At 44.8% G+C, this 144179-nt stretch overlaps 2 protein-coding genes across 7 annotated transcripts; one reads left to right on the top strand and one right to left on the bottom strand.

Moving 5' to 3' along the window:
* Positions 1-29665: 29665 nt before the first annotated feature.
* Positions 29666-97073, top strand: FN1 (fibronectin 1). 6 transcript variants are annotated; one of them, XM_073306735.1, is made up of 46 exons: positions 29666-30034; positions 31324-31452; positions 32555-32692; positions 35666-35797; positions 36370-36507; positions 39070-39228; positions 41152-41349; positions 42214-42393; positions 44164-44340; positions 45960-46112; positions 48151-48279; positions 50063-50206; positions 54850-54971; positions 56439-56616; positions 56970-57146; positions 58027-58155; positions 58282-58371; positions 58879-59073; positions 60961-61233; positions 64530-64796; positions 66005-66099; positions 66662-66830; positions 67349-67435; positions 68330-68521; positions 70775-71047; positions 72136-72318; positions 73708-73797; positions 74574-74843; positions 75635-75751; positions 76231-76395; positions 77277-77432; positions 78730-78843; positions 80577-80846; positions 83507-83694; positions 85063-85150; positions 85385-85561; positions 86681-86770; positions 86991-87170; positions 87916-88005; positions 88803-89281; positions 90188-90326; positions 92202-92366; positions 93606-93731; positions 94528-94634; positions 95509-95619; positions 96266-97073. In XM_073306735.1, exons 1-46 carry the CDS (start codon positions 29884-29886, stop codon positions 96338-96340), a joined length of 7455 nt encoding a protein of 2484 aa, XP_073162836.1. In that variant the 5' UTR covers positions 29666-29883; the 3' UTR covers positions 96341-97073. The 6 variants fall into 6 exon arrangements, with proteins under 6 accessions (XP_073162836.1, XP_073162837.1, XP_073162840.1 ...); XM_073306736.1 differs by lacking the exon at positions 50063-50206; XM_073306739.1 differs by lacking the exon at positions 80577-80846.
* Positions 97074-101917: 4844 nt separating this feature from the next.
* ATIC (5-aminoimidazole-4-carboxamide ribonucleotide formyltransferase/IMP cyclohydrolase) lies at positions 101918-137333 on the bottom strand. The gene is made up of 16 exons (XM_073306734.1): positions 137218-137333; positions 134457-134583; positions 132315-132391; positions 130938-131004; positions 130046-130134; positions 128537-128688; positions 128294-128450; positions 124819-124944; positions 123143-123250; positions 121861-121946; positions 120332-120421; positions 118614-118742; positions 117521-117613; positions 104933-105115; positions 103089-103244; positions 101918-102243 (listed from the first exon to the last, which is right to left on the bottom strand). Exons 1-16 carry the CDS (start codon positions 137237-137239, stop codon positions 102124-102126), a joined length of 1782 nt encoding a protein of 593 aa, XP_073162835.1. The 5' UTR covers positions 137240-137333; the 3' UTR covers positions 101918-102123.
* Positions 137334-144179: the final 6846 nt, after the last annotated feature.

The raw sequence follows: 144179 nt of genomic DNA, 5'->3' as shown, positions 1-144179 counted from the left end.
AACGCGGTTGCATGGATGGTTACACAGGGATGGATTCAGCACTTACACATTTGGACTGCAAAGAATTCAAAATAGCTGTCAAGTACAACACACTTTCAACAAAACAAATCACACGGGACTTTTCTGATGGCTGAAAATAATAAATCCTCCAGCATACATTGCATAAGGTCAATCGAAAAGATAGAGTGTTAATGAAAGCAGATCCTTCTGCTTTTCAAATAAGACATCATACTAAACCCCTGACTGCTTGTGGTCACTAAAGATCCCACTGCACTTGCCACAAGCGTAGGAGCAATAGCCCCAGAGTCCTGGCCCGGTTTCAGCTTGGGTAATTACATTCCTTCTACCTATAATTTCTCTTGTGGTTTTAACTGGAGAAGTTATTCTTCACTTCCACTTGTAAATGCTGTTGTGCAGGGATGCTGGTCAGAATGGCTGCTGCATTCCACCCCAGTCACAGCCATCTTTGCAAGGAGGGTGAGTAACTAAAAGCACTTGCGGATCCTTCAGGATGGAAAGTGCTCTTCGGTATATTTTGCTCAGATGCATCTTCTCCCCAGCTGTGCAACTGCTGCAGCAGGGGTGCTGGAACAATTTGCATAGTGGGGGTGCTGAGAGCCATTGGGCCAAATTGTAAACCCTGGATACAATGGAAACTACTCCAAGTCAGGGGGTGCTGCAGCATCCCTCACACCCTTAGTTCCAGCACCTATGTGGTGCAGTGCTGTACTCTGAGCCTTCCAACCCGTGCCGGTACGTTTCTCTCCCTCAGCCTTGATTTTGAGCCTATTATTTTAGCGCAAACAGATTGAGCTTAAAGTTTGCTGTCAACAGATCAGTTTATAATGAATATTTATAACAAACAGTCTCAGTGCAAACACTTCTGAGGATTTACACCTGTAGGCCCAGATCCTCAACTGATGGAAACTGGAGTAACTCCATTGAATCAATGGCGTCACATTGAATTAGATCACCTGAGAATCTGGCCCACAATAGTCCATTTCCCCAGTGAACCACAAGGAGTTGGCCTCCTTAGAAGCCTTTCATTGTTTCCCCCTGCTTGTCCACACAATGGGTAGGCTGCTGTTTTGTCACTGGTATTTGTGCTACCAGGAAGTGCTGCTGGCTGAGACAGGAAGTTTTAATTTCCCTTTCAGCATAACAATGACAATAACTTTTCATTAAAATGGCGATTCAGATTATTCACTTTTAAATGTCAGCTGTCAAGAGAATTAACACAGAAACCAGGGGAACAGCAGCTTGATCATGGAACAACACCAGTGGGTGTGTTTTTGTAGCCAGTGCAGCCCAAGCAGGGACACTTTGTGAACAGACAGTTTCTTCTTAAATTGAGAAGGATAATAAATTTCAGCAGGAAAAACAGAAAGCAAAAACAGCTTTTGAATCTGACCTTTCATACATATTCCAGGCCCAATTATCTGTCTAGCTAGCTTCTTATACTGGTGTTTATCACCTACTGAAGTCAGTAGGGTTGCACAGGTGTAACTGCAAAAAGTGGACCCCCAAGAGTTTTATAATCTAAACCAGGTTAGACTGCATTCCTTTTATGACCTTTGTTCTCCTGTTGAAAATCTACAACTGGAGGGTTAAGGTGCAAGGTGGGATAATTTATGTACTGGCTTGTCCCTCTGAGGATTTGGATTCCATCTTAGTTGGGTTAGCAGAAAAGAGTTGTTACCTTTTGAAAATGTTATAGAGGAGAGTCAGCTGTTGTATGCCTCGATCCCATGAACACTGTGATCTTTATTTTAATCTCAAACCAGTTTTACATTGATCTAACTCTCTTGACTTCATCGGAGTTACTTCTCATTTACATTGGTGTAAGATCAGAATCAAATCCAATTGTTTGAGATGCTCAGAGATATTACTTAGACATTTTAACTGAACTTTTTTTGCCCTGTAAATCATGTATTGTAAATCTACCAGGTTTACATACCTTCTTCAAAATACTGTATCAGTCCCCTTAAACTTTTCAAATCCTTCGCTGATTGCAGACTAACAGATGTCCTGTTACAGTCTTCCAAAAATGAATATCACCTTTTGGGCATCCTCCAAAAATAATATCAGGACACAAGAAAAAGTTTAAAAGTCAAGATTAGAGGATCTGGATAGCTCAGTAGTACAGTTGTGCAAATAACTGATTTTTCATAACTGTGGCCACCGAACTAAAACCTAGGGCAGGGGGGAATTAGTTTTGGGTTGACCTGAAATGAAATGTTTTTGAGTTTTTCAGTGAACTTAAAAATATCCAGTTCTCCTAGCCTACTAGGACTCGTGTCCTAGCCACTAAACCCCCTCCACACTCCCTAATTCTTTGATTTGGAGACATAGCAATAGACAAAATTGCTGGATCTGAGTTTAAGAGGCTGTTCCTGTAAAAAACACCTCTTTCCTTACTCTGCTGATTGGGAGCAAAAAAGCAGACACTACTAACTAAAGAATTAATTTTTTAAAAAGGGTGGCTCATGCAAATCAAACACAATTATCTTCTCTACCTGTCTGTCAACAATGGGTTTTTCCCATGACAGACTCTGCTATTCTGGGATCTGCTAACAGTATGTGTCTGAGAAGCTATTCCAATGTGACTCACTTTTCTTCAGTTTGTTTTCAAAACACACACACACATGCGCGTGCACTTGAAGCGTGTAACTGCTATTTGGGTTAGGACAGAATTGCTATTTTTAAATGATTCTGCCAGACAGAAAGGATCTTTTGTTGATGGCTGTTCCTGCTGCTACTGCTTACACAAGTTTATACACATTTCTTGGGATGATGAATCCACAAGAAAAAAATAGAAAAATGGATTAAAAAACTCTAAACATGTATCCACATCTTATCTCCTACCACCAACTATCGACATGTATAACGGAACTGCTGGCAATCTCACGAAGGGACCGTGAATAAGCAACTGATTAAGTGTCCTGAATTTAGAAAACAAAGGAAATGTTGGATAAGTGTTGGTTTAAATAAGACATATTTTTAGCATTTAGCATTGTTTTCTTTTGAACTGCCAAAAAAAAAAAATGTCCATTTTACATGGATCTTGATTCCCTGGCATAGAGATCAGGAACACCAGGATCTAAATTAGGCAGTCTCTGGAAGGGATATTTTGATGGCCTTCAGTGATGGAAACCTTCTGAAATAAAGCCAAAGATGTTGGCACTCAGCAGAGTCTATTCAAGTGCATGTGTGTACCTCCAGAGGGGGAAGAGACAGAGGCATCTATTAGGTCTGACAGAAGGACCACCAGAATTCCAACACCATTTATATGCACTGCTAGCCCTTGGAAAATCTTTTTTAATGACCTAGCTGTGAACCCCTTAATCACATGGGTGAGCAGTTACTCCAGAGGCACTGTCAGGTAAGTAACTGCTCATTTATGTGAGTACGGGGTTCACGATCGGTCTCTAAAATATCAATGAGGTCCAGGCTTCTACTATTCCCAAGGTTCAATGAACCATTTTATAACATGGTTGGACCCCATCTAGACACAGGTCCCATCTTCATTACAGAAAGCTACCAGGCTGCAGGACCTGCTTACAACACGGTAGTGCCTGACATGTTTAAAGCACGTACACTACAAGACTGATCCAATAGGAGCAAACTATATTTTAGACCTGTGTCAGAGGGTCCACTCACCACTAGGGCACCTCCTCCTGGATGCTCTGGGGATTTGCTTCTTCCAGGTCCAACACCCCCTTCTGCTGCTTATTCGCACCCCCTGCCACCTCTCTTTCTCTCTGAGACTCAGGGTGGTGCTCTCTCTTCATGGCTTGGCCCTCCAGGTGACTGTGTGTTTTCCCCCTTCCAGGGTATCAAAGTCCTTCCTCAAAGATGGCTACCTTCCCTTCACTGCCCAAACCGTGCCACTTCCCCAGTGGCTGGAAGGGGAGCCCAGGCCTACCCTCTACTCCAGGTTCCAACTCAGGGACCCTCTGCTCAGCAGCCAAGGCCTGCACCATCTTAAATCTTGCTGCCTTTTCTCATGAGCCTTTCCCTACCCTTTCTCCATCTCATTTCCCTTCATTCCCTCTCTTCTCTCCAGAGAGTAGATACAGGCTCCCTCACTGCCAGCTCCCCGGCTTTACCCTAACCCTGCCTGTTTCTTCCCACTTGGGTTCTATCATCATTCAGGGGTTACTTAGGCCAGCTCATTCCCTTCAGCTGTGGCCTAGCCCGTTAACTGGCCCCTCCTCAGCCTCATTAACCCTTTCTAGACTGGTGTGGGGTGAACACCCCATCACATCCTGTTGTTAGTGAAGACGTGGGGACTGCCTTGGCAACCTCCCACTGTTCTGAAAAAAATGTGTAGCGCAGCTGAAGCTCTGAAACCTTCGCAGTGCATAAAGTCAAGATCATGTTTAACTCTATATGGGACTGGGGCCTTGTGCAGTAGCACCTCTGAAATTCAGTTAAACTCCTGTTCTCCAGTATCTGTGGGGCTTTGTTCTTTTTTCTACAAGGACCACAATCTCAACCCTTGTGGTTTAATTGATCCTAATCCCCTAGTCTGCTTTTCCTTCAAGCCCCTCAACCCCTTGGTTCTCCGGGAATAAAATGAGGCACCTCTGAAACTCATTTATATTGTGTGTGTATAGGGGTGCGGGGGGGTGAGAAAACCTGGATTTGTGCTGGAAATGGCCCACCTTGATTATCATGCACATTGTAGGGAGAGTGGTCACTTTGGATAAGCTATTACCAGCAGGATAGTGAGTTTGTGTGTGTGGTTTTTGGAGGGGGGTGAGGGAGTGAGAGAACCTGGATTTGTGCAGGAAATGGCCCACCTTGATTATCATACACATTGTGAAGAGAGTGGTCACTTTGGATGGGCTATTACCAGCAGGAGAGTGAGTTTGTGTGGGGGGAGCGGAGGGTGAGAAAACCTGGATTTGTGCTGGAAATGGCCCAACTTGATGATCACTTTAGATAAGCTATTACCAGCAGGACAGTGGGGTGGGAGGAGGTATTGTTTCATGGTCTCTGTGTGTATATAATGTCTTCTGCAGTTTCCACGGTATGCATCCGATGAAGTGAGCTGTAGCTCACGAAAGCTCATGCTCAAATAAATTGGTTAGTCTCTAAGGTGCCACAAGTACTCCTTTTCTTTTTGCGAATACAGACTAACACGGCTGTTACTCTGAAACCTGTCATTTATATTAGTTGCTTCCATTGCCTCCCCATGTATCTTATGCTGTAAATGTATAGCCCCTCATGAAATGGTGATGACTTCACATTTGAGAGACGCTCGGATACGGAGCACCAGACCTAGATACAGATGCACATCCAATCTCTCTCTGTAATAAACAAAAATCAAATAACAGGACAAGTCCTGACCCCTTTAAAATCAATGGGAGTTTTGCCACAGACTTCAATGAGGCCAATGAATCCAAAAACCCTTCAATCTGGACTTCAAATCCCAAATTGAGGAGTATTCATATCTCGGGTTTATGTTCTACCCATTATAGCCCTGATTCAGCAAGGTACTGAGTATGTCTATTCCTACTGAACTGAGCAGGACTACTCCTGTGCTTATGGGCTGTCCTGAATGGGGGCCTAAACAGATACGAAATTTAGCTCTAGATCTGGAGTTTAGATCCAAAGTTTCATTTCATAGAATATCAGGGTTGGAAGGGACCGCAGGAGGTCATCTAGTCCAACCCCCTGCTTAAAGCAGGACCAATCCCCAATTTTTGCCCCAGATCCCTAACTGGCCCCCTCAAGGATTGAACTCACAACCCTGGGTTTAGCAGGCCAATGCTCAAACCACTGAGCTATCCCTCCCCCCATCTTCAATACTGCGTGCAGATGTGGTCGCCCCATCTCAAAAAAGATATGTTGGAATTGGAAAAAGTTCAGAAAAGGATAACAAAAAGGATTAGGGGTATGGACCAGCTGCCATATGAGGAGAGATTAACAAAACTGGGACTTTTCAGCTTGGAAAAGACATGACTAAGGGGGGATATGATAGAGGTCTATACAATCATGACTGGTGTGGAGAAAATAAATAAGGAAGTGTTATTTACTCCTTCACATAAGACAAGAACTAGGCATCAACAAATGAAATTAATAGGCAGCAGATTTAAAACAAACAAAAGGAAGCATTTTTTCACACAACGCACAGTCAACCTGTGGAACTCCTTTCCAGAGGATGTTGTGAAGGCCAACACTATACATAACAGGCTTCAAAAAAGAACTAGATAAGTTCCTGGAGGATAGGTCCATGAATGGCTATTAGCCAGGATGGTGTCTCTAGCCTTTGTTTGCCAGAAGCTGGGAATGGGCGACAGGGGGTGGATCCCTTGATGATTCCCTGTTCTGTTTATTTCCCCTGGGACACTTGGCATTGGCCACTGTCGGAAGACAGGATTCTGTGCTAGATGGACCTTTGGTCTGAACCAGTATGGCCGTTCTTATGAATGATTTGATTTAGAAAAAGGAATGGTGTCCCCAGCCTCTATTTGTCAGAGAGTGGAGATGGATGGCAGGAGAGAGATCACTAGATCATTACCTGTTAGGTTCACTCCCTCTGGGGCACCTGGCATTGGCCACTGTCGGTAGACAGGATACTGGGCTGGATGGACCTTTGGTCTGACCCATTGTGGCCGTTCTTAATTTGTCCATTGTTGAAATGCAGCATGTATTTAACTGTGCACAGCAAGACAGATCATGAATGATACCATATCCTTTGGAAATAACAGAATGAATTCTTCTGAAGAATCGGTTTATTTTTCATGGTTGGTCTCAGGGTAAGCGTTTTGAAAATCTAAGTATACCATAGGCACTGACTTGCTTTTATCTCCTATAGCAGTTATAGCCTTGAAGGACACCAGAAAAGAAACAGGATGATATTGTGATAAGCAGATCCTATATCCCTTCCATCTTCACCTTCATTTATATCTTGTGTCCTTTCCACCAATTAGAGCTGGAACAGAACCCTGACTTTATGGCTGCTTGATATGCCCTATAGGAAGCAATCATCTGTTCCTGCATTAACATACTTCCTTCCTTAGTTCCCTCACTATTGTTTTCCAAATCAGCCTCTGGACAGCTGAAAACTTTCATGTTCATTGTACTGGTCATTTTTCACTTATTATTACAGATGCTTGATATTTTTTCATTGACTTTTTTTCGATGCAAAATAGGCTTTTCAACCAACCTGAAAACGTTCACAGAAAATTTTGATTGAAATGTTCTGATTTTTACACACACACAAAATTGAAATTAAAAAATGATTTTTTTTCAGTCAACATTTTCAGTTTCTAGCTTTGTTTTTTCACTGAAAAGCAAAAAAATAACCAGGAAATTTCAGACAAAAACAAAAATACTGAAAAATTCCCTAAAAAAAATAAATTTATCATTGGAATTTTCCAACGAGTTCATTTATTCTTCTTCTGTTATTATTCAGAACAGAGAGGAGAGAGGAAATATAAACCCACAAAAAAGGCACATAATGCACTCCACCAGTAACAACATAACGTGCAGGGCCTGATTTTCAGGAGCTTTGAGCACTTACATCACCAGTGGAAGACAATGGAGTATCAGGTCTTCAGTATCCATACAGTTAGTGTGTAGAGGGGAACCAGATCTAGTGGACGGCTCAATGGTAGGACAAAATACTTTGGAGGAAATGCCATCTATGTGCTCTTGTCTCACCTTCCCCCAAGTAAGTGGAGCTCAGCAGGGATCAGGCTTCATGAGTCAGGAGGCAGGGCTGGAGGGACAGCCGGTTTTTGCAGAATCAACCCCCAGGAAGCCTGGGACAAATCAGTGATGAAGTCAACCGAGGAGCTCATGAGTACAGGATTCTAAAAGTCCCTGGCCAAATGTCATAGGCCGCGGAGCTGAGGGGGGCCACCTGGGTCATGGCCTGACCACTTTTTGGCCAAGCCAAACTTGAATGGTGCTGTGACCTTGTGCACCAGGTGAGGGGGGAGCAAATCTGTCCCCACACACACACACACTTTCAATGGTGCTCTGCCAAAAGTGAACCCCGAGCTAGTCTAGAATGCAGTGGGACCAGTGTGTGTGGGTTCTTGATTTTAAAAAAGTATGCCACTGATACAGGTGGGTTGAGGAAAAAATATGGTATAATTGATGGCCCAAGAAACTTGGCCTCAGTAGGAGGGTGATACTAGCGAGGTCTAGTATTCTCAGGGCAGATAGGCGAGACAAAACAGCAAGGGCAGTGCCGATGTGGTAAGAGAGGCTATTGACTCAGCAGAAAGAAATACAACCAGTGCTCGGTCAGATTTAGTATACGTGGTGTATTTTGTTATGTATCTGTTAAAGTGTTGCTTTCTGGGTAGCACAGCTTTAACTCTCTAAGAACTCTGCTGTCTGCCGTGCAAGAAGCCATTTTGAGAGACAGAGTTTTTGCAGCCTGCCACAGAGAGACACCCACAATGCTCCCTCATGCAGATTGGTGTTTCTGGCAGCAGGTATATAGATCCATTGCAGGTGCCATTTGAACAACAATGCACAGTGTTGATATATTTCAGAGTAGCAGCCGTGTTAGTCTGTATTCGCAAAAAGAAAAGGAGGACTTGTGGCACCTTAAGAGACTAACAAATTTATTTATTTATTAAATTTGCTAGTCTCTAAGGTGCCACACGTCCTCCTTTTCTTTTTAGTGTTGATATAGGATCCAAAGATATTATCTCTGCCACTGCCAGTATTTTTCATCTAACAACCTTTAGGTATAGTGGTATTGTAACTCCTCAGGTCATTGTAATGTGGCACCCTGTATGTTTTTGTTTGTGTGGATATGTCCTACACCTAACCAATTATCTAGTCAGAAAAACTAAGGGTGTGTCTTCACAGCACAAAAACAACAAAGAGTCCGGTGGCACCTTAAAGACCAACAGATTTATTTGGGCAGAAGCTTTCACGGATAAAAACCCCACTTCTTCACATGCATGGATAGATCTTCACAGCACAGTTAGCTTGAATTATAATTCACGTGTTACCCCTAACTTGACTCTCATCAACACACAAAAATCACTACTCAAGTAAAGTGGTGCTTTAAACTCAAGCTAGCTGGACTGTCGGGGGTGGGGTGGGGTGGATTGAAGCTCAAATGATGCTGAGGCTCAAACTAGTAATGCAGTGGGGATGCAATAGCCAGAGTTACAATAACTCATCAATTGCTAATCCAACCACCCTGCTAATTCAACCTCTGTGCAGCTAATTAAATCACTCTGCATAGGGGGGAGGGATAGCTCAGTGGTTTGAGCACTGGCCAACTAAACCCAGGGTTGTGAGTTCAATCCTTGAGGGGGCCATTTAGGGATCTGGGGCAAAAATTGGGGATTGGTCCTACTTTGAGCAAGGGGTTGGACTAAAAGAGCTCCTGAGGTCCCTTCAAACCCTGATATTCTATAACTTCAGTGCTGCATTGAAGTGTGGTCACTTCAGCTAGCTGCCACTCAAGTGCGTTATTAACTCCTGTGTACCAACTTTTGCAGTGGAGACTAGCCCTCAGGGAGTAAGTAGACTTTACTAGTAGAAGCAGGATCAGCTTCCTCAAAGAACTGCACCACAAATAACAATTTCTCCAAGATCTAGCAGCCTATAAAATCAGTTAAACAGAACTTGTAGGACTACTTGTGATAGCACCATCTAGTGGTTTCCAGTGACATGATCGCTATCCGATGAGAATATACTCCCTTTCACCTTTTTTTCCCCTGAAGACAATGGTTCACCAAAGCTACTGCTTTCTGCTACTGTTGCAGCATAGCGAGAAGGAGAAGCTGATTAAAATGTCATCAATCTAATTTTAAAATAATGTTTGCAGCCCAATGCAATTCTCACGTTTGAGAGGCATCGGCCATTTTGTTATGCATGAGCGTGATTGGCAAAAGGTTTTGAGGAGAGGAGGATAAAAAGATGTTCCTTCTGGAATGTTGAACCCCAACAGCATCCCTCATGTTCAACCATACTCAAGAGTGTAACAGCACGACTAAGGATGACTGTGCAATTCATACAAAGCTATTGCTACTGCCGTGAGCTACTGTATTTACACTTTACGGCTAATTCACAACTGAGGACAGGCAGAATGTTTCCTTTGTTCTCCTGAGATTCTACAGTCGCCTGCAAACTCAGTGAGGTTTCCTTTTCAGGGGGGAGTAGATTGGAACCCTGATTTCTAAGTAATTTCCATGCAGGATCATACATGATCTCAACAAGCCTTTTCTCTGAAGCAATGGTGCTCTGTTTATCCTCACCCCTCTAATAACAGATTAACGTAGTTGAGTCTTATCCAGCAGTTCGATGAATATGAGATAGTTAGTGCATTTAGGCAGAAATTTTGCAACCCTGATATTGGCTAGAGATGGGTGTCAGCTAAAACCCTAGATCCAAACACCTCCAAGCTTTGGGTGTGTTTGAAATCCAAGCCCAGATTCACTTTTTGTAAGTGGACCCTCTCTTTGCAATGGGCCAGACCAAACCCCAGACCTGAGGTCTGAGATGTTTGAAATCCAGATCTGCACTTTTCAGCTTGGGTCCATCTCTAACAGCAGGGTTAAACTTCAGAAGATGTTACCTTCACTGGAAATGAGCCTGGCAGGTAGACAAGTTCAGTGTGCCGTTACCAGAATTGTACATGGAAATCAGTAGAGTGCATATGTACAAGTAGCTATGTAGTTATGGCTGTTTGTGTGCACAATTTGTGCAGGCAATGACAGTAACTGCATATAGAAGTTGGGGGCCAGATTCTAGCCCTAGTCTCAGCTCATATACATAGCTGCAGTGACATACAGGGACAATCAAGGGGCCACAACAACCCAGTGGAACACTACCCTGCTGCAGAAGGAGTATGGGGTGAGCATATGCACCCCTGTGCTATCCCCTCTTGGGGTCCCTGGTATAGCAGGCATCTTACATCATGACTCACCTCCTGGCATACTCCCTTGTGGCAATCCTGGCATTCCGGCACTTGCAGCTTAGATTCCCCATAACAAATTTCAGCCTACTCTCGCCACAAAGATCTCTTGGCCTTCCCAATAAGCCACTTCAGAGCATTCACCTTCCGTGGTAACAGAGTCCCTTAGCTCCAGTCCAAAAACAACATCAAAACAAGGTCTTCAGCCCCGCTGGGCTCAGACTTCACCCCTCTTCCTTACAGGCAGACGCCCAGCAGCAACAGCCTGTCTTGTTGCCGGCTCCTGGGGTCCAATCAACCCAATCTTCCAGGTCAAATCTGCCCTCTTACCCAGGGCCACTGGCAGGCCACAGCCCTCAGCCAGTTCCAAGTGAGAGCCCGGCTTCTGACCCCACATCAGAGCAGCCTGCCTCAACTGCTGAGCTTTCCACCTCTAACACCCAGCACAGGTGTCACAGGACAGGGCTAACTGAACGGGGAGCCCTGGGCTTCCTGCCCCATACAGGGGCAGGCTGCCCCGTGACAGGGCATGCTGGGGAAGGAAGGGGTGTGTTGGGGTGGGAGGGGAGTAGCTCAGGACTACAACTATTCTGAGCTGTGCAGCAGCCCACTGGGATCCTAGGAGGCTGCCATTAAGTAAGAGCACTTGGCTGCCAGGGGCTCACACAGTTCAGTCAGCAGACTACGGTACTTCCCCCTTTGAGACTCTGTCCTGGAAACCATTTCTTTCCATGCGCAGGGCTTCTTCACCTCCCACACCCTCCCCAAACCTCTCTTTTCTTAAGACTTCCCTCTTTGTCTTTTCATATTCACCATTCAAGGGGGAGACTCACCTGATCTGCCCCATCTGTCCGCCTCTGAAACACGTAGGCAAGCCCTTCCAAGTTCCTGCCTTCCAGTGTCTGCTTCTTACATGGCCACCCCTAATCATACTGCTGCCTACTGGGGCACTCATACCTCAGTGACCAGGTCTTCTACACCAGAAATACCAAGGCATTTCTCCCTTTTCAGGTGGCAGTGACCTTCCTGCCACTGTGCCACAAACCACACTGGCTGTATTTCCTGCTGAACGGCGCAGTGCGCCTTTTGCTGCTTCTGCTGACCCTGCTGGAGTTGCTGAAAGAGTGCTTGGATCCATAGCTGCTGCTCTGCCGGTAGACAAACAGCATCCTCCATCTGATAACCTGTGCACCCAAAGTGTCAGTCCTCTCCTATGATTCCAGGGGCGAGCCTTGCCCACGTTCTCCACCATGTTCCATGTTCTCTCACTGTCCCAGAGCACCCCCACCATGTTCTTCCAGCTACTCTTGCTGTTGAGGTGATCTGGCCCTTGACCCAAGCCACTCTAAAGCATTCAGCCCCTTCTGGGATTAACAGAGTCCCTTAGTCCAAGTCCAACACAACATCAAAACAATCTTCAGCCCTGCTGGGCTCAGCCAACAGCCCCCCTTACAGGCAGGACCCAGGGGCAACAGTCTCTCTCACTGTCTAACCACCAGCTCCTGGGATCAAAACAGGCCCACCATCTGGGTCAGGACTACCCTCCTACCAAGGACCTCAGGCAGGCGATAGCCCTCAGTCACTTCCAAGCTTGACCCCACATCAGAGCAGCCTGCCTACTCCCCTAGCCAGTCAGCCTCAGCTGCTGGGCTTTCTGCTGCTAACACCCAGCACAGGTGTCACAGGACAGGGCTAACTCAACAGAGTGCCCTGGGCCTCCTGGCCTTAAAGGGGCAGGCTTCCCTGTGACAGGGCATATCAGGGAAGGATGGGTGTGTTGGGGTGGGAGGGGAGTGGCCATATCGCTCAGGACTACAACCATTCTGGGCTGTGCAGCAGCCCACTGGGAATCATATGGAGGCTGCCATAAGTTAGAGCGACCCCCACTGGTGGTCTAAAATTACTCCAATGAGGAGTGAAATAAAACCGAATTTCAGTTTCTTGCCAGCGTCCTCATGCGTGTGGTCCATATTACACTCTCCAGACATGTGAAGCGATCACTCCGCAGGCGTTTTCTCGTCCATATCAGACCAAGAGTGGCACTAGTGGGCAGAAAACATGGCCTACATGCTCTGGCACAGACGTCCCCTGTTGTGCAGTAGTTCCTGAGCACAAACAACCCATTTAGACTGCTTCTGGTCATGGATGGACTAATTCATACGGGGAAGGATGCGAATGGCGACAGAGATGGCCAGAGCACAGGGTCACATTCAGGGGTGCCGGAATGGGGGAGGAGAGTTGGAGGCCATGACCCTCCCACTTTTTATCGGCTGTAAGGACAAGTGGCGGGAGGAGGGGGGGAAGTCTTGGAGGGACGAGGCGGCACAAAGGCAGGGGCTCAGGGAGAAGGGACGGTCCGGGAGGTAGGACCAGGGTTTGGGTGCTGGTGGCCCCTGCACTGTTAGGAAGCTTCTGCCACCCCATGTCACATTAATGCTGTGTGCAGCCATTTTGGAAGCAAATGGTGCAGCACCAGAATTTGAAATAATAAACATAAAGATGCAGTTTGGGTATAAAGTCTGGACAGTCATTTTCCACTAGTAATGATATCTTTTTGCAGCTGTAAAAGAGCATGTGCATATGACACTGCAAACAGTATAGACTCATTTTTAATAATAATAAATAATAATTTTATTTTTTTATGTAATCTCCGGCCTCAAAGGTTTAGATATTGGACCCCTTTTCAAGTGTTAGCACCACAAGTTAGGCAGTAAAATGTGTCTCCAAGACATTGGCATGTTCTTTCATCCTTAAAAGTAATAATGTATGTGGAAACAATAAGTAAGCAGATTAGTGGCTGAATTCAGCTGCCATGAAACCCGCTGAGTGACATTCAGGGTGACCCCCAAGTCCCTTTACCGTTTTAGGCCTAATCAATTTGATTGTCAGGGCATTTTAGGTATCTGGTTCCCAGATTTAAAATATTATAATACAAGTTGTGAAAGCCAGCAAAGAATCAACTGTTGGGCACAAATATCATAGGCCATATTCATTCATGATATAACTGCATGCAATCAATGAGGGGATAAATTTGGCACAAGGTGTTATATTATGGGTGGGGTTTTCACAGATGCCTAACAGATTAGAATACCGAATTCCCATTCCTGTCTAATGAGAAATTGGCATCCTGGAGATACTTTACGTGGCTTTGAAAATTCTACCCTATCTGTTAATTTAAAAGTAATTTGATTGGCTAAACATTCTAGTATGTCTCTTATTTTTTCTTTTAATAAAGAACTTTACCCCTTTCTACAACACTCATGGTTTGTTCCATTGTTACTTATGAGGGTGGAGTTTATTTAAGTGTCTGTCAAGGCTGACGTCAAACCCAACATTCTGGCTTTACTTACTTATTGTTTCTGTGGATTTTTAATTAGTAATGATATTCAGACATGAAATACTCTATTTCCAAAAGGCCAGATGAAAAATCTCATGTGAATCACCTCATCTGATTTCCAATATATTTTTTACTTATTTGGAAATGTTTGATGGTTTTCTAAATATGCCTTAATGAGACAATACAATATTTAAAAAAACATAAACCTATTTTTCATTTCTATTACCCAAAGCACTTTTGATTACTATCTCTGATTTATTTTTAAATAAACTAATTTTTTGATCATTAATTCTGTTATTTATATTTTGCACTGGCCAATGAATATAGATTAATAAGTATCACTTTCGTTTGCTGTGCATTTCTCATCAATTTCCTTTTCAGGGTCTCATGAAGAAATGCCTCCATGCTGGGACTGTAAATATTGCAGGAAAATATTTAAACCCCGAGCCTGCAAAGATTTAAGCACATGCTTAACTTTAAGCATGTGAATAGTCACCGTGAAGTCAGTGGGACTATTCACACACTTAAAGGTAAGCACGTGTAGTGGGATCAGAGACTAATTTAAAAAAAACCCAACAGTTTGCACTGAAATTTTTAAAAATAGTGACATTTCTATTAGTCCTAGAGTTTCAATCCTTCTATGTTAAATAATAAGAAAGATATTAAACAAAACAAATTGTGGACCCAATTCTGCTCCCACTGAAACCAAGGGCAAAACTCCCTTTAGCTTCAATGGGAGCAGAATCCAATGATATAACATTTTGCTTCCCTTGTAAATAGAAATATTGCCTCCCCTTTTCATCTGATATTGTCTTCCATATCCCACATGCATCCACTCATCATGGTCTGTTGCCAATGTTTGTTTTATTATCTGTCTAATTTAGGACCCCATCCTGCAGCCCTTATTCACATGAGTAGACTAGAATGGGACTACTCCCATGATTAAGTGCTTCTCATGGGAGTACGGTGAGTCCTGCAAAGTGAAACGTGTGTTTAACTTTATTCGCATAGCTAGTCCCATTGACATCAAGGGGCTACTCAGGTGAAACAAGTTAATTGGATTATTCCTGCATAAGTACTTGCAGGATTGAGACCTAAGGTTCTAAACTGCTAGCAGGAAAGGAATTTGTCTTCTTATATACCTGCACAGATTTATGCACACTCACAGATCTCTGTGGTGTGGGCTATGTAATAATAACAAATATTGATAATTAATAGTAAATAATATACTAGCTTTATTGTAATCGGATGCTTTACTCCTCACACCTTGCTGATCTTCAATATAGCTCTTCCCCCAGTAGTCTTTAAGGATCAGACTTATGTTTAAATGATGTAAAAAATGGGACCTAAAGAGGTTGACTGTGAGTAACATTGTCAAAACCACCTAAGAGACGTGGAAGCCTAAGTCCCATTTTCAAAAATGACTTAGGCACTTTGGCTTAGATCCTCAAAGGTATTGAGGTATCTAATCCCCACTGAAATTCCAATGACACTCTTTCAATGAGACTTAGGCTTCTAAGGCACTTCGGCATTTTTGTTTTTTAAAAGTCAGTTCTGGAAAACCATAAATAAATGCTACCAAACGTATTAACCGTAGTAGAGCAATGCTGAAGTACTATGGAGTTTTTTACACTCCTTTGCATTTCTGTGACTTTAATGTTTCCTCTTTACAACACGTAGATGTTCCAGTGTTTATATGCAGTGTTGTTGTAGCTGGGTTGGTCCCAGGGTAGAAGAAGAGATCTGTAAACTCAAAAGTTTGTCTCTCTCACAGGCAGAAATTGGTCCAATAAAACACATTGCCTCGCCCTCCCTGTCTCTCTAATTTATAATGAAAGTTTTGATCAAAATAGAATTTTTCTTCCTTTTTATTGGCCTATCTAGGATTTCCACGTAAGAGAATATTATGTCTCACTATGTTATTTTAGCCAGTGGAAAAGGGGTAAATTTTAGAAGCTGTGCTTAGGAAAACAGCACACAACATATCTTCTAACGAAATGATGGGAATTATACATTTCCTTTCCAGCACCCAATTTTTATCCACCTGCATCTTTCTGAAATGGTACCTGCAAATGGTGACTCAGGAGGTAAATGCCACTACCATGTGTAGTATTAATTTTTATTTTCAATGCTACATAATAATGGTTTTGATTATAAACAGAGAGAAGAGTCATGTTGCTACAAGAACTTTGCACTGATGTAATGTGGACATGCTATGTAGTGTACAGTAGTACACCAGATGGAAAATAGGAGTGCTTGGACTGGAAAGTAAGTCATGCTGTCTTTCCATGTTGTGTATAAATCTACAGAGCATAATTAAAAGCAGAAGCATTGAATATCTCCAGACTCTAAAGCCTTTACCTGGCTCTATAAATCCTTCAGCCATATAACAGACAGAGAGCTCGGTTTAAGCTAATCTAGGCAGATGGATTATTTGTGTTTGGTAACGTTTGTTTCACTGCGGCATGACTGGGCAAAGGGAAAATGTGTCCTGAAGTAAATACATGTCCTTTCTTTGCCGGCGGGGAGGGGGGAAGGGTGGGAAGAAAGAAGGATTAGTGACTGATCATAACATCATCTGTTCAAAGCTTCCTACCTCACTCAGTAACTGTCCAGCTTTTCTGGCATGGCCAGAATGACCGTTTTGTACAGTGTTCTGAGAAGCCCCCTGTTCCAAAGTGATTCTCATTGGTTAGAGGTTTCTTTCCTATTAAACCTTGCCCCTCTGTGTCCATATCCATGAAATGGGGATAATATTGATCTATCTTAAAGGGTCTTGGGTGGATTCATTAGTTACTGGGCCCAATTCTGTTCCTTTTGGAATCTATTGGAATGTTGCCCTTCAGTTTAATAGGTTAGCTGGCAACTAATGTAGCTATGTAGGGAGAGAATTCCTACCCTCCACTCCATACATTAAGGCTGCTGGCTACCAGGATCTCCCTGTATCAGTGTGCCTGCATGTTTGTTGTTGCTCCCATTATCACAACAAAGTGGATAGGGAGGGGATGGAGACAAGGAGAGAGTTAGTGGAACTATGACTGCCCACTCCCATGCACTAGTCAGAGAAGCTGGCTGGACATAAGGGAGGAGAATAGGGTGCGAATACCATACTGCCCTTCCCACACAGGAAAAGGGGAGCATGGGAGGACTAGTACCCAGGGTTCCTCCTGGGTCAGTGCAGCCTAGGCATCATCCCTCACACAGGCCTACGCCTGAGGGTACCGTCTGGCCCAATGGGAATAGAGATGGGCTGAATGCTTGGAAAGCGCTTTGAAACTATAAAGCGGCGTGAGTTATGGGATCAGATTCCCCACTGAAGTTAATGGGGCTGCACCCAACTGGAGTATCTAGTCCACTGCCTTTATTTATCATTATTTCATATGCAAAAATTTGTGCAGTATATTTAACTCTTTGACCACCAAGGCTTGCAAATACCGACGGATGGTGAGTGAAACTTCTACAAAAAACAAAGACAAAAAAGCCATTGTTTTTTGCATAAGAATATGCACTCCAAATGGGCTGGAGAATTAATTAAGTACAATGAATGTGTTCTTTAAAAACTGCATTTCAAATATTTATTGTCACTACAGCAATTCCTCATTCCAACCATGGAATGCTGAAAATACCATAAACGCTGTAAAAAAGGTAAAAGCAACAAATGGCAAGTTTTTGGAGGGTACCTACTCTAAATGTGATGGGCTGCATGGCCATTTAGTTCCTCACATAGTGCCTAACTCTGAGTCAATCCAATTTGAAAGCAGCCCAACAGAGAGCTATAGCTATGACCAGAAAACATGTGCAAACTATTATCAGCTTTGAATGCCAGCAAAAGAAAGGTCTAACCGACCATAATCATCATTTGGATGTAAGGAATTAATTCAAAACATTAATGATAGAGCAGAACTGCATGGGTTAGCCCAGAAAATCCTTTGCTGCTGAGAATCAGTTTGGAATTAAAGGAAACGTCTGAAATAAATTGGGTTTAAGGGTCTCTTTTGCAGCCCTAGCAAACAGAGATCCTTACCACAAAATTCATCCTTGGTCTGGCATAAATATAAGCCTGCTCAGAAAAAGCCAAAGAAAAGGTTTAGTATGGAGATTGGATTGCCACACAGCCCAAGACAAGATGGTGCAGGCATTGATGAAGTCTTTGGCTCACAGAGCTCAGCATACTGCTCACTTGACTGTCCCTGGCAGCTGCTGCAACACATTGGATAATTACAGCTCTCAGCCTGTTCCAATGCTCATCCAGAACGCAAGCTCTGCAGACAAACCAAGAAGTTTTTTTAAAAAGGGAAAGAAATCATTTTTATTGAAGGGGATTCTGTTTTGACTCAAGGCTAGCTCAGAAATGGCTGAGAAGCTAGAAGAAGTAGGGCTGGGAAAACTTGTTTCCTAATCGGACTCTATAGCTGATGGATTGTAGTGCAAACGGTTTGCTGAAATGGGGAAAACAAACCCATAGGACCAGATCCTTCACTGCTGTAAACTGCCTAAGTGTGATAGGGTGTCTCGCCTACACAGGACTGAAAGGGGTTAAGGTGGCCAGGGAGGCCTATTAACTTCACAAGCTGCACCTGGAGAAAGAGCCAGGAAGTAGGGAATTGATTGCAAGCAGGCTCAGCTGGGCAGGAAGAGGCGGGACCTATAAAGCCAGGAAGCTGGCACTAGACAAAGACAGGTTTCAGAGTAACAGCCGTGTTAGTCTGTAGTCCCAAAAAGAAAAGGAGTACTTGTGGCACCTTAGAGACTAACCAATTTAGTCTCAAATAAATTGGTTAGTCTCTAAGGTGCCACAAGTACTCCTTTTCTTTAGACAAAGACAGTAATCGCTCACTCCCTAGGAGGGGTGGTTGGAGGCTGTAGGGCCCTGTGGACTACAGTCACTCCCTGGGATGAGGGAGGATATTTGGAACTGGTGCACCCAGAAAAAGGGGGAGAGGGAGTGCCCAGAGAAGGAGCAGCGAGGACTGGGAGAGGAAAGCCCTGAGCTTCTGGGTAGAGGGTCCCTGGACTGGAACCCGGAGTACGGGATGGGTCTGGGTTCCCTACCTGACACTGGGGAAGTAGCACTAGTGGGCAGTGAACTGGAAGACCGCCAAGTTGCTTTGGGAGTGGCCGAGGGTTTGAAAGACTGTACCCTGGAAGGGTGGGAACGCACAGTGACCTAGCTGGAGGGCTGAGTCATGAGGAGGAGGATGCAGTTCAGGGAGCAAGAGAGGGGCTGGAGAGAGAGATGGAGTGATGGTGTGCAACCCCCGGGTGGGGGTGTTGACCTCGTGAGCTAATCCCCAGAGCAGCCAGGAGGAGGCTTCCATGGAGTTGACTCCAATGGAGCGACATACTGAATGACACCAGCTGAGGAGCTGGCCTCTGCCTAGAACAGTGGTCCCCAAACTGTGGGCTGTTCCCCCTAGGAATATTTAGGGGAGGCATGGTGAGGCCTGGGCCGTGGGGAGGGAGCACCAACCAGCCCTGCTCTGCCCCCAGTTCTGCTCTGGCTCCAGCTGCAGCCTCTGGGCCTGACCATGGCTCTGCCCTGGCTCCCAGCCCAGCAGCAGCTCGGGCCCCAGCCTCAGCCCCCTTACCACTGTCTGCACCCTTCCCACCCTGGGAGCTTCAGTCCTGGTTCCTGACTGTGGCTCTGGGACGGGGTGGGGCGGAGTGCAGAGATGGGTGAATGGGATGTAAGAAGTTTGGGGACCACTGTGGTCTTTTCTAGAGGTTTTTTTTGCCTATTGTTTTGATACTGGGGCTTCCCAGGGATGCTAGGTGGGGCTGTTCCTCTCTCCTCTTTCAGGGGATAAAAAGAAAAGGAGGACTTGTGGCACCTTAGAGACGAACCAATTTATTTGAGCAGAAGCTTTCGTGAGCTACAGCTCACTTCATCGGATGCATACTGTAGCTCACGAAAGCTTATGCTCAAATAAATTGGTTCGTCTCTAAGGTGCCACAAGTCCTCCTTTTCTTTTTGCGAATACAGACTAACACGGCTACTGCTCTGAAACCTTTCAGGGGATAAGTCGCCTGTGTGCAGAAGGCCAGCACAAGACTGCGATTCATGGAATTCCTATCACTGGCTCAGCATAGTGAGGAGGAACGTTTGCTGAAAGTGTCTTCCATAGACCCCTCAAAATAGGGCTTAAATGGTGCGTCGGCCTTGTTCCGGCCCTTTGAATAGGGGCATATAGCACTATTAGCTAGTAAGGATCCACAAAAGAAAAGAGATCCTTTCTGCAGGATGAAAAAGCTTGGCGTTAAAAGCTAGTGTTTAAGCAGTGATGTGGACTTGGGGCTGAACTCTGTCTTTGTTCTACTCAGCTGAGCAGGGGAGTCAGGCCCATCTGATGGAGGGGAAGAGGGTTTGGCCCACCCATTGTAGCAGCCCTGTTTGGCTGTTCTTCCCCAGGAGGGGGGAAAATCAAGCTGCCTTCCTCGTTGTGAGACTGGCTCCAGCAAGGGCCCCAAATCCGGTTACTGGCAAGGAACTCCCAAGAGTCGGCAATACTGCACCCCTCTACCCTCACTGGTTGGACTATCTGGCCAGAGTGAGGTAGGGAGTTAGCTGTGTGCTCTCAAGAAGTGAGAAAGGAGTAGAGGATGAACTGTAGCTGTCCCAATTTCTTCCCAGGCTGGCCAGGCTAGCTATGCGATTCTCCATTTCGGTCCCAGTTACATACCCTGCTGTATCATCATCCTAAATAGCTGTTTGCAACAGACAAACCTTCTTCAGTGCATTCAGCTTTCTACAGAAAGGTGAGCACAACTGCTTGCTAGCCTTTGTCTCTGTATGAGACCCAATCTGCCTAAGCCAAACCAATGTTGGTGTGAGCTGCAAATGCTCTCTGCAAATCTGTGCTCATAAATACTATGGTTTATTGACAGGTTTCAGAGTAACAGCCGTGTTAGTCTGTATTCGCAAAAAGAAAAGGAGTACTTGTGGCATCTTAGAGACTAACCAATTTCTTTGAGCATAAGCTTTCGTGAGCTACAGCTCACTTCATCGGATGCATACTGTGGAAAGTGTAGAAGATCTTTTATACACACAAAGCACGAAAGTGTATAAAAGATCTTCTACACTTTCCACAGTATGCATCCAATGAAGTGAGCTGTAGCTCACGAAAGCTTATGCTCAAATAAATTGGTTAGTCTCTAAGGTGCCACAAGTCCTCCTTTTCTCTTTATGGTTTATTGCTGAGTTCACTTCAAGCTGCTATGGGAAATAGCACTGTAATTGAACAAGTACGTTCACTTTTTATATTTTTAAGATCTTTGGTGAAGAGTCATAACTAACTTCAGTAACACAAAGCTGCTGTGTTGCTTTCTGCATTACAGAAATGGGGGATTGTGGTAAAAGCTAAGGTATTTTTATTTTAAAATTACACAGTCCTAACACAAGGGCATCTAGAATATGGTTCCAAGCACTGCCTTCCAAACTGGAGGATACCCTATGGCCTCTGTAGCCACAGCCTCACCACAATGATACTGACAAAGACCCTGTTGCTTTGGCATTCTTAATGCGTTTGAAGTAGTCTGAACAAACATCTTGGAACGTCCCGCTGAGCAGCTCAGGCTGGGATTTTCAAAGGATTTTAAGGGATTTAGGCAACTCCAGTGGGATATGGGGCTCCAAGCTCAGTATTGCCAACCCCCAAGTTTCAAATCCAGGGGGTACACTGACAAAAATCATGAGATTGGCCTCAAAATCATAATTTTTTTAATAGATCACTGGTTTTCAACCTGTGGTCTGTGGACCTGTGGGAGTCCACAGGCTGTCTAAGATTTCCAAAGGGGTCTTCCTCTTTTTTGGAAATTTTTTAGCGGTCTGCAAGTGAAAAGGTTGAAAATCATGAGAATAGATATGGTGGTTTGTGGTGGGTCTTTTGATTTTTGAACTCCCCTTGCCCAGCCTGTGTGTGTTTCAGTTAGTGTTGCCAGAGTGCCAACAATTACAAAAGTGATTTAGCCTCCCCACATCTGTCCATGCCCCTGCCCAGAAATTATTATTGCCCCCTCTAGCCTCACCTCTAGTCCTCCTGTAGCTTCAGGGGTTCTTCAACTGCTATCTGGTCTGGTGGGGAGGAGGGAGCTGGATCAGGGTACCCTGAGCTGCCCTCTTCATAGGGGAGAGGAAAGGACTCCTCTGCCCCTGCACCGGCAGGTGCTGTATAGTGGGAAGGGGGAGGACTGGGGTGGCGTGGGGAGAGATGCAGAGGGGCTGCTGGGCTCTTTAGCTCTTATCAGAACACATAGTGTCCCAGAGAGCTCTGCTCTGTCTGCTTCCTGCGGCAGCCCTGATTGGCTGCTGGCCCCCATAGAGCAGCCAATCGGAGGGGAGTTCCCATCAGGCAGGGCTCTCATATGTGAGAGGGCTGCTGGTGTTTCCCATTGCATTGTTAGACATGCTGTGATGTGGGGGGAGCCAGTGAGAGCTAGTGACTCTAACTCCCCTGGACCCGCTGGAAAATCCCAGCTTGATGTCCCCAAAGTGGAAGGTCCATGGTCAAATGCTCAGCTGGTGCACACTCACGTTGTGGCCAGCTCTCACCGTGTGTTTGCAGTGGTGGGATTTCGATCAGGGCAGGAACTTGTCTGGTGATGACACAAAGCTGCAGCCCTCTAGTCAATTTCAACCATACCTGTGGGGGAAACCCCATTCTGATTGGCTGCCTGTGCCACCTGCCCACCTCCTGGGGCCCTGCAACCAATCCAAGCTGCTGCAGGCAGAGCTCTCCGTGCCCCCTGGCTTGGAAAGAGGCAGAGGGGGATGAAGAACCCCGGAGCTACCCTGCGAGGCTGGAAGGGGGACCCTGCTGCAGCACCCCCAGACATGGGGGAGGAGGGGTGAAGAACCCTGTAAACAGCAGATGTGAGCTGGGGTGGGAGATGGGCAGAAGTGATGAGGGGTTTGGGGGGGACAGGATTGATTTGGGGATGGGGAATAGGGTAATTGCTGAGCAGGGGTTGGGCAGGTGTAGGGGTGAGAGCCAAAATCACCTTTCCCAATAAATGTGGGAGTGTTGGCAACACTAAGTGTCTCTCTCTTTGACCCATACATGCTGTGATGGGTAGGGGGAATTCATCAGTCAAAAGACAGACCAAAAAACACACTAATATCTAATGATTTGAGGGAGAGGTCTCACTCATGGTTTTTGATCTCTTGGGGTTGGCAGTGAAATTGGCTTTACTCCATTAAAGTCAGTGAGGTTTCACTTGGGAACCAGGGCCCGCCACATGGATCCAGTGATGCTACCTCTCACAATTTTGTTGTGAGTCTTTTGATATTTGGTAGAGTTTTTTTTAAAGCCCCAGCTTAAAAATGGAAGTTTCTAACCCTTGTGGTTGCAAAGAAAAGCCTGAAAATTTCCAAGTGCACCTTAATGTTGTTTGTTTGTTTTTTTAAGGGCACATAAAAAGAACCCTCACATTTTTAACTTGGAAAAATTGCATGATTTTTAAGCCAGTCGTGATTTTGGAAGGGCCTCCAGACTGATTCATATTTTTTGAATGGCTCAGGTTGCTCCAGCTGCAGAACAGGAGCCACAGTTACAGAGTTCCTCATTGGTAGGAAGCCTCACAAATATCTCCAGGTTGTGGACCAAGGTAAATAATTGAATCCACAAAGGAGCGGATTTTCTGTGTTGCTGTCAGTGAACATTTAGAGCCAGGGAACAGATAGTTTTGAGAGGTGGGAGGGATTTCCTTAGCTTATTACTTCAAAGTCATTGTCACCACATTTGTGACCATTCCTATAGGCAGAAATGGCCCAGATTCCTGGATGAATGTGTCAGAACTGTTGCACTTGGAGTGAATGAAGTACTGTGCATGCCATGAAGAGCCCTGATGGTGCCATGAACCATGAAGGTGCCACAAGTCCTCCTTTTCTTTTTTCCTGATTCTATTGTAATGAACTAAGCTTTGACTGGACCTAATGGAACCACCACATGCTTGAAATTCTGATCTTGAGGAGAGTTCCAACTCACATTAGGAGCCCTTGTAAAATACTTGAGCTGCAGGCAACGTTTCCAGGTATCCCTGTGTCATGGGAAAGGAATCCAGGTTTGCTGTGATTATCACCTGTTCAGGACAGAGAGATAAGGAAGAAAAAGGCAATTAAAGCTGCATTGCATTTCCTTTGTGCCTCCTAAAAGAGCAATGTATAATTTGACATGTTGGTTGCTATCCTGCTTGGTGGGCGCTCTGTATTGTCTGGAATTAGCATGAGCTTAGCCAGTCGAGCAAATTCTGCTCTCTCACATGCACTCAGTGGAGAGCAGAATCTGCCCCAGTAGTGCACATTTTATTGGTGGGACGATTTGATTGGGCCAGGAAAATCAGGAGAACTTCTTAGGCATCCTTACGTGGTGTCTAGAGTAAATAAGGAATCAAAGGGATAAAAGATGTTTTCAGGAGGAAAACAAAGTGTCAGTATGAATCAAAATATCTGCAACTAAGTGCAAGATTTAGGACACTGAGTCCTATTAGAGATCAGGAAATGCCACTGAAAGGTGGTTACCAATTCAGACTAAGCACATCATTATGAGCAGGCTGTTGTTTCTTTAATTCCCATTGGATCAACAACTAAACTAATCCTATGCATTTGCAGCATCCTGAAGAAAGCTAAAGGAGACAACATAACCTCCATGAAAAGAGCAGGAGGAAAATTTGAAGTTTAACTGTAGGCAGTATTGTTATAATTACTACATGTTGTGTTATGATTAATCGGGTAGATTCCTTTGGGAGAGGCAGCTTCTGGAACAGCAGGCAGCCAAACGATGCTGAGCTATTTCCTTGAGTGAACCCTGTGGAAATGAGATACTTATGTATGACTAAATATCAGCCAAGATTGGGAATAATGTGATGGCTAAATAAACAGCTAATTTAAGCACCATGGCAAATTACCAGTTGGTTTCATTCTGTGAAATTCCAGCTGATGGTTCTGTATGAGAGAATGGTACATTTTTCTCTCTATTTGTAAATGTATATGGCAAGGCATTAGTCATGAAGACACCCACTTGCTAGCACTGTATTTCCAGTTGTTTTCAGATACTGGGTTGGTTTCAGGCCACATCTGTGGCTGGTACAAATCAGCATATCACTCTTGACTTCAAGGGGTCTAAACTGATTTACAGCGGCTGCAGGGCTTGCCTCCATGTACAGTCCACCCACATTTTTCAAACTAATCTTAAGCACCCACTCCTGATATGCTCTTGACAGTGATTCTAGATGGTGTGGACCACCTTAGATTGTGAGCCCCCTTGGATCAGGGGTAATTTCTGAGTGTTTGGAAAGTACCTAGCCCATTTTAAGTGCTACCACACGGAAATTATTGTCCTCTACTGAGATTGAGCTCTCTGGGCAGGGACTGCCTTCTTGTTCTGTCTTTGTACAGCTCCTCACACAATGGAGTCCTAGTCTGTGACTAGGGGTCTGAGGTTCTACCACAATACAAATAGTTAATAATAATAATACACCCATTTGTTGTCCCCTTCCTCTGTCTACTACTTGGCCTTGTATCCTCGGAGCCTCCGTCATCCTTAGCTCTTATGCTTTTGAGCAGAAGTCTCCCACCTGGCTATTTTAATCTTTCTGCACTCTAAGACCCCCCCCCCCACACACACACACACACAGCTCCAAAATGACTCCGCAAATCACATGCGTGCAGCCTCTATTCCATTGGTGTAAACTTTATTAGCAGTTCTTGGCAAGACCAATCTTCTGTGATTAAAAACATCTCTTTTACCACCGATGCTATCATCATTGCAAACCCCTGGAGAGGAAAGTCTTTTAAAAACTTCCAAGCTGCTCAAAAGAGACATTTTCAGTCTCCCCAGATTAATCACCCTAACTTTAAACTAGGTGGCACTGGCTGAAGTGTCTTTTGTTATCTGTTTATACAGTGCCTAGCACAAGGGCATTCTGATGCTTGATTGGGTCCCCAGGTGCTACTTTACTACAAATAACTATAAGTGATATCCCATTACATGTGTATATTTCCTAAACTGACAGATTTGTTTTCTGATTTGAGGCCAGCTCAGCAATGTGATCCTTTCCAAATGGGTCTGGAAAAGTTCATTTTCATAATAACCATCAAGAAAAGGAGGACTAGTGGCACCTTAGAGACTAACCAATTTATCTGAGCATAAGCTTTCGTGAGCTACAGCTAAGGTGCCACTAGTCCTCCTTTTCTTTTTGTGAATACAGACTAACACGGCTGCTACTCTGAAACCTATAATAACCATCATTACTCTATAGCATCAGGTCCTAGCAATGCTCTCCCATAATCTCTTTCGTCAGGGGATTCCAAATCAGCAGTACAAATGCATTCTGGGATGACATTCATTAAACAAGGTCTCAGCTATGGAGACACATTTTTAAAAAAAAAATCAATTCCTGTTTTCAACATAAAAAAATTGGGTATTTCCCAGTTTATGATGACTTGTGTCTCTTAAAGGAGACTGTCCCCATCCCTTGATATGGCTACAGACAGTTTGGCGAGTGTACTGTGTAGAAGTATATCCTTAATCACTCAAAATAGTTTAGATCTAAACCGTTAAAACTGGGGAGGATTACAATTTACCATTTCATGGATGAGCTCCCCCTGTCTTACCCACCTACCTTGCTTGACAGGTCCAGTTTCTGCCTCCTGTAACTTACAAGCAGGTAAGACGTCATAGTAATGGTTGAGTAGAATGTCGCTGTGCAGAAGAATGCAAATATATTTTACATACCAAAGTCAGGTGGTTTACAAAGGAGCTGATTTCCCAGTGCAGAAAGTTTCTCAACAGCTTATAATGTGTCTATCCAGTGCCTAGTATGGTGTTCACTGATCGTTCAGTGCTTAATGTGCTTGTACAAACTCTGCTTTATTCTGTGTCTGGTTCCAACTTGCTGTGCATGACCACAAGAGCTCCACAGCACCTGGCCCAGACTCTGTCTGGGAAGCCCGTCCCTTAATGATGGTGTCTCCAGTACCATACTTAGTACAATTGGGCCCCGATCCTGACTGGGTCTAGACACATTCCTGCAAATAATAAATAAATACAAATAACTCAGTAAGGAGTTGTTGTATGTGGAATTTGACCTCTATCTTGCATTACACTTGATCTTCCTGTAGAAATCTCACTGACATCACTGGGAACGTAGCAAACAGACTGAGGGCAGCATGTGGCATTTAGCATCCAGACATGTCAGATGAACTGACCTAATAGATCAGGAACCAATCCAGCCTGTTGGGTTAATTATTTCTCTGTTAAGAATGCTCATGACATGCAGCGGTGGCTCCCAAGGCATGTGGGCCCAGATCCTCAAGGACATTTAGGCACCTAACTGCAATTGATTTCAATGGGAGTTAGGCATCTAAATATCTTTGCGCATCTGGGCCTTGGTAATTAAGAAATAATGGCAAAACTGTTATTGAAGCCTTGCTGATTATCATGGCTGATATTTATCCGTAGCATGATGGGCTACTACAAAAAAACCTCAGCACCATTTTTGCAGCACACTGGGGCTGCAAGTGGACTGGCCACACATGAGGGCCTTGTGTCGGCCATCAGAGAAGGTGGCTAGTCAGGGGCAGGCTAACGTAACCATGTTGGCATGGATCCAGTGACCCTAAACACACCACAACAACAAGGGGTACACACAGGGCAGTGTCAAGTGCTCCAGCCTACAAGCTGTACGGTGAGGGAGGTTGCATCTCTGTATTCTGGCTTTGGGGTGTGGATTTTTCAGCTCCCCAAAACACCCACAGTTCTCCTTCCCAGGGCTTCCAGAAGATGAAGTGGATTTAAGAACAAAACCACATTGCTCAACCCCGCAGCACTAGTAAACGTTCAATGTTATCAATGGCTGAGAGGAAAGAATTACTAAGTACCATTACAATGGTGGCAATGTGACCTTCCCACTACCATGCAGGAGATCCACCTGTGACTGCTGGCTCTTGGATCTTGCTCACCAGGGGCTGTTAAGAAGCACCCTGGGGAAGAAGGCATGGAGTGATTTGATCTGCAGTAACTTCCCCTGCTCTTTGAGGAGTGGCACAAGTGAAGTTCTGTCTAGTTCCTATTGGTGAAGAGAATCATGACCACAAAGCAAGATTTTTAGGTTGGAGGATGACTGTGAAGCAAAAGAAAAGAAGGGACCCTCAAGGTCCTGACAAGGATATAGAGGACTGAGGCAAATGAAAATAATTCTAACATCTGGTAACCAAACTTAAGTTCAGCAGTTAAGATTCAGACTTCTGACAAACTCTTCTATCTAAGAGGCTCAGCCCTTTTGTTAGCAAAATATTTATTATTCCAGAGAATTTTATTTTCAGTTTCATTTATTTCAAGGGAATTAAAAGAGGTGTCTTTATTGTTTCTCTCTCCCCCCCCCCCACCCCCTCAGCTCTCAAATGCTGCCAGGTTTGGGATTTGGATGTTAGAAAACCCTATAGTAATGGTTCTTGTCCAGTAGTCAAAAGTGAATCTCAACCATTGGGTCAGAGATAAATAAAGATGGGATGAAAAAAATAGGCAAACATTTTAGACTCCCTTCTCCCCTCCCCCCTAAAACCCACCAAAATATGGAGTGTCAGGTTTGCTTATGAACAAAGGGTTTAAAATGCCAACACAATTTCCAAGGGAAGTGATGACAGACCTTTGCCTTGAGTCCTTAACACTAGACTAGAAAAGGAATCAAGAAATACAGGTAGGGTTTCTAATTTCGTGGGGGGGTGGGGTTCCCCTGATTTTTTTTTTGGTATTTATATTTATGGCTAGTTTCTAGATATGTGCAAAACAATGCTTCCCTTGTACTAAATGTGTAATACCTCAGGTCCCCCATGGATAAGCTTGCAGGGAGTAGGAGAGGGGTTTATTTAAAAAAATTTTTTTTTTTTTAGTGTTTCCAGTGCCTTTTGCGAACACCTTTCAAGGCTGCCAAAATGATGTGGGTGCTTTCAGTGTCTACAGTATATATATATATATATATTAAAATAAAGACTGATTTTTCCTTTGGGCTGATTTTCACTATCTCCCCCCCCCCCCCAGTACAGTGAAGGGAATGAAGAGCCCCTGCATTGGCCCCTTGGGGGGGGGGGGGGCTATGATTTGACTTCCCAGGTCTTCCCCACCTCTCATGTCTCAGCATCCTCTGCTTTGCGAAGCTGAGGGAGTTTGAGGGATGGGCCAGGATCCCTGCCCGGCGCCTGCCCCCCCAACTGAGCCAAGTTTCCGGGGAAGTTCCACAAACCCCCGCCCGCCCCCGGCGCTGGGGCGGCCGCTCTGCTGTTCGCGGCTGGATGCGCCCCCCCCCCGTGACGTCAGCCAGGAGCCTGGACCAATCAGAGAGGCAAAGGGGTGTCCTGGTGGGGACCCTCCTCCCCGCCCCCTCTCTGTAGCCAGCCCTGCCGGGGGGTCCCCGGAGCAGGGGCCTATATAAACCCCCTGGAGCCGGCCCTCTGCCGCTCCCTCGCAGGCTGGAGGAGGAGAAAGAGCCCGGGAGGAAAGTGCAGCGGGAGCCGCCGAGTCCCTGCCCCGGCCGGGAGAAGACGAGCCCGATGAGAGCGGCTTGCCCGGGGCTTGCAGCCTGAAGAGCCACGAGCCCGCGCCTCTCCCGAGTGCCATTCCCTCCCTCCCTCCCTCGCCAGCCTTGGAAGATGCCCGGTAGCCCGGGCTGGCGGCTGCGGCTGCTGCTGCTTGCCTTGTGCCTGGGCACCGGGGTGCAAAGCTCGCAGCCCAAGGTAGCCAAAACCAGGAGGCAAACGCAACAAATGGTCCAGCCACAGGTTCCAAGCAGCCAGAGTAAACGTGAGTATCTGGGGGCACAGAGCCACCGCGAAGGGGAGGGGGGGGGACGGGACACGGCCACAGCTGTCGGGGAGACTTGGGGGTCCACTAGTGGACTTTAGAGACCAAGCCAAAACCTCCCGACGCGGGCTGCAGCCCTGGGTGTAGGTGCATTTTTGTGCATTCGGGGATCAGTGGGGATCCAAAGTGATCTCAGTGGTTCCAGCAGCTGGGTCAGATTTTAGTCCCTTTTAGCACTTCCAAGCCAGGCTGCAACAAGCCCCGCCTCGAGAGAGCGAGGGACTTGCGGGCGGTGCACTAGTGAGCTTGGGGAAAGTTTTCTGTTTGCCTTTGAATGTCTGTGAGTTACTCTCTGATGCTCCCCGGGTCCAGCCCAAGTGGGGCAAATTCTGCCACCCTTCCCTAAGCAGTTGACTCTGAGTAGCCCCAGTGGTACTATTCAAGCAGGCATAGCATAATTTGCCCCTGTGTTTTTTGTCACTGAGGCAGAAGTATAGTGGAACGGGATCTGTTTTAGTTACAGCAAATGGTGATGAAATGTATATGCCAAACTTTTATTTGAACTAAACAGCTGATACTTTCATGTTTCAGTTCTGGGTATACGATTTTCATTCGAGCCCTTACTTAAGAAAACAATAGTTTTATTATTACATGTAATTAAAAATAACCTAAAAGCAAAACACTAAAACACTCTGTCTGCAAACACAATTTGGGAGATGTTTGCTGGAACAATTGCTGCCCTGACCTTTGAAAGCATCTGGGGAAGTTGAGGCTGCATCAGGGAAAAACTTCCTGGCACAAAGATCTATCTGGCTGTGAAATGATTTCTCAAGGGATGTGGTGGAAGCCCTGCTACTTGGCACACTTAGAACTGACCTGGACAAAACGCTTGTAAATGTAAACCTGGAAAACAAGCCTACAGTGGCTGGAATCTATCCAAAGCCCACTGAAGTCAGTGGCAGTCTTTCCACTGATTTGAATGGAGTTTTGGATCAGGCCCTAGATGAGATTCTGAGTCTATTAACTCTTTGTTTCAAAGTCTCTCTCAACTCCCGTACAGTTACTACAATATTTAACGTGGTGTAGATTGACATTTAGGTGCCTGATCTTGCTTTCTCTGTGTCTCCCAGACTCCCATTGTCTCAGTGGGAGTTTTGTATGTGCAAAGAATGCAGGATCAGGACCTAATGTATAGTCCACGCATGATTTAACTCTCCTTTTTGACTTTTGTTTGGAGCTCTGTGATTGAAGGAGGCTAATGTAACCCAAGACTTCTGTTTCTTTTTCAGCGGGCTGTTATGATAATGGGAGATATTATCAGATAAGCCAACAATGGGAACGCATTTACCTGGGGAACATGCTCGTGTGTACCTGCTATGGGGGAAGCAGAGGCTTTAACTGCGAAAGCAAGCCTGAAGGTAAGTTGGTAGGAGTCATGATGAATGAAAAATGGGTTGTGAGGCCAATTAAAATAAGCCTTAAAAAAATGGTAGACCACAGATCAGACTCTCTGCTCACGTTAATGGGCAGGAGAGTCATTTACACTGAGGATCTGGCCTGAGATTTTAAGAGGTAGTCTTCATTAGACATGGGCCTGCAATCAGAACCCTGGGCCCAAATAACATTCAACCTGAAGTTTGGATCTGAATCTGAACTTTGCATCCAGCTTCATCTCTATAATGATCTGACCTGACCCTAGATTTGAAATCCCTAACAAATGCAGAGTACACAGCAAATCTGGAGCCAAACTTTTCAGCTCTGACTTCTCTAAACTTTTTGTTTGATTGTATTGTCTGTAACTGTTAATAGGCATTTCATATCCTTATGTTGTCAAATATTTTTAAAAAACATTTTAAAAGTTGACTTTCATTTGCAACTTGTTTCACAGTCCTTCTAACTTGCATATAAGCATAACTTGCATAGTTGGGTGTAAGGTTGGAGTAATTATTCTTATACCGATTTATGATTATTTTGATCTCAACTATCTAAGTGTCATAGGGAGACACAGAATAAATTTGGATAAAATTTAGGTTTTGGATAACAGGGATTTTTAAATGTAACAGATGTTGGGGGGATGTGACCCTGTTTGGGGTAACAGGGACATTTGGATAATCAAACTGAACTTTATTTACTGGGCTGTATTCACTGGTTTGCTCTGGCTGTGTTGGTCTGCTTTGGTGATACAAAGCAGCCATAAACCTATCTTAATTGATGAGATGGTTTATGGCTGTCTTTTGTTGCTGATGCAGCACAAATCAGCTGGTTTGCAGTTGGGTAGAGGGCCTTTTGTGAGCCCTCAGTGCTTGAATGAATTCCACTCTGCCGACTTTCATGCTGCCACACTAATATGTGGCTGTTACTCTTCAGAGAAAACTAGACACATCTGAATTTTCCTGTATAAGGAAAAACAGTGGTGAGGGAGGGAGGGGAATAGGAGTGCATGTGGTTTGTGTTCTTGCAATTTGAATGCTACAGCCTGCACATTAATTAATCCTCACATGGACGTTATTTTCCCCTCAGCTGAAGAAACTTGCTTTGACAAATACACTGGATCTACCTATCGGGTAGGGGAGACTTATGAGCGCCCCAAAGACTCCATGATCTGGGATTGTACCTGCATCGGGGCTGGACGTGGGCGAATCAGCTGCACCATTGCAAGTATGTAACAAAGACCATATTGCTTGAGCCATTGCTCTTCAGTGTTGTGCATGTTCCTGAGAGGTTGGCCTGACAGCCCCAAGTGCAGTGCAGAATTGCTTATTACTTAGGAGTATGGGGACTGATGCAAAGCCCACTGGAGTCTTTCCATTGAAAAAGCTCATCCTCTTCCCTTCCAACCCTGATAGTCTATGGATGGTCCCATGGAAGTTAATGGAATTATTTGTGTGAGCAAGGCTAGCAGGACTGGGCCTTTAAGAGCAAATTAAAGGCATGTTAAAAATAGCGGGATAAGTGTGTTAGTGCCCTGCCAATAGGACTCGTAAAAAGTATTTCAGCTCAGATATCAGAGATGCATTGGCTCTTGAGGGCAACTCTAGTGGAGCAGCGTTTACTCACTGCAGAGAATGAAGGCCAAATCCTCAGCTGGTGAAAATCAACATAGTTTCAATGACATTAATAGATCTGTGCCGATTTACACCAGCTGAGGATGTGTCCCTTATCGTGGCCTCTGTAGTGACACCCACTCTGAGAATCTGTGTGCTGGAGATTCAGGGGGCCAGCTTGTGATCTCTCAGACCATTCCCAATGAGCTTCTTACCCGTTATGCTTCTCCTGTCTTGGCTTTCTCACCATCCGCTCCCCCTCTGCTGTCTTCTCACCCTTTCCTTTTGTTGCCTCTTTATCTGGAGCGCCTTTCCTTTGAGTTGTTGGGTCTCTCTTTAAGTCACTTCTTAACCACTTCTCTTTAGCTCCTGATTTAGACTCTCTCTGCAAAACAGTTTCTGCTACCGTAGTTGAAGAGCACTCTATCAGTATATTTGGGCTTAGATTTCCCAGTCCCTGTGCTGTTTTTGAGAATCACAGCTTTATTGCATCTTTCATACAATAGCAGGTTTGATTTGGTTTGTCGTTTATTTGCAACATGCAGTGCTGGATCCTTCCCATAGGACATCAGACTTGAACTCTCAATATCGGATGGAAGGAAATCCTGCAAAGGCCGAGGGGCTAGTTCTGCCCTGCATTCAGTGGAGTTGCATTGGGCAGGGCTGAGTTTGGCCCAGAATCAGTAATGGGAGATTTCCGGTTCAAGATGTTAAATAATTGTTAATCTCCGACTTCCATTTCTTCATCATGGATTTGATCCACAGCGCACTGAAATCAGTGGAAAGACTCCCATGATTGCAGTTGGCTTTGAATTAGGTGTCCTATCACTGCTATTGCTCAGATTGTTTGGTCATTTTAGGAATTAGACCAAGGTCAGGTGCCTCTGAATCTTGATCAGTGCTATGATCCTTATCCATTCAGATTCAGCCATTGCAATACTCCACTTGCTGTTCTTTCAGCAAATGGATCTGTGCTAACTAGTGGATCCAAAATGTATTTATTACAAATCCATCTGATCATAACACTGCCATCCAGGTCTTTGAATTGGCCTACAGTTTGTCAGCGCATTGAATTTTAGATTTAGCTGGATTAATATCAGAATATCAACTATAAGGTCCTGCCCCTTGTTCTCAAAATTCTGGCTAGCGCTCTTGGGCCTCCTGGTTCTAGGCAATTCAACAGGCCTAAATCGAGCTAGTTGAAAAACCATTTTCTTTAAAAAGTTGTGAACAATAATTTATTTGAAATTTTTAAACTTTTGTGGGAATGTCTAAATGAAATGAAAGTTTGATTTGATTTGACTCCAAAGTTTTCAGTTCAATTAAACTTGAAGAGAAAGTTTTGGTTTGGTTTTTAAACACTGAAATAAAACAAAAAATTGTAAACTAAAACAAAATGAAAAATGTGATTTGAAATTGAAGAAAATTTAATTTCTTTTCTTTAGCAATTTTCTACCAAAAAGCCTAAAGAAATCATTTAAAAAAAGAGATGTTTTTCTGCAAAAAAAAATGTTTTTGATGAAACCCCAAAGTCTCACCTGAGTGCTGTGGGTGACTGAAGAACTTCAGAAAGCATCAGTGACTCTTCTATTTGGAACTCTTTCTTTGACGTTCAAGAAAGTGCTGCCCTTTGACAATAATTGTCAGCCAACTGGAATGAGGGTGGTCTAGCCTAGTGGTTAGAGCAGGCATCGGGCCCCCAAGGACTAGGCTCAGAGCCGGAGTCAGCAGCTAAAGCCCAGGGTCAAACTGGAGGGGCAGGAACTGGATACAGAGCCGAGTGTCAAGTGAGAGTCAGGAGCCAAAGGCCAGGCCAAACCAGATGGCAGGAATTGGAGCAAGCAGGGTAGAAGGCAAGGAGGGGCTGAGGCAGAGGCCCAAGATAAGGCAGGAGTAGAAACAGTGGTGGGTGTGAGCATCAAACAGCCAGTAAATTGCTGCGGCTGGTTTAACAGCCGGCCTCCTAGTGCCAGGTTTCAGAGTAACAGCCGAGTTAGTCTGTATTCACAAAAAGAAAAGGAGTACTTGTGGCACCTTAGAGACTAACCAATTTATTTGAGCATGAGCTTTTGTGAGCTACAGCTCACTTCATCGGATGCATACTGTGGAAACTGCAGAAGACATATACACAGAGACCATGAAACAATACCTCCTCCCACCCCACTCTCCCGCTGGTAACAGCTTATCTAAAGTGACCACTCTCCTTACAATGTGTATGATAATCAAGTTGGGCCATTTCCAGCACAAATGCAGGTTTTCTCACCCTCCGCCCCCCCCCCCCCCACACACAAACTCACTCTCCTGCTGCCAATCAGGTGGCATGGCCAATCAGGGAGCCTGCGGCAAGCCAGCTGTACTGATGAGGCCGCCTGGAGATTAGCTCTGCTGCAGGCCCCGATTCCCTGACAATAACTCTTTTCCTCTTCGCATTTATCTTCGCCAAAAGTTCATTTCACATTGCCTTGGGATGGCTGAAGAGGATGCCGTTTACATGACAGGGGATTGGATTGTTTGCTATTTTACAGTGAATATACACAGACCCAATTCTCAACTAGGTTATGACTAAACCATTTTCTGTTTGCCACAGATCGGTGCCATGAAGGGGGTCAGTCCTACAAGATTGGCGATACCTGGCGCAGACCACACGAGACGGGTGGCTACATGTTAGAATGTGTGTGTCTGGGTAACGGGAAAGGGGAATGGACCTGCAAACCTCTCGGTACGTAGTGATTTTTGACACATTTCTTTGAGAGATCAGGCTTCAGAAGTATTTAACAGATGTCATTAAAGAATCCTATATTAAAACAAAGGATGCTCATTTGAACTGATTCAGGCCTTTAGCCTGATCTAACTTCACCTGGTACATTTTTTTTTTTTTTCTGGTGGCCTCCTCCCATCTACCAATATGGGAAGGCAAAGGTAGTCATGACCCCCCCGGACACCTGTTTGTGACTCCCAGGGGGTTCGCAAAAAGAAAAGGAGGACTTGTGGCACCTTAGAGACTAACCAATTTATTAGAGCATAAGCTTTCGTGAGCTACAGCTCACTTCCTCAGATGTATATGTATACATCTGAGGAAGTGAGCTGTAGCTCACGAAAGCTTATGCTCTAATAAATTGGTTAGTCTCTAAGGTGCCACAAGTCCTCCTTTTCTTTTTGCGAATACAGACTAACACGGCTGTTACTCTGAAACCTCCCAGGGGGTTGCCATCCTCAGGATGAGAGCCCCTGGTTTTTAGAAATATTTAAAACAAACACAAAAACCCTGTCTTTTTTCCTCCATTCCCACAGCTGAGAGATGCTACGATAACACTGCTGGGACATCCTATGTTGTCGGAGAGACCTGGGAGAAGCCCTACCAAGGCTGGATGATGGTGGACTGCACTTGCTTAGGCGAAGGCAATGGACATATCACCTGTACCTCCAGAAGTACGTATCGATTTTCTCTTGCCAACGCTATGCAGAATGGCCAAGGTGCACTTCATTCTGCTGAAGCTCAGGTTCTAAAATGATGCCTTTTCTTATCCTTTCTTTGGGGCCCAGAATGCACAAGCTGAGACACTTAAGTAAGACAAAGGGAGACAACTTCAAGCGTGTGATGTGCTTGATATTACATAGAGAAGTAGGTGTAGTTATGCACTGATTTACACTCCACATATCCCACAAGGAAGTCAGTGGAATTGTGCTGGGTTACAGACCATACACAGTTTGGCCTAGAATTGCCCCCATGGAGACACGGTGCCTTTAAAGGGGAAACTGTCACCTGGTTTATCTTTCTTGAGATTCTGGTATTATTAACAAATCCAAAAATTCCTGTAGAGCTCTAAAAATGCAGGGTTTGTCATTTTTTTAACATAATCTAGTACATCTGAAAGCCAAAACAATGATTATTTAGTCTAATGCTTTGTCTACACTGAGGATTTTGGTAATGGTGTGAACCTTTAGTGTAAACACTCTGCGATTGCGCAAAGATCTTTTAACACCAGCACATCACTTTTACACTCCAACTTTGTACCAATCCAACTACACTGTTGCAAAATATCCCAGTGGATTGGCCTATAACATGTAAATGGGGCCTTTACAAGTTACTTCTGCTTATTGCCGTCTCTTCTAGTATGACTGTACTGTAAAACAAGCTCCATTGTGGAGCTATGACAATTTGCACCAGCTGTACATCTGCCCCAAGGTCATTTGACCTGGTCTCTTGTACCTTTGTTATATGGGTTTTGAGATCTTCCTCTGTAGCCTTTAAATGGCCTCATGCCATTTAACTGGGAATTGGTCCTGCTTCGAGCAGGGGGTTGGACTAGATGACCTTCTGGGGTCCCTTCCAACCCTGATATTCTATGATTCTATGCCCAATTGCCTTGAGATACAAAGCTAATAGCTTTTTGCTAATATAAACAATAGAACTGTAAAGAAGTAAAACACATAGAGGTTTGGGATTAAAGTCAAGGTTCTGGAGAGAGGTTAGTCAAGAAATAAGCGATGAAACAAAACCAGCCTTGACCATTTCGACTCTGTTTGAAAACACATGGGGGAAAATAATTGATTGTCAAATGGGAATGGACAAAGCAGAAAGAAAGCATGTTATGTGCAAGCTTCAAAGTTATTATAATCAACACAAACAATTAGGCAGTGTCCTTCATCTCACAGTTCTGGAGTCTACTGTTGGACCTTATAGGCAATTGCAACCTATTCATTATTGGAAAAAAATGGGTTTTGCTTCCAAAATGGACTCACATCTATAAATACATTGTCTAAGTGTAAAATGATAGTTGTGGCCCACATAGTAGTCTAAGTACTGATGTGTGGATAAAATATAAGTGTTATGGCTAAGATTTTCCAAAGTAACTAGTGATTTGGGTGCCTAAATTCTTGGGTGCCCATCCTGAGACACCTGATCTTTCGAGGCCAAGTGTCCACATTTTCATATACATATAAATACATTACCAGCCCTGTAGCTACTTTCCACTTTCTTGGCAAATACACAGCACTGTGTCATTTTATCTACTGTGATTTGTTAATGTGTTTGCCACATGTTAGTTTTTGACCCAATGTACTCTAGCGCAATGGCAATCTGAAGTGATGCGTACCTCATTCCATAGTTGTTCATATAGTAGATGAAAGCGTTTTTGACCCATGATTAAATGTGAGTTATTGTATCGAGTTGCCGTTGCATGTGAGGGTAAAATGCTGTAATGGAAGAAGAATGAGTTAATCCATGTGGCTCTGCATGCAGCTAGAAGTAGTTTATTATGCTATCATTTGAACCTATTTGCTCAATTCATCATGGGTGGTAGATTATTTAAAGACAGAATTCCCAGACGCACATGTGAAACTTCCATTAACTATAATGGCAGTTGCTTGCATATTTCTGGGTGAAGAATTTGACCCAAAGATATTACCTATCAAACAGGATTTAGTTCCTTCCATGTGAAATAGGCCCACGAGGTTCAACTGGGCCCTGTCTACAGCATGCAATGACCATGCTAAGAAACCATTTAGAATTAAACAACATTTAAACTGGTTTCAGCTTAAGCAGGGTTTTCCCCACAATATGGACAAGGAACAAGGTGCTTAAAATGGTTTTGAAAACTATTCGCAAGAGTGGGCAGTAACCCAGGAGTTGGTTTCCCATTCTGCCTTGTCCACACTGGGAGCAAAAAGGTGTTATCGGAAAGAATGTTTTACCATTTAAATCAATGAGAGTTTTGCCATTGACTTCCAAGGGGCCAGGATTTCATCCAATGTTTTAGAGTGGCTTCCCAGCATGTGCCTTTCTGCAATACAGTCAGGGCTTTAAAGCATATGGATACCTTGGTAGGGGTGATGGAGCTCGGTAGTGGAAGACAAACTGTACTGTGGAAGATTAGTCATGGAATATCAACAAAGGACCTAGTATATTTGCTTTTGTGATTGGCATGCTGCTAAATATAGGAAAAACTAAGCCTTGCTTCCTTTGTTATAAATGTTTCCTTTCCTCTGCAGATAAGTGCAATGATCAGGACACCAAGACTTCGTACAGAATTGGAGATACCTGGAGCAAGAAGGATAACCGAGGAAACCTGCTTCAGTGCATCTGCACTGGTAATGGCAGAGGTGAATGGAAATGTGAAAGGCATTCAGCTGTACAAACTCCTGGCATTGGTAAGTGGTAAATCATATTGGTAATGTGGGCACTGAACAATACAAGTCACACACAAAAGGTTTTGTGCTGAATCACACAACACTGATTTAGGCAAAAATCTTGTCAAAGTTAACGAGTTATGCGAGAGGAAGATCTGCAATATTTAATCTCAAAATTTGACAGGAGACTAAACATTGTCATCTTTTGTGCATGAGCAAATGACAGAATTCATTTACACACAGTTTGCATGCACAAAAGGGTTTGCACATGCAGATTAGAACATGAGCATGTTCAAACGTGCCAAAAAAAGTTAGCATGCACAGATTTATGGACCTATAAATAGAGGCTATATCTTGAAAATGCAGCACTTTGGGTTAATATTTTTGAAATCTATAAGCTTTCTACAGAGTGACTTACTTTAAATTTCCTGAATTTAAACTTGCAGATCTTGTGGCTGTCAGAAGTTAAACTATTCTTTCTGGCAAGATAAACACACCCACTTATGCTCAAGCTTTAATATGTAGAAATGTTAAGAAGGCACTTATGTGTTCAATAAATTGCATTTTGTATATCAGATCCTTTGTGATTTTTGGTATGGGGTTTATTAATTTCCTGGTATACACTGTCCTCTGTCCTAGGTTTATAGCAAAATATTCAGCTTCTAAAGGTTCCTTGTCATTTTAATGATCTATTTCTGCTTTTAATGTGTAAATCTAGCTTTTTCCTGGAGTGGATATAAACTAGGTTTTGTGTTAATAATTTCCTACTCTTGCTATCACCAGTTCCACTCCGTGGTGGGAAAGCTAGTGTAGACAGACTCCAGGAAACCTCTAGTGCTTAAAGAGCAGAGCTCTGAGCAGATCTAAATCACGCTGTGCTTTTAAAACTCCAGTGGTTGTCAAAGCCTTGCCTATACTTTTGCTCCCATATGGGCTGTTGCAGGTAGAGCTAAACTGGTGGTAGGAAAAGTGGGAAATTTTAGCAAAAGCTTCCAAGTGTAGAAGAGGCCTCTGTGTCTCTTTCCATATTACTCTTAACTAAAGCTGCTTGAAAATTTTCCTTTGACAATATTTTTTTGATGGAAAATGGTGTTTTTTTCCCAAAATAGACTTTTCATGAAAAAACTTGTTTCTTTAGAGATTTTTCAGGTTTTTGGTGAAAAACTGGAAAAGAAAAAACAATCCACGCAGTTTTTCAGTTTGGGTTTTTTTCCTCCTTCTTTCCTTTCTTCGTTTGTTTCCATTTTTGATTTCAGTTTGCCATCCAAAACAGCAAAACATTTTCATCGGAAACTTTAAATAAATCTTACAATTTTGTTCCCCCCACCCCCCCAAAGTTTCCTGTGAAAAACTGGCATTTTTTGATCTGCTCTAGTCACAGTTGTTGGCTGTATAGTCGCTCTTGTTGCGGAGGATCATTAGCATGGATGGAGATTTTTTTTTTATTTTGTTTTTATGTTGAAATTTACTAATTGAAGTGCAAACAAATGTTATGAAAATCGAAAGCGATCAATAAAAATATCTGCAGATAATTATGCCTAAGAAAGTTAAATGCTTTTAAAGGGAAATTGTCACCTGGTTTATCTTTCTTGAGGTTCTGGTATTATTAACAAATCCAAAAATACCTGTAGAGCTCCAAAAATGCAAGGTTTGTCATTTTTTAACGTGATCTAGTACCTCTGAAAGCCAAAACAATGATTATTTAGTCTAATGCTTTGTCTGCACCAGGGATCGGCAACCTTTGGCCCGTGGTCTGCCAGGGAAAGCCCCTGGCGGGTTAGGCTGGTTTGTTTATCTGCCATGTCCACAGGTTTGGCCGATCGCAGCTCCCACTGGCCGCAGTTCGCCATCCCAGCATAGCACTTAACCTAGATTTTCTGTTCCTTATTTTTTGGTTTTAAAGCCTGCTGCTTAATCCCTCTTTTCTAACATTTTTTGCCTCAGGATCTGCATCCTCAACCTTCACAGATGTACGAACTGCACTTTACCAGCCCCAGCCTCAACCCCAGCCTCAGCCGTATGGTCACTGTGTTACTGACAGTGGGGTGGTGTACTCTGTTGGGATGCAGTGGCTCAAGACACAGGGCAGCCAACAGATGCTATGTACTTGCCTGGGCAATGGTGTCAGCTGCCAGGAGACAGGTATGAGCTTTTGTTTTAATGCTCACCCCTAGACAAATCAAGGCCCCAGTGCAGCGAAAACTCTGAGCAGGTGCGTAGCTTTAACTATGTGAGTAGTCCCATTGAAGTCAGTCTTTAAGTGCTTTGTTGGATTGGGACCAACGTGCAAAAGGATTTTAACTACATAATTGTCTTTAGTGCAGCCTCTGAACTAAGATCCTGATACAAAGCCCGCTGAAGTCAGTGGAAAGAGTCTCACTGACTTCAGTGCATCAGGCACTAACAGAATTTCAGCTGTTGTTTTCACTTGTAGTGAAGCCCAGTTTCTAAAGACATAAGGACACACTCTTCTAAGTCAACACTCATAACGTGTCTTAATGTTCATGGCCCCTACGTGCATTGATGGGAGAGAGAACCCCATGGGGGTTTTTGTCCCTCACTGGAATGTAGGATCCTGGGGAATGTATAAGAAGGGTGTTCTGAAGAGCAAAATGAGGAACAGCAAGGGGCTTGGAGAAGGGAAAGGAAAGAATCAAAATTTCTTCCTCGTTTTGATTATTTGGGGCCTGGTTCTGTAGGACAGAAGTAACTCCCATTTTGTTACGTACATACGGCAGTGGGAGAATAAAGCTATGGGATGCAGAATTAGCAACTTTATTCAAACTAAGTTGCAGCAGTATGTTTCTGGGGAAGGATGTAGGTTGAATGATGATGTTACTTGGCTAGATCCTCAGCTGGTATAAATTGGCCTGGGACAATTGAAGTCAGTGCCATTTATACCAGCTGAGGATTTGGTCCAGAGAAGCTAGAGTTACTTTAGGGCATGAAGAACTGGAGTGGGGACACTGAGCCGTAATGTAATGTTGTGGTTTGTTTGGTTTAAAGCTGTGACCCAAACCTATGGTGGCAATTCTAATGGGGAACCGTGTGTTCTGCCATTCACCTATGGTGGGAAGACTTTCTATTCTTGCACCACGGAAGGTCGTTCGGATGGACACTTCTGGTGCAGCACAACCTCCAACTTCGAACAGGATAACAGATACTCCTTTTGTACTGGAGAAAATGGTAAGCTTGTCTAGAAAAATGTATTGGGGGGAAAAATAGGTTGAATTTCCAGTATCTGGGTATGGTGACTATAAATGCTGTCTGGGCCAGATGTAGCTTGTCTAAATGGGCATAGCTGCTGATTTACACCATCTGAAAAGATAAGATGAAAATGATAGCTCTGCAGATTAAAGTTACAGAGCATGAATAGTTCTTGTGAACATGTTCCCCATCTTCCCTGCGTCTTGCAAACATTAAACTCCCAACCCTGGGATGTGGCGAAGGTGTCAGTTCCCCTGGTGAAGTAGGAGTAGCCAGGGAAAAGGAGGAGATGATGGGACTACATGTCTATCCTTTTGCCCTTGAGGGTTTTCTTTAACTAGCTAGCGAGGGTCTCCTGTAGTGCTGTCTGGGAAAGGGCCAAGATCAGCATTTTTATTTAAGAAAATCTTTGTGTCCTATTGCTCTACCTACTTGACCTTAAAAATGAAGCTGTTAACCAGAGTATAGCTCACTGTCTTTGATACAAGGGACCTTTAGACCTCTCTTGGCTGGTTGAATTTCAACCAGTCAGACAAGAGACCTGGCCCATATTAGGCCATGAGGGTAGGACACTGCCCAGAGTCTTATCTGTGCAATCCTCTGATGTCACTCCCTCAATCCTGACTTCCCAGTCAGATTGCCTTATATAGCAGCAATCCTCATCTGCCACTGGGAAGGGGTGCTGTGGCATGACTAATGCAACATTCTGCATCAGCTGGGGGTGGGGTGGGGCGGGAAGGGCAATGGTCTGGAAGCCCATGGACCTTCTGTAAGACAGCAGCCAGACAGGGGAATTTCTGCTGGATCTGACCCTAAGTGAAGCACGGCTGAAGTTATTAATGTATTGGTAGATTTAGTAACGTGGTAAAATACTACTCAGATCTGTTGTTTTTGAGCAGCCTTTCACTCGCATGAGGTTTTTTTTTTTTTTTTTTAATATCTTCTGGTTCCTTCAGATGAAACTCGAGATCCCTTTCCATCATGTCACATTTGTTCTGTTTTAAGAGAATTCGTGGAATTCAGCCGCTCTGAATTGCATTGGTGATAGGCGCCTAAGAGATCCCTTTTGCTCCACTGTGGGCCTGGGAAATCTCAATATAGGAGGACGCAAGCAAAGGCTTCATTCTTCCTGGCTATTTGTACATCATTGAGTTGCAACTGTTTCCTAAGGGCTGAGGTTTTATTTAAAGTCCTTGGTCACAGCCCAGCTCTCAGTTAAATCCATCCAGCCCCATTTACTTCCATGGGTTGTACATGTGTCATAGAATGGAGAGAATATTTGACTCACTGGACCAGTTCCCTCACCCTACTCCTGTTTGTTCCTGATGACTCTGTTGGTGCAAAGAAACTCTAAAGCAGACCTCTGATGATCCTCTCTGCCAGGGGAGTCTGTGGGCATTAGGGAGCCGCTGTTATGATTCCAATGCCGATGCCTTCCCTGGCACAGGGGTCCTATGTCGGATTTCCCTACTCTGATTCCCATGGCCAGGCCCACTCTTTCCACATCTGTGCATGGGGGATGGCGGGTGCTTTCTGGTTATGCAAATCCGTTGGATGTGGACCAACCTTTCACACGGTTTATATTTACATGATTAAATTAGTCTCCGTCAGAAAAGAGGGTTAAGGGTACTCTGAGGAGGGGCACATGCAAACTGAGGGTCCGTGCTATGTTCTGAAACAATTCCTGGCTCCTCTGAGGAGAATGCTGGCTCAGATACGTCTTTCTTTTACTCCTCCTGCTTTCTGTAGTTCTGGTCCAGACCCGGGGTGGCAACTCCAACGGTGCCTTGTGCCACTTCCCCTTCCTGTATAACAACCGCAATTACACGGATTGTACTTCTGAGGGACGGAAAGACAACATGAAATGGTGCGGAACCACCCAGAACTATGATGCTGACCAGAAGTTTGGCTTCTGCCCTATGGCTGGTAAGTTGTGGATGCTGGTGCTGGATGGGAAAATCTCTGGCTGGTCTCTGTTCAAGACCAGTTATTGAGGTTTCTGTTTAAGGCCAGTGGTTCTCGGACTGTGGCCCATGAAATGCATTGGGATGTGGAGCCCTTCCAGGTGTCCACTGAGCTGCATCCGTCACTGCGGTGAACCTTCAGTCATTAGTGGCTTCCAGGTAGCTGTAGCCCAATCCAAGTTGCTTCTAGGGCTTCTAAAGGTGTTTTTTGACCAGTGACTTTGGTATTACAAATAGAAAATAATTTACTCTGCCCGTTTGCTGCCGAGAATTCTGGGCCAGATCCTCAGCCAGGGTAAACTGCTTAGCTTCGTTGATGTCAGTGGCGCTGTAGAGGTTTACACTTGCAGAGGATCTGGCCTTATGTCTGCTGAAGCCTTCTTCCTCGCTACTCATCCTTTCCTCTTGCCAGATCTTGCAGTTGTGGATGACCCTGTGTTTCTAGCATCACACTGTTACTGTGGCAATTATGCAGGTCTCGGTTTATGCAAGCCTCAGTGATGTCCAAAGGAGTTGTGTGTGGTTAGAACGAAGGCAGCGGAGAGCATTAGCACTTCCTGCAAGATCAGAACACAAGGCGGCTATGAGAACCCATTTTAAACGGCAAACCTTTTCTAACTCGGTAGCAGCCGTGCTACATTTGCTAGCATGCATACAATCCAGTATGGAGCAAATAAAACTAGTAATGCTTCACACGAATAGCAGAGCCTCTTATGTGAGGATCTCCGTGTCTTAACAAATGTTAACTGAACCCCACAGTACCCCTGTGACATAGGTGACAGATACAAGGATCATTCCACCCGCCACTGAAGTGCAGCCACCTCTGAGATGGAACCCAGCACGTGTTAAACAGTGCACAGGAAGGAGATGTAACACTTTAAGACATGAAGTGGCAAAACAGAATTCCCCATCTCATTGAAAATGCAAAGGCAATTTTATGTCCAACCTGTGCTGGAATTCAGCCAGGAGATAAAATCCTTTAGAAACGGTAATTTAGGTGAAAGTATGGGAATAGGTCCTTGGCTGATGTATGTTGCCATAGCTCCAAATTCAACAGACCTACAGCAGCGGAGGGTCTGGCCCATGATTTTCCTTTGGACGGTGGTGAACGCACATTTTCGTAGAAGGCTTGTAACAAAAGACATTTTCCTCCACTTCTGTCTACCAAAAAGTAAAGTGACAATTAAGTGATAGTTTCCTCTTTCTTGTCGTCCTTTAAAGGCAACATGGCTGGGTCTTCACTCTCTTCACATCTGTGTAAAGTGAGTGGCCAGCAGTGGTGGGTTTTACACCCACTTTGCACAGCCATCCATAACTACACAGTCTGCAAAGTAGGGGGGCATCTAACAGGTCTGGAAGTAGAAAGACCTGATTTAGAGTGAATAAACTAATGTCAGGGACTTGCATTTAGAGAACATCAGCACCTAGTGAAAGTGAGATTTGGAAACCTAGTGGGGTCATAAAACCCCCATAGTAGAGTTTGGAACCTGTAACATCACGGGAAGATGTATAATGGATTATATGAATGTTTGTGCTCGTTGTAACTCTCACTAAATAAAACCCCTCACACTTCTTGAACAGCCCATGAGGAAATCTGCACAACCAGTGAAGGTGTCATGTACCGAGTTGGAGACCAGTGGGACAAACAGCACGACATGGGCCATATGATGAGATGCACTTGTGCCGGAAATGGCCGTGGCGAATGGACCTGCCTTGCATACTCCCAGCTTAGAGGTATGTGTCTTAATTTATGCACCAAGGGCCTGATCCAACTCTCATGGAAGTCAAAGGGATCCTTTTCACTGACTTCATCGGGAATTAGAGCAGGCCCCAAAAACAATTGTACTTCAACAGGTCTCAGTTGTGGCGGCCAGGAGGTATATTTGTACAAAGATCCAGATGTTGTTTACAGTCAGGAATAGCACCAATTCAGCTCTCACTGACCCTCGATTAGCTGGATCAATGCACATCCTTGTGTTCTCTTGCTTACATTTAAGGTTCAGCACCATTGCAGCTACTCTGGTTGCTGAATTGGGGCTATTCTCCTGTGCAGACAAAGCCCCAGGCTAGGCTGAAGCTTGAAGACAGGGTTAAAGGGCAGTGCAGTCTTGCTGTGCTATTTTGAAGTGAGGTTTTTAATTCCTCTGTGTAGGATGAATTACCTTTGCAGGCTAATCTATATGAAAAGTTGGCAGGACAGTACTGAGATTTCTTTTAAGCAGCCCAAGTAGGGAAGTGCTTAGACAGAACCAAAAAAAGAGGACTTCAAAGGGGAGAGCATAGACATTTGATCATCCTAAAGCTACTTACAGCATTGAATTCATGTCTGGAAAAAGCAGAGTGGGTGCTGTCAGAGAGCCAAGAAAGGACGCTAACACCACTGCTGAAATTGGATATAATTTATACGGAAAGGCTCTCTCAAGGGCTTTGAGGTTTTCCATGCATCTTGTGCAGAACGGTGAGAGATGCACAGCTAAAGGATCTGCTGTTCAGTAAAGCTCCCTTCTAACTCTGCCTAAACGGCCAGCACTCAGCATTCTGATCTCTGAAGGATGGGTGTTGCAGGGAAGTGTGGGAGAGAGTGAAAGGAAACGGTCAGGTTAAAGCAACTTCTGCTGAAATGAGTGAAGTAACCTAGTCAGGAAAATATATATATATTTTTAAGGGTGTGGGTTCTCTCAACCCTGCTGATAGATCACAGCTTTCAGGAAACCTCTGTGGGCCTTCTTGTAATATTTCAGCATTTACAAAGCATCAGTGGATTTAGTCTCACAACACACCCGTGAGGCAGGGAAGTACTAGCCTCATCTTACAGCTGGGTAACAGCGGCAGTGCAGATTAAATGACTTGCCCAAGGACAGGAAGGCTGTGGCTGACCCAGAATTGAACATGGGTCTTTGGAGGCTGATTCCATGCCCTGCCCACTAGCAGTGCAGCTAAATCCTTCCATAAATAACAAGCCATATTAATGACGGTTGATTGCTTCACAAAGCAACTCACTTCTACAGGGGTTTTCAGGTTTGCTTGTTTTCTTAAACTAGCTTTTATTGACCAGATTGCTTTAAGGATAAAGGGTTAGGGCCAAGTCCTCAAATGGTATAAATTGCCATAGCTCTGTTGACTGGGGGATCTGGCCCTGCACAGTGCATCAGTGGGTACGAGTAATAACTGGGGCGTATAATACATCAGTTCCTCTCAGGGTTACAACAAAGTGTCGTCAAGATACCAAGCAAAAGAAAGTGCAGAGAACATTTTGGGCTGCATTGTGATACCCTTGCTCACACCGAGTAGTAGTTTACTTCCACTGAAATCAGTAAGGAGTAACGTGCTTCTCAGCTCGTGTAAGAATATCACAATCTAGCCCTTTATAAGCAAACCCAGTGATTTTTTTAATATGTCATTTTAGTTGCTGTTTCACGTGCTGTAATTAACATGCCACAGGAACCCCATTTGAATAAGGCTAAATACTTTGGGCCTGGATCCTGCAAACCTCCTTCCTACAAGTGTCCCTTAGCCACACAAGTAGTCCCCTTGATATCAATGCTGACAAGTGGACACAGGGGATCATAGTGTTTAATCCTATCCTGGGAAGATCACACTTATCTCTGACAGATACCTGAGGGGCTGTCTCTCTTTTCTAGAGCTTTTTGTGGCAATAAGTCTCATTGCGCTGATGGGGAGGGGGAAGAATATGTTCCATAGAAGAAGTATTCTATAACTTCTTTTACTTAAAGCAATCGTTGAGGGAAGTATTCTGTTTTCTCTCAAACAGATCAGTGTATTGTCGATGACACCACCTATGATGTTAACCAGACATTTCACAAGCGTCATGAAGAAGGACACATGCTGAACTGCACATGCTTTGGCCAGGGTCGTGGGAGATGGAAATGTGATCCTGTCGGTAGGTTAATTCCCAGCTGCTCCGCTCGCCAAGGCCAGGTCGTAGCTACGCAATAACAAGGAAATGTGTGATAGGGCGGGTGGGTGAATTTGGGCCAGATCTTTGGACAGAATCTGCCCTCAATCACACTAGGAGAAAACTGGAGTGACTGTGACTTCAGAGGAGTTGCAGCGCAGTGAGTAAGAGCAGAGTTTGACTTAACTCAGGTTATCTGACATGTCATGGGAGAAGCTGATAATATCTGCAATAACCATAGGTAGTGGCAACTTTACTCCTTACTGATTCCTCCCGTGGAGTATTCCTACACTATAATACACTCTAGCTTCAGTAGCTGCCAATGTTGCGGGCTAACAGATCATTTTTAGCAACCCATTCGACGGAACTCTGACAAATAAGGCGTTCAGCAGGGACCTCCGATTTTGTGCAATCAGCTGTTGTGTGGAGCAAGCCAGTAATGCTAAACCCTACCTTGTAAATTGTTCTTTTTTCTCCGCTTTGCCGAAATCTTCTGGTCTCTTGACTGAACTGAAAAGCATGGAAGATTGCACCAGCAAATATTATCTTACTGTGAACGAAACTTATTTTATTTGGCTGCTTATTATACTGGGCAGCCAAACAAAAAGCGAGCAAGCCAATGCTAAGAGTGCGAGTGCTAATAGCATGCCAGAGTTTAGCTAAAACCATCATAGTTCTGTACTAGAATGAAGAGATTTCTACTTTTCTGACCAAAAAAATGAACTATGATTTGGTGATAAGACTTAGTTGTTTGATCTGTGATTACCAACCCCAAGAGAACTTTAATATGTTTTCTTTGGCAACAGTTCAGAAAGCACTAGTGGTTAAATTCTGCTTTATTTATCGTATGTCTGCCCAGATTTACTGGAGATCATATATATAATGTCATATAATATCAGAGTTGGAAGGGACCTCAGAAGGTCATCTAGTCCAGCCCCCTGCTCAAAGCAGGACCAATCCCCAGTTTTTGCCCCAGATCCCTAAATGGCCCCCTCAAGGATTGAACTCACAACCCTAGGTTTAGCAGGCCAATGCTCAAACCACTGAGCTATCAGATAGTAAAGTTCTTGCAAATTGCTCCTTTGAAAGAAGGAAATAAATTTGTTTTAAAATGAGTTGGAAAATATCAACAAAGCTGCTGTCTGTTGAATCTTGTCATTGATTTCCCCAAACCTAGTCCCCATTCTCCCAAAGGGAGTATACAGTTAATGCTCACTGCAGTCCATCAGTAAGACTCTTACTGAGCCGGTTTCAGATATGAGTTATGCTCCCCTATGTCTGGAATCAGTGTGTTGAAGTAAATGGTGTTGCTGTAGAGTTTACACCTGAGTTTTGCCATTGATTTCATGGGAACAAGATTGAGCCTTAAAGGAGAGACGAACAGGTGCAGTGGCTGAAGCCGAACCAGGCTGTAAAATAATATCTGCTGCCCAGCTCCTTGTGGCTCCATTGACTCTAGGGGGCGGCAGGACTGCAGGATCAGAGCCTGTCCTTGGCATGCTGTCATTGTTCAAAACATACCCCAGCTGAATTAATATCCAAACCTCTGACTTGCTGTTGCAGTAGTAAATCTAGGGTCTGGATGAGTTTCCAAGTACCCTAGTTTTGAAGTTAGACTTCTGTTGCCCCTTTGAGTAATGCTTGGAGGAACGCTATTTGCAGTGTGTTTTTCCTCTTCTTCTGTATGTTGATCCAACATTTTGATTTTGGTTTTTTGGTCGTTTAAGTCAACATTTGACACTTACCTGTACCTGTTTCGTGCCTTCAGACCAGTGCCAGGATTCAGAATCCCGGACCTTTTATCAAATTGGGGATTCATGGGAGAAGTATGTTCATGGTGTTAGATACCAGTGCTATTGCTACGGCCGGGGTATTGGAGAGTGGCATTGTCAACCTCTGCAGACCTATCCAGGTAAGAATCCTAAAGAGTAAACACATTCTCCTGACTAGCTCTGTTTTAGTGTGCTAGGATGGGGTTGGCCACATGAGTGGAGCACAGGGTAAATACCCAGCCTGCTTCCTCTGCTGATCTCGTCAATCTGCATGTCCTTTCGTATCCTTGTCAACGTCAAATAAGGTTAGGTGGTTTTCCCTATATATAACGAGCAAGTAAGGGTTTGAATTCTCTAGGTTCTTTTGCCTGTGGATGGTTTGCAGTTGTTCAGCTCACAACATGGTAGGAAATTCCTGTTGGTTTTCTTCAGCAGCAGAACTGTTTCCACCTGAAGGTGGACACAAGAAAGTGTCAATCTTACAAGTAGAGGGCCAGAGACTGATCACCATAAAAATCGGAGTCATTCCATTGGCTTCACTGGGGTTACTCTAGAATCTAGATTCACACTAGAATCTGGCCCATTTTGGTTTTATTTCCACTTTGGTGTTTCACTGAAATGATAGCTTTGCAATCTATCTACTATCTATATATTGCTTGAAGAATCTATATTCTTACCCAACCCACCTGCTGAAGCAAAATGCACCATGGCAGGAAATGCCTTCCATGGTCAGTGCCCCAAGCAAAACTTTTGAACTCTCCTTTGCCCAATCAATTCTAGGAAATATTCAGAGGCAGGTCAATGTCTCTGTTTGCTGGTTTGTTCTTCCGTAGTTCCATGAACATAACGTGATAAGAGCAGCAGTTGCACCAACTCTTCTGTTTAAAGTTTGCTTCTCCAACTGGGCCTTAGTTTAAATATTAAAACTTTACAGGCAAACACTCTGACTAAAGGATTTGTAGAAAACCAGTTCCACTCTCAATGTATTGTGTGGTTCACTGGCCCAGACCTTGCTTCCACGTTGGTATAAATATTAAGTAGCTCCGTTAAAACGGACAGAGTAATTTTAGTGCATAACTTCTATATCACGAAGATGATTATTATCAATCCCATTTTGATTATTGGCAGAAAAATTTCTAATAAAGCCAGACTCGGAAAAAGGTAAGTACTCCGTTAACAACCATTGGACTGCTTTGGTATTTTACAGACCTGTGTACTTACTGTCTTATCACACACATTTCTCTGAGGCAAAACAGCATGCTCTAATAACAGAAGTATGTTGCAGTGAAGATGTAACTGTGTATGAGTGATGTTTTTAGTTTATATAAATGGAATGCTTGTGAAAACACAGATAAAGCAAAATAATAGGCTTGTGATTTACATACATACGTTGTCTTAAGGAGAATAAAATGAGATCTGTGAGTAGCTGGCAGGTTAGTACTCATAAGTAGAGCTGGTCAGGAGTTTTTTGATGAAATGTTTTTCCATCAGAAAAATGCTTTTTCATCCAAACTGAAGTTTTTCAAGAGAACTGTTAGCTTCGGACAAATTTTTCCCTTCAAAAGTTTGGGGGGCGGGAAATAAACAACTTAAAATTGTTGAAGCATTGCCTTTGACATTTTGGAATGAAAAATTCTGGGTTTCTGGTTTGCAATCACGTTTTGTTTTGAAATATAAGCTAATTATAGTAAACAACAACAAAAAACGGATACATTTTTTTAAAAAATGTATTGAACTGATCAAAACACCGTGTTTTGACTGACAGAAATGGAAATATTTTGTAGCTCGTGAACATTTCTGAGATTTTTTGAATTTTCATCCTCACTGGGGAGTTGCCCTATGGAGGGGTGGGGGGCAGGTAATCACCTGCCTTTCTGCTCACTTATTCCAGCTCCCTGGTGAATTGGCTGTTCTGTACGGCCTGCTCATTCTCCACCCAGTTATGAGGAAGGGGCGAGGCAACACGGCAGCAGCTTTGGCCCCAACCCTACAGGCTCTGGCCATGCTGGTGGCCCATGAAGGGTATAAGTGGGCTCTTTAGATCCCCTTGCATCTTGTGTGGCCCTCATTAACCCAGAACCTGAGTGCCTCACAATCCTTAATGATTTATCCTCATGACAGCCCTGTGAGGAAGGAAAGGATGTGAGGCACAAAGCCTAAGAGGGTGTCTACAATGCAAAAAAAAAAAAAAAAACCCCTGCAACCCCACAGCAGTGAGTCTCAGAGCTCGGGTCAGCGGACTTAGCATGAGCCCCGCAAGGCCATCTAGATGTTTGCCCTTGGGCTCTGAGAAACACACCCCATGCCTGGTTTCAGAGCCCGAGCTCCACCCCAAACTTGAATGTCTAAACTGCTATTTTTAGCCCCTCTGCCTGAGTCAGTTGACCCAGGCTCTGAGACTCAGCTCTGTGTGGCTGTGGTTCTTTTTTTTGCAGCGTAGACGCACCCGAAGTGATTTGCCCAAGGCCAGGCAGGAAATCTGTGGCACAGCAGGGGACTGAATCAGTGTCTCCCAAATCCCAAGCTAGTGCCATACTCTGTTTGACCTTGGCCATATTGCATAGTCTCTTTGGGTCAGATCAACAAAGGTACTTAGATTCCTAACTTCTGTTGATTTCAGTGGAAGATAGAAATCTAAATACGTTTGTGGATCCGGGCCTTTGTGCCTCCAGCCTTACCCATCCTTCCTCTCTCTCTCTGTGGACACAGATTGAGGCTCACAATTGAACTCTTATATGAGAGACAAAACAGGAATTGGATGGTAGAACTAAGGACTGCCAGTGAAGGGAAGAATGGGACACAGCCCTCTGGATTTCTTTGCTGAATTTCTTACTGAGCCTCATTGACGCCTCAGACTTCTAAAACAAACATCTCACTGAGTTATGTGAAATATGCGCTCCGTTAGACTGGAAACCAAGGCTTCGGACATGAGAGGGCCTGGAAATGTGCACATGAATCAAATATAAAGTTCCTGAATGTAGATTTGGGGTTAGACAAGCTTTGAAATATTCTCTGGGTGGGTATGGATTTGTTTGGGCTGGAAGTCTTTTTAAGTATATGCAGGTATGTATGTTACGCTGTTATCCAAACAGACCATAAAAGGAAACTTTTTTTTTAAAAAAGGAGGGGGATTTAATGGCTAAAATAACAGATCATCCTGCGGAGTCAGACTGCTCTATGCTGGAGTTCTCTGGGAACTTACACCTACTGTGTAAGACCATCTGAGTGTTCAATGACCTTTTCAGCATTTATTTGAAAGCTTTTCACAATGTGGTTCAGGGGAGGAGTCAGAGAAAGGAGCATAAACAAGACAAAAAGGTGCTGTGAATTATGAGCTTGATCCAATACCCAGTGGAATTGTGGGTGCCTTTCCATTGGTCTCTAGTGAGCATTGGAGCAAGCCATTAGCATCTTTGGTCCTGATTCAGCAAAGTACTTAAGCACATGCTTAAAGTCAGTGGGACATACGCATGTACGTAAACGCTTTGCTGCATAGGGATGCACTTAAAATACATGATTAAGTGCTTTTCTGAATCGGGGCCTTTGAGTTTACAAAAGTGCTCTGTTGCAGGCCTACAACTAAACCTCTGGGCTGTCGGTTGGCTTGTGGGCCTGTGTGTGCAAGTCATGTTTTTCCTCCATGCAGGTGCTTAAGGCAGTCGTTTCAAACGCAGGTTTTAAAATGAGTTGATTCAGAGATGTTGTAAAATGCATAGGGTCTTTTAACTGATGATCTTCAATCATTAGCAGAAAAACTGCCTTTTGCTACAGGATGGAAGAATGTGTCATTTGAATAAATGTAAAGAAAATTGTTAGAGATCCCCTCCTTTTTTTTTTTTTTTGAAGCCTAAGGCTGGGGTCTTTATCCAAACAATCGTATGATGATATGGGGCTAGTCCCATTGAGAGATGGAGGTGCAACTTCCTGAATAAGAGGTTCACAACCTATCCCTAAACAGCTCCACAAAAATGTGGGTGTTTTATATGGAAACTTATTCTGCCCCTAGTTCTGCTTTTGTTCCAGTACATGTAAGAGATTTCTGAACCTTTTACTGGCGGTGGCCGTATTGTTGACCTTCTCTCCAGCTGGTCAGCATCTAAGATTCTCCAGCATTCTGAAGCACCCTGATTTTATTGGGCTGCCTTGTGCAGCTCTTAGGACATCGATCCTGCCTTGAGACAGACTCTAATTAGCCTTGGAGATCAGTTTTAATTCTGGGAAAGCATTCCATGGACCCTGTCTAGCAAGGTGCTGGACCTACCCAACTCCCATTGGCTTACATGTTGAGGATCCTCAGCACCTTGCCAGAGGTCCTTAGCATGACACAGGATGAGGCTTTAAGTTAGCAGAGATTTTTTTGCTTTTAAAAATTAACCCAAATTGCAGCGAAAGGTAACTGATAAAATTTCACTTATAATAAGCGCATGTTGAAAAAGTCCTCTTATTCCCCATGCTCTGTCAAACTATCTGGCTCTGTTTTGCAAGTCTCTTTCCATACCACTTATGACACAAGTCTTCCATCACAGACACAAGTCTTCCATTGTAAGTTTTTCCAGACAGCATATGCTAATGCCTATAGAGCAAGATGAGACAGGTGTACCAGAGCATTCGCTATAATGAGTGTTGGAACCTGGGGGATAGAGTGAAAACCTATTTATTTCAAATGTTCATAGTAATATTGGACAAGCAAATGCATTTTGATTAATAAATCTTGGATGCACTGAATAGCAAACTAGAGGGGGAAACTCCCTAATTAAGTTAAAATGGGGAACTTCCCTTTCAGGTGCCACTGGTCCTGTGCAAGTGATTATCACTGAGAGTGCAAGTCATCCCAACTCCCATCCTATCCAGTGGAATGCACCCGAATCCTCTCACATTTCCAAGTATATTCTCCGATGGAAACCGGTAAGTGCTTCCTTCAATCATAATATAAATCATCTGCATTTGTAGCTCCTGACATCCATGCAAGGCTCTCAAAAGCCAAAAATCAAAACATTTTTGGTTTTGGGCTTTTAACTTTTTTCCCAATGAAAACCTGAAAAACACTAATGAAAACAGAAATTTTCTGATAAAAATTCCCAATTTCTTAAAATTAAAAGGAAAAAAAAAAAAAGGTATTTGGGGGGGCGGGGCGGGAAGGATTGTTTTCATCCAGCTCTAGTTGCTAATTCAGTGATCTTTCCCTACTGTAGAGAACGTTTTCACTGAGGATTAAAAGTGACAGATATTATCTAAGCATGTACAGTGATTATGGATATTTGTGAGTGAGCATTACTGATCAATGTGCTTATGAATTTATGATTTCAAGTGGAGTTAGGTGCCTAAGTATCTTTGAGGATCTGGGTCTACAGAGTTAGCAAATATGCTGGAAAATTAGGCAGTTGATTATGTGTTGGATGACTAGTATAAATCCTTGTGAAAGTTTCCTTATTTGGAGGGAACGTTGGCTTTGTACCATGGACATATTACTGGAACAACTGGGACAGATTGTATCACCATAACGAGGAGGTAGAAATGAGCAGGATACAAAGATGTAAACATCTGGCAGCAGATTAAATAAACACAAGTCATTGCCTTCTGTAAAGTCTGAGCCAAAACTGGTTAGCCACAGCTTGCTGGCTTATTCATATTTAAGAATGATTCAATTTAACCAATGCAAATGAGTCGTCTGACAGTGCCCCCAGACAACACTCTTTATAGATGCCTACTCATCCATTAAACATGTTGGTGCATACCCACCGCTTGGCGTTACGAGAGCAATCTGGGCCTGGTCCAAAGCCCCTTGAAGTCCGTTGGAATCTTTCCACTGATTTCGATGGACTTTGGATAAGGACTTTGGACTTCCTTAATGAAATGGGCTTTAAACACTGGGGGCCTGACCTTAGCAAGGTGGGGATTTAGTTTAGCACTTCCCGTAGAAATCAAGTGTGGGTCAGAGGGGAAGAATCTTGCTGAGCATTGTTGTCAGAGGGTAGCTCAGTGTGTTACTGGATGATCTCCAAATATTGTACCTGCTGTAGAATTGCTGGCTGACTTTTCTAGCTTCTTGATTGATCGCTGGGTATATATTGCTGCTTAAACCTTTTCAAAGGAGAACCATTAAAATCTCAGGGCATATCCCTAATTTTAACAGGATCGTTATCCAGTATCCCATTATACATTAACCACAGCTAAATGCCTCTGGAGGGCCACAGTGCACTGCTAGCCCCTCCTCCTCCTGAGGACTTTTGTTCATCCTGATATTAGTCCTGCCACAGACATAGGCTTCCAGATGCCACCGTGATCGGCTGCCATATCAAAGCATAATTTGAGATTTCTGCTCTTGAGCTTTGGGGGTCTCTTTCATGGTATTGGATGTCTTTGTTCTCTTAGAAAAACCAGAGAGTGGTGTGGAAAGAAGCCACCATTCCAGGTCACTTGAACTCCCACACTATCTCAGGCCTGAAACCTGGGGTGTTGTATGAAGGGCAGCTCATCAGCGTGCAGCAATATGGACACAGAGAGGTCACACGCTTTGATTTTACCACCACTAGTACGACACCTATTTCTAGTAAGTAACCGTATGAAACCGTATTTCCATACAGCCGCTGTCCTACACTTTACTTCCTTGTACGATCGTTTCCTAAGTTATTTGTTTCCTGTGAAAAATTCAGCTGCATCCTCTGTGGATATTATAATAGACTGGTTTTTTTTGCTTATTTGCCACACTGCGTACTTGCCTTTTTAGAAAGGTAATAGGTACGCCTAGATCCTAGCTGGCGTAAATCGACAGAGCTCCGCTGAAGATGATAGACCCATGTCAGTTAACCCCAGCTGAGGAGCTGTCCCTTCATTTCTTTTGGGTTGGTATTTGTTAATTCAAGTAATACTTTCTGACATCTCCGCATCTGTTTTCCTTTGCAGGCAACACCCTTTCAGGAGAGACAACTCCACTTTCTCCTGTGGTTGCTACCTCTGAATCGGTCACAGAAATTACAGCAAGTAGTTTTGTAGTCTCCTGGGTTTCCGCCTCTGACACTGTCTCAGGATTCCGCGTTGAGTATGAACTTAGTGAGGAGGGCGATGAGCCACAGTACCTTGGTAAGGCAGATGTTTGAACCTGTTTGGCCAGGGTAGATTAGTGTAGCTCTGTGGTGGGGAGTTGCTTCTCCTACTCTTCTATCCGTGTGAATTCTTAGAACCATCCTTTTTTTGAAGATCTGACTAACTCTTGTTTAATATTTTTTTCCATTGAGATCTCCACATTCTGGAATATCCGCATATTCGACGAGCTGGGAAGGATGGGCTGGGGGTTAAAGCACTAGGCTGCGATTCAGGAGATCTCGGTTTCATCCCTCTCTCTGCCGTAGGGGCTCTGTGTGACCATGGGCTGGTCAACTTTAGTCTCTCCGTTTCTCAGTTCTCTCTCTAAAACGGGGATGGTAATATTTCACAGGAGCATTATGAGGATAGTGTTTAAACACTACCAGGAGTTGTGCTCCGGAAAAGACTCTGAGGGAACGGACAACATTCTCTGATTGATTTTCCATTCAGCTGCTGCCCCCTCTGAATGTTTAATATGAATTATGCATGAACCACCCAGATAATTCTTCAAACCCTCCCTGACAACTAGCAAATCAGGGTGCGAATTGGTGTCAAATCAGTGCTGGACTCATAGCAGCAGCTAAAGTCAGGCAGAGTGCAATTGGTTGCTGTGCAAACCTGCCACTGCACCTTACGGCTGACCTGGTCTCCCCTGGCTAGTCCGTGCCCCGACCTTCTTCTAAGTAGCCTGCCAGTTGTAGAGAACTGTCCTAGACTCTGGGGCTTTGTGATGGGACTAGAGAGCAGGCTCAGACCAAGCAAATGTTATCACAAGAAAATTGTGAGTCGACAGAACCAACCCAGAGTTTTTGGTTGGTTTGTTTGGTGAGAAAAAAGCAACATTGCAAAGTCTTTTCTATTTTCTTTTTTTGCAAAGATCTCCCGAGCACAGCCACCTCTGTTAACATCCCGGACTTGCTACCTGGACGTAAGTACATCATCAACGTCTATCAGATCTCAGAAGAAGGAGAACAGAATCTGATCCTGTCTACTTCCCAGACAACAGGTACATGTTGGGATGTGCTGCTTGGCTTTGGAAGTCTCTGTTCTGTGGATTGTTCTCAGATGTTCTGACATGTCTTGGCATCACTCGCTTTTCTCATCTGTTATTCCCTTCACCTCTTTTAAACAGCACCTGATGCACCTCCCAAACATAACGTGGATAAAGTTGATGACACTTCAATAGTCGTTAGCTGGAGCAGACCACAAGCTCCCATCACAGGTCTGCCTCATTTACATGTAACTATTTTAAACTGTTGAGGGAATGTTTGCAAAACCTGACATTCAGAAGAGAGGAACATACAAAGCGCCACAGAGCAGATGAGCAATTCTGTCCACCCTGGGACGCCACATGGAAAGTGTTTTTCAGACAAATGGGGAGTACAAGATGCCCCTTGCAGGCAGGCTGCAAGGAGCCTGTTTCATTCCTGATGGGTTTTCCAGTTTGAACCCTGGTTTGAAGCCTAGTTCAGTGGGCTGGGTGACAACTGATTCTGCGGGTTCACTTGCAGATCCAGGTTTGACTAACGGCAACCCCACTATCCTCTGCACCCATGGCCTCTGTCTGCCCCCACATCATCCCCATAACAAACCTGGGACGCATATTCTTAAAAGTTCAGGGGTGTTTTTTGGATCCCTGGGGGAAAATGTGTTCATATCTTATTTTTACAGTTCCTTGTGCTGGTGATAGTGATTGTGTCTGGTGATCATGTCTGTTTTGTCACATTAGGCTACCGAATTGTCTATACCCCATCAGTGGAAGGTAGTAGCACGGAGCTCAACTTGCCCGACACCGCTACCTCTGTGACCCTCAGTGACTTAATGCCTGGGGTTCAGTATAACATCACCATCTATGCAGTGGAAGAAAATCAAGAGAGTACTCCTGTCTTTATCCAGCAGGAAACCACGGGCATCCCACCCAAAGGTAATAGCCAGCATGCTTCCTGGGATATTGTTCATTCCAAAGCAATTCGTCAGACACAGCAGGGCCAAATGAAAAGAAAAATGCAGTCTCTGGAGTCCTGCTTTAGCTGTAATTGGACCACCAGCAAAGGGCATACAATCAACAGTGTCCTTTACCAGAAACCTCGCCAATGTTTAGCTCATGTACAAGCTTTAAACATTGACATATTAAAGTCAAATGCGGCTTTCTGCTAATCAGAGATGACCACTTTGGGATCACTTGTTTTCATTAGCAGAGACTTAATGCTTATTTAGGCCACGTCCACACTACAAAATTATGTCGACCTAGCTTACATCAGCATACGACCCCCACGGCTATTAAATCACTTGTGTGTGTGCCCACCTTGTGTCGGGGGCGCACGTCCTCACTAGGAGCGCTCGTATTGATTGTATCATCAGCGTGGGACGTTGTGGGATGGCTCCCGAAAGCCGGGAAGCGTCGATGTAAGCAAAGCAGTGTCTACAGTGACACTGCATGGATCTAATTACATCAGCCACGACTCTGTGGTGCTTGGGGGAGATTGCAGTATTAACCTGGCGCAGAGAGGAACTTGGCGTCAATGGGAGCCAAACTGAAGTGAAGACACGTACACAGCGAAGTCGATGCAAGACCACTTATGCAGAGCTCATCTTTTTGTTCTGTGGGATCCATAACTAGGACTCCTAGGTGCTTACTGCAGTACAAAGAATAAATAATATTAATAGCTAGCAGTAGGATGACGGGCCAGTCAAAAGGCTGATCCATGTTGTCAGACCATGTCTAGGCAAAGGGAAAATCTCAACAGATTTTTCTAAGTCGTCATAAAGATTCTCGTGTGAGATAATGTTACCAGTATTGAAAGGGTGTCTTGTTGCCATGATACTTCAGATGTCTAGGGTTTGGTACCCTGATCCATATTTAAACACCTGAATAATTAACCAGATTTTTTTCAGGTACTGAGCCCCTGCTGAAGTCATTAGGAGTGGAAATTGCTCAGCACTTAGGGATTTGGGAGCTTAACTGTAGGCACCGAAGTTTGAAACAAAATTGCCCTTGATGTAAAAAAAAGGAATCAATTAGGCTGTATAACAGAACCAAAAAGAAATGTTCTGAAAGAATTAGGGCCGGTGTGGTGAGAGTGGAATTGGATGTTCTTGCGATGAGAACAATGCCAGGAATGAACTAGGTAGGCCCAATGATTTTATGATTTGTCATTCATATAGTCTGAGAATTATCGATGTTTGTATTGGTTAACCATAAGGCATCGTGTAACTCATTTGCACAAGTAATCAGAAACCTCAGTTGAATATAAGACTCCACAACGGCTCTGATACTGCACCATTGAAGCCAGTGGGAGTTTTACTGCTGACTTCAGTGAGGCTGGGGTCATGCCCTGTAGTTGTTTAATTATAAAGGTATTGGATTTAAAATTAATATATAGACTCTCCAATCATTCATTAAAGCCTTTTTCTTCTTAATTAGCAAAATAACTTCTTGTTTCCAGTGATGGGTTTTTTGTTGTTTTTCTCAAACTTGTGGCTCTCTACAGAGTCGACATTCTGCTGTTATGTGCATTTGCTTTTTCAGTTTTAATTTTGTGCCAACAAATAATCGTGTGTAAAGCTTAGACTAAAATCTTCTAAGCCACCCAATGTAATTTCAGATGTACAGTAGACTCAGGTATTTTTGTAAAATCATTTCTTAAGATAGGGCTTATTTGACAGTTTCTGGTCTCAGTCAAACGTCTAAGAGTTTAGTTATTCAGTGAGAACTCACTTCTTCTTCCTTGTTCCGTACCTTATTCCTGGAGTCACCTTTACCATTCTGTAAGGAATCCTTCTGTATTACTGAATGTTTCTCTTCTGTCAGATGATGTTCCTTCACCCAAGGAGCTACAGTTTGTGGAAGTCACCGATGTCAAAATCACCATCATATGGACCCCACCATCGAGCACGGTGTCTGGCTATCGGGTGGAAGTCCTCCCAGTTAACCGCCCTGGTGTACAAGGACAGAAACTGCCTACTACCAGGAATTACTTTGCTGAGGTCACTGACCTTTTACCTGGAACGACCTATCTCTTCAAGGTCTTTGCAGTGCTCCAGGGCCGGGAGAGCAAGCCATTGACTGGAGAGCAAACGACTAGTAAGTGTCTTTCCTTGATGGTTTTTTTTTTTTATGGACTTGGAAGTGACTCTTTTCCCCTCCTTTAGAGTAACATGTAAATACATCACTTAAAGTGAAACAGTTCAATTTAGCCATGCAGCACCCAATAAGCAAAATGATGGGGGCTGAGAATTCAGCTGATCACGTATTGATCTCCTTAATAGATGTATTCTCTTCCAGTGCTTTCTGATAGGGGTTTAACTCTCATGGTGTTTGGAAACAATTTAATGTGGCTGGAGTTCTCTCTTTTTTTCTTTTTTAATTGATTGAGAAGGTATGTGCCCTTCTGGCTCATTGCTAGCAAAGGTCTGAGGCTGTGACTTTTCAAAGGCACCTAAGGGTGAATTTCAATGGGATTTGGGAGCCTAGCTTGCTTAGACTGCGTTTGTACGTCCCAATCTAAATGCTGATTGCTGCACGCTTGGCTTTCATTGACTGCCACAGGAGCTGTGCGTGTATCTCTAAGAACAGGAATCGGCACATAGTTAAAGTGACAATACATCCCAATGTTACCATGTCAGTCCTGGTTCATGATACGATGTCCTGCTACTCCTTTCAGGAGGCATGAATTGCCTCATCAATCAAAACGTTGGGGGTACAAAACGTTTATTCAAGACCTCTGGCTCCCCTGCTAGAAAGTGTTTTTACAGCCCTGTTTCACTGTTGTCACACAGAGCTTTGTTCAAAGTCCACTGAAGTCTGTGGACGTTTTTTGCATTGATTTCAATGGGACTTCGGATCAGGCCCATAGGGAGTGCGTGTTTCCCACTAATCAGTGTTCAAGGTCAAAGCCTCTCATGATTTTGTCAATGACGACAGTACAGTATCCGTGGCCCAGTCAGTGCATTGCAAAACCGCTCCTCTGGCTCCTTGGTGTGAGGAGAAGGGGACTTCCTGGCAGTCCCTCTGTCCCTTGCTTCCCACAACCATAGAGAGGCTGGAAGCAAGCAACTGAAGGATGCAAAGGAAAGAGGTGAAGCTCCGCATCTCTTTGATTTCCCCATCTGTAAAATGGATATAATGATACTGACCTCCTTTGTAAAGTGCTTTGAGATCTACTGATGACAAGCGCTGTGTAACAGCTAGGTATGGCTATTGAAGTGTTTTCCCAACCCAAGGGAAGCCGATCAAAGAACGTCAGAATGTGGCTCTTGTGAGTATTTCACAACCCTGAAAGAGTGGCCACAACAGTGTCCCAGTTTTTGATCCTGAAGTTCCACACAGGGCCAGGCTTTCAAAAGGGCTCAGCTCTCATTGATCTCATATTCTGAACGGTTGTTCTCACTGTTGAAAGTCTGCCCCAGAGTGTCTAAAAGAGAGAAGCAAAAGACGTTTTGATCTTATTTCATTTCCTCAGAAGGAATAAGTTTAGGTGCCCGGACATTTTCAAAAGCATCTACATGACTTAGGAGCACAAATCCCATTGAAAACCCTTTTTGAAAATCCCAACCTGAATTTCCTTTGCTGTTTACCAAAAAAAAAACCTCAAGTGGCCAGATTTTCCCCCAGAGCTCAGCTCCCATTGAGACCTAAAATTTCCAGTGTTTGTTCTCATTGGGGTTTGCCGGGTGCATAGCGCTTCTGAAAATCTGCCCACTTCATGTAGGTGCCTAAATGGGAGCTGAGCTCTTTTGCAAAACTGTCTCCAAATGTTTATTTGGAATGTGAAGCTGAGCCTAGCCATTTGAATAGGCCTGCATAGACCTTGTAACACACATCTGGAATTGTTTTTCATAGGCTGTGATCATCCACTTAACTGCTTTGTCTTAACCACATTGCTAAAAGTATTCAGATGCATTGTGTCCTGTGATTGAAAGTCCTGGGAAAAAGAAATAAGTCAGGTTGCCCAAGACAAACTCTCCAGCAAAAGTCTTCCCATGGTGCAAACTTGCTTCTCCCTTTGTCCTTCCGTTAAACAGTGGCCTACAAATAAGCTATGATCGTGTGTGCTTTTTTTAATCTGTTTTGCATGGGTGGAAGAAGTGATAAAAGCCTAACACAGCTGACCGGTCAAATTCTGTACTGGTATAGGTCTACATACGAGAGAGAGATACAACACTGTCATTTTGTGTGCAGAACAAGCCCGAGTGTCAGTAGAGCTTCAGATCCTCTAAATCGCTGGTTCTCAACGTGAGGATCATTAACAGGCTTGAGGAGGGTCGCAATAACTCTCCCTTTCTTTATGACCATCCTTCTTTTCTTTATAGACAGGGGTGGGGAAGGGAGTTATTTTTTCCCTCCCCAAAATTTTTTGATAAAAATTAAAACACTGAGTGTATGTCTATACTACCCGCTGATTGGCGGGCAGCGATCGATCCAGCAGGGGTCCATTTATCGCGTCTAGTCTAGACGCGATAAATCGACCCCCGAGCGCTCTCCCACCGACTCCTGTACTCCACCGCCACGAGAGGTGCAGGCAGAGTCAACGGGGGAGCAGCAGCAGTCGACTCACCGCAGTGAAGACACCGCGGTGAGTAGGTCTAAATACGTCGACTTGAACTACGGTATTCACGTAGCTGAAGTTGTGTAACTTAGATCAATCCCCCATGCCAGTATAGACCAGGCCTGAGAACCCAAAAACTGACTTTTTTTTTTTTTTTTTTTTTTTTTGGAGGGGTAGGTTCCATTAACCATTTTTTTTCCACAGATTTCCATTTAGTCAAACTATGTTCCATTTTAAAAAAATGTGTAGATGGAACATTTTTTGACTGATGCTAGCTGCAACATGGGATTGTGGCATGGAAAAGTTGAAAACTACTGCACTAAGCAACATAGGGCCAGCTTTTTAAAGGTATTCAGATGCCTAACTCCCATTGGGCTTGCTTTTTCCCAGGACCTTTCCTGGACCTTAATTCCTATAAGTAAGCATTTTGTCAGGGGTTAACAGCTCTGCTGCATTTGTTTTGGTCTGGATCCAGCACACCACCTAAGTACGTACATAACCTTAAGCACATACTTAAAGGTCCTGACATAGCAAAGCACCTAAGGATAAAAAGAATACCAGTATGGAGACACAGGAAACATTCCAAAACCCTTGTATAATTCATATAGGAGAGAGAAGCCTGCATAGGGTTATTTTACAGCATAGTCCCCCGCTTGACTATTTTAGATTAACGTATTCCTCCCCAGAAATGTGGTGGTGTTTTTTAATTAAAATTGGTGCATATGTTTTGGTATTTTTAAAAAATGACACCCAAGATTTTTCAAAAGAAAGCCTAGCTTTAGGCTTAAACCCATGGAAGAACTGTTAATTCACACGTTGCATTTTCTTCTAGAACTTGATGCTCCCACCAACCTAAGGTTTGACAACGTTACTGAGTCTGCAGTGTTAGTGACCTGGACTCCACCGCGTGCTCCGATCACAGGATACCAACTGACTGCAGGTCCCACAAGAGGAGGCCAACAAAAGCAGTACAACGTGGGGCCATCTGCCACCAAATACACACTGAGGAACCTGCAGCCTGGGTCCGAGTACACTGTCTACCTTGTGGCGGTGAAAGGCAACCAGCAAAGCAGCAGAGAAACTGCAATCTTCACTACTCGTAAGCATGATGGGTGCTTATTCATTTACCAATGACACTGTCATCTTCAAAAATGTAGACTGCATTTGAAACCGGCCCCTCTAACTCGTCTTTCAAAATAAGTCCTTTGAAATAATATTTGACTGGAGCTACTCGGGAAATGGTTCCCCCCCGTACTCCATAAGAAATTTAGGCAAAAACCAAAAAATGTTTCATTTCAATGAGAAATTTCTGATGAAATGTTCCAGCTTTTTGTTGAAAAACAAATCTAAAGCTGAAGATTTCCAAAGTGTCAGCTGTCGGCAACCCCAAACACCAGCACATTTCAGGCAAGCATACGTTTTTAGTTTCACCCAATGGATTTTGATTGTTAGTTGGATTTTCAAATTTTGCGGTGAAAACCCAGGGAAAAAAATATCATTAAAAGCTGACATTTCCCATGGAACTGTGCATTTTGATGAAAAAGCCATTTTTCCTCAAAAAGCATTTTCAGACAGTTCTATGTTTGAGCCTTTCTGGTGTGTTAGCTAGTGGTTGAAGAGAATGAGTAGTAGATAAAAGGGCTGTTTCTTCCCAAAGATTTTAGGGTTATGATGAGTTCGTTAAGAACCACTGCATGCTTGTAAAAAGAATAGATAGATTTTGCTATTCAAATAATGATGAAGCTGTGATATAAACAAAAATCAAAACCTCTCATCGATAAGGCTGATAACCACATCCTTTGTTCAATGGAGTGTGTGGGTTTTATATCAGTGTGAAGTTAAGACCAAGCATCCACATTTATCCCTGCTGTAATATTATTGACTTCAGTAAAGTTACACCAGAGATGCACTTGGCCCATAGTGTCTGCCTTAGTGGTGAGGACACTGTGTGGGTCAGATAAAGAAAGCTATTGCCTTTCACATCTACTTGATTGGACTGAGTCCATTCCAGGTTAGGAATGTGTTGTGTAATTGTATACTTTTTAAATTGAATTGACAGTATTTTAAAGAATAAAATGCAAAATCTCAGCCAAAGCTTTTTCTGTGCTAAGTCTGTGAATATATGCTAGGATCAACCAAATTATGAACCCTGAAAACAAATATTGTAAATGGTAACAAACATTGACACCCCTTCCTCCCCCCCCCCCGCCCCTAAACATCACAAAGGGCTACCCACAGAGTTACAGATTTCTGTAACTCTCTGGGTAGCGCTGAGTTTGAACTCCGTTTTTTCTGTTCCTTTCACAGTGCAGTCCATGGGCTCTATCCCTCCCTATAACACAGAAGTGACAGAAACTTCTATTGTTGTTACCTGGACACCTGCGCCAAGGATTGGTTTCAAGGTATTTTCCCACTGAAGCCTTTGGATCTGTTTTGCTCTCTATTGCTTAATTCCATTAGCTGTCACCCAGCTCGGACCAGTTAAGAACGAATGGCCATAGACGATGGTTTGGGGAAAGAAGGGTAGTGACAAATATGGAAGTACTGAGTACAGCAGGGCAGTGCCTTGTGTTCTTAATCTGAAGTGACTATTCAGGGGTTAACATATTTAAGCAAAGGAGGTGATGCTCACACACGCCTGCTCCAAGGCCCATTGAAGTCAATGGGAGTCTTTCACCTGACTTCTGTGGGCTTTGGATCAGGCCCATATTTGGGGCCTCGAGAAGATCGTCCATCACGTGGCACCAGGAGGTTGCACTGTCCCATTCTGCTGCATGATGCTGTGTTCCTTGAGGCATACCCGCCTACAGGGCTATCCATGCCCTCTGTGTTCCAGCATAGGCTAACCTCCCCACAACAAATCAGCTAATCACTTTGGAGGATGTGTCAAGTGTGCTTACAGGCACCTCGATGGCTCATATGGGAGGCTGGAATGCAACCTTCCCCCTTTCTTCTCCTCTACAGCTGGGTGTGCGACCAAGTCAAGGCGGAGAAGCCCCACGGGAGGTGATTTCTGAGTCTGGTAGCATTGTTATCTCTGGCCTGACTCCTGGAGTGGAGTATGTCTACAGCATTTCAGTCCTGATGGACGGTCAGGACAGAGACACGCCGATCATCAAAAGAGTAACGACACGTATGACACATCTGAATATCCCTTTCTTATCTGTAATGCTCTAACTCTACTTTGCTAGGTCGTGGTGTGGTTGAGTGGGTAGGGTACTAGTGGAGGACTTGGGAGGGCTGGATTCTATTTGCAGCTCTGCCACTGCAGGATAGCCTTGGGCAAGTCTCTTTGCCTCAGTTCTTCCCTATATTTAATGAGAATAATGCTAATGATTTTCCTTTATAAAGCACTGTAAGATCTGGGCCTGAATTCAGTTGAGCGCCAAAAGAATTATTATTAGTAGCAGTAGTATTGCTAAACCCCTAAAACAGTGCGCGTGTGTGTCATTTTCTCTCTTCTCAGTCGCAAAGGAGTCTGCTCTCCCTTTGATTCTCAGATGACACTAACATTACTGCATGGGGCAAGTCAGAGTACAGCTCTGAAAAGAAGCTATTTTAGTTATTTCTTAATTTTAAGGGCTTCGGTTGTTTTTGTTTTTCAAATGACTCTTGGGATTGTCAACTCATCATGCACGTGGTTTCTTGTAGCATTGTCCCCACCGACTAACCTGCATCTGGAGCCTAACCCTGACACTGGAATCTTGACCGTCTCCTGGGATAGAAGCACAAGTCCAGGTAATTACATAGCGTCAGAAACGGCTCTGCATTACAAAAGTGTAGATCAAGAATAACTCCACTGATTTACTCTGGATTAACACTAGTGTAACTGATGGCACAGCGATTGTTAACCAGGCACCGATTAAATGTTTAGCTTCCATGTCATCTTTTGGCATATGTTGTTTTCAGTTACATTCAAATATCATCTGATAGAATACAAATGTTCTGCATTCCTGTATGTAAACGGTCTGTAACAGGTCTCTTAAAGCCGTACCTTCCATGTCAAACACTGACATTCCAAAGGGTGATTGAGGTTGCCTTTCAAGCCAGGTAGGATTTGGGGAGTGAGAAGACTGCTCCAGTATCCTTGCTAGTTAACATAGTCTGAAATAAAGAAACAAAGACCAAGAGGGTTTCTGGCAGGAAGGGAAAATGTGGGGTTAGTTCACTGAAAGTGAGTGTGGCATTTTCCAAAGCACCCAACTTTGGCCTAACTCTTCTCCCATTGATGTGGATGGGAGTATTTCCCTTGACTTCAATGGGAACTGGTAGGCCAATGCTAAGTGCCTTTGAAACCCCCCCCTGAGCTGAGAGATGTAACGTTTCCTATTTCTTGTCAGTAGAATTTTGGCTTTGGGCAACTCCTAAGAGTGCATTAGAAACTAGTCATGTGTCTCCTGTTAATGCTCATGGGAGCTGTGCAGCTAAGCCCCCATTGGACACTTCTTTGGAAATGTATCTCATGTGTCAATGCAAAGCGGACCGCTCTTGCGACGAGCAAGCACTTGCATGCCCAATTGAGGTTGACAGGGAGCATCTGTTTAATATCATCTGTATTTTCTCTGAGCGATTGTATCCAAGCCTGGTTTAAATAAATCCACCGCATTGATTCCTGTGATCTATGTATTTCAGGCATCACTGGGTACAGAGTTACCACCGTTCCTACCAATGGGCAGCAGGGTTACACCCTGGAGGAAGTGGTTAGTGCAGAGCAGAATTCCTGCATCTTTGAAAATCTGAGCCCTGGCCTGGAGTACAACGTCAGTGTTTATTCTGTCAAGGACAACAAGGAAAGCATCCCCATCTCCAAAACCATCTCACAAGGTAATGGAAAGATGAGAAGCAGCCTCGGTCACTGTAACAGACCAACCTTGTAAGCAGTCTGGACCTCCCGCTGACACTGGTGGTGGAGGATTTGCAGGCTTAGACCCTAGCAGCAAGTAGTCACTTGCCCTACGCACCAGTGCAGGTGAGTAAGGGGCCCCTTATACCCCCTTACGCATTGGCAGCCCATCCGCAGGGAAAGAGCTGTCTCTGCGGAACTGGTACACTGCCTCACTTGTACAGGTGGGCTGGTGAATGGGCAGGGCCTTGACTCCACCCCATGGTACCCCAGCCAGCAGACCTGCAGCGGTGAAGAAGGGGAAGCCAGGATGTAACGTAGCACTGGTAGGAGCTAGCGGCAGATTACTTCGTGGGTATTTCACGACGTACTGGGATGTCTCCACGTAACCCTCCATTGGTAGTCCCAGAATCACAGTTGTACGATGAACATCTGAATCCCTGAATGATGGGGAGTTTTGCTTTGTGAAGGTTTTGTTTGGCTTTGTTTCCGCTAAGCCATGAAACAGTGCCAGCTTGTGTGTTTGGCAAATGCTTGCTGTTAACCCTGCTTTTCGAATTTCTGTGCTTCGCTGAGTTACCGTGCACTCCTGTGGGTATCTACGGTAGCAGCATTGTATCATTAAAGCCACAACGGCTTTAACCCTGTACCATGCTCTAATGGGGGGGGAAAAAAGCACTAAAATGGCATCCTTTGTGTCTTTTTATATTTTTGAAAGGTGATATAGTAAATGCAGCCCATGAGGATAAATAGTTATTTTACAGAAAATGGACATTTCGCTACACTTTTTTATTCTGTAAAATACTTGTTTTTCATAACAGAGCAAGACATCTTTGCTCAGTTATTAAGCAAACCGGCCTATTGTGCCAGTTCTATCTGATATTTCCTTTTTCCAGCTAATTCATAATGATCCTATCGCAAGTGTAATAAGCCATAGGTCCTTTCTTGCTGAAGGGAGCAGCATCCACAGCTCCCACTGACTTCAGGATTCTGTTCGTAAAGTCCCAGGGCCAGACTTGGAGCTGGTGCAGTTCTGTTGACTTTAAAGGAACAGTGTCTGTTTGTTCCAGCTGAAGAGCTGGTGCCTGTAAGTTAAAGGCAAAGCAAAATCCCTGATTTCTGTTGGGTCTAACATTTGGGAAAGAAAAGCTTTGCTGAAGTGGTAGTGTCCATCGGAAAAAATCCCATAGCCTTGTTAACTCTGCAAACATCTAGGATGCATTTAGAAGGTTATTCAAGTGAATCCTAATTCAGTGGCTTGGTTTGGAGATTGTCAAGTTTGGTTAAGAAACCAAGTCAGTTTCTCTCAGCCACAGCCTGCTCCTAGCATAACATTCAGAGCTGAGTGATGCTGTGAGTGTCATATGGAAAACCCATATCCTAGAAAAGCTCATTTTTAACCACTTACAGTTTTTCTAGGCAAGCTTTCTATTGCTCCCAAGTTTGGGGTTTTTGTTTTAGCACCCGTGCTGCAGCTGTAGCAGACTTTAAGAATACCGGGCCAGAACCTCAGCTGGTGAAAATCATCATGGCTTCTTTCCGGTCAATAAAGATACACTGGTTTACACCAGCTGCCTTCGTTGACTTAAAATAGAACTACAGCAGTTTTCACCAGCTCAGGATCCGGCTCACTCCAGTTATTTCAGCATCCCCAGTGGGTTGATGATTTTATGATCTGAACATTTGAAGCTGGACATAGTAATCTGACTGTTTGTTTGGTTTTTTTTTAAATTCTCAAGGGTCAGTTCTCACTAATCCAGTTTTCTTTTGCTTAAAGATTAACAGGCAAGAGAATTTTTTAAAAAATGCTAAAATTGAGTATTGTGTCTTTTAAGAGAATCCTTTAAAAAACCACCTCAGGGCCCAATTGTCTCAGCCTTACAGTAAGTTCAGTGGGAGTTAGGACCCTAAACTACTTAGGCTTTTGCACATCCCACCAGGCAGAGTCCAGATCTTCAAAGGTGTTTCGGCACCGAACTCCCACTGAAATCCTGCATTCCTGTCAGCTTCTTTCCCTGTGTAATCTGGCCCTCTGTATGTTGCAAGGTGCTATTTCGTGTAAAGAAGAGTGGCACAATTGGGCCCTCAGTAGGAAAATATTGCATATCACCATCATCGCTTGACCGTTTCCTCACTGTGAAGACATGTAACCTGATGAACACTGCCTTATTTTCCCCCCCTCCTCTTTTCTTTTGCCTCTGTGTGTCTTTGCTGTTCCCCTTGGCACTCAGTAGAGGTGCCCCAGCTCACTGACCTAAGCTTTGTTGACATAACTGATACAAGCATCGGCCTGAGGTGGACCCCACTAAACGCCTCCACCATTATTGGTTACCGCATCACGGTAGTTGCGGCAGGAGAAAGTGTCCCTATTTTTGAAGATTTTGTGGACTCCTCAGTAGGATACTACACAGTCACAGGCCTGGAGCCGGGCATTGATTACGACATCAGCGTAATCACACTCATTAATGGCGGAGAGAGCGCCCCTACCACTCTGACACAGCAAACGGGTGAATTTTGAAAACTTCCGTGTTTGTGACCTGGATGGTGTTTCATGCTGTCACTAACTACTAGGGTGACTGGGGCTTTCTCTGAGAAGAATTGAGCCACTCACTGTGATGCGGGGAGGGAAGGACAAGGACCGGCTTCTGTTTTAAATATAGGATGGGAAGGGCTATGCAGTTGGCATTTTTTTAGCCCTGTGCGTGAACTGCATTTTTATATTGCAGATAACTGCAAAGGCAGGGTCTTATTCATGTTGGCTTTTTAGCTTTTCAGGTTTCACTGTTAAACTTGACTTATATGATCCCCAAAATATAATATCCTGAATCACAATCCCCAAAGTGAGATGGGATCCCCCAAAGGGTGGATACAATTCTGGAGACACTCTTTGGTTTAGCCCCTGACACTAAATGACTAAATGGCTAAATGGTCAAGTCATTTGAGCTATTCGTATTTTTTTGGTGGTGGCCCAATTCTTCAATTCTTGCCTTAAAAGATGGAGAAGAAACATCGCTCCCTGAGCACACGTTAGTGACAGGCATGTCCCACTGTCAAGGTTCTCTGTAGTGCATGGGTAGAAGATGAACTGAGAATTAGTTTGTGCATGAAACCCCGGTCACATGTGAATAAGCTGCGGAGGTTCTAAACCCTTAAACACACAAGTAGACATAGAGGCGAAGGGTTTAATGGATCCTCTCCTCCCCTATGTATGCATGTATCAGTTTTGGATTAAATGACTTTTTCATATGTAAACTGCTGTATGGCAACTTAAGCCTCTCTTGGCCACGTCTCTCTAACCCAAGATGCAGCTGCAAGGCCAATATTACAGAAACCTGCCACCTTGTTTTCCAATTATCTCAACAGAATAGATTTAAGTATCAGCGATTTGGCAAGAGGTGAAAGGAGCCTGCCAGTAGCCTGAGTGTTTTTAACTGTAGTGGAACCAAATGTAGCTTAGGAGTATGTTTGCATGGATCTGACACAGTAGCTTCTTTTTTGCATGAGATACATTGTAGATTCCCTGAACGTCCACCTTGGTTAACTCTCACCTTCCAGAAAATGTTAAAACGACAACAACAATATTCTTTGCATGTAGCTGTTCCTGCTCCCACTGATCTGCGCTTCACCAACGTGGGGCCAGATGCTATGCGTGTGACCTGGACTCCTCCAGTATCCATTGAACTGACCAGTTTCCTGGTGCGTTACTCACCTGTGAAGAAAGAGGAAGATGTTGCCGAGCTGACCATTTCACCCTCCGACAACATGGTGGTTTTAACAAGTAAGAGGTTACCTGCGTAGGTCAGCTGGACGTAACGAACTTCTCTACAGCAGCATTGCTCAAGCTGAAGTCCATTGATGGTTGGCGGGTCTGCAGAGCACTTGCTGGTCTGTAGATCAATATGCTGGCTGTGGTCATATGGTATTAGCTCCCTCCCCCTGGTTTGCAGCAGTTACATTGCATTAAAATAGATACAAATACATAAAGTACTTTCCTTAATATTACTCCCCTATGTATTAATGGGAATAGCTGCCACGTGGACATTGAGCAGTCATGAAATGGGGAGACCTGGTTCTCCTGTTTGTGAATTGGAGGTGAGTTGGTCCATGAGTTAATTTCCCAGAAGATGTGGTCCATCCTCTGAACACATTCAGAACCCCAGCTCTCCAGTGAATTTCTTGTTGGAGACCCAGCATAAAGGGAAGGAAAAGCAAGAAATTGATTGGAATAAGTATAATGGACCAGATTCTCTGCTGGTGTAAATTGGCATAGCTTCGTTGATTTCCATAGAGCTATGCTAATTTACACCAGCGAGGGACTTGGTTCATTGTTTTAACAAAGTTAAAGTCCAACCATGTAAACCTTTTCATGCTAAGACAAGGACGATGCTTCATCATACTGGTGGGGGGCAGTTGAACCTGGTTAGGCATTAAGAGTAGGTACATATTGCCTATCTTGTTTGACAAAAAGTCAATGACTGGCAGTGCAGCGGTCTAGATGAAGACACAAAGGATCAAAATAAGCAAAAGGTCCCCTTTGAGTCTTTAGATTTTGGAAAGGAAAATAAATGCTCTAGCTGAAATTTCAGCAGTACAGTGTAACTGGTCTCTTGCATTTCTCACAAGCATATAATTAATTTGCTCATCTTGATACAAAAGTTGAGTTTTGTTGGGAGGACTTTCCCTAGAAACTGGACATGTTGGTTGAGGGAGAGACAGCACCTGCTTTAAAAATAAAGGACCACATTGTTAGCTGGCGTAAATGAAAATCGCTTCCCTGAAAGTCAGTGGTGCTACATCAGTTTACATCAGCTGAGGATCTGGCCCTGTGTATCACTAAATGCTCAGAGCTAGGAGGCCTGTATGGAAAACTAATCCCTGCTGCCAAACCCATCTAAATAATGTCCTTGGCAAATAACAATAAAAAAAGGAACCCGCCAACACTTGTTGCAGGCTAAAACTTCCATGAAACAAAAGGCCATTCCCATGGCAGAGACTGTTGAAGCGTCAGCTGGATTCAGATGTCTAGCTATCCATGGGGCTCAGGTTTTGCCCAGGCTAATCAAAAACCGGTCGCTCCACATACTGAGCCGTGTCAGCTAGAATTTGCTGAGGTTTTTCAGTTGCTCTGAGAGTCTGACAATTGCGAATGTGTGGTTTAATCCTTCAGGTCTCCTGCCTGGCACTGAATATCTGGTGAGCGTCTACAGCGTCTATGAGCAGCATGAAAGCACCCCTCTGACTGGTGTGCAGAAAACAGGTATGTGGATACCTGCTTGGAAAATGTCCATTTGCTTCTATCCCTCCTGTTAACCACTCACGGATAGGACAACGCTGATCACTGGGGGGACATAAAAGCCTTTAAGATTTTGCTCTCCTTGACATGTATTGTTATATTGTTGGAGAATTGCACAAAAGATTTTAAGGGAGTGATGCAGAGAGACAGCTTGGGAAGTGCTGAGCAAAATGGTCAAAGGGCCGGATCGTCCATTGGTTTTAATTAAAAGGTGTATAACTGACTTCAATGGGGCTATGCTAATTTACATCCACTGAGGGTTTGGCCCAATAAAAGACCAGTGTTCAGTCCCCCCAAGAGGTGTCCAAACACGTCACGTTCAGGTCCATCCACTGTATCCCTCTGACATTTTACAACCATGTATCAGAAGTATTCTGATGTTTTTGTACTTTGGCTTTGTCTGTTCTCTGAAACCAGGGCTGGGTGTTTTTGTTTTGGCAAACATTTAAAATTGTCAAATACCTCAAGTTCAGAGGACTCCAAATGTGGACTGAACTTGCAATGAGATTCCATTTTTTGCAACTATGTTCCTGTGGGGTTTTTTACACCACTGTATGACCCGGATCATTACATATTTATAGGTTCAGTGGTGAACAGTGTTTGGCAGGAGTGCAAGCAGGATTCTGAAATCCCACCGTGGGGTGGGGTTGGGGAAATCCCTCATCATTTCAAAATAAATGTATCTGTTATTCAAATAAACTGAACCTCCCTTTTCTTGGGGATCCTCCCGCCCCAACCAGGTCTTGATTCTCCAAGTGGCATTGACTTTTCGGATATAACTGCCAACTCTTTCACTGTGCACTGGATTGCTCCTCGTGCCACCATCACGGGCTACAAAATTCGCCACCATCTGGAACACAGCGGCACCAGGCCCAGGGAAGACCGTGTCCCACCTTCTCGGAATTCCATCACCCTCACTAACCTGGCTCCAGGGTCAGAGTACGTGGTCAGCATTATTGCTGTCAACGGCAGAGAGGAGAGCTTGCCCTTGGTTGGCCAGCAAACAACAGGTCAGTTTGGAAACAAGCCAGAAAAATGTACATTGAAATTCTCCTGCCCCATCTCGACAAGTTGTTAAACTGAATCCTTGCGGCTGGCTGGCGAGTAAGTGAACTACTGACAGCAGAGCAGAAAGTTGGCTAGAGGAGAAGGGGCTTGACTCAAAGGCCTCTGAGTTCAGTGGACAGACTCCCACTGATTCCCATGAGCTTAGGATCAGGCCCAAAGCACAGAAAATCTATCTGCTAAGGAGACAAGGCATTTTATCATACAAAGGAGTTTCTGAAGAGGTTAAGTGTTAATTCAGATAGCCCGGGCCAATGTCCATTGTGCACATTCTTTTGTTTTAAATGACGTTGGGTGGGCCTGCCTCAGGGCATCACACTACCAAAGCAAAGGTAAAACCCAGGGAGCTGCTGGTTGGCTCCTGGGCTGGTAGATCCCATGAGGATTGAGGTCTTTCTTCTTGCCCTCCAATGGCAAACATCAAAGCCCTCCCACTGAGGGGAGTAGCCTTCAGAAATGAGTTCTCTGGGCAATTTCCCTCTCCCCTAGGATTTTCTGCAGGAGGGACACATTTAGGGCTCAATCTAGTGGCCACAGAAGCCAATAACAATCTTTCCATAGCCATTGGATTCAGGCTTTTAGCCAGATATGACACCTAGAGACCTGACTGCAAACTGTGGGCGATTGGAAAGACTTGTTAGTAGCAGCAGCCTCCAGTGTAAGCGGAGTAACAGGAGCCTGGGGAGCGTCAAATGTTTTTTTTAATTTTCTTTCTTAACCCTCACCTCTTTTCTAGTTTCCGACGTTCCAAGGGACCTGGAAGTTACTGCCACTAGCCCCACCAGCCTGGTGATTTCCTGGGATGCTCCTGCAGTTACTGTTAGATACTATAGGATAACCTACGGTGAAACAGGTCAGTGTGTTCTAATATTACCACTTCTCCAAGAGCTCCCCATGGACACCGAGTGCGACGCTTTAAGCTCGGGCCATTTAAAACCTGCAGCAAATAGTGAAGGCAAATGTGATCGATGATTGGAGCATGCAGCATGCTCTCAGAACTCAGTGTGCTTATGGATATGCACTGAGAGAAGATTACCAATAAGTAAACATAATGGCTGAACTTTAAAGGTGGGGCAAATCATCTTTGCCTACCACATCCAGAAACTCCATTCATTTCAGAGGGAGTTCCATGGGCCTCTCGTTTGCCTCTTGGTTTGGGGTGAAAAAGGCTTTTCCAACTTATTATGGGTTGACCCAAATCTCGTTAAAATCAATGGGAGTCTTCCGCTGACTTCAGCTCAGTGGGTTTTGGGTCACCCCTTGCTTTTTTGTTTAAAACATGAGTAATTATCAGCATTTTCATCAGATTTGCTTTCTTACCTGCCCTCCCAGGTGGCAATAGCCCTGTCCAGGAGTTTACTGTGCCTGGCACCATGTCCACTGCCACCATCAACGACCTTAAGCCCGCAGCAGACTATACCATCACAGTGTATGCAGTGACGGGCCGTGGAGACAGCCCCGCCAGCAGCAAGCCGGTCACGGTCAAGTACAAAACAGGTGAGACACATGGACAGTGCTGCTAGCTTCTGGTTTATCTCATAATTGTCCTCCGTTTCAGTGGGCTTTGGTGGAGTTACACCCCAGATGGATTTGGCCCATCGTGTTCATAAAGTTACAAAATGGGATGGCGGCTTTTGGAGAAAGGAGTTTAGAATACGACTAAACAAACTTACCAGAGTTGTGGACTTGTTGTTGGGGGGAACCACTTAACATCCATCTTTGTTGGCGTGAGCATACCAAGCAAAGGCTGGCTCCTTGCACATGGGGTGTCAAACCACTTGACTGTAGGATGTAGGATGACTATTCTGTCTGCATCTTATCTCTGGCATTTTTAATGCACTGTAGCATGTAGGTACTCTCTGACCCTAATAGAAACTACCCTTGATGAGCTCTCTGGGACAGGGACTGTCTTCTTGATGGCTCAAACCCTATACAAACAACTAACTCCCATTGAAACCGAGGGAAAATCTCTTTAATGGCCCTTTTAAAAGACTTCCACTGCCATTAATGGGTATTGGATGTAGTGAGCTAAGTACTATGGGCCTGATATGTGATTCTTGATTGGGACCCTAGTCAGATTGTACACTGCTTCGAACGGGGACTGTCGACTGTTCTGTCTGTACAATGGGCTTCCATTGTTGGTTGACCTTTAGGCACCACTGTAATAAATGTGATCAATAATAATACGTGCTCTGATGGTACAAACAGTAAGTCAGAGCAGCGTGAGTTTTCCATTAAAGAAACAGTAACAGTCTAAGAGAAAAAGCAGAAGAAGTTGCAGGTGGGAGTTGCAGTGGGCCCTACAGACATGGGATACAGTGAGGAAAGGAGACTTCCTGCATTGCAGATGCTCACCGGGCTTATTTTTCGATGTGCAGAGATTGACACGCCATCCCAGATGCAAGTGACCGATGTTCAGGATAGCAGCATCAGTGTCAGATGGCTGCCTTCGACTTCTCCGGTCACGGGTTACCGAGTGACAAGCGTCCCCAAGGATGGCCATGGGCCCATGAAAACAAAAACTGTCCCTGCGGGTGAGTACGTCTTCACATCCCTAGGGATGTCGCTGCAGTTGCCTGGAGTCCATTGGCACCACTTCTTAAAACCCCTAGGGGAGTCACTTGAGGGTGGCCTGGGGCAAATTTCCCTCTCTGGGACTGAGCATGTTGTCTTAAGGGCTCTTCTGGTGACTTTGCATTTTGCCCTCTGGAAAATTTCAGTCTGTTTTACCAGCTGCACTGAGATTAGCTCTCAAGGCTGTTTGCTGCTGCAGTCAGGTTAATATTCAATCTTATTCCAAAAAGTAGTGAAGATCTGGCTGCATTAGTTTTGTTTCTCTAATGTCAAGAGACTGATTACAGGGCTCCAGCAGCCTCAAGGGGCCTCTGAGTGGATATGAATGACAGTAACACTCACTTGAAGGGCTCTTTGCGGAGCAGGCTGAAGGAGCCCTGGTATACGAGTCAGGCCAGGTACGGACAATCTAGTCAGACTCTGCTGACGTTTGGCATCCCAGCAGGTCTTAGGCCACAGTTCAGTACCCTTGCTCAGTACTGCAGCAAGGCAAATTCACCAAAGTTTGGTCCAGCTTTAAAAATAAGGCCCCCGAGTCAAAGCATGCAGTCAGAATTCCCCATGGGAATGAATGGGTAGCTGCTTGGCTGTGTTACCCCCCTGCTTCCTCCCACCTCCCCAAGTTCTGCAGTGAGCTCTGCCCATTCCGTGCAAGGGACTAGGCCAGGAAGCTGGAAAAAGATGAAAAGGTTGGCGAGCCATCGAAAACCCTGCCCGAGCTCTGTGGGTTCTTAGCAGACACCCAGAGAGGCTGCAGAGTTCCCACTGTGCTCAGCAAAGGCAGCAGGTATGCCATGTGACCATTAGTGACTGCATCTCTCTGCCCTCTCCAGTAGAATTCCCAGACGGAGCCACGCTGACTAGTCCCTGGTTTTTACATGGCGAATAGTGTGGGGCACATCAATCCTTCAGTGAAATTCCTTTTCCTGGCCCCTCCTGCTTTTCCCAAGCAACCCACACAGACTTTCTGCAGAGATGGGCAGGAGACAATCTGCGTAGCCACTTTTACCTCTACACGGCCACCACACACAGCTTTGACTATGCCTTTGCTCCCTTCTCTGCCACCTGGCACCAAGGGACTGATTTCAATGAGAGTTTGGTGCCTAAATACGTTTGAAGATCTAGGCTTAAGACACAAAACAAATATAAGGTGCCACAAGTACTCCTTTTTGCGAATACAGACCAACACGGCTGCTACTCTGGAAAAAAAATCATCTCTCTATTCCAAATTATCCCGGTGTTGTCTTTTCCTTGCAGATCAAACCCAAACTACCATCGAGGGCCTGCAGCCCACAGTCGAGTATGTGGTTAGTGTCTATGCTCAGAGTCAAAATGGAGAGAGCCTTCCTCTGGTTGAGACCGCCGTTACCAGTACGTATTTAATTTCACAGAAAAAAACAAAACAACCACCAGATCTACCTCTAGTATCTTCTGCTATGTAAATCCACTGTGCACAACTGGGAACTCCGGGGGGCATCTAGATCCTAAAGAAGGACAAGCGCCCCTCTCGTCAAGAAGTAGCTAGCTGGATCTGCTGCCAAAATATGCAATCCCCCAAAATGCTGCCAAAATATGCAATTCCCCCGCAATGCCAATGCTTTTATTTTCTTTCACTAAAAACAGCCTAAGCAAAATCATTTTTCTTTTTTTTGTTGGTCTGTTTGCCTTCAGCGAATCTTTGAAAAATGTTTTGCATAGACCTCATTTCTAGAGCTGGAGGGCAAAGGTGGTTTTAGAGGGCTAGATTTTGACTTAGAGCATTTGCCTATGCAAGGGACTAAGAACCCGCTTGACACCCTTATGTAGACCACTAGACCTTGGGACCAGGTATGCAAAAGCAAGCAGGACTTGCATACCCAATTGCTCACTCCCAAGAGCAGCTAGGTGGGCAATGGGCGGAGTCTTGGCCCATCTGTCTGTGTGCTGACCTGCTGGTATAGGACAGTGACCGAGTACGACTTGGGGCGCAAGGAGAAAGCAGGGAAGAACCTGTCACTTAGAGGGGTGTTTCTAATGCACAGTGTCTCCCAGGGCTACTCCTAGTGCATCATGGTTTATGAACCTGTCCTTGCTCAGGCCTGTCTGTAAAGCCACAGTCTAACCCAAATAATGATAAAAGTATGGTAAGCAGAACAGGCATTTTCTGGAAGTATTGCATAGGATTATTGCACAAGCTGCATCAGTCTGAAGCCAAAAGTTTCCTATAAAATCACCTTTGCTAACCTTAAAGCATAGGAAATGCAGGTCTATAGGGCTAACATCACAGTGCAGAAAAATGACTCTGTGAATCATTATGAAGGTTAATTCATATCTGATGATTATGGGCCCAATCCTCAGCAGGTGTAAATGGGGATTGCTCCACAGAAGTCATCACCGGAGCTGTGCGTATTTACCCTGCCTTACGATCTTGCACTCAAGTGTAATCTAATGAGAGGACGACAATGAGTGGCTCTAATTTGTGGGTATATTTGTGAGATAATTGTGTGTGTGTATATGGGCATCCCATGCACACTTGTTACACAGCCAAAGGTTTTTATTGATTCAGAATATAATCTACATAGTCACTTGCTATCATTACAAATGGTTTAATTGGATGTTAATTTATGAAAGAAAATCGCGGGACTGATGCTCCTCGGCCTTGTACGGTTACTTACACTAGTGAAGAGTGAGCGCAACGTGGGTGTGAAAGGCTAACTAAATCAGAATGGTGGGGCCTCATTTCAATGCACACCAAGGCTCCTTACCTCACTGTGCCAGTGTAAAGGAGACTCTTAGTGTGTGTGAATTACATTTCTGACACTTTAAGGCCTTTCCATATGAGCTGAGTGGCGTAAAGGGGCCTTAGTGTAAATGAGAATCAGACACATGGTGGGGTGAAATATTGGCCTTATTCAAGTCAATGGCAAAACTCCTATGGACTTCAGTGGGGCTGGCATTGCGTTTTACGCTCACGATGCAGAGGTGTAAAGATCTGTGCAAGGCAGGGGAGAATTGGGCACCTGCAAACCTGAAGACTGCTTTGCCTGTAATCAGAATGCTTTTTTCCCCCCCTCCCCACACCCTGCTTTTATCACATAACCTCTTACCATTAATTTGCCTAACAGACATTGACCGCCCTAAAGGACTGACATTCACTGAGGTGGATGTCGATTCCATCAAAATTGCTTGGGAAAGCCCCCAGGGGCAAGTCACCAGCTATAGGGTGACCTACTCAAGCCCTGAGGATGGAATCCATGAGCTAGTGCCCGCCCCCGACGGTGAAGACGACACTGCCGAGCTGCATGGCCTCAGGCCCGGTTCTGAGTACACTGTCAGCATCGTTGCCTTGCACAATGACCTGGAGAGCCAGCCCCTGATCGGGACCCAGTCCACAGGTACACCTCTGTCTACACCGCCCAGCAGGCCATAGCAACAGTGGCATAAGCCCTGGTGGGTCCAGAGTCCTTCTGTGTGCAGTTGGTGCCCAACTGAGGGAGAACGTCCGTAGAAGCCTGGGGGACATTTGCTACTGAGAGGGGGCTTAGTGTGGTTGGAGAGGTGGATGATGTTTGAAGATTATTAGGTATTTATCAGGTTTCAGAGTAGCAGCTGTGGTAGTCTGTCTTCGCAAAAAGAAAAGGAGGACTTGTGGCACCTTAGAGACTAACCCATTTATTTGAGCGTAAGCTTTCGTGAGCTACAGCTCACTTCATCGGATGCATGGTATTTATTAAGTAAACCTCTGGAAGGTGAGAGTTCCTAAAATGGTCAGCTGCTGAGGATAGCAGGGTTAGGGCCACATCACAGACACTGCAGAGTAGGTGTCTTCCATCGCCTTTTAGCCCCTGTCCCTACCAATCCTAGTGCAATTCTGGGGGTGATCTGGTCCCCAGCACACATTAGAGCAGCCTAGCCTGAGCAGACAGTAACAGTCCTCAAGAAGCCATCCCAGGAGCATATCACACACTAGCCACACCCCCTCCTCTCTTTGGATGCCCAGGATGGCAGTGGCAGGACCAGGGACAGATGCTATCAAGGGCAAAAAGGGTGGTGTCCTGTCCCTTTTGTGCTGCCAGGGCAGCACAGAAGGAATGGATTGGAGGCTAGGACCCATCCTTTAAACGTACATATTCTTTCAGGACAGTCCCTGCTATACCTATAGGCCACTTAACCCTTTTGTACCACAAGTGCATCCCAATCCTTCTTTGGCATTGCTCTGAAGGAAAGAGCACAGTGCTCTGTATGCTCACAGCCTGCCCCCAGCTTGTCATTTACACCTTTCCCACAACAGGGTAAGGGTAGGCTCTCTTCCAAAGAGTGCCTCCCGGACGTAACCATCAGGCCCTCGTTTCAAGGGTACAGCAGGAGAGATAAGACTGTTCAAGCATCTGATGCCTGACATGGAGTCCGTGAAAAGTTCCTTCAAGACAGGTCTAGACACACTCTGGCTCTGGATATTGCAGGTTCTCTTGTTTGCTGCCTCACAGCTACAGGTGTGCTTCATTGACAACACACACGTTGGTATGATACACTCTTTCACAGGAGCATGGCCGTCCTGCTAGAGACCACATCAGAGCCAGATCCTGCTAGTTCCATTAATTAAACTTTTTATGAACCATCCTCCTCCTCTACGAAATAAGAGAAACGTGCACACACGCACATACACACAAAACAATTACCATTTCTTCCTCTATTGATTTAGAATTTTCCGCTTGCTAAATAATTCCCAATTCACACCAGTGGTTGTATAAATTTCAACTGGGTCTTAGCTCAAGAACTGGGGACTGGAACGATTATGGGAGCTCTGTCTGCTACCAGAAATCTGAAATCTACTGCAGAGTTTCCCATGTTGCTATCAGGACTTGGCTGGCACTTTACCATCGATACCTCCATTAATTTGCAAATGAAAAGCTGACACTAAAATTCCCTGAGTGCAGGGAGGATTATGGATCTTAATTTACAGATTAATATAAAAAAGAAATTTAACTATCCTAAGTGCTAGAACGATTGAAACCTGTTTATACCTGTCATCAATGCAAACAGTAGGTCTTAAACCACTGTCTGGGTTTACTCTTTTGGGACCCTTTTACAAAACTATTGGAGTTCTGTTGATTTTCATGGGCTTTGAATGAGGCCCTCTTTCAGTAAGCAAGGGAGAATTCCATTGTATCTACATGCTGTAAAATCAGAGTGCTTTGCAGCCCCGTGGTAATGGTGGGCATGATGGTAAGCTATATATTTGTTCTGTTATAGACCAAGAATGACAACTAATAAGACAATCAATATGTCCCATGATGCTTCTTTTCTTTAGTTTATAGGAACCAAATGACTTCTTCTAAAACGTTCTTTATTCAAGCATTGAGTATATCAGCTCTGGAAGATATCCTATGTAAACAGCATTATGGCTTTCACAGCCCTGATTCCCCACTGCCTTGTGTAGTCATCTACACCTGTCTAGGTGGCTGTCAAATGCTCCCATTTGGGCTTGGCAGTATTTTTACATCCTCTCTGTACTCACTGGGCTGCCTTCTCCACTCTTGTGCCCTTGTACATCCGGAGTAACTCTGTAGAGATCAGTGGAGTTAGACCAGCTGCAAGGCAGTGGTGAAACTGACCTGAAATACCCTGTTGGGGGCATGAAGAGTAGAAAAAGGTAGAAAAGGAACGGACATAGAGACTGACCTACTGAATGTAAGCACCACCCTAGCCAGCTTTTCATAGCACTGCCGCAGAGCTTCTCTGCTCTTTTGAGCTGCCCTTTCCATTTCTGTTGGACTACCCAGATCCACCCATTTCTGTTGGACTACCCAGATCCACCCATTTCTGGAGAGAAGTAGCATCACAGATTTGGAAATCCAAGTCTGATCCTTGAACACCTTAGCTCCTAGGTATTATGGTGACGGGATGCAATAGCTACCCAAGATAGACCATTACCCTAGGCCCTCGCTTGTGTATTTCACACCTAGGATTATTTCATGCTCATGACTGATAAATGCCATCTTGACTGGTGCCATGTTCTTCCAAACTAATGGTCGTCTAATTACAATTTTCACAGCGATTCCTCCTCCAACAAACCTGCAGTTTGTTCAGGTAACTCCAACCAGCCTGAAAGTCAACTGGAATGCGCCCAACGTTCGTCTCACTGGCTACAGAGTGCGAGTGAATCCCAAGGAAAAGATGGGGCCGATGAAGGAAATCAACCTCTCCCCAGACAGCACGTCTGCTGTCGTGTCAGGATTAATGGTGATTTTTTGACATTTCATTTTAACGGGTGCAGCATGGGAGGGGAGATGTTGGATTTCTTATGCAATTCAAAAATGCTTTGGGCTGGAACCGCCGTGGGGGTAAATCATCATAGCTCCTGCCGATCTGGCCTTTGTTTTAAGTCTGGTTAGCTGTGGAGCATAGTCCCTTGGCTCTCAATAGTTAAGACAGTGGATCTGTTTGCTTAAACTGCAGTCTCCCTGTCCCCTCTTCACTCTGCCCCTTCCAGTAAAGCCTGGGGACTTCTCAGGCAAATATGCTTCTGTCATACACAAGCTACTGGGCTCGTTACCAGAGGAATGGTGAAATTCTCTGGCCTGTGTTATGCAGGAGGTCAGACTAGAGGATCTAATGGTCCCTTCTGGCCTTAGACTCAGTGAATCTATTTATCATTTTTTTGGAAGCTCCTGAATAATTTGCAAAAATTAAACTTTTCATTAAATCCATTTTCAAACCTGAACTGGGCCAGCTCCAGCCGCTCTAAACTGAATTAGTTCCAGAGGAGTCAAGGGCTGATGATCTGACTCCTTTAGACTGCGATCTGGAACCTCCATTGACATTTTTCCTCAAAGCAGAGCACTCTTTGGCAGTGCAATGTTTCTGTCTACATTAGGTAGCTCAGGACATAAATTCCCTTCCTTTCTGGAGTCCTAAGCTTTCTGTCCCCCAAACCTCCGTGTTGTTCAGGTTTCCACTGTAATTTCTTCTGCTTTCCTGTGACTGCTCACTGCCACTGTTATAGATCCGGCAATGCTGCAAGCGGAGAATTGCACACCTTTTCTTTAGCCAGCTATCTGGCCAGTAGATACTAAGCACTGCTGGCTAACATTCATGAAGGATCTTGGGTTCCTAGTACTGGCTGCCCTTGCTCTACCAGGCTTCCCACTTCCATTTTTTTCATGTATTTATTTCAAATACATTTTCAAAGTTAAGGTTTCAAGCAGTCACTAATAACAGTTTCAGCCTAAATGTGGTTTGCTTGGGAAAAAAAACAAGGGCCTGATTCTCTTCTGACTTGCATCTGTGTTATACCAAAGTAACACCATCGACTTGAACTGAGTTATGCTGGTTTAACGGAGATGAAAATCAGGTCTCACTTTTTTATTTTTGCATTTAACTGGAAGTAAGTCTAACCCTCCTCGTGATCTTGAGCTCACTTAATTTCTATTTTTTTTTTTTTAAAAGTTTCATGTTTAAATAGGACATCCATGGAGACTAACCAATGTGAATCTACTAACTTTTGGATAAGCTCATGCTTGTTTCCCTGTGTCCCAGCTTTACCGGCTTTTCTGAAGATCAGACAGTCCATGTAGCTCCCTTATCACTGTATAACTTTGTTATTTCTAGGTGGCAACCAAGTATGAAGTCAGTGTGTATGCTCTGAAGGACTCTCTGACTAGCCGGCCAGCCCATGGTGTGGTCACCACCCTCGAGAGTAAGCAATCATACTTTACTAATAGCAGCAGGTGCTATGCATGGAGTCAATGGGCTAAGTCCTGCATAAGGACCTAGCAGAAACAACTGAGTGAAGACATCAGCATGTGGCCCTTTGAAAATAGTTGATGAATGTCAAAGATTCTGCTAGGGGAATTTTTCTTGTAGCCCTCCCCTACCCCCTGCCAAATCATTGCTTCTGCCCGTTACACTGATCTCAGATCCTTCTGTGCAGATATCAGCCCTCCCCGCAGGGCCCGTGTGACAGATGTTACTGAGACAACCATCACAATCACCTGGCGCACCAAGACAGAAACTATCACTGGTTTCCAGGTTGAAGCCATCCCAGCAGATAGCCAGACCCCCATTCAACGGACCATTAGCCCTGACGTTAGATCCTACACCATCACCGGTAAATGAGATTCTTCATCAGACTGTCTCTTCTGCATTGTAATATCTTTCAGCGACCAGGCTCACTGGAGATACATTTGGTTGCTAATCTGTACTGGGGATACCTTGGTGGGAATGGAGCTCAGGTGGAATTTAGGTGCTACTTCTAGGTGGCTTCCTCATGCTGATCTTCTAACACACATACACATTAACCTTGAGAACCCTCTTTAAAGTCTTTGATCCTACCAAGCCCTCTGAGAGCAGATTGAAGATAACAGACCTTTCTTACATGGAGGGGTTGTAGAATCTGGCCCTGATTTGATGGGAGCACAGGAAAATAGTCTTGCGAGCATTCACATTTTGTCTGAGGATGGAAGTGTTTTCCAGAGCAGCTGCTAAGGAAGTGCACTTGTTCAGACCATTAATACTCTTGAGTCCTGGATTTTTCACTTGCACTTTTCAGACCTTGTTTCACATCATGATCAGAGCCTTGTTAGTCGGTCCAGACATACAGCTGTCTGATTTCATGCAGGACTGATAGTCTAGAAATATCTCCATTAGAAACCTTCTAAGAGCTGAATAGATCTCCAGTGACCATCATTCCCCAACCCTCTTGGTTCCATTCCCTAGATCATCTTTGCATTCACGTTTTTTCTGCTGGTTCTACTGGTACCTTGTTTTGTTTTTCTATTCATTATTCCTACCCTGATCATTGAAAACTAACGAGAACAATGTCCCCGTCTCCTTGTAGCAACCCTTTATGCACTGATTGGTCATAGTTTTGTGCCCTGTAGCTGAAGCTAAGGGAGAGCAATGGTGGGAGGAGGCTGAATACCCTGTTAGATGATGTGTATTTCTTGGATAAAGGTAATAACCATCTCGGATTTATGAGTGGGATTTTTCAAAAGCACTCTGCATTGACCCAAGTCTGCTCCCATTGACTTCAGCAGGAGCAAAGTTAAGCCAACGGGGTGCTTTTGAAAAATCTCACTTCTAATTCTTTGCAGGTCTACAGTCAACACATCCAGCCTGGGCATGAAGAGCTAGTTAGATTCTACCTGTAGTAGTGATTCCAGCAGCTTTCTGTATCACTTTTTAACCAGGCAAGTCTGAAACTGTAATATTTCTACTCCAATTCCAGGCTTGCAACCAGGCACGGACTATAAGATCTACCTTTACACCGTGAACGAGAATGCCCGCAGTTCCCCGGTAGTGATTGATGCTTCCACAGGTAATGGGTGCTTCTTGTTACATCGGAACAGAAATTATACTTGTGCTTTCCTTGACTTCGATCATATATGTAATTTACTGCACTTTACAGCCTTATTTTCCCCTCTTTGAGCATGAAGTGGATTGTGTCAGCGGGTGACTGCAACCCAGGGAAACCCATTATTTGTCTCAAGTCATGCTTCCTTTTACCACATTCATTAACTGAGTTTGTTTGCTCTTAGCCATTGATGCTCCTTCCAACCTGCGCTTCCTCACATCCACAAGCAACTCCCTGCTGATTGCTTGGCAGCCGCCCCGTGCCCGGATCACAGGCTACATCCTCAAATATGAGAGACCTGGCGCACAGCCCAAGGAGCTGATCCCTCGCCCCCACGCCGGCACCACGGAGGCCACTCTTACTGGTACGTCTTTTCCATTTGGGAGGTCATCTGGTTAATGCCTCCTGTACTGAACTGAGCATCCCACATAGATGGTGGCATTCCCCATGTGATCCTGCAGGGGGTTCAGGAGGCGTACGGTTACCAGCACCATGGGTCTTGGCCCAGGTGGGGATCAGACATTGTGGAGCTGTGCATGTGGGCAAAGCCTGGGATCCACTCCATCCCCCCCACGCGCCAGCCAGTGCCTCTGAGCAGGCACGGAAGGACAAATAATCTGTACCAGGTAAAGGGCTGGTGCAGATTACACCCTGCTAGAGCAAGGAGAAGCCAAAGACGATGTGGCTCCTTCGATCACAATTTGGCTCTCGCTTTGCTCCAGCATAGCACCACTGGGCCTGGCACAGGGCCGATTTTACTCTGACAGTCTAGCCCTAAATTTGGCAAGTATCCAGACTGCTGTAGATTTTTAGAAAACACAAGCTGAGGTGTCTTTAGTGTTCACTAATGGTGAGCGCTCCAGAGTCCAGTCTTTTCCCTCCAAAGGATTATGGGGGACCATCAATGTCATAACACGAGGAAACCTAAACGGATTATTTGTGCTTAGTACGACTATGATTGGAAAGTGCATTGTATTTGTACAGTAAGCACTAGCATTGGACACCATAGCAGGGAGCAAAACCTTGAGGAGTTTCTGTTTAGCTATCCCTCACTGTCATTTTGTAATTAGGGGTTTCCTTAAGCGTGAAGTCATTCTCTTCCTCCCCAGGTCTGGAGCCAGGAACTGAATACACCATCTACATCATTGCTGTGAAGAACAATCAGAAGAGTGAGCCATTGGTTGGCAGGAAAAAGACAGGTAAAATAATTTTCCAGTCCACCCCGATGGGAGAAGTTGACCTCTCCTCATTGGGGAATTAGTCTCTGCCTTGGGGGGATAATGTCTTCTCCAGAGGGCTAATGTTATAACATTGCTTAAAATATCCTTTTCACTGGTATATGTTGTTAATCAAATACAAGCTTTCAGGCTGCTAAGTGAAAGTATCATTTTTCCTTCATTTTCTTTTTCTTCCTTAAAAAGGGGGGATACATTTTTCATAAGCAGGGGTTCTGCAATGGACGAGGTGATCTGCTGGACAATGCAAAGCACAGTTCAGTGGGTTCAGACACTGAGGACATGAGATTGCATTCAGTTTTTCTTCCTGTGTACCTAAACCATACTTAAATGAAGGCTAACACTCACTTTTCCTTCTAGCCTGTGATGGGTTCAGTGGGAGAAGCCCACACAGACTGGAGCTGTTCATCTGATGCACACTTGATACATTTCAATTTGTCTGACTTTGTCTCCAGTCTGTGAGGTGCTACAAGGAGAAAGTAGCCAGTAAAATCTCTGTCGTCCAGCTGGAGACCTGAATAGCATAAGAGTAAATCCCTTAGCACATGCCTAAGATTTTCTTCAATTGGCAGACTATGAATGTCTATTTCAATCACCTCTTGTTCTCTTAATTTGAGCATTGGTGGCTTCTCTGGGTGCAGTGATCATAGCTTAATTGCTTTGAGTGGTTGACAGCGTTCACTGTAGTTGCCTAGCTTATCATAACTAATGCTGGGGCTTCAGGTGCTTTGCTTTATTGCTTCTAACCTTTCTTTGGCTAGACGAGCTCCCGCAGCTGGTAACCCTGCCACACCCCAACCAAGGCGGACCGGAGATTCTGGACGTGCCTTCCACTGTGGAGAGGACTCCTTACTTCACAAACAGGTTTGACAGTGGAAATGGTATCCAACTTCCAGGCACCAGTGGCCAGCAAACGTTAGGGAACCAGGGACAGCAAGTCTTCTTTGAGGAACACGGTTTTAGAAGGACCACTGCTCCCACCACAGCAACTCCCATTAGGCACCGGCCAAGACTACAGACACCAGATGTGGATGAAGAAATTGACCTTGTTAACAGGTACCTAGTCCAGAGAGAGGACTTGGTTGAGCCTTCATTCCCTCACTCACTAGGGCCCAGGCGCAATGATACCACGGGCCAGGAAGCTCTTTCTCAGACCACCATCTCTTGGAGGCCCCTGCTGGAGAGCTCTGAATATGTCATCTCATGCCAACCAGTCGGCACCAACGAAGAGCCTTTACAGGTAATTAATTGTTGTCTCTCAGATGCACTTTGAATGCTACCACAATATTGGACTTGACTATGGCAGTCCCCAGACATTTTAAGGAGGACCTTGGGATTCTAGTTTCCCGTGGTTGCATTGTAGGGTTGATAGAGCCAGAACTTGCCCATAAGATTCCATCTGCACTCATCCTAGGTACTTTCTGCTTGCCACTTCACCATGTAGTATTAGCAGCCCTGCCGGGTTAATGCTGTTTTAGCCTCTGGCTGAGGGCAGGGTGCCGTGCATGGAGGAGAACAGAGGGTATATTGGCTAAAACAGAGAGACCCTGGGCCTCTGTTTGCATTTCTCCATAAGGAAGTGCTAATACAGCGAAGGAGATGCATGGGAATTTTATCCTATAAATGCGCTTAAGGTTGTGGAATCTCCATCAACGGAGGGCTTTAAGAACAGGTTAGACAAACAGCTGTCAGAAATGGTCTAGATAATAATTAAACCTATCTCATTGCAGGGGGCTGAACTAGACTTACTGAGGTCCCTTCCACTCCTACATTTCTATGATGCTATGAATTTCAGTAGTGGAATGAGGCAGCCGAGTTAATATTGCTGATGTAAAGATGGTCTTGTGGCTAAAGTAAAACACTGGGAATTTTGGGGATTTGGGTTCTGTTCCTGTTCTACTAAAGACTTCCAGGGTGATATGGAGCAAGTCCCTTCACCTTTGTCTAAAAACTGAGACTGTAGTAGATCCCTACCTCACCATGGGACATGGAGGCTGAATTCATTGATATTTGTTAGGCACTCTGGGATCCACAGGACTGGGCCCCATTGTACTAGACGCTGTACAGTCATGAAGACCAGCCTTACCCTCTGCAGCCTAAGAAGCATACTCTTTCTAAAGCCAGTTTTGTGGTGATGTACTTGCAGTTCAGAGTTCCTGGAACTTCCTCTTCTGCTACCCTGACTGGCCTTACCAGAGGAGCCACCTACAACATCATCGTGGAGGCACTGAAAGATCGTAGGAGACACAAAGTTCTGGAGGAGGTTGTCACAGTGGGCAATGCTGGTAGGTTAAAGCTAAACAGTCTGGCCAAAATTCTGCCTTGCACCTCTTACCCACAGCCTGGATCTCACCAGGCACTCACTAGGCTGCAGTGCAATACATTAGGAGCACCCTGTTTTCTCATTGCACATCGTATTTACAATGGACACTGAAGAAACAATTCTTTCTGATTTTGTGGAGCAGATGACTATGCAGTGATAAGAGCTAGGCTAGTCTACTACCCAAATGCGCATAGAGAGCGAGGGGGGTGCCGACCAACTTCTGTTGGTTCTGTTCTTTTATTGGACCAACTTCTGGTGGTGAGACTGTCCTAGTGGAAGTCAGAGATGCTAGGCCTGTGATAATGCCAGTGTCGTGGCCGACATTCTCACCCAACATCGAATTACTGGTACCAAAATAATGTACCTACCATGACAAAGGGGTTACTCTGAGTCCATCTCCTCCTCCCTTTCTCTCCAGTGACCAGCGGCTGGCGATTGGCCAGATGAATTGCTGTGTCATCTCCCTGGTTAATAGAGTTGCCCGCTGGGAGGCTCTCTTTGGGCCACAGGGTCCAGCCACTGTCTCCTTTCCTGACAGCTGTGGTGTAACCAACACCTGTGCTGGCTATAAGTCGCCTGGCATGTTCGCTGTATACAGGCAAACTGGCTGGGTGGAGTCCGACTCCACGCATGGGCAGACTTCGGGAACTTACATGAGCAAGATCCCTCCGAGGTATTTCTTCTCCTCTGTCACTTGGGGTTTCGTTCTGTGCCAGAATTCAGCTCGACCCCCAGCATGCCTGCAATTTAGCACTCCCCCATTGTGCGTCACAGAATCCAAACGCCCGCTGCTGTGTGCAAGTCCAGCTCGTTTCTCTGTAAAGGTGGTGTCATAAATATAAAGGGAAGGGTAACCATCTTTCTGTAGACAGTGCTATAAAATCCCTCCTGGCCAGAGGCAAAGTCCTTTTACCTGTAAAGAGTTAAGAAGCTCAGGTAACCTGGCTGGCACCTGACCCAAAATGACCAATGAGGGGACAAGATACTTTCAAATCTGGAGGGGGGGAAAAGGCTTTTGTCTGTCTGTGTGATACCTTTGCTGGGAACAGATCAAGGATGCAAGTCCTCCAACTCCTGTAAAGTTAGTAAGTAATCTAGCTAGAAAATGTGTTAGGTTTTCTTTGTTTTGGCTTGTGAAGTTCGCTGTGCTGGAGGAAATGCGTATTCCTGTTTTTGTGTCTTTTTGTAACGTATGGTTTTGCCTAGAGGGATTCTCTGTTTTGAATCTGACTGCCTGTGAGATTATCTTCCATTCTGATCTCTCAGAGTTGTTCTCTTATCTTTTTTTGTTCTTCTAATAAAGTTCTGTTTTTTAAGAATCTGATTGGGTTTTTTGGGTCTTAAAAATCCAAGGTTCATCTTGTTTGTTCTCAAGCCTCCCCAGGAAAGGGGGTGTAAGGACTTGGGGGGATATTTTGGGGGAAGATGTCTCCAAGTGGTCTCTTCCCTGATCCTTTGTTAAATCCTTGGTGCTGGCAGCAGACCAGGTTTTTGACCTAAGCTGGAAGAAATAAGCTTATAGAGTTTCATGCAGGTCCCCACATCTATACCCTAGAGTTCAGCGTGGGGAAGGAACCCTGACAGGTGGGTTAGTCAGATCACTGCTTTCACGAATGCAAAACATGTGCGCGCTTAAAACCTGGCAGGTCCAAATGAAAATAACTGTCACCAATGAGGTTTTTATCATCACCCTACTGCTCTGCCAAATTCACCTGTAAAATAAATCCAAGCGAGTGCTCCGTCACTACTGGGAATGTGGCCTTCAGTTACGACTCTTCTCATTCGAGGTGTAAAGTATCCCCGTGTATGACGCCTCTTTGTTCTCTCTTCTTTCCAGTGTCTGAAGGAGTGAACCAGCCGACCGACGACACGTGTTATGATACTTACACTGGCTCCTTCTACTCCATTGGAGAGGAATGGGAGCGATTGTCCGAAACAGGCTTTAAACTCTGGTGCCAGTGCTTAGGCTTTGGCAGTGGTCATTTCCGATGCGATTCATCTAGTGAGTAGCTTGCTGTTGTCCATCCCTGCAGACAGACTGCTCCATTCCGCGCCTAATTAGCACTCATGGCATGTTTGGCAGATGCAACGTGACCCAAACGTGAAGCAAATAAATGCACACACTAGTACAACGTTTGCATCATTGAATGATGGAAAACTGGTTAACGGTGGTTAAACTTTGCAGCTTATCCAGTACTGCTGTTCACTGTATAAGCAATGGTCCTGTTTGTATTTCTCTGTAATGCTTTTGTGAGGAAATTAACATTTTCCCTTCCATTGCTAGGTGAGTCCAGTTAATGCTTAAAAATGAGAGATTGGGTGTCTGAAGTAGATCAGAACAGTCATTTCAGAAAACACCCCTGCGTAATTAAATATATTTAATCTCTAAATCCTAACTTTATATATCAGCACAATGGATTTGATATAACTCTCATTAAGTTCAGTGGGCATGGGACCAAAGCCCACGGTTTGGTTTGGTTTGAACGTGCCGTCATAACACCTTGAGGCTGGCAGTCAGCATTGCCAAGCAAACAGCACCACTGCAATTGCGTTTAGTTTGAATCTTTGCAGGACTCGGGCTTAAGTAGACCATATTCAGAGGAAGGGTAGGGGATGAAACAAAGTCAGCGTGATTAAGTGGTTCTATAGGGCATGTGTCTTACTGATTTAAACTGTGCTTTCTATTACAAAGTAAGCAAAGCAAAAAGGGAATTTCTATGTTGTATGTAGCTTTGAGAGTAATTGCTACAAGGCAGACATTTTTTTCACAGGTCTAATCATTCTATTACATCATTTGGTACACAAGGTTTAACTGTTGTTTTCCCATTATGTGTGTGACATGATTATACTGTGTATTTACTCTTTTAAAAGACTAGTACATTTCCTCCCCTGCCCCTCTCCAGTGCCTGTTTGTTTAAGCTTCCTTTTTATGTAGTTCCAGGGATTCCCTACAAATGACATTTTAAAATTCTGTCCCACCCACTCCTTCCTGGAGCAGCTCCTCCACCTTTACCCAATCTAAAATGGCCTCTCCTCTGCTTAAAGTTCTAGTCTCAGATCAACAGCTGGGAAAAGGAGGGACAACTCTGCTCACATCCAGAGAGTTGTGCCCGTTTACACCCACCGTGGATTTGTTCCCCCTCCAGTTGGCCCAGGAAGCTCCACAGATCAATTCCCTGCCCCTTAAGCAACAGGCCTGTGTAGAGTAACCACCTGATTGTCATTCCTCTGGTTCATTCAGAATGGTGCCACGACAACGGGGTGAACTACAAGATCGGGGAGAAGTGGGACCGCCAGGGCGAGGGCGGCCAGATGATGAGCTGCACGTGTCTTGGCAACGGAAAGGGAGAATTCAAGTGTGACCCGCGTACGTCCTTTCACATTGACGTTAACTCTGTTTCAGGCTTTCATCCGATTTGTGCTCTTAGAATCTCACCCTTGTGGCACAGAGTGGGTGGAACCTAAGCACTGCTCAAATGGGCCCATTTTACTCTGTGTAATACAGCACCCCATGGCGGGTCAACAGCAGTGAGGACTGAAGCTAGGATCTCTGGATTTTAGAGCATGAACTAAAAGACCCTCCTCTGTTAGACAAGACTGTAGCAGGCTCATCAACCTCCAGGCCTGCCAACAGGGTGGCGCAAAGGGGAAATTGCCCAACGGCTCGCAAGATTTAAAAGGACCCAGGGGTCTCTGGCTACTGCTGCGGGAGCAGCGATGGTAGCCAGGAGCCCCAGGCCCTTTTAAATTGCCCGGGCGGGCCGCAGGGCTCCTACGGGTGCACCCGACTGCTCTGGCCCCGTGCTTTGGGGGGTCCCACGGGCCGGCGCGGTCGGTCTCGGAAGTAACGGCGTACCATCACTTCTGCCCCAGGCCCTGTCCCCACACCCCCAGGGACGCCGTGGCCCTGGGGCCCGGAATTGCTCTCGGCTGGCCAGGACAGAGCACTGCATTGCCTTACAGAGGATGAGTAAACTGAGTGCTTTAAATCAGTTGACTCCCCCAAAGCCAATCAATGAGTCATTGGCAGAACTGGAGATGGGAGCTCTGGCTCCTGGGTTCTTGCTCTAGCTGCCCCACCGCCCTACCCCCAAAGTCTTAATCCTTAAAAGCAAATATAGACCATGTGACAGAATCTTGCTTCTTCCTCTGATTCTCCGCAGACGAGGCAACATGCTATGACGATGGCAAGATGTACCATGTAGGAGAGCAGTGGCAGAAAGAGTACCTTGGTGCTATCTGCTCCTGTACTTGTTACGGAGGACAGCAGGTAGGCAGAACTAGTCTGGCATGCTAATCCTGATGTGATGATGCATATTATTGGAAAACCAGTGGGGGAAATGTGACCTTTTATTAATAGCTTGCTAAAACCTTAGAAGTTCAGGTTTGAGTCAGCAATTACATGACCAGGGAATGCTGGCACCTCTGAAATAAACACACAATTTGAAAGGCCCTTCCCCCACAAAATCAGAGCTGAATCTTGGAAAAAGTCGGAGTTGGTTCCCTTTGTGCCTCTCCGAGCTTTGCAAACCCGTCCAGTACACCAACTAGAGGTTCTCAAACTCTGGCCACAGGCCTTGAGTGGTCTCTGAAGATAGGGGCTAGCTCATCCTTCTTTCCAGCTGCTGAATTATACATACTTTCCTAACACTTTTCCAGCTAAGCAGTTGCTGCATGGACAGCTACATGCTCACACAGTGCTCAGGGGAGAGGGACATACAGTTGCAAGTGGGGGAGGTGGTCATGAAATAGTCTCACCGTTGAAATGCAACCCACTCTGGCAAAGTCTGAGAACCCCTACTGCAGGCTTACTTCATGCAAGCCCCTACACCCCTCTCACCTGTGAATCAAAGGGTGTCCACGTTAGCATCACACACTGCCAGAAGAGAGGCTGGTAGCAAGAAAAGCAACGAATGGGAATGCATAAGGAGGAAGGTAAAGCAGAGACCAGTCCCTAACTTACACTTACCTTCTACTTCCTTGCGGTGTGAATCGTCACTGTTACACTGGTATCAAACTGGAGTAGCTTCATCGATTTCAGTGCAGGTTCCCCAGGGATGGAATCTGATTTGTGTATAAAGTATTAACTTCATCTGCCATGAGGATCCTTAAAAACCGTGTCTAACCGAGCTGTGTTCCTCAAGGGCTGGCGTTGTGACAACTGCCGCAGACCTGGTGCTGAGACGGCCCCCGACGGCTCTGCTGGCCACTCCTACACGCAGTTTTCACAGAGATATCACCAGAGCACAAATACTGTACGTATAGAGACCCCTTGCTCATTCGTTACCAGTCTTGCCTGGTGCGGGGGAGTGTGTATTACCTACAACTCTTGTTAATAATCATCATGGATTAGAACTGCTTGCAGAATTCCGTTTGTTCTGCAGTTGACGTAAAGCCTTGTTCAGCAAAGAACTTAAGCACGTGCTTAAATTTTAGGTGCGTGCTTAAGGCTGTTGATTATAAGGGGACTTAATCGCAGGTTTAAGTCTCACTACGTGCTTTAATACTTTGCTAAATTGAGGTCCTAAATAACGGTAGTTCTTTTCCATTCCAAACCGTCACATACTAAGGCAGATCAATAGAATGGTTTGCAGTGAGAAATCTAAACAGCTGCAAATGCAAGGAGTTTGGCTGCATTTCTCAGCCAAGATTAGAATCATAGAATACCACGGTTGGAAGGGACCTCAGGAGGTCATCTAGTCCAACCCCCTGCTCAAAGGAGGACGAATCCCCAATTTTTGCCCCAGATCCCAAATTGCCCCCTCAAGGATTGAACTCACAACCCTGGGTTTAGCAGGCCAAAGCTCAAACCACTGAGCTATCCGTCCCCCTACATTACTACATTATAGCACTTGTCTCTTACAGTACTGAGCACTAACTGGTTTCCTTTCCTCCTGACAGAATGTCAATTGTCCAATTGAGTGCTTCATGCCCTTAGATGTACAGGCAGACACACAACATCGACCAGGAAAGTAACAGCCAGCAAGTCTTACGCCACCACCACCAAAAATCTATTTACCAAGATGACCATCCAAACAGAGTGATGCTAGCAAAACCAGATCTCTAATAAAGAACGGCCTTCTGCTCCGGAGTCACTTTCCCAGCTTAAGCTCAACTCACAGCTTCTCCAAGCATCATTCTTGGCGCGTTTCAGACTTTTTTCTCATGATTGATAGCAGCGTGTATTGTTTTGTTTTTCTCAGTGTTTGATACCATTCAGTATTTTCAAATGAAAAAAGTTACTAAATTGTGAATGGGTTGGGGATCAAAATAATACTGGGGCGAGGGGGGTAAATGGGATGGAAGGCTCCCTTGCCATGCAAACAAAAACAACACTACTACCGTTTAGAGGAAGGAAAGTCCACTGAACACTTCTGCTTTCACCTAAAGCGTGCAGCCAGCAATAACCTACGTGACTGCATACCCCATCGCTGTGATATTTAAAATATGCACAGTCCTAATTCTTTCTAAATGACCCTATTGTTTTTCTAGCTGTATCTTTGTATCTCATACTGTTATTTATCAGTTTTGTTCCCCATCCCTCAAGTGTTTTTATATGGGAAAAAACGTACTGAAGAAACTTCGTATGCAGTTGACAAAGAGGAATTTGGTGTAATTATGATTGGTGATTATTTTTTATACTGTAAGTGCCAAAGCTTTACTACTGTGGAAAGACAACTCTTTTAATAAAAAGATTTTACAAACCAAATGCGTGGCTAGTGATTTTTATAATTTTTGTTGTTGCAATGGGGTTCAGGGAAAGAAGGTGTATGCGGAACTGAAATAGCTTTGCCTCTGGAAAGAAGACGGGACAGCCATCTTTCTGCAATATGAAGTTGAAAACAGAATATTTGTTGATCATTTTCTTAAAGGAAGTAGCATAGAAAAAGATTATCTGAAATTGCAGTAGCCCCTGGAGACACCAGTGGAGATCGAAGCCCCACTGAGTTAGTACAAACCCCATCAAGCTAGCACACACAGAGTAAGAAAGTGATTGAGAGAGCTTCAGGGCAGGGACTAGTTAGATGAGAGACAAAGGATGGGAGAAAAGAAGTATTATCTCCACTTTAAAGATGGGAAACTGCGGGACAGCACTTAAGGCCTCATCCAACAAGGTACTTTAAGCACACATGTCATCTCATCAATTTTAATGGGATTACTGACATGCTTAAAGTTAGCCATATGCTTAAATATTTGCTGAACTGGGGTCCAAGCGACTTGCCCAGCATCCCAAAGGAAGTGGCAAAGCCAGAAATTGAACCTACATCTCCTGAGATCAGGCCTATGGCGTAGCTACACTATCACCCATACAGACTAAGCATTGGGGAAGACGATTATAAATTACCTTAATTCATCTCTCATAACTGTTGATGGAGGATAATGTAATCACTCATTTCTAAGCAAGGGATGGAAACGTATAAGAGAGACCTGTCTCCATTTTACAGGAATTTACTGATTCATACTATTTCACTCTTCTTCCAAAAATGAGCTGCTCCATCTACAGTCCCGACCCAGCAAATTAAAAAAATCATAATGCAGAATACAGTTTGTTCAGACACTCTTGCTAGTAAAAGTGATCTCAGCTGTAACCTTTAGGTGTTACTGTAATACATATAAGGGAAGGAATTAATTTTATGGCACCTCAGCAGACATTGCTCATACTAAGGGATGACAGATATATTTATATATCTAAAATATGGGAACAGGACAAAGAAATGGACAACTGTATTTCTAAACGGGTAACAACTGTAGAATATTTGGAAGAATGTTTTGCTGTGTTCTTGGTAAGGGAATGAAAATATTAGTCTGATCAGTTATTCACAAACTTCCTAGTTTATGATTTATATTTACTGCTGAAAAGATGCATCCCTACTCCACCCTGTTGAGAGACTTTCGGGTGTTTACTGAAACAGCAGTTTTACATTCAGATATTCAGTTTTACATTCATCCAGTAGACTACCACAAATGTAAAAATATTATCTCTGTAGAACTTGTTTTAAAGCAAAGTCAGTTGTATTGCAATGAATTAAACTAGGACCCTTTGGTTTGTACTGTCTGCATTGCCAAAACCTCCAAGCTCAACACTTACAAGGAAATACTAAATGTGAAAGCTTCCCTCATGATTCCTGGAGGCAAATTCTGCTCTTAGCTATATAGGAGTTGCATTATTCAAGTCAATAGAATTACTCTGGATTTACTTATAGACTGAGAATGGAATCTGGCTTCTTGACATGAGAAATATGGCAATAGAAAGCAATTGTTTTAACAGATTTCTATCAGGCAGCTGAACTGTTTGCGACGAGTAAAACTGTTGCAGCAAGAATGAGCAGTATCCCAATGTTGTTCAAATATGATGAGCTAAATAAGTACCTAAAATATACCAGGGTTAGATCTACAGAGAGAAAATTAGTTTTCTTTTAGACTACATTTCCATTATTGTCTCTTTCCCAAGCTGTGTTGTTCATGTCCATCCAGACCTCACTAGAGGAATCGATGCCTTTAGGACCTCAGCTCCAGATAACCAGTTCTCTCTAGCTAACTTAGACACAATAAATCCTGCATCTTGGCAGGGGGTAAGACTAGATGAGCCTCTTCTAATCCTGTGGTTCTATGATTCAGAGACATAGGAATTGCCAGTCTTCTCCAGGATCGTATCTTTGCCAGTGGCCAATACCAGATGCTGCTGAAGAATCTGCAAGAAACCCCTGTAGTAGCTACTTATGGGATAAACTGCCCCCAGAGAACATTTCCACCTGACTGACCCCAGTTAGTCAGATGTTGGTTTATGATCTGGAACACAAAAGTTTATATCCCTTCTAAAGCTCCCATTTATTCTTTTAATATTCTAACTCTGGATATTCTTGTCACGGGGCTAAACGACGTATTTTGGGGTGCCCTTGCTAACTATTAGTCAAGAGCAGAATAGAGGTTGCAGAAAAAACTGTGAAATGCAAGCCATATTTTCTTGTTGAATTTTTTTTCAAAAGGGGAGGATGTTTATGTGATGATTTCATCCAGCTCTATTGCAGAATGGGACAACAAAACTGCTCGAGGACATCAAAGAGAAGGACTGGTAAGTAGAGCTGGCCAGAAAATGATTTCCCCACATGGTGAGAATTTTTCAGATTTCAAAAGACTTGTCCCATCTCAAATTGGGATAAACCTTCAAAAATCTCTACAATTTTCACAAACTGGCCATTTTTCTCTCTTTTCATTTGGGTCAATTGAAATGTTTCATTTGCATATTTTAAACATGTTATATTTCAAATTTGAGCTTTTTAAAAATATGCTAAATCCAGCTAAATTGCTAAACAAAGTCCCCAAAACTTTTAGCTGGAAAAAATGTAAAAAACGGGACATTTAGACAATTTCAGAATTCTTTTTCCTGCAGGCAGTGGTTGAAGCCTCATTGCTTCGCTCATTTCAAACTCACCTGGATAAAGCACTCACACCTACAGGGCAAGGAACGATCCTGCCTGTCCTGGCAGGGAGATGGACAGGGCAGATAGCCCAGGATTTCTCTTTCATCTTTAACAGCCATCACTCTGCAAAGGTAAACTGATGACAAGATACAGGACAAGCGCGCCTCGCCTGGAACCTCCCAACCACTGGGGGTGCTGCAACCGGCCCATCTCACACCCACAGTGGGACAGTACTGGCCAGGAAGGCACAGTTAGGGCAGCATGGGGGATGCACTGATCCAGCATCACCCCTGCACAGCCTTCGCTGGCAGGGCAGCCTTTGAGGCTGTGCTGATTAAAGCTGCCCCTTCAAACTGAAAGCCAGAAGGAAGGCAAGCAACGGTACTGGAGTCCCATAACTCCCATTTGTCATGCTATTCCTTGCCTTACGCGGAGCATCACAGCATGGCACTATGATTTCATCGAAGCTAGGATCACCCTGCAGAGATTATTAATTAAGCAAGGTCACAGGCTGGGACCAGACACTCCCTCTCCGGGTCAAAACACTCCGTGGAGTTTAAGTTCCACAATACAATAGAGACTTAAAACCACATCTGTGAGCTCCTCAGACTTGGATCTGTGGGGATAAACTCTGCAGGCTCGAGAGCAGCTGCTATTTATCCACTTTACTGCTCTGTATAGAGTCTATCACCTCTGAATTCAGCCAGGACCACTTTGGAATTTATAAGCTCTGTAGGGGAGGAAAACGAATTGGCTGAACGGGTCTGAGGTTTCCCCTGGCATGTACAATGTAGAGACAGCTATTGCAAAACTCTGAGCTGTGCCAGTGACAAAAATAAAACAGGTTTTAGAAGTGCAATCAAAAGACATCCCTTGGAATGTGCTGGCAGTCGCAAATAACCAGCATGTTACTTTGTTCACATTAGAAAAACTAGTGCAAATCTGGAGTTTAGCAATCAGAGTTCAGCATGACGTAAAGTGAACTGTACACATCTGAGAACAGAAGTAGCTCTAGGCAAGACACCTATGTATGAATTCTGAATTGAACTCACTTGGTAGGAGAACCAAGCATGTAAGATCACAGGAACTGGTATTTTCCCTTTCACCTCTAAGAAAGCAATTCAAGCCCACCCTTTGGCAAAAACACTAGCAGGATTTGGTGTATTGAATCTGAAACTACCTGAGGGCTTGTCTACATTACCTGCTGGATCCACAGGCAGCAATCAATCCAGCAGGGCTCGATTTACTTCATCTAGTCTAGACGCGATAAATCGACTGCTGAGCCCTCTCCCGGCAACTCCGGTACTCCACCAGGATGAGAGGCACAGGCAGAGTTGATGGGGGAGTGTAGGCAGTCGACTCACCGCAGTGAGTCGATCTAAGTACGTAGCTGAAGTTGTGTAACTTAGATCGATCCCCCCTCCCAGTGTAGACCAGGCCATAGGTGCCGACTTCTCCTGGCGCCGGTGGGTGCTCGACTGCCCTATGCCCCCGGCCCAGCCCCAACTCCACCCCTCCCCCATTCCAATCCATTCCCCAAAGTCCCTGCCCCCTCTCTGCCCCATTGGACTTCTTCCCCGAATCCCCACACTGGCCCCGCCTCCTCCTCTGAGTGCACCATGTTCCCGCTCCTCCCCCATCCCTCCCGGAGCTTGTTAGGCTGCGAAACAGCTGTTTTGCGGCGGCAAGTGCTGGGAGGTAGGCAGAGGAGCGGGGACCTGGCGCGTTCAGGGGAAGAGGCTGAGGTGAGGTGGAGCGGCGGGGGGGGGATGGGGAGTGGGGGGGGAAGCTTGGCTGCCGGTGGGTGCAGCGCTTCAGCCATGGAGCACCCATGGAGTCGGCACCTATGGACCAGGCCTCAGATACGGGACCAATTACATACTCTCAGCGGAAAATGAGGATAAGGGATGGGACATGTTGGGAGAAAGCTGCTAGCTCAAAAGCAATCTGTATAGTTTCAGTTTATAACAGATTTTTATCAATCCATTACAAATGTGGCTGCAAGGCAGGACTTTCATAGTGTTCCATCAGCATTTTAATTAATTGGAAAAATCTGGGCTATAAAATTTAACTCATAAAATGAAGACACTTTCCCCGAACACACAAAGAACGTGGAAGACTTCACACTCAATTCAGCCAGGAACCGTGTATTTATTTTCAAAAGAAAAATTCCTTTGCAAGTATCAGCTTCTTTTTGCTTTAATTTGCAGCCAGCAGCAGGGGCTTTGTTTGCTGACTACACAAGGACACTCTACGGCATGTGCAGACTGGGTTTCCAGATGTAACTGGTGAAGTTATGGTCACGGCTTATGCTGGCTGCGACAGCCCATGGTGGAATCAGTGATGGAACAGCCGAAGATTGGTGTGAATGAGAGTTATTCCCAGCTCATCGCATGCTTCGATCACAACTTGGTCAGCAGCTGAGCCAGATGGGGCAGCAATAAACTGTACTCCGCTCTGAACAGAGATTTGGAGAAGCTAAAGGTTAGTGATGAAAAGCAAAAACAACTGGATGAATTGTGCAGTGAAACTGGGATATATGGTACAACCAGCACAGACTTGTGCTCTTCTCCAGTCCAGACGGTCAGCCCGCAATTCACTGTATTCCTGCTGTGCAATTAAAAACCCATGGCTGGCCCGTGCCAGCTGATTTGGACTCATGGGGCGTGGCCTGCGGGGCTGTTTAACTGCAGTGGAGACTCCCAGGCTTGAGCTCTGGGACCCTCCCACCCTGCAGAGTCCTAGAACCTGGTCTCCAGCCCAAGCCCAGAAGTCTTCTCTAGAATTAAACAGCCTCTTAGCCCGAGTCACAGGGCACGGGCCAGCTGTAGACATACCCTTGGAGTCCTAGACATGATCCAGGACCCCACTGTGCTAAGTGATGGTCTCTGCCCCAAAGGGCTTACAAGCCAGTGAGTAAGTTACTCACATGACTAGTCCTGGACTACTCCTCACATAAGTAACTGCTTGCCAGTGTGAGTAAAAAGTTCACAATCTGATCCTCTGAACTTAACAGCATTAGCTGGATATTTTTTGGCTATATTTGTCATACTTTAACACTCCTTTAATTCTAGAGCCAACATCAATGGTGGTTATCGAACACCAGTTCATGGAGAACCACTGTGCTCCAGAAAAAACCTCTTCCAGAATGCAGCAGTTCTAGTTGGCACATTTCAAGCACCATGTGTAGAAAATGCAGACACACATTCCCAAGTGCACGAAATGAACAACTAAATAAAGCAAAAAGCACCCAGGTGTTTCCCTTACGTCACCCTGACATCCAGGCCGCACAATGACCCTACCTGTTTAGCTCGGTCCACATTATCCCTAAAAGGGAAGAATGCATCCGAGCTGAGGGAGACTGCATCCAGCTGGCCAATCCATTCCTTCTTCTCGGCCTCAGAGAGCTGTGCTGGGACCTCTTCAAACAGTGCCTTCCATTTAACCAGATCGTCACCCTGCAGGAACAGAGTCAGCTTACCCTGATGGCATTCCCTCCTTTTCCTGCTCTCTGACTATCACCGTGCCAGAAATGGCTTCTGGACCTCCCTCCCAGCCACCTAGTCATACGAGGGATGTCATCTCTTTTACATCCAAGTTCACACCTGATCTTACGTGATGCTCTGCTGCTGTGAACTTCATACCAGGAATTCATTAGATCCGAAGTGACTGTGGAAAGAGATTACCAACTACTGCTCCTGCTATCATCCCTGCTCCTCGCTTGTTTCTAGCCCATATGCTTTGCTTGGCCTGTTTGTGCTATGCCACTCTGTGTGTAAACACAGGACACACACAAACAGGATTTGGTATAAGGAGCTTCACACGTCTGATGAAGAGGAGCTTGCCTTATGAGTCACCTTCTTAAACTGCACTAATCCACCTCCCATACCACCCCTTTAAGCAAGCAGTTGTTGATGTATGGATGATTCACTAGGCTCCCATTCCAGCTGTTGGGTTTATACTTTAAAAGGGCATATATGCTTTACTGAGGCAGTCACTGCCTGCAACAGCCTGACCCAGTTTGATTCTGGGAATCCAAGCAGCCACAGAAATGAACTGCAAAAATCAGAGTGAAAATACAGCAGGAAAAGTTTAAGTGCCGACCATACTTTGAACCTTTTATTCTTTGTTTTTTAAGATTCAGAATTAATTTAGTACCTGTTGGAGACTGCCAGATAAAACAGCGCTGGAGACGGACATCCTCTGAACAGGTAGAAAGTCAATGCTCCCTTACACTGCAGCACACAGTGGATGGGGAAATCAGGAGACCTGGTTCTATCCCCTGGCTCTCTGCCACTGACCTGCCGTGTGACCATGGGCAAGTCACTTCTCATCTTTGTGCCTCTCCGGCTGCCCCTTTTCTCTACTTATAGTGGAAGCTCTTCAGGGCAAAGCCTATCTCTGTGTATTTGTCCAGCGCCTAGCACAATGAGGCCCCATGCTCAGCTGGGTCCTTGAGGTGCCGCTTCCCAGTAGTAACAGCCCTCCAGCTACCTCTGGCTGCAAAAGACTATTACAGCTTCGCTGCCCACTTGTGTACCTAGGATAATGATTGTGGGGACAGCGCCTGGGGTGTGGACATTGTGTCTTCCCTAGGAGCTGGACAGGGATTATTTTCACACAGGCCAAACAGTTCTCAAACTCGAATGACCTCTGGCCATTAACAGTCTGGACCTCATTTGACCTGTCCCCAAATAACTGAATCCTGTTACCCATCCAACCCTCCAATACGCTCGACTTTCCCCCTCTACAAAGTGACTGCAGGAGACAGATGGGTGGCTTCACTAACCAAAAGACCCAAATCTGGTCCCAGTTATTACCTCCAGTTTCTGAGGGGCTAAGAGTGCAACCCAGGAAGCATGCGCAGTGTGGTGTGAACAAGGAGAGGCTCCTCTCCCTCAACTACAATTCCTCTAGCCAATTAAAGAGTGTGCTGTGAAAGGGTACAGCTCTCGCGGGACAGAAGATCCGGCGCTGTGATGCAAGACTGGGATGAGAGAGATGGAAGGGGTAAAAAGGGGCAAAGGACGAGACCACCCACAAGATTCAGGAATCCCTACCCTGGTCTATTTATCAACACTGATCCCACAAGAAACAATTTGCAGAACCTCCTGGACGGTCGTGAGGGAAAATCCTGGCGCATTACCTCGCCGGTGGTCCCGGTGACGTACTGATCAATGGCGTTGGAGATCTCCGCCCTCTTCACTCCAGCTTTGAACTTCATGGCGAGCACTTGGGGGTGGTGTCTCAGCCACCAGTGGTTTGCTTTGTCGCCGGCAAGACGCGTGCAGTGGATTCGGGACTGCTGGCCTGCCCCTATGCCGATAACCTGCAGTCACGTGCAGAACACTGTAATGAACAGCCAAAGCACGTCCCCGCGCACTGCGACCTTTATCAGAGCAGCCCCAACCCCAGAACCATTATAAACAGACATGAAGGCAGAGAAAACCCTAAGCCCTTCATCCTGCAAATTGCATCTGGGACAGATCCCAGCACTCGTGACTTCACTGGGGCTCCATAACTGGGTTCCGTGTGGACACTGGGGTCTACCTGTGTGCAACAAGAAGCAGGATCAGGACCCAAGTAACCAAGACTGGCACTGTGTTGAGGAGAACAGGCTCTGTCCATATTGTCTTTACATGTCTCCCAGGTTCAACTGCTTATACTTTAATTCCCCACCCCACACTTATTAGTATCTCTCTCCGTTCTATTAAATCAACACTTTCTAGCCCAGGCACAAAATCTACTCGACCCGCCCTCACTACAAGGATGTTTGTTTCTCTCACCCATTCAGTATGTGCCCCGTTACTATTTATTATTTGTGCTACCATAGCACCCTAGTGACAGACCAGGTCTCTATTGTGCTAACAGCTGGAGAAATGAACTAGCTAAATTTTTCTTCCTGAATTCTACAAGTACCTTCTGCCAAGGGAGTTAAACTATCACACCAAAAAAAGGTCTGATGCAGTTCTGGCTTTCATTGAAAAAGCACTCTGTCTGTTCCAGGAATGACTAGGCCTGGTGAGAGATTCTAGCCAGCCTACCTGTTCTTGGAAAGAGAATTCAGGTCTGTGTCTAGACCACCTCTGGGTGTAACCCAGGAGCTGTGATCAGCATGGTATAAAACCACTATATAGCTTAGATGCAACTTCTGGCATATTACAAACAAGCCCCAGTCACGGCTGATAAGGAGGAAAAATCAAGTATTCAATCTGGACAACTGGCCTGTCAAATCAGAACTTTGCAGCTGCCAATACATTTCCTATTCTGCCATGTGCCAGAAAGAGCAGGATTTAAAAATAGCTACACACTAAACGTAGCCCTTGCTTAATGGGTTTGGAGTTTAATATGAAACCGGTCCCCTGGGGACACTGCCTCCAGGAGCAATGTTTGAAACGGGACCTTTTCAAGCCACCGAGAATGAAAGAGGCAGTGTATCTGCTTTGCCTCCTCAAGCCCTGGTCTTGTCAGACAAATTCTTCACTCAGCATACAGCTTTTCCTTCTCTCCCTTCAATTTGGGGTACATCCTGGAGTTCATATTTTTGCAGAATCTTCTGCTCTCCTGAACTATAAGCCCCGACAGCAGTTTGCCCTGTTTAGCTAAGTGTGCCGTTAATCCCACACCTATGTATGCCAGTCTATATGGCGGATTGTAAACCACAACCATTAAAAGGAGAAGGAACAATATTAAAATAAATTAATAATTTATTTAAAAATCAATTAAAATAATCAAATAAATAAAATTATTTTTGAAAAAAATAAGTAAATACCCCCCCCCCCCCCCCCGGAACTATGCTGCTGAATTCTTCCCAGACGGCCAGTCGCACTTTTGTGACACGTCTTTTGTCACAAGTCCTGCAGTCTCCAGACCCGCTGGCTACTCCTGCTTATAAAGCCCCAGCATGCTTTAGGCTGGGAATGTCAGTCGCACACCCTGCAGCAAGCCCCCCCCGGAGGATGAGGTACACTCCTCGTTCTACAGTATTGCCGGGTTCATGGTGTAGAAACATAGGTGTGATGTTTTTACACCTCAGTGAATTTACAAACCCCAGGGACACCTGTTTTGTTATGCATCCTGTTGCCCCCCCCTGCAGCAGAAAGCATGCTGGGAAGCCACATAGAGGAAAAGCCATTGAGCCACATGACATCTGGACATGGTGCAAAATGACAGGCTAGATTTTAATGTATACGTGCGCTGGCTGTCCCACGTAGCCTGGTTCTTTGAGGGCATTCACACACGGGGCCAGACTCGGCACACAATTACTACTGGGTATAGTGCTTACTATTGCTGGTCCCACAGCCTTCAGTATCATGTCTACAGCCGTGTGCCTGTCTGTCTGAGGTATTAATGTGTCCCCACATCACTGCAGTATCTGAGCATCTCACAATCTCCAATGAAAGATCCTCACCCCACTCTTGGCAGTGCTATTAGTCCCATTTTATAGATGGGCACTGAGGTACAGAAACTACAGGTCTTGAGGTGCCTAATGTCCACGGATTTTAGGGGCCTTGTGGATGGCCTGCCTACCCACACTGGAGGGGAATGGGTTAATGTAGGCCTGAGAGGCCAATTAATCCACCTGGAGGGCAAGCCAGGCCTAACGAAAGATGAAGCCCAGCTGTGGAGAAGCTGGGTGATGGGAAAAGAGAGGCCGTCTGGAGCAGAAAGAGACTGCAGGGAGGTAGTGTACAACTCTGTAGTCACTCTTGGTAGTGGAGAGCCCTGAAGAGAACAGGAAGGAGCCTGGAGGACCATGATGAAGCCCGGTGGAGGTGAGATCATGAGAAGACACAGGATTGGAGCAAGCTCTGGGGGGGGAGCCTGAAGAAAGGCTACTGGTGGGAAGGAGTCCAGGAAAGCAGCAGCAAGGTATCTGACAGAGCACAACATGGCTGCTCAGCCTAGGGTCCCCAGACTGGAACCCAGAGTAGCAGATAGGTCTGGGTTCCCCATCAGCCACTGGGAAGGTGGCATGAAGCCCCCTGACAAAAGGGATGAGGATGATTTAAAGCCCTGAGTGAAGGGGTGCTGGAACCTTGGGGACTGAAAACCAGATGTAAGGATTGGGGTGACTGATTGTTGGACTTTGTTGTGGGGCTCAATGTGACTTCGGAGGAGGACCAAGCCATGAGAAGAGAGATCACCACAGGATTGGAGTGACTGTCAGCAGTGGATGCTAGAGAGGAAAGAGCTGCTGTGCCCACGCCCAGCCATGAGGGGGCGAACCAGTGGGGAGTCCACTCTTCTACATGCCTAAACACCTTGGACCTGAGCCTAGGTGACCTGTTCAAGGTCAAACAAAGCCTGGGGCCGAGCAAGGAGCTGAACTGTGGTCTTGAGTCCCACCAGGCCAGCCTCCCCCACAGCTGGAAGCTGAAGCCAGACAAATTCATACAGGAAATAAGGGGTAAATTGTTAACAGTGAGTAATTAACCACTGGAATAACTTCCCAAGGGTCATGTTTTTCCTAAGAGAAACACTAATGCAACCAGGAATTATTTCAGTGACATTGTAGGACCCGTGTTATGCAGGAGGTCGGCTAGATGATCAAAGTGGCTTTAGACTCTATGATCATCCTGTTCCTTTAGTTCTGTCTCTTCAATGGGACTGACTACCCCAGACTGGGCGCACAGCACAATGCATGGACACACATACACACAGATGCCCTTTGAAAAGTCTTATTAGGCTCCTGGCCCAGGGTAAGTTTTGTTTTGATGTACTGGTAAAGCACTAATCCCCCTCCTCTCATTTCCATTGCCATAGCAGGGGGTGGAATGGATTCTGTGCTTGGGCAGGTAGCTTTTCAGGGCAGTTTTGCAACGGGTCCTACTGAAAGGTGAACTGTCAGGCTGGAGGGAGGTTACCAGTGGAGTTCCTCAAGGATCAGTTTTGGGACCAATCTTTTTATTACTGACCTCGGCACAAAAAGTGGGAGTGTTCTAATAAAGTTTGCGGATTATACAAAGCTGGGAGATATTGCCAATTTAGAGAAGGACCGGGATATCATGGGGGGGAGGGATAGCTCAGTGGTTTGAGCATTGGCCTGCTAAACCCAGGGTTGTGAGTTCAATCCTTGAGGGGGCCATTTAGGGATCTGAGACAAAAATTGGGGATTGGTCCTGCTTTGAGCAGGGGGTTGGACAAGATGACCTCCTGAGGTCCCTTCCAACCCTGATATTCTATGATTATTCTATGATTATCATACAGGAGGATCTGGATGACCTTGTAAACTGGAGTAATAGTAATAGGATGAAATTTAATAGTGAGAAGTGTAAGGTTATGCATTTAGGGATTAACAACAAGAATTTTAGTTATAAGCTGGGGGCGCATCAATTAGAAGTAACGGAGGAGGAGACGGACCTTGGAGTATTGGTTGATCACAGGATGACTATGAGCCACCAATGTCATATGGCTGTGAAAAAAGCTAATGCCGTCTTGGGATGCATCAGGAGAGGTATTTCCAGGAGGGATAAGGAGGTTTTAGTGCCATTGTACAAGGCACTGGTGAAACCTCACCTGGAATACTGTGTGCAGTTCTGGTCTCCCATGTTTAAAAAGGATGAATTCAAACTGGAACAGGTACAGAGAAGGGCTACTAGGATGATCCAAGGAATGGAAAACTTGTACCAGAGGGATAAATACTGGAGAGGGAGAGAATTATTTAAGCTCAGCACCAATCTGGACACAAGAACAAATGGATATAAACTGGCCACCGGGAAATTTAGACTAGAAATTAGACAAAGGTTTCTAACCATCAGAGGAGTGAAGTTTTGAACAGACTTCCAAGGGAAGCAGTGGGGGCAAAAGATCTATCTGGCTTTAAGATTAAACTCGATAAGTTTATGGAGGAGATGGTATGATGGGATAACATGGTTTTGGTAGTTAAATATTCATGGAAAATAGGCCCAATGGCCTGTGATGGGATATTAGATGGGGTGGGATCTGAGTTACCCAGGAAAGAATTTTCTGTAGTATCTGGCTGGTGAATCTTGCCCATATGCTCAGGGTTTAGCTGATCACCATATTTGGGGTCGGGGAGGAATTTTCCTCCGGGGCAGATTGGAAGAGGCCCTGGAGGTTTTTCGCCTTCCTCTGTAGCATGGGGCACGGATCACTTGCTGGAGGATTCTCTGCTCCTTGAAGTCTTTAAACCACGATTTGAGGACTTCAACAGCTCAGACATAGTTGAGGTTTTTTGCAGGAGTGGGTGGGTGAGATTCTGTGGCCTGCGTTGTGCAGGAGGTCAGACTAGATGATCATAATGGTCCCTTCTGACCTTAGTATCTATGAAAGACATCCCCAGCTATTTCAAAACCAAAGCTCACAGGAAAGTGGAAACCCCCTTTCATAGTTTCTTCCTGCATCCATTAAGCCGACACTGAAGAGTTAACCAGATGGGCTAGCTTGGAGGACTGCTGTGCCTCAGACTTTCCGACGCAGCTAGATTGCAACAGATGTTAAAGCTATATGTCAAAGGCTGAGTAGAAAGAAATGAATAATTTGCCTTTTCATTCATCAAGATGAAATGACTTCACCTTTTACTGGAGCCATAAAACACACCTCCCCCAAAGAGTAAATGAAAGACCCAGGCTGTGGTCTTTCTTGGGCTGAGACTTCATATCATTTGTTCATAATTAACTTATTGCTACTGTGTTTAATAAATCCAGAGTTGAATATGAGCAATGTTACTGATGTCATAATATGAAATAACAAAAATACTGCCCAGCTTTTTTTAAATGGTGATTTTCTTCAGTACATCTCAAAAGCACTTTATAAAGTACGACCATTTTACAGATGGGAAAACTGAGCAAGTGACTGGCTGTGATGGGGCGGTTGCCCCTCACTGGCAGAAAAGGGGTTAAAAGCAGCCCTAGGGAAGCTGTGCTGGAGGCAGTCAATTAGAAAGGGGCTGAGAGGAGCAGCCAATCATGGCCTGGCAGGCCCATATAAAAAACGGCTGCAGGCAGAGCAGAGTTCAGAAGCTGACTGGAACTTGAGGGGAGAAAACCAGGCTCCTGGCAGGGGGAAGAATCATAGAATATCAGGGTTGGAAGGGACCTCAGGAGGTCATCTAGTCCAACCCCCTACTCAAAAGCAGGACCAATCCCCAGTTAAATCATCCCAGCCATGGCTTTGTCAAGAAGCCACAGCACTGAGGACAAATCAGTGCTGCAAGCAGGGACTGGGGGAACAAGAGGGAGCTCCTGGCTGTCTGCTAGGACCTGCAGGCTGAGGCCCTGAGGTAAGAGCAGAAGAGGGTGCTGGAGCTGCATGGGAAGCCGCCCCAGGACAATGGACTGCAGTTGCCACTGAGGGAAGTGGCTGGGTGGAGATTGCAGGTCCCCCAGAAGAGAGCCCTGAACATACACAGAACCCTGATGAAGTCAGTGGGGTTCTATCTGGCCACAGGGAACTACCTCCGCTGATGCAGTTTCAGCATCAGAGCTTTAGCTTTATTATTTCCCTGGCAACCTATGTAGTCTGGCTAAATTAAGAGATCTACTTTCATGCCTCTGGATTCATTCTGAGTAACGAGCAAAGTCTAATGCCCTCTTAAAGTTTAGATTATAAAGAATGTTGCAGTATATAGTCCCAAGTGGACAAAATACAGAGTGATAGCTGGAAAATGTCTACGATATTTAAAATAAAAGTTAAGATAAAAAGGTATTTTATCTTTAAGATACTCTGAATGAATGGAAAAGGGGGAAGCTTAATTGCATTTAATTTAGTAATAACGATCATACCCAACTCTCATATCAAGCTTTTCATCAGTAGCTATCTGAGCGCTTTACAGTGTTAACGTATTAATCTTCACAATGACACCATGAGGTGGTGCTATTAGCCCCCACTGTACAGATAGGGGAGCTGAGGCTAAATGACTTGCTCAGGGTCACACAGAAAGTCTGTGGTGGAGCAGGGAAATGAACTTGGGTCTCCCAGTGCTCTAATCACTGAGTCATCCTTCCTTTCCTGTGTCATTAAGGAGTGCAAACCAACATGCTGCCCAGTATTATAATGGTTGGTTTGGCCATTGCAGGAAAGCAGACAAAGTAAGGGAGAAGGTCCTTCCTGCAATTCTTGGTGACTGTTGGTTTACTGCAAATTAAATGACGGTTCCACAAATGCTTCTTCCCACCTCAATCTTCCCCAAGCCTAATTAGCAACCTGCCCTGCATGCAGCATCTGTTCCACTTACAATTCCACAGAAACTGAACTGGTTGAAAGAAATCATGGGTCACTGAGATACAAAAGCTCCTCTGTAAAAACTGAAAGAGGTGGGTTGTAGGTAAGGCAATCCCATGCGAATCAAAGGAATGGAAGTTGAGAGCACTCAGCACCGCGTAGGATTGAGCCAGTAGTCCAGAGACAGCACACATCAGATGCCTAGACTATGTCTTAAGACAGTTTGTCATGAATTATTGATCAGGTTTCCCTTCTCAGCTTCTACTTGGGGAGATGAACACTGAATATTCCAGGGAAGAAAGCTGATCTCAAAGCTGTGGGTAGGCGATCAGCACGTCAGTTATCTCCAGACAACACCGCATAGGGAATCGCTTCAGCTAGGTGACTTCTTAATTGGAATGCTACATGCAGGGACATAAGTTCTCCTCTATGTGTACCTCAAAAATAAGGGAGGGTGATGCCAACCCTTAGTCTTAAAAATCTATGAAATACCCTCTGGGATTCTATCTAGTCTGACCTCCTAAATAACACAGGCACAGAACTTCACCAGGTGATTCCTGCATCAAGCCCATGAAGGAGTGTATTTTAGAAACATTCAATTTTGATTTAAAGACGGCAAGTGATAGAGAACCCACTGGTTAATTACACTCACTAGTAAAAGAAAAAGCCTTATTTCTAGTCTGAAATTGTGTAGCTTCTGCTTCCAGCCATCAGATCTTGATCTTTCCATTAAAATAAAGGCAGAGTGTCCAATAACAACCAAGAGGAGAAACATGTATGCTTGGCTAAGAGATTTCCCCATGAATGTGCATTAGCAAATTATCAAGCAAACCTAGGGCAATGAACCAGCTGGAATTCTGCTTATACAAACATGATTCTAGCCCACTTCTCACCCATCACAAGGGCCTTTTCACATACACATGGGACATGCAGTACTCCAACCACTGCAGAAATATCTGCAGTAGCACATTAAGATCACCAGTAAAAAGGCACCAGGGGTTGATGGGGCTGCTGCGGTACTGAGTGAGCAGAGGGTGAAGAGGAACTCAGGCTAATCAGACCTTTGTCTTGGGGCAACCAGAATTAATGCTCTCGTAGATGGAGACCTATTTAAAAAGCCTCAGGGACAGAAAATGCCAACCTTCCAGCCAAACGACTTGTCAGAGCTATCAGAGTAGCAGCCGCGTTAGTCTGTATCCTCAAAAAGAACAGGCGTACTTGTGGCACCTTAGAGACTAAAATTTATTAGAGCACAAGCTTTCGTGGGCTACAGCCCACTTCATCGGATGCACAGAATGGAACATATAGTGAGACAGATTATATATACATATATATATATATACACACACACACATTATATATATATATATATATATATATACATATACACACACACACACACACACAGATAAGTTGGAAGTTACCACACAAACTGTGAGAGGCTATTTAGTTAAGATGAGCTATTATCAGCAGGAGAAAAAAAACTTCTGTAGTGATAATCAAGATGGCCCATTTAGACAGTTGACAAGGTGTGAGGATACTTAATTTAAGGAAATAGATTCAATTTGTGTAATGACCCAGCCACTTCCAGTCTCTATTCAAACCAAAGTTAATGGTATCTAGTTTGCATATTAATTCAAGCTCAGCAGTTTCTCGTTGGAGTCTGTTTTTGAAGCTTTTCTGTTGCAAAATTGCCACCCTTAAATCTTTTACTGAGTGGCCAGAGAGGTTGAAGTGTTCTCCTACCGATTTTTGAATGTTATGATTCCTGATATCAGATTTGCGTCCATTTATTCTTTTGCATGGAGACTGTCCGGTTTGGCCAATGTACATGGCAGAGGGGCATTGCTGGCACATGATGGTATATATCACACTGGTAGATGTGCAGGTGAACGAGCCCCTGATGGCTTGGCTAATGTGATTAGGTCCTATGATGGTGTCATTTGAATAAATATGTGGACAGAGTTGGCATTTGGCTTTGTTGCAAGGATAGGTTCCTAGGTTAGTGATTTTGTTGTGTGGTTACTGGTATTTGCTTCAGGTTGCGGGGCTGTCTGTAAACGAGGACTGGTCAGTCTCCCACGATCTGTGAGAGTGAGGGATCATTTTTCAGGATAGGTTGTGAGATCTTTGATGATGCGTTGGAGAGGTTTTAGTTGGGGGCTGAAGGTGACAGCTAGTGGCATTCTGTTATTTTCTTTGTTGGGCCTGTCCTGTAGTAGGTGACTTCTGGGTATTCTTCTGGCTCTGTCAATCTGTTTCTTCACTTCAGCAGGTGGGGATTGTAGTTGTAAGAATGCTTGATCGAGATCTTGTAGGTGTTTGTCTCTGTCTGAGGGGTTGGAGCAAATGCAGTTGTATCGTAGAGCTTGGCTGTAGACAATGCATTGTGTGGTGTGGTCTAGGTGAAAGCTGGAGGCATGTAGGTAAGCACAGCGGTCAATAGGTTTCCGGTATAGGGTGGTGTTTGTGACAATCGCTTATTAGCACAGTAGTGTCCAGGAAATGGACCGCTTGTGTGGATTGGTCTAGGCTAAGGTTGATGGTGGGATGGAAATTGTTGAAATCATGGTGGAATTCCTCAAGGGCTTCTTTTCCATGGGTCCAGATGATGAAGATGTCATCAGTGTAGCGCAAGTAGAGTAGGGGCATTAGAGGACGAGAGCTGAGGAAGTGTTGTTCTAAGTCAGCCATAAAAATGTTGGCATACTGTGGGGCCATGCGGGTACCCATAGCAGTGCCGCTGATTTGAAGGTATACATTGTCCCCAAATGTGAAATATTGACAGAGCCAGAAGAGTACCCAGAAGTCACCTACTACAGGACAGGCCCAACAAAGGAAATAACAGAACGCCACTAGCTGTCACCTTCAGCCCCCAACTAAAACCTCTCTAACGCATCATCAAGGATCTACAACCTATCCTGAAAAATGATCCCTCACTCACAGATCTTGGGAGACTGACCAGTCCTTGCTTACAGATAGCCCCCCACCCTGAAGCACATACTCACCAGCAACCACACAACAAAAACACTAACCCAGGAACCTATCCTTGCAACAAAGCCCGATGCCAACTCTGTTCACATATTTATTCAAGTGACACCATCATAGGACCAAATCACATTAGCCACACCATCAGGGGCTCGTTTACCTGCACATCTACCAATGTGATATATGCCATCATGTGCCAGCAATGCCCCTCTGCCATGTACATTGGCCGAATGGGACAGTCTCTACGCAAAAGAATAAATGGACACAAATCTGACATCAGGAATCATAACATTCAAAAACCGGTAGGAGAACACTTCAACCTCTCTGGCCACTCAGTAAAAGCTTTAAAGATGGCAATTTTGCAACAGAAAAGCTTCAAAAACAGACTCCAAGTAGAAACTGCTGAGCTTGAATTAATATGCAAACTAGATACCATTAACTTTGGTTTGAATAGAGACTGGGAGTGGCTGGGTCATTACACCCATTGAATCTATTTCCTTAAGTTAAGTATCCTCACATCATCTTGTCAACTGTCTAAATGGGCCATCTTGATTATCACTACAGAAGTTTTTTTTCTCCTGCTGATAATAGCTCATCTTAACTAATTAGCCTCCCACAGTTTGTATGAAAAAAGAAAAGGAGTACTTGTGGCACCTTAGAGACTAACCAATTTATTTGAGCATGAGCTTTCGTGAGCTACAGCTCACTTCATCAGATGTTTACCGTGGAAACTGCAGCAGACTTTATATACACACAGAAATCATGAAACAATACCTCCTCCCACCCCACTGTCCTGCTGGTAATAGCTTATCTAAAGTGATCAACAGGTGGGCCATTTCCAGCACAAATCCAGGTTTTCTCACCCTCCACCCCCCCACACAAATTCACTCTCCTGCTGCAGGAGAGTGAATTTGTGTGGGGGGGTGGAGGGTGAGAAAACCTGGATTTGTGCTGGAAATGGCCCACCTGTTGATCACTTTAGATAAGCTATTACCAGCAGGACAGTGGGGTGGGAGGAGGTATTGTTTCATGATTTCTGTGTGTATATAAAGTCTGCTGCAGTTTCCACGGTAAACATCTGATGAAGTGAGCTGTAGCTCACGAAAGCTCATGCTCAAATAAATTGGTTAGTCTCTAAGGTGCCACAAGTACTCCTTTTCTTTTTGCGAATACAGACTAACACGGCTGTTCCTCTGAAACCTGACAGTTTGTATGGTAACTTCCAACTTGTGTGCGGGCGAAGGGTGGTGCTTCCCTTCTCGGGCTCCCCGGGGGAAGGCGGGCCGGGTGACCCTCGCCAGAGGAGGGTCCAGCCACCTCCTGTGTGTGTGTTGTGTGTGTGTGTCTAACTATATGTTCCATTCTATGCATCCGACGAAGTGGGCTGTAGCCCACGAAAGCTTATTCTCTAATAAATCTGTTAGTCTCTAAGGTGCCACAAGTACTCCTGTTCTTTTTGTCAGAGCTATGTAGCACATGCCACCAGAAAATACAGTGAAGTAACGCATGGGTGCATTTTAACTCTAGACGAAGACAATCTGGTGTATGCAGATGAATAATAAGGAGGATGGATTAAACAAGATATCTTTAAAGGTGACCTGCAAAGGAAATAAATTGGGATTGCGCCCGATTTTGCTTCTGTATGATGTATATTGGTGAGGGGAAGAGACTTTCAGGCTCCTCTTATCAAAAAAAAAGTCTGCTTTTTTTTTTTAAAAAATGTCTCACAGGGTTAATTGAATGATGACATCACAACAGCAAGCAATTGAGAGGGGAAACAAATGTCAGTCTGTTAAAACTCTTTGGTAACATTTAAATACAATGCCTAATGAACACCTGGGAACAAATATTTCTGTTAAAAATTCACACCCCATCTGTTCATTTATGGTGTAACTTTTGACACCACACATGAAAGGCCACCCTCCAAGGTAAGTCTTCCATCAAAATCAAGGAAGACTTGACATTCCTGATACTCCAAAGTTAAAAGACAAAACAGAATAAAAAACCTCATCTGTTTGCAAAAAGCCCTTCTTTATACATCACAAATCAGCAAACTAAGGCAATTAAAATATATCCTTTGCGGATTGCCTTTAAATTAAACACTGTCAGACACCAGGTGTGACACCCACTCTCACATGGTAATGCCTGAAAAGGCCTTTAACAAATGAATGCCCACCAGCAAAAAGATCCCTCTTAAAAACCTGGACAGAAGATTTAGAAAAAGAATGATTCAGGCCTTGATCCTGCAAACATTTAACAACATGAACAAAATTATTCAAGTTTTAATTCTTTGCAAGCTTGATCCCTTAGTCTCTCAATCACCATCGATTCCCTTGTTGTGAAAAGATCCCAGGATTTCACGTTCACAGGCAGCCACTTGAGAGCTATCGAACTTGAGCTACTGTTCCATGTAACAATGTCTAAGCCAGCTTGCCTATACTTGTTTAATAGCTTCCAGTACACTAAGTGATTTTACACCTGGTGCCTAACAAAAAGTACTACTGGCCAGTTTGGCTGAGACAGTATACCCCCCCCCCCCCAAGCAGCCCGGTTTGGTTACCTGCCCATTCTTAGCATAGCAAACGGAATTGGACTGGGTGTACTTGACAGCGACGGTGGCTACAGTCAAATTTTGGATAGCAGACTCAGGCAGCTGAAACAACAGAAAGCAATAACGAATGTATCCCTTAAATAACTGAGATTTAAAACATTCTGCAATGGGCTATAAATCTGCAAACCAAAAACCACTACACGTGCTATAGAATACCAGAGGAAAATGACTAAAAATTACCAATAATCTGATTATCTACTAATGTCACCAGTTCTTGTGGCCCAAACCAACCCCAAACTCAGGCCTCAACAGCTAAGTGACTGACAGTCAAACACTGGCCCTAATCCTCAAAACATTCGTGCACTTGCTTAACTTTACACAGGTGAACAGTCCAGTTGAATTCACTACTCACATGTACAAAGCTAAGCTTGTGCTTGCATATTTGCCAGATCAAGGCCATAGCTTGAAATGCTATTGACAATTTTATTTTACACTCATTCCGCTACTAATTTGTTAAATGGTTTTCCCATTGACCACGTTTCTCAGCTCCCCTTGAAGAAAGTAGAATATTTCTACATTCATATAGGTCTGCTACTGCACAGTGAAACATTCGGACTAATGTAAACCACATGTAAACTAACTGCCCACTGGTGATGTGTAAACCATCTGTGTATGGAACAGAGAGATCTAGGAGTTTATACAACACAATGCAAACAAATGAGACTATTAAACAGTGACTCAGAATGACACCACAATGGTTTCTTACTGTATTGCTGTGGAACTGTGGAAATTAAGAGAGGGACTTCCTATTTATAATCCTGATAATCAGCAATAAAGAGCTAGATCCAGCTCATCTTACTCAGGCAATGGCTCTACTTGCATGAGTAGACTTGGCCCAGTGCACCATTCTGCCGAAAAGACACGTCTGCCTGAATGTTTTAGGGCCTCCTATGATAGGATCTCACTTCCTTTCCTGATTGGAGCCCACCAGTTCACTCAAACAGTCCTCTTGTTTCTCACTAGAATCACAGAATATCAGGGTTGGAAGGGACCTCAGGAGGTCATCTAGTCCAAGCCCCTGCTCAAATTCTCTTACACTTACATTTTTGCTTTTGCTAACAATGTTCTTGAACAGTGACTGGTCAATAACGCCGTTGTTCCTCTTCTGTGTGAGATGCAACCCAAAGAGGGTTCGAATCTCGTTTTCCTCTGGCTCGTAATCAAGCTCCATCTAAAAGCAGACAAATAGAAAGTAGTGCTGCACGCTCTTTGAACCCTTCCAATCCAACTTCCAGCAATGACCCTTTCAAATCTGACTTCCAACAATAGTTTACCTTAAAGAACAATGTCAATCTTTTACATAATCCAAAAGAGATGAGACGAAAAGCGATGGGATGCCAAAACAGACGTAGTACCAGCAAACTGGAGCACCAACTTATCAGCACCAAAACATAAAGTGTCACTTTAAGGGAGAAGATAGGAGTCTGCACACTGGATGTTTACCCACACAGGGCCAGACTGTGGCCCACAAAGATCCAAGCGCAGAAAGAACCCTCCCTGCCCAGAACTGCCCCCTCCCATGTGGCAGTGGAAGAGGGCAACCATCTTTGCAGATTTCCCCCACCTTTACAGGGGGCACAGCTGGAGTGTGGAGCAGGACTTGGGGAATGCGTGTTGTAAGTCAACCACCAAGCATAAGGTCCCTTTATAGGGAATTTGGTGACAAGCAGCGATTGAGTCTCTCAAGCATTAAAGATTTACTAGTTACTACTGCAACCTTGTGCGACTGACAACGGGAGGAACCAGCCTTCAAGGCTGCCTGTAATTTCTTTCCTGCTTGCCTGAAGCACCTTGAGCCACCTTCTCAAGCTTCTCTGACAGTAATGCTTGAATCCTTCTCTCATCGAATAAGTTGGAATTTATATGCCGCTACTTAAGCTCTTAGCTTCCCTGTGTGTGTCAGCCTCTCAGAGAGGGGCTGGGATAGGAGCGACATGGATACTTTGGCACTAGTATAAAATCTCCTAGGGAATCTACAATTTAAAGTCACGTGTACGCTGCTCAGCACACGTGAGCAGGGGACATGGAGATGGTAATTTGAATTATCTGGCAGCGTCATGTTAAATATTTGACAAGTAATATGGAATCAACGTAATATGGAATCATACATTACCGCGGAGTCTAAACTGTGCCTGCAACGTGATGATTCTTCATCACATGGTGGTTTTTTTTTTAAAAAAACGGCTTGCTGTTGTCTTTGGTTGTACCCACAGATTGATCCTGAGATCATACAGAAGCTGTTTTGTTGTTTTAAAAGGCTGTGTGCACTGATGTAACAAATTGCTCAATTATAAGATTAATGACAAAGCTGGAGAATTTCATAGACGATAGGGAGATTAGAGCAAAGTGGAGAGCAGTCCAGAAATTTTATTTCTGTAAAGTACTGTTGCTAATGTGCATGTCATTACAAAAATCAGTGAAGACATCATGAAAAATGTTCTGTTTTTAATATAAGCCTTTACTAGATCTTCATGGACATGCCAGTCTGTGAAATTCTAGATCATTTAGAAATTGAATCCCAAACTGAATCAAAACCCTATTAGCTCAATGGGAACGTTCACATGCTCTTCACTGGGCTTTGGATCAGGCATGATCTGTGTGTAGTTCCAGAGCTGTAAACTCTGATTTGTAGAAAAATATTTCCAAGTAGTATGGAGAGAAGGCCACAGAAAAAGAAGCTTATAATGAAAATGGAGCTGTGGGCGGGCTGAGAAGTCTACATTGAGACCACAAATACTATGAAACATGTAGCATACCCACCTGGAGGATACAGTAACTCCCATTTTTCTTTCTGGAAAGGATTTTGAGAGCTTCCTCCTCATAGCCTGGGGCCACTATTCCATCAGACACCTGCAAAACACACACATACACACAGCATTAGCCCCCCAAGGGGAAAGAGCAACACTGATATGCAATTTTAGATACTGTCATTAGAAACACATTAGAGGCCTGGTCTGAAGCCAACAAGAGTCTATGGACTTCAAGAGACTTTGGATGAGGGCTCAACCCTGCAACACTCACAAGTGCAAGTAGCATTACAAACGAGCATAATCCGTTTACGGACAATAGGATACTCACATGCTAAGTGTTTGCAGCATCCAACCATATGGATGGGTGCTACAGTGCCTTCAGGAGCATGTGTTTTTCCCCACCGAAGTCAATGGAAACACACCTCCCACACATTTCCTATGGGTGAATTCATTCCTGTATCTATTCAAGACAAGTTTCTTGTAATGGCATACCGGAAATACTTTACCTATTATACAGAAGGGAGGTTTGTATTACATTCTCTTTACTTTGAGCATCTCTGAAATTCAGGGTGATCAGTAAAAGTCCTGGTACCTTTGTGAATGTATTTGTCTAACTGGGTTCAGAAGAGATGCTTTTTTGATGATGGCAGGTTTTCTTTTCTAAAAACATCTTAACACTTGCCTACACAACAGAAGTGGGATTTATATATGGAGCAGCACCTTTCGGACCCAGGCTCTGACTGGTCAGAGACAGACAAAGAAACTTTCGGATACTTTGAGGACACAAATAGTGACGGAATGGAACCGCATTGTCTCTAACAGCATTAAAAACTGACAGGGGTGGTTTATTTTAGGGCCATAAAGTGATACATTTCCTTTTCGTTCATACTCTGTTTTCTTCCCTTCTTAAATAACCCTCAGTGATACCATGCTCAGCCTACAACAAACACTAACACTGTTTGGTTACGTATTAACGTTGTCTGGTTTAGTTTTGCATTCAGGGTTGTCATCTATTCTAGTGACTTGGGCGATATGCTCAGTTACGTAGCAGAATTCGGAGTACTACAGGGTCGTAGGCTCAGTCTAGTGGTAGGCAGCAATCTACAAATGCATTTCTTTTCCCCCAGAAAGAAGGAGGCAGGCAGCTGTAGGGACGACTAGGAATTCCCCACTGTTCCGCCAGAGCTGTTGAATCACCTATTACTGAAGTACAATCAGGGGTTTAGAGACCTGCTTAAGCGGCCGATGAAGGTTATGATCCACTTTGGAAATTAGTAGTTTGACTGTTCAGTGTTCACATTTGCCGCCACTGATTGCACATGAGCCACAGCTGGGAAAAAAAAAATCAAGACTGATTTAAATTCTGCACCCTGGATAGCAAATGATCAGAATGGACCAATAAATACAAATGAATAAAGCGGACAGAAACAAAAATGGACCAATAATAAAAAAAAAATGTATGATGGAATTGCCATTACAACCAATGAGTTCACCAAGAGCTCTTCACCTTTGCAGAATAACTTGCGGTTTTACACTAACCTCTCTAGAAATGATTTTAGCAGTCGGAACATCACAGATATCAGAGAGAGCGATGAAGTCACCAAACGAAGACATCCGATCAGCCCCTGTAAAATAATGTTTAAAAAGTGATTCATCTGCAGCACACACACAAACCCACCCCTCCGCCCCACCAAACCATTCACGACTCAGTTTCTTTCCTCAGAGTTTGCTAATTTCATCACAAAGCAGAAGAAAGGGACACTTAAGAATCACAAGAAGGAAAACAAATCTAAGGCAGTCTCCCTGCCACAAAACCCATCCTAAAAAATATTTCTGTAGGTTCCTATTTTCCTCCTGCACATTCTCACTTTCGAAGCTTCTGTAATGAATGTCTTATAGAACACTGACTTTTCTAAGGGAAACCAGAGTCAGAAATGTACATAACAGCGATTTTGTATTTTATATTTAATGAACTGGTGCTCATTTAAAACCAGAGACAAATCGCACCAGATGACACTGTGGAGGTTTCTCGTTCAGCCAGGTCAATGCTCTTCAGTGTTACCCTGCAACAACCTAGTCCTTCTAATCACTTGCCTCTCGTCACAGAGAATGTCAATTGTCTAGTAGTGCTTTTATATGAACAATGACCATCAAAGGTGACCTACAAATTGGGCGGGGGGAAGGGGAGGAGAAGAGACTGGGTGCGTGCCAATTATTTCCTTTTGAAACTGAGGTTTTATCTACCCTGCTTTTCCTGGAACGTGATGGACAACAAGAGAATGGGCAGAATGACATCAAAATATCAAGAGTGAAATCTGAGCCACTGAGAAGGGGCAAAAGGATTTTTAGCTTTCCTTTTTTCCCCTGTCAATACTTTAAACTCAAATATAAAACAAACGGTTGGGAGAAAAAAGATTTCTTTATGAACTATTCAGCAGTACCCCACCCACAGTTGAGGGCTGAGAGCTTCCAATCCAGTTCTCTGGTTGTTCAGATTCCGCCAACAAAAGCAGGAAAGAGATTTCTTAAGTGAAAACAAGCAGGAGTTGGTTGAATTAGCTAAACTCACTTTGACTGAGAGCCAGTCCTGATTTGAATCTAGGTCCCTCGAGAGGAGAATGGATTGCGCATTAATCAACAGAGTTATTTAGACTCTTCTGGAGAAGAACCAAAAAACACAAGATCTACCCGGATCTTCTAAATATCACCATAAACTTGCAAAGAGAAGAACCTGTGAACCACACGGCACATTGCTCAGGAGCAAGTACTATTGGTCTTCTCAGTTCTTTGCACAGATTAGTTTTTTTACTTGCCATCCCACCTCTTGCTCGTGCATATGCAGTTGCCAAAGGTGTCAGGGTTGCGTGTAAATCATGCACCATGCAGGCCTGAGCTTCTTCCACCGTGAGTGGCAGTCCAACAGCAGCACCTAGTGGATAAAATGAGCAAAGACAGTGGAAGAAGAAAATGAGAACTATATTCTGGTCCAACTCCTTCATATCAGCAAAGGTGCCGGGGCATTTTAAGGAGGTGAGAGGACAGATATTGCAATGGCATTCGAAGAACAGAGTGTGACGGGTTGGATCACAGAAACCCCCTTGGGACTGCCACCTGATGTGCCAAGACTACTTCTGCCCCTGCTTTCCCTGCCAGCTTGAGACTCCAGCACCCTGTCTTGCTGGGCCAGACACGCCCGTCTGCTCCAACACAGACCCAGGGTCTGAACCACAAGCCCCAAAGCTGCAGACTTAGCTGAAAGTAACTTAAGAAGTGTTCCTGCCTTTAACACTCAGATGCCCAACTCCCAATGGGGTCCAAACCCCAAATAAATCAGTTTTACTCTGTATAAAGCTTATACAGGGTAAACTCAAATTGTTCGCCCTCTATAACACTGATAGAGAGATGGAAACAGTTGTTTGTCCCCTCCCCCCCAGGTATGAATACATACTCTGGGTTAATTAATAAGTAAAAAGTGATTTTATTAAATATGGAAAGTAGGATTTAAAGTGGTGCCAAGTAATAACAGACAGAACAAAGTGAATTACCAAGCAAAATAAAATAAAACAAGCAAGTCTAAGTCTAGTACAGTAATAAAACTGAATACAGATAAAATCTCACCCTCAGAGATGTTTCAGTAAGTTTCTTTCACAGACTGGACGCCTTCCTAGTCTGGGCACAATCCTTTCCCCTGGTATAGCCCTTGTTCCAGCTCAGGTGGTAGCTAGGGGATTTCTCATGATGGCCGCCCCCTTGTTCTGTTCCACCCACTTATATATCTTTTGCATAAGGCGGGAATCCTTTGTCCCTTTGGGTTCCCACCCCTCCTCCTCAATGGAAAAGCACTAGGTTAAAGATGGATTCCAGGTCAGGTGACATGATCACATGTCACTGTAAGACATCATTACCCACCTGCCAGCCCACACGTATACAGGAAGACTTACAAGTAAAACAGATTTCAGAGTAGCAGCCGTGTTAGTCTGTATTCGCAAAAAGAAAAGGAGTACCTTTTCTTTTTGCGAATACAGACTAACACGGCTGCTACTCTGAAACCTGTCATTAGGCAAGGCACTGAATTTAGCCGTATGGAGTGGAAATCTATCAACTTCAATAGTCTCTAAGGTGCCACAAGTACTCCTTTTCTTTTTAAGTAAAACAGAGCCATCTACAGTCAATTGTCCTGGTTAATGGGAGCCATTAAGATTCCAAACCACCATTAATGGCTCACACTTTGCATAACTACATTAGGACCTCAGAGTTATATTTCATATTTCTAGTTTCAGTTACAAGAGTGATACATTTATACAAACAGGATGACCACACAGTAGATTATAAGCTTTGTAATGATACCTTACAAGAGACCTTTTGCATGATGCATATTCCAGTTACATTATATTCACGCTCATTAGCATATATTTATAAAATCATATAGAGTGTAACGTCACACAGAGTGTCTCTATTTCTTCCATAAGACAAGTATCAATAAGATCCCACTCTTACCTGCAGGACTGACATGTTTGAACGAGGCTGCTGCGGGAATACCTAAAGCCTGCTTGAGTTCTTTCACCAACTGCCAGGCATTCAGAGCGTCGCACAGGTTGATGAACCCAGGGGATCCATTGAGAACTGCACACAGATCATAAATGCACATTAAAGGGCGAAGGCCCCTCTCTCCAAGGAGCCTGAATGCCAAGTACAAGTTATTTTAAATTTAAACTGCTACCGCTTAGAATAAAAAATTATACAAACTGTTTTCTTTTAAACACACCGAGCACATAGGGAAAGAAAGATCTGTTTTCTGCCCAGCTGCTTTGGATATTGTATAGCACGGGGTGCACAGAGTGGAGCCCAAACATAAGGCCACTATTCTACAGGACACCCACAGAGGAAGGACAGCCCCGCAGTTTACTCACTGCACTGTGACTCGGGAAAACCGGGTTCAGTTTCTGTCTCTGCCACAGACTGCCTGTGTGACTTTGAACAAGCCACTCAGGCCCTGATCCTCAAAGGCACTTTGGCATCCAACTCCCACTGATTTCAAACTCCCATTCCAATGGGAGTTGGGAGCCAGATCTTCAGGCATTTAGACACCGAGTATCCCTGTGCCTCAGTTCCCCACCTGTAAAACAGGAATAATAGCACTTTCTTCTACCACCCATTAGTCTTCCATGTCTACTTTGGGCAAAGACGGTCTCTTCCTGCCTATATACATTCTAGCAGTGTGGAGCCCTAACCTCTAAAGAGGACATTGTAATGTAAGTAGTTAAAGAACATAGGAATACTTTATTTAAATATGTACATTTCTGCTCCTTCTATGGTGGGTCTTCTCAGAAACCCAAGGGTTTTTTTGTTTGCTTGTTTTTTAAGCTAAGTGGATATGGCCCTGATTCAGCAAGATACTTAACCACATGCCTAACTTTAAACACGTGTGCTGCCCAATTGACTTCAGCGGAACTACACACAGGGATAAAGTTAAGCAAATGCTTTTCAGCAAAGCACTTAATCCGGACCTTTAATCAGAAATGCTAAACCAGAAGAAGAGCACAATCTCTCACAGCATCCCAAATATGAAATAATCCCATCATATTTTAATACTATCATGGCATGTGCACACTCAAAACTATAAAAACAAAGAACCACCTGCATTTGTGAGTCTGGATGGGGCGGGGAAGGCTGATGGGGGAAAAAATTGTTCTTGTGTTCCTGAAGGAGACTAGGACACCTGAAACTGATATGGTTCTGCTGACATTCAATGTAGATTTACTAGCAAATCAGCTAGCAAGAGTCTCTTACGAGGTTCTTGAACTAAAACTACAAGGAAATGTGAATCATTAAGACCATTTCTTAATAGTATACTGCCTATACATGAGGCATGAAAGCCAGAACTTCCGAACAGCGACACTGCAAACACCGTTATGAGGAGACCAAAAAAAAAAGGCGCTATCTCCACCATATTTGAGGGTCATTCTGATATCATGGGGATAAGGAAAGGGAAACCAGCAGAAAACTATTTGGAGAAGCATGAAACAGAAGCCCTGCCTATATTAAAGGATCAGCTAGAAAAACAAGTGAAATGGAGAAATTTTGGAGCCACAGATGTCTGAAAGGATGCTAAATAAGGAGAAGAGGAAGGAGAACATTTTAAGAAATAGTAAAAAGGTTTTCCTTCCTGGGTTTTAGTAATAAGTTTGGACAAAATAAGCTGTAGCAACTCAGCCCTTATACACTGACTTAAATGGCACTGCATAGATTTACACCAGTTAAGGATCTACCCTTTAATATGAAATTACAGTAAATCTTGGACAGACTGTAGACACCGATTTTCCTCATGACAGCTACTGTGTCTCACTCTGTTCATTCGTTGAAATGCTTCCTACTCAACAACCAGCTCTTTACTAGAGACCTTTGCTGTGTGGCATTTGAACTAAGCAACTGCAAGGCACTTCAATCTTCCAGGCAAACATCATGCCACAAAACAAGCCGGCTACTGTAATGGAAAGAAATCTTTTTAGAACTCAGGTGCAAGGCTGGAAAGTACATCATCATCCTCATACGATACCAGCTCATCATCCTGCTTCTTTTCAGAAAAAGCAAACCGAAGTATTGATCAAACACTTTTGCATTTGCTGCAAAATTAACAACAATTTTACCATCTCCACCTAGTAATGGGCCCAGACAACTGCTAGGATTTCTTTTGTTCCTAATTGCGTTATGTGTGTTCCACTATTGTGGGGATAGGGAAAGAAAACTGCTGCAGGAAACTAGGTGGAAAAGTGTAAAACAGAAACCCCTTAAGAATCAGTTAGAAAAGTAAAAACAAAAACAAAAACAAAAAATTCTAGAGAACAAGTTAGGCACGACTTGACTGATTCTGCCTGATCATAGGGAAATAAATACATATATTGCCCTAGGATCAGGCAAGACCAAATCAAGCACCAATCTTACTCTCCCTGGGCTTCCCATAGCCTTGCTGGGGAGCAAGCAGCCAGAACTATGTTCTGCCTACTCCCCCGCAATACAGCAGGCAACCACTGGGGGAGCTACTGACCAAGGGACAACACCTGCACACCACACTCTAGCCCAGGGGTGGGCCCGGCCGGAGCTGCAGCCACGCTGCCCTGGTGCTGGGGAACTGTGACCGCGAGGGAGGGAGGCAGGGGAGGGGCCAGGGGCTAGACTCCGCCCCGCTCACCACGCTGCCAGAGAGTTGGGACGGCTCCTCCGCAAGCCTGTCCTGACCCTACTCCCTGGCAGGAGCTCGGGGGCCAGAGGGAAGGGTCCTGCGGGCCAGATGTGGCCCGCAGGCCAGAGTTTGCCCCCTTCTGCTCTAGCCCAGGGGTGACCAACCTTTGGCTCCGGAGCCACATGCGGCTCTTCAGAAGTTAATATGCGGCTCCTTGCATAGGCACCGACTCCAGGGCTGGAGCTACAGGGGCCAACTTTCCAAGGTGCCGGGGGGTGCTCACTGCTCAACCACAGCTCTGCCACAGGCCCTGCCCCCTCCCCTGAGCCTGCCATGCCCTCGCTCCTCCACCTCCCCTCCAGAGCCTCCTGCACGCCACGAAACAGCTGATCGGGCGGTGCGGGGAGGGAGGGGGAGGCACTGATCAGTGGGGCTGTTGGTGGGTGGGAGGCACTGGGAATGGGGGTGGGGGGAAGCAGATGGGAGGCTGCTGACATATTACTGTGGCTTTTTGGCAATGCACATTGGTAAATTCTGGCTCCTCCTCAGGCTCAGGTTGGCCACCCCTGCTCTAGCCTCATACCACACCACAACTTGTCCTGGGACTGCAGAGCGCGTGCTGGGAGGTGGCGCGCCCTCTTGGCGCCAGAAGAGCTGATCCAAACACTTCCCTTTTAAAGTCACAGAGCACGGCCCAATGCAGAATCAAATACGCATTTTCCCAGCTGTCACCCTGGAGGGCCACAGGGTGAACTCTGCTGCTGTAGCTCAGCCAATCCTTCTGTGTCTTACCAGTCAGAGGAAGCTTAGGCCTCAGCGTGTAGAGCTGTGCAGGGGTCTGGTGGGGATTCATGCCATAACGCAGAGGAAGCTGGGATACTCCCTTGCTGTACTCTTTCCTGAAGTAATCGGAGATAGCTCCATCATACTGAGCAGTGTGAGTGAAAGCCTGAGGACAAAACAGGCAAGACTGTTTGGTTTCTAGGACACGCTCTCCAAAGGGAGCACAATTTTGTTCTAAAGAAAGGGCCAGACCTTCAGTGCCAGCTGATGTCTGGTTTCCAAGGAGGTGTCTTTACTACTAGATGCCTTCATCTCTTCAGCCACAGAGGCATAATCTGCAGGGTCACACACGACCGTCACACGAGCATGGTTCTTTGCAGCAGCACGTAGCAGGGTTACTCCGCCTTCAAAAAAGAAACCCAGAAGTGTGTAATACTGCTCTTCTGTATCCAAAATACCTGGAACAGCACATCTTAATCTAAGGTTGATGCCCTCTGACCTAGAGCTAAGGTATCACGGTTCCCTTCTCTACTAATATTCTTTGGTGCCTGCCATCTGAGGATCTCAAAGCCCTTTGCAAATATTAATGGTCCTGTATGTAAGCTCTGAGATCACCTTTCCCTCTTAAACCCAATCACACACAGCTATTAAAACACCTTTGATCGCATAAGATGCCTGGTCCTTGCAAGAGACCTGGTGACCAGACACCAGAGAAAGGACATAATTCAGAACCTTTCTCTTCATGAGATGCTGATCAAGGATGCTGTCCTGTTAGGTTAGTAACTAACATGAGGAGCAAAGCTACGTATCAGAGAGAAATCCACATTTGCAAACCCTCCCTAGATGGCACCAAATCAAGGGTCCTACCCAATTTCATGAGGGAGTAAACTGTGCACAAAGACAAACCCCTGCATTTGTAACTGCTCCTTTACAATGGTGATCTGCCTGGTGCTTTTAACTGCTTAGCTTTTCTTCCCCAAAGCTTCTATTTCTCGTTGCACTGCCGTGTGCTACAGGAAGACACTTAATCTGCTCTCCACACTGCAAAAGAGTCTGCCCAACCTGCCACTTCTAAACAAAACCCCTGCATAGACACCTGGTGCTTCTGTAAGTCAGGCTTCACTATTCCACCAGCTAAGCAGTGCGCTCACCAGTCAGTTAGAATGAATCCGTGTTGCTGTAACTTTCATTATTCTATTCCTGAAGGGCACTCCCATTTCACCTTGCCACCCCAGCCTGATCAACACCCACCCTTCCTCAACTGGCAGTTGTCATAATGTTTTGCCAAGTGGTCATGACCATCTGAGCGAAGTGCCTTAACACTGTAGTATAGATCAACCAAAGAAAGGCTCAGAGAGTGACAATATTATTATCACCACTGCAGACCTTTATGTGCAGACCTTTATGGGGGGGGGGGAGGAAAAGCTCAGTGGTTTGAGCATTGGCCTGCTAAACCCAGGGTTGTGAGTTCAATCCTTGAGGGGGCCATTTAGGGATAAGGGGCAAAAATTGGGGATTGGTCCTGCTTGGAGCAGGGGGTTGGACTAGATGACTTCCTGAGGTCCCTTCCAACCCTGATATTCTAGGATATGATTCTATGGATGCATGAAGTCTCCATAGGGGACTCTATGGATGCATGAAGAGGGACCGAGATCTCTAACGGACCAGAGATCAATGCCTTTCATCAGCTATCACATTTCCCATAGCTATCACGTCAGCCCTCAGTGAAAGTTTTGCTCTCAGAGTTTCCCATGGACTTACCGATGTCTATGTTTTCAACCGCCTCCTGTACAGTGACATTTGGGGAAGACACTGTCTTCACAAAGGGGTACAGGTTACAAACCAAAACTCTGGAAAGTGAGCAGGGAAAACCTTGGGTTACTCGTCAAGAAGTAGGGTAGTCAAGTTGGGCGTAGCTGTTTCCACAGTACAGTCACTGTTTTTTCCTCATGTCCTCATCTCTGACATGAGACCAGCACAAAATCCTAAACTCAGATCTGTGCCTCTCCTAAGGAAGTGGAGATTGCTAAAACTCATCGATTCATACATTCTAAGGCCAGAAGGGACCACTGTGATCATCTAGTCTGACCTCTCGCACAACCCAGCCAACAGGACTTCCCTGTATTAATTCCTGGTTCCAGCTCTGCTTGAACTACACCATCTTTTTTAGGACAACATCCATTCTTGATTTTAAAATGTCCAGTGAGCGAGAATCCACTTGCTAAACTGTCCCAGTGATTAATTACCCTGAGCTAACCATTTTCAATATGGCCCTCTTAAGCCTTTCATCTTCCAGACAAACCTATTTTGCCATGTCCCATTCATTTGGGCCTCACCATATTTCTAATCACCTTTACTACCCATCACTGCGTCTTTCTACAGTCTTCGTGAAGAGCCACACCCTCACCTGGTCACTTTGTGGCTGCTAATACCTGTATCTATGCAAGTCAAAACAGTGAATGCAATGGCTTACCATCTTGACTTCAACGCAGCCATGCAAATTACACCAGCTGAGGATAAATTCCCATATCTTTTAAGTCAGTTAATCAAAATTAGATATAGAGAGGGTAAATCATTGCTTACTGAAATACAGAGCAATGAGGACACTTTATTCCCTTCTGAATTTAGCCAGGCCGCATATTCAGACATTTACCTTACAAGGCTGAACCCCTGTTTGTCCATATCAGCTCCATCTTCTGGACTATTACGAGCCAAGATTCCTAATTATAAAAACAGTAGGTTTTTTAACAAAGGATAATTAAAACTTTTTCAGCATCTTTCTTCAGAGTACATGCTCTCTCTGAGATTTTATTCCATAAACACATTCTGATTATGTTTAAATTACAACAGCAGCAGCAAAAAATCCCATTGTATTGGCTTTCTGGTTGCTCAAATTTCACTGTAATAGATTTTCCAACACTAAATCCCAGGGGAACTCCAAGTGCTGAACACAAAGCCCCAAAACAACCAATTAATGCGCAGCCAGCTGCTTATCTTAAAACATGGGAATGGTCACTGAAGGCTTTGGTGCATAGGTAAGGAGGAAAAAGCCACCCGTGACTTGCCACCCAACAATACATAAACCCCATGAAACAAATGAGGAGGTAAAGTGGAGCCTGGAGCAGAATGAGACAGCTGACAGGCGGGTGTACAGTAAGTGGGACAGGAATCCAGAGCTGAACGTCCCCTGAAGAGACCCTACTTTTCCAGTCCCCTCAAGAGTGTGAAATCAGATGGCCAAATAGGTCCAACCCTAAGAATCTTAAGTGCTGCAACAGGAGATGAAGCACTAGACAGCTCCTTGGCCAAATACCTGGAGTTCTTCCAAAAGTAAGAGTTTGAATCACCTCAATGAACAGGGAGCCAGTGAAGCTTACAAAATGCAGGAATCACCCACCAAAGCCAAAGCTGCCATGGGGCCCCATTCTGCAGGCCAAATTCATCTACAGGCCAAATTCAGTGGAGCTGCACCTGCTGGAACAGGTTTAAATTTCAGTCTGCCAGGAGTTTGCAAGGGAAGCCGAAGGCAGGCCACACTGCACTGCAGTAAGATCGCTGCATGTCACAACTCTCAAGTACTTTCAGAGCTGGGCAGCTCTGCTCGCAGCTGAAACCAGGCTGAAGTATTCTTCCTGTAGATACGTGCTACTCCCAGGATGCCGAGCCGTTCAGTGTGGTAAACCATGATCAACAGAGAGGGCAGCCATTGCACATGAGCCTCCTGGCATGTCTCCTACTCAGTGAGCAATGCCTCCTACCTTGTTGCTAGAGTGATGAGAGGGGACCCCTCAGCCTCCAGCATCCTGGAGGGAAGGAACTAGTCTGACGAAAGGGTGCTGGTCAGTGTGCCACACATTCTAACAGCCAGCGAACGACGCAGCTCCCGTTGATTGCGTGTGGGTTACAACTGGGTGACCTGCAGCTTCATCGGTCCTCATTCCCCAGTTCTTCCACCCAATCCCCTGAAAGGCCATCAAGCAAGCCACCTTGATTTCCATTTCAAAATGGAAGGACATCAGCAACCACTTACCAGCATGGACTGCGGGGTGCAGGGTTTTCACACGTCCCCCTAACATTTCAGGAAAGCCGGTCAGATCAGACACATCTCTGCTCAAGGGGGAAACAAAACGTTGAAATGACTGCTCAGCACTTGACAGACGGAGTGGCTCTGCAGGATCAAGATTCTCATTCCTGGCCTAACCTGGTCCCATTTAAGTCAATGGGAGTTTTAACACTGGCTACAATGGGAGGAGATTCAGACCCTAAAAGTCTCCAAACTTTAAAGGGATGCCCAAGATTAGGAAGGCCAAATATTAGACTTTGCAGCTTTGCGTGGCTAAAAATCATGACTTCTCTGTCTCCAATCGCTAATGAAGAGAGAGCACGATTCTTGTAAGTGGAAGGGCCCTGTACGTTCACAAGACTGGAGCAGATGGAAGGCATGATACACTAGCAACGTATTTATCACACAACTCAGTTTCTTCCAGTATTGCATCCTTGTCATGAAGGGCTGATAGACATTTCAGGACAGGGAGTCAGGGAAACTATTCTGCATTAAGGTAGGTATGATTTATGGTTCCACTACGTCTGGCATCTCTCTGACATAGCTAGCAAAATGTTTCTGCTAATAACGGTTACTTGCAGGACCATGCTAGGAATGCTTATTTAACTCTCTTCCACAATTTAACCAATTTCCTACACTTAACAAGGCACAGAGCTATTCTTTATGTAAAACCTACATCCAACACAGCCCAAAAGGGGAAGGACACCGCTTTCCAGATCTGCCCTGAACAGCACATCAGGAGTTCCCAAAATAAATAAATAACTCTAATGGGCATCAGCTGCTTTCCCCGGGAATGGAAACTCAGTAGGTCTTTTTAAATCAAATTAAGCTGACGCGCGCAATTATTTTGTGAGTGGGCTTTTATTCTGAAATAACCAGCCAAGTCAATGTGACTTACAAAAAAATACAACATAACCTCTGTCTTAATCTATTTATTCGGACAGATATGGACTAGATAACTTAATAAGAACTTGTACAAGTGAGCTGAGAGATCAATCTTAGAAGAAACGTTATATGTGGAAGTTGACTCAAATCGTTTTAAAGATCCAGCATTTTAGATGCAGTATTATTTCGCTCAGACAGAAGTTCAAGATATCAGCACCATTCCTCCTGTAAAATGTGGCTTTAATCCCACTGCTGTTATGTTGTTCACTGTTCTTCAGAGTTAGCCTTAGCTAACGCATTAAGAAATTATGGATTTGCTTTTCATTTCCTTCACCTCGTGACTGTTTATAATTAGAAGGAACTGTAAATTGGGGAGGAAATGAGACTAACGTGACCATCCCAAAGTGCTGTCACCTCTTGAGAGAGGGACCAGAAACACAATCTCAGGAGAATTTTGGAGGAAGCATAAATTCATGGAGATGCCGCCACAGCTTCTCTTGGCATGGTCATTCGCGGAGAAGGTGAACAACAGCCAGTCAAGACAAGCGCTTTAACAGATTTGCCATCATTACACTGGAAACTATTTATATTTGACTGAAACTGCTTTTGAATGGTGGCGTGCGGAGACCCAGAATCAAAACATTTCCTCAAATCATAGGCTGAACTGCATCGAGACTCTGCGTGCCTCCCTTTTCAGTGGAGGAGTGCTCATGCTTCCCTGCCTGTCACATACACGGAGGACATCCCAAATCATTTGCCACTTTTGCAAAGCTGGGCCACCGTTTTCAGCTAGACAATTTGTGGTTTTGAACAGAAATAATCTACAAATCCCCATAAAACCCTGTAACATTTCCTACTCTCCAAGAAAGGGTAAAGACCAGTTTTCAGATGCCAGCACAGACTAGCATTAAGGCCTGATTTTTTAGGACAATACATTACCTGAAAGGAGAGGAACTGGGTCAGGGCAAAATGAGAACACCGGATTGCAGGAACCCTCACTTCCCCATCAGTCACCACACACACTCCCTCATATCAACATTCTTTGGACTCAATCTGCTTCCAGCCAAGGAGCCAGACCTTGAGTTTTGTTGCATTTAAATGGTATATTTCCCTCCCCATCTTTGCCTCAAATCACAGCAAACTAATCAAATGATTTAACATTTTCAGACGTTTGATATATTTTTGGTTGGGAATAATGTTGACACTGAGAGAGAGCGCTCTTACCTGACGTTCAGGCCAGCACCCCTAAGACAGTTTGCCGTTCCTCCAGAGGCAACCAAACCCAACCCAAGAGAGTTGAGGCATTTTGCAAATTCTATCAGGCCAGTCTTGTCTGAGACACTGAATAAAGCTAGGAGAAGAAGAGAAGAGAGGGAACATTCTGGTAACACACAGATGGATATTTTCCCCTTTCCCACATTGCATAAAGTAATAAAGTAACAGACTTGAGGCCAAATATGCAACTAACTTCACTAAACAATTTTTAAATCAAAACTAGAAATTACTTCCGTAGACGAGCTGCATGCTCAAATGCCAGCAGGGTCTGCTGCCTGGCTGAGTAACTGCACAATCTAACAGTATCATTAAACATTTGCCCGTACTCCTAGAAGGCTATGCGGCCTAGTAGACAGAGAACTGAATTGGCACTAGGTTCTACACTTCCAGCTCTGTCACTGGCTTGCAGGATGACCGAGGGCAAGTCACTTTGCCGGTCTGTGCCTCAGTTTCCCCACCTGTAAGACAGGAATAATGACACTGACCTACTTCGTAAAGCACTTTAGGATCTATGGATGAAAAGATAAGAGCTGGGTATCATTTATAATAATAGTGTTTGGGTGAGGTTTTGGGAGTGAGATTTGAATGGCCTCTTCCCATTCATTTTAAGACTAATGATTTTAATTATTGATATGAATGGGAATTATGGGGTGGGGAGCAAATTATGTTGACAGCTTTGAAGAGCTCAGTCAGGATATTTTTCTAAAATATACCCTTAGCTCCAGTCATAAGGTGTTTGCTTACACAGTAAGGAAGACTACTTCCCGGCTGAAGTTTTCTGGCCTGTGTAGGGGGTCAGCTGAAATACCACAACGGTTGCCTTCTGGCATTTCAAATTAGTCTAATTCCACCTGCAAAACCAACATTCAACTGGACATTTTTTTAATGCTCGAACTGAGTGTCCACAACTCTGAAAAATAAGGCCCTTTGCAAAAATAGCAACTTGCTTATTTCACTTGGCCTGTGAGTAGCTAATGGAAACTTTACAAGGGAAGAACAACAGTGTCTATGAATGGATTTATTCACGTGGCGCACAGTGACCGTGAATTCTTATCTGTTATCTTAGCAGTGCAGATTAATGGCACCTACAACCCACAGTTCACAGATCCAGCACACTGATATCATGAAGCCCTGAACTTGCAATCATTTAACTCTGAGTAACTTCATGCATAAAAAGTTACTCAGAGGTGTTTGCAGGGTCAGAGACTAAATGCACCGAACAGGAATGAATGCAGTTGCTACTGTCCTGAGCATTAAACACACACTCTCCTAGGGACGTCTTCATTTTATGATGGGTAAACCAAGGAAAAGAAAGGTTAAGATACTTGCCTAAACAAGTGCCATAGCAAATTGGTGTCAGGAATAGAAAAAGCAGGCCCAGTCCCCTGCTGTAACTACAAGATCTTAACCAAGGCCCTGACCAGGGGTTTGGATCCGCACATGCAGACCCCGGGAGCACCAAAGAACTGATTGCAAAAAGCTGGGTTTCTTAACAGTTCCAAGTGAGGACACCAGGTCCCAGAAGATCAATGAGCAAGTCATAATGAGCAGGGAGGCAGTTTTTTATTCCCTATTTTGAAGGAGCTTCTGTATATTCATAGCTGCATCTGCTTATACTTCCAACCAAGTAACTTCTTAAAAAACTCCTAAAAGGAGTAATTGTGGCACCTTAGAGACTAACAAATTTATTTGTATTCATAGCAGCATCTGCTTATACTTCCAACCAAATAACTTCTTAAAAAACTCCTAAAGGAAAAAGAGTACTTGGGGCACCTTAGAGACTAACAAATAAATTTTTCCTTTTGCAGATACAGACTAACACGGCTGCTACTCTGAAACCTAAAAAACTCCCGTTCACGCGATCAGCCCTGCAGAGCCAGCACAGCTATGGAGTGAGCTGGGTTCTATTCAGCTCCAGACATCACCCCAATCATTAACTAAGGCCATGTCCACACTCACAAGCTTACTGCGGCGTTGCTGTAAGCGGACTTGACGGGAGAGAGAAACGTACTTTTCTCAGGGGGTGTGAAAAAACCAAACGCCCCCCCCCCCCCAGAGCAACAAAAGTTCTGGTGACGTAAGTGCTAGTGTAGACACGGCCTGAACGCCATGTGAACAGTCACGGCATGAGGCCAATTCATGATTGTGCCTTGCACCTTGCGCAGTTATTTACATCTGTGCAAATGGCAGGGTCCCAGATATAAAAGGCTATTTGGACACATTTTGCACATGCTTTACAGTCAGCTTACACTGGTGCAAATGACTGCGATGGGGACCCTGGACAATTGCAAAGGGAACCCAACCGAAACCCCAACTTGTGCTGTTTGTTTCAAACAGGATTTCACTGCACCCCTGCTGGGCGAGGGGGATTTTTTGGGGGGGGGAGGAGGAGGAGAGAATCCAACTGAAATCTGTTTAACGGGCAACACGAAAAAACCCACAGGCCCCGCTTCCGACCTGCCCAGGGACATACAGAGATCGGGTCGGCAAACAGCGGCTCCCAAGCGCCCTCAGCTCGTCTCCCCCCCGCTTTCCCCATGGCCCGGGGCAAGAGCACGGCAAAGCCCCAGCAGCGCCAAGCCAGGCCCAGGCCCTACAGCCCCGGATCCGCCCCCACCCCGGGCCCGGGCCCGCGCCCGCGCAGCCCCCACCCAGCCCCCGGGGCCCGGCCGGGCGCTGCTGCAGGGAAGGCTCCGACCGCGGGCGTTACCCAGCTGCCGCCCGCTCGCCATGCTCCGCGGCGGGCCCGATCCGGCGGCGGCGGCGGCTGCACGTGGGGCGGCCCCGGGAAGCGCCGGGCAGGAAGTGGGGCGGCCGCTGCATGCTGGGAGCGCCGGGGAGGGGAAGGGGGGGGGGGGCTGAGCCGTCTGCAGAGACCCAGCCCCAAGGGCGGGGGCGGGACCGCGGCGACGAGCAAAGGGGCCGGGCCGGGCCGAGCCGAGCCGCGCCGCGCCCCCCAGCTCGGAAAGTGTCCCCAGCCTAGCGGCGCCCGCAAAACCCTCCCGGGGCGGAGGCAGTTTTACGAGCAAAAAAAACAAAAAAAAAAACAACCCCCCCCCCCCGACCCAGCACCCCAAGGCCGCTCTTGGCCCGTCTGGCGTCTGACCCCGCGCCCTAGGGCAAGGCCACGTTGTGTAACAAAATCCCACCCGGCGCCCCCCTGCTGGCAAAACTTCCGAGCACCGACCTGGCCTGGGGCAGACCCCACCTCTTCCCCAGCCAGCCCCCCACAGGGCCAGAAGGTCTTCCAGATTTCCATCAAAAGCGCCAGACCCATTTTGAAGTTCAGTGAAAGGGCAGGGTACAAACCCAACACCCTTTGGGCAAAACCTGGTTCTTGAGTAAAATGGTCAGAGCAAGTTTCGTCTCAAAACCAGCATCCCTTCCCCACGCCTGCGATGTGCCCTGAGCAGATGTGGTTCTCAGCCAGGGGTGCGGGCACCCCTGTGGGCCCACACAGGTCTTTCTGGGGGGGGGGGGGTCCACCAACTCACGCAGCTATCTGCCTGGTTTAACAAGACGCTACATAAAAAGCACCAGCGAAGTCAGGGGCAAAGTAAAATTCCCTACAAGGACGTATACAGCTCTGTGTACTATACACTGAAATGTGAGTACAATGTTGATATTCCATTTGATTTATCTTATAATTCTATGGTGACAAGGAGAAAGTGAGCCATTTTTCAGTAATAGTGCGCTGGGACCCTTTTATTTTTAGGTTTGATTTTGTAAGCAAGTAGCTTTTTTAAATGAGAGGGAACTTGGGGATAGGCGAGACAAATCAGACCCCTGAAAGGGGTACAGTAGTCTGGAAAGGCTGAGAGCCACTGGAAAATTAAACCTGTAAGAAAAATGATGCATTTCCCCATTTTGTCCTATAGGGGAAGCCAGAGAGCTTTGGTTCCTTGCAGACCACCTCAGTCTGAAGCTTAACCTCAGAATATAAAATTCTGGGCGTGCTCACCGAAAACAGATTAAAAAAAAAAAATAGCCAGTTTAAAAAAATTAAGTTGACAGCTTAAATATAGCTCAAGTGCAAGAGCAGAGCAACAGTGAAAATTAGCGTGTGCTGGTGCTGGCCTATATAATAATACCAAGCTCTTATATTGCATTTTTCATCAGCAGATCTCAAAGTACTTTTCAAACAGGAAGTCAGTATCATTATCCCCATTTTACAGATGGGGAAACTATGTAGGGGTTTGCAGTTAAATGATAATATGGACTTGCTTGGTAACAATCTACACAGCAACTCGACACCTGCAGCTGGCCTTATTGGAAATTCCGGGGGGCGCCCGTCTGCTTCTAAAGGCCCCTCTCCCAGCCTTGCGGGGCGAACCACTGAACCCCGGACCCAACTGAATTCAGGGGACAACTAAGGAATAGCAGGGCAGGGAGTGAAGGTCACAGGTTCAGAACTAGGGATCCAGCGGGGGACACCGAGCGGAGAACCCCAAACAGCGCCCACTGCTCCACAAAGCTGAACCTGCCCAGAGGAACTCTGCCCGGATGCGTGAGAACAGGGAGGAATGGAAATAGGCCCCACAGTCAGAACACCCCCTCGTCCAGTATCCTCCTCCTGGTAGTGTAGATGGCCACTTTGGCTAGGGCTAGGAGGAGGTTGACGAGGACTCGCAACTTTGTGGGGCCATGGACAGGGTGTGAATATATGAAGAGGTGTGGGGAAAAGTGCACCCGGGAGGTTCTGGAGTAGGGGGAGGAGCTGGAATAGGGGCTGAAACCTGTCACTTTCTAGATAAGCATGAGCTAGGGTCTCCCTCATGCTGAAAAAGGGGCAGGCATCAGGGATGGGGGTGAACTTTGCGAGGTACATGCCCATACTCCTGGCTCCATGAAGGAGCCGCCTACCAATATCCCCAGCAGGCTGCAGGACCAGGGTGGAATAGAGGCTGGCCCACTGGGGTTCCTCGCCCTCTACAGGTGGTAGAAAGTCCCGCAACTTGGTATCGGGGAAGGACACGAGGGTGAGGAAGTGAAACGTGGAGCACAAGCGTGTATAGTTGTTCCCTTGGTGCGGTTCGGAAGCGAACTGGCTGCAGGGCCCGCAGCCGGCTCGGATTATGGAGCAGAGGAGACTACGGGGCTCTTGGGACAGGAGCCTGATTAAAAGGTCTGGAGGGCCTGGGGTGAGGGGTGGGCGGAGAGCAGCCTCTCACAGGACCCTCTCAAATAAAACCCAAGAGGTGGGCGACAAGGCTGTCCCCACATCCTGGAGTATGTGCAGGAGGGTCTGAAGGATGGAGAGCCTCCTGCGCCGACCGAGCACTTGGGGATTCACCCACTACACTCACAGCTGGCCTGTGCTAGGCGACTCCGGCTCGTGAGGCTCAGGCTGCGGGCTGAGTAGACTTCCGGGCTTGGGCTCTCGGACCCTGTGAGATGGGAGTGTCACAGAGCTTGGGCTCCAGCCCAAGCCCAGGAGTCTACACATCAATGAAACAGCCCCGCCACCTGAGCTTCACGAGCCGGAGTTGACTGTAAATATATAATACCTATTTAATACGGTTATCTACATAGCACTATGAAACACACAGGGCCTGATTCTCCATTGCCCGTACTTTATGCAGTCATTTACACCAGTGCAAAGTCACTTCTGGTTTGGTAGCATTTGACATCCATATAGCAGACATTTTGCAATAATGTGATTGACTGCACAAGTTAGAGGGCAAGGTAGGGTCAGGCCAAATGTTTATGGTGGAAAAAAATCTGTTTTCAGCTTTCCTGTATAATTACAAATACAGAATTTTAAAATCTGTAGTGAACAGTGCTGTGTATACAAATTCTTTTCTGAAATTAAAGAAACGGTTTGACAGTGTGCAGAAAGCACATACAATATATTGAAAAGTAATATTTGCACTTTATGAAGGCAGTTTGAGGACAGGTCATATTAAAAAAAAAGCTCACAGAGTCCAAGATCAGAATGAACCACTGCAATCATCCAGTCTGACCTTCTGTATAACACAGGCCATAGGACTGCACCAAAATAGTTGCTAGAGATAATATTTTAGAAAAGTATCCAAATCTTGATATTAAAATTGTCAGTGGTGATGGAGAATCCACCACAACCCTTGGTAAATTGTTCCAATGGTTAATTACCCTCACTGTTAAAAATGTATGCCTTATTTCCTGTCTGAATTTGTCTAGCTTCAACTTCCAGCCATTGGATCATGTTATACCTTTCTAGATTGAAGAGCCCATTATTATATATTTATTCCCCATGTAGATACTTAGACACAATATTGCCAACCCATGATTTTATCACAAGTCCCACAATAGTTGAAATGTATTTTAAAACCTGAGCTTCTAGGATCAAGAGACTGCATGAAAATTTCTGCTTTTCATTTTTTAAAAAAGCAAGTTTCTAGGCATCATGTTTGCCAAGAAAAGCTGGAGAACATGAAGCGAGAACAGCCTAAAGGCTCAGACACTGGAAGGCAAATAAAAACAACCCCAAATTTGGTGGGCCTTATCTCTTGATATTTGAACTCTTAGGTTCATTCTGTTTACATAAGTGAGAGATAAATGAGAAATAGTAAATAGAGTAAACTTTGTGCATGTATTACTCTTAGAAGCAGCTTGTGACTTACAGTAATAAATCTGTTCCAAAGGGTATCTGTGGCCAAATGAAAAATACTGTGAAATAGTACTGGTGCCATCATTATTATAATTTACACCTGAGAGAGAATAAAACTTCCATAAAGAGTACAAATTTAGAAAGTTGTGCTGGGCCTTTGGGACAATTAATGTATGAAAAATGAAAACCTGTGAGGTGTTATGCACCGCTTGTGACAGATATGGGAATTTCCTGCAATAATCCAGGACAAACCTTATTGAATTAAGTTAAACCAGACTGAATTAAGTTTAAGTATCTTAGGAGTTCATGTTATTAAAAACGCAAATGTTTATGTATTATTGTGGGATTGTATGTAACTTCTTTAAGGAGGAGACATGGCTAATATAGACCCTATAAAATTTTATGAGCTCCAACAAACTCTTTGAAACAATGTGCTAGCCACACATTAAATGACATTCCTAGGAAATACTGGGGAAGAAGGGAAGGCAAGGTCTTCTTTCTGGACCCATACTTTTGAAGCTGCACCCTGAGGAGAACACCACTGTCACCTGGTACATGAGCACAAGATCAGAGGCTCCAAATGGTTAAAAGAGTAATTCACAGATTCATGGGGTGGATGCTCTGAGCTAAGGCAATTACAAACTTGTGACCACAGAAAAATCTCTTGGTGGGGTTTGAAGGTTGACCTGCCAGAGCCCTTGTAGGAACTGGGGTGATTTTTGGTAAGCTTTTTAGAATGCATATAGATTCTTTGATTGTTTTCAGTGTTTTCTCTGTAATGCTTTTATCCTGAGAATAAATATGCTTGCTGAAAAAGAGCATTATGGTAAATTAACTGTGGGTAATTACACTGTTGGTAGCCTCTCAGGGGAAAAGCAAAGCAGGCCTGCTTAGGCAGTTGGATTTGCTTGTGAATTCACAGTATAGATAGGGAACTGTTTAGCTTGGAAATACCCTGGTCAGGAGGGAGAGAGATGCATGTCTCTGCCCGAGAGAAGTGATGGCTGGGAGCCAGAAGCCTAAGGGTGAGGGCCCTTAGCTGGAGGATAAGAGGAAAATACAGTTGCAGTTGCCCTGAACTGCGACACAGGTATCCAAGGATGTAAAATAAATTGTAGGATATTACAGTGCACTATCTGAGAAACTGTAAAGAGAGAGACTGTGTATGTCGTTTGAGAAATAGGGTATACTGTACTATTACAGAACAGATATTTGATCATACAATCATTCCTGTGTCATAATACTGACACACACAAAAGCGCAGAGGAGACACAGCATCCAAACAAAGAGTTAAAGGGACACTGTCAAAGTAAATGATGGAATTTGCTTTCCCAGCTGATCCAACAGTTTGTTGTCTTTTAGGGCATGCTGCAAGGTCTCTGTCATTTCACGGTTTGCGTGATGGGGTGGCTGGAGCTGGGGCTGAGTTTGTTATGTGGCTCAAGACGCTTCTTGTGAATTGACATTTTAGTTGATCTTATTGAGCTGACAGTTTAGTTGTGCTTTAGTCATCTGTGTGGGTTTATATGTGACATGTATGTGCTGCAATTCACAACAGACATTTTTAAAAAATAGAAAACAAAGAAATAAGAGCAAAGCCTACCTGGGATTTAGTTTGCTTTTTAAAATTACTAAGAGCTAATTTGCTTTTTAAAATGAATAATTATTACTAATTGCTGCTAATACATTTTTTGGTGATGATCACAAGCTTAGGGACAGCTGAAGTACCCCACACTCCCGCCTCTTCAGCAGGAAGAAAGGAGCTCACTATAGTTTTGCCTTGTGCTTTGAGCTGCCACTGGGGGCTCATTTGGTCCAAGAATGCAATAGAATCGTACTGAAAATTATAAGGAGAGACTAGGGTAAGACAAATAATAATAGGACCACAGACATCATATAAAATGTGTTACTTTGTTCATACCAAGATCTACATTCGTGCACAGACAATCAGACTTAATTAACTGTGCATTCTGCTGCTTTAATGAAGAAAAGTGAAAAGCAGGTCAACACTGAATAGGAATATACAAAGAACACAGTTCCAGTGTTTGCAGTTGTCAAGGCGATACCCCAGATTCCCCTCTCTGGAGAGGGTAGAAACTAATGGCAATGCTCTTTATCTACCTTGGCTTCAAATCATTATTGTAATGCTCAGTTTTTGCATGCAGGACTAACAGGATTATAGGGAAAAAAGAGGTTGATTTAATCACTTATTAATTTTGGTATGTTAAAAGGACCTCTGGGTGGCCTAATTTTTTTTTTTTAGGTCTTCTCAATAACTAATTGTTTTGCTAATTGTTCATGCAAATCAAAAGCAATTAAAAGAATGTACCTTTTGAGTCAATTATGTTCGCAAAATCATTTGTCTTCCTTTACTCTCTTTATGTGACTCCACTAAAAACATCACGGTTCTAATAGCATCCAAACACAGATATTTTGTATAATTTGAGGAGAGCCAATACACAACATCTGTTCCATATGAACTGTTTTTCATACTAATGGTCATTTAAAACATCAGAAAATGAGAATCCAACGTACAATTCAGGAAGAGAACTAAATTTTAAAAGGTGATTGCTATTATTTGCATTACAGTTGCACCTAATGTCCTCATTCTGCTATAAGGGCCCATTGTGCTAGCCACACACACAAAAAATGGTCACTGCCCCAAACATTTTACAACATAAGACACCAATTCTGCAAACACTTATGCATGTGTTTAACGTTACTATCCACTATCCACCTAGAGGATAGTAGGGTCATAAGGAAGAGCCAACAAACATTTGTCAAGAACAAATCATGTCAAACCAACCTACTTTCCTTCTTGGACAGGGTTATTGGCCTTGTGGGTGGGGGTGAAGCTGTAGATGTGATGTATCTTGAATTTAGGAGGGCTTTTAAAAAGGCCCCACATGACATTCTCACGTGCTAATTAGGGAAATATGGTCTAGATTAAATTACTATAAAGTGTGTGCAAAATTGATTGAAAGACCTCACTCAAAGAGTAGGTCTCAATGGTTCGTTGTTCAACTGGGAGGATATATCTAGTGGGGTCCCATAGGGGTCTGGTACTAATCAATGTTTTCATT

This window comes from Lepidochelys kempii, chromosome 11 (assembly GCF_965140265.1).
Source record: "Lepidochelys kempii isolate rLepKem1 chromosome 11, rLepKem1.hap2, whole genome shotgun sequence".
Taxonomy (NCBI): domain Eukaryota; kingdom Metazoa; phylum Chordata; order Testudines; family Cheloniidae; genus Lepidochelys; species Lepidochelys kempii.
Note: the sequence above shows the minus strand (reverse complement) of the source record. Positions and strands in the feature narration are given on the sequence as shown.

Excerpts from the sequence above, each read along its gene's own strand:
- ATIC (XM_073306734.1), bottom strand. The coding sequence starts at position 137,239 with ATGGCGAGCGGGCGGCAGCTGG. Across the intron at positions 124,945-128,293 it reads GCCTAAGCTTCCTCTGACTG|TTCTCAATGGATCCCCTGGG; the intron begins GTAAGACACAGA and ends ATCTGTGTGCAG. Across the intron at positions 117,614-118,613 it reads TTGTTAGCAAAAGCAAAAAT|CTGCCTGAGTCTGCTATCCA; the intron begins GTAAGTGTAAGA and ends CTGTTGTTTCAG.
- FN1 (XM_073306735.1), top strand. The coding sequence starts at position 29,884 with ATGCCCGGTAGCCCGGGCTGGCGGCTGCGGCTGCTGCTGCTTGCCTTG. Across the intron at positions 41,350-42,213 it reads TGTCAGCTGCCAGGAGACAG|CTGTGACCCAAACCTATGGT; the intron begins GTATGAGCTTTT and ends TTTGGTTTAAAG. Across the intron at positions 66,100-66,661 it reads CGCCAAGGATTGGTTTCAAG|CTGGGTGTGCGACCAAGTCA; the intron begins GTATTTTCCCAC and ends TCTCCTCTACAG.